Source organism: Andrographis paniculata, unplaced genomic scaffold (genome assembly GCF_009805555.1).
Source record: "Andrographis paniculata isolate CXL003 unplaced genomic scaffold, ASM980555v1 Contig21END, whole genome shotgun sequence".
Lineage (NCBI taxonomy): Eukaryota > Viridiplantae > Streptophyta > Magnoliopsida > Lamiales > Acanthaceae > Andrographis > Andrographis paniculata.
In genome coordinates, this window is record NW_026137502.1 from 1,163,073 (window position 1) to 1,307,251 (window position 144,179).

The 144,179-nt window shown below is 29.8% G+C and overlaps 7 protein-coding genes and 1 long non-coding RNA gene across 12 annotated transcripts; 2 read left to right on the top strand and 6 right to left on the bottom strand.

Moving 5' to 3' along the window:
- Positions 1–22,257: 22,257 nt before the first annotated feature.
- Positions 22,258–24,444, bottom strand: LOC127245122 (transcription factor SRM1-like). Its single transcript, XM_051265829.1, has 2 exons — positions 23,938–24,444; positions 22,258–22,746 (listed from the first exon to the last, which is right to left on the bottom strand). Exons 1-2 carry the CDS (start codon positions 24,312–24,314, stop codon positions 22,485–22,487), a joined length of 639 nt encoding a protein of 212 aa, XP_051121786.1. The 5' UTR covers positions 24,315–24,444; the 3' UTR covers positions 22,258–22,484.
- Positions 24,445–39,801: 15,357 nt separating this feature from the next.
- Positions 39,802–40,547, top strand: LOC127245158 (uncharacterized). Its single transcript, XR_007837401.1, has 3 exons — positions 39,802–39,926; positions 40,070–40,141; positions 40,432–40,547. It is a non-coding gene; the product is annotated as an uncharacterized LOC127245158 (long non-coding RNA).
- Positions 40,548–48,303: 7,756 nt separating this feature from the next.
- On the bottom strand, positions 48,304–50,872 carry LOC127244974 (uncharacterized). Of its 3 annotated transcripts, XM_051265601.1 has the most exons (3): positions 50,494–50,872; positions 49,463–49,602; positions 48,304–48,979 (listed from the first exon to the last, which is right to left on the bottom strand). In XM_051265601.1, the coding sequence occupies exons 1-3, from the start codon at positions 50,664–50,666 to the stop codon at positions 48,921–48,923; spliced, it is 372 nt and encodes a 123-aa protein (XP_051121558.1). In that variant the 5' UTR covers positions 50,667–50,872; the 3' UTR covers positions 48,304–48,920. The 3 variants fall into 3 exon arrangements, 1 of the variants encoding a protein (XP_051121558.1); XR_007837355.1 differs by lacking the exon at positions 48,304–48,979 and having other exon boundaries at positions 49,014–49,592; XR_007837356.1 differs by lacking the exon at positions 48,304–48,979 and having other exon boundaries at positions 49,014–49,609.
- A 4,344-nt stretch (positions 50,873–55,216) lies between these two features.
- LOC127245148 (uncharacterized) lies at positions 55,217–58,617 on the bottom strand. Its single transcript, XM_051265882.1, has 2 exons — positions 57,655–58,617; positions 55,217–55,632 (listed from the first exon to the last, which is right to left on the bottom strand). Exons 1-2 carry the CDS (start codon positions 58,199–58,201, stop codon positions 55,418–55,420), a joined length of 762 nt encoding a protein of 253 aa, XP_051121839.1. The 5' UTR covers positions 58,202–58,617; the 3' UTR covers positions 55,217–55,417.
- A 5,543-nt stretch (positions 58,618–64,160) lies between these two features.
- On the bottom strand, positions 64,161–72,723 carry LOC127244921 (probable sodium/metabolite cotransporter BASS4, chloroplastic). 3 transcript variants are annotated; one of them, XM_051265519.1, is made up of 15 exons: positions 72,448–72,723; positions 72,241–72,337; positions 70,887–70,994; positions 70,713–70,780; positions 70,219–70,297; positions 69,468–69,526; positions 69,293–69,361; positions 68,299–68,412; positions 67,512–67,533; positions 67,317–67,384; positions 66,199–66,284; positions 65,911–66,040; positions 65,423–65,524; positions 65,248–65,349; positions 64,161–64,316 (listed from the first exon to the last, which is right to left on the bottom strand). In XM_051265519.1, the coding sequence occupies exons 1-14, from the start codon at positions 72,643–72,645 to the stop codon at positions 65,275–65,277; spliced, it is 1,275 nt and encodes a 424-aa protein (XP_051121476.1). In that variant the 5' UTR covers positions 72,646–72,723; the 3' UTR covers positions 64,161–64,316; positions 65,248–65,274. The 3 variants fall into 3 exon arrangements, with proteins under 3 accessions (XP_051121476.1, XP_051121475.1, XP_051121474.1); XM_051265518.1 differs by lacking the exon at positions 64,161–64,316 and adding an exon at positions 64,908–65,165; XM_051265517.1 differs by lacking the exon at positions 64,161–64,316 and having other exon boundaries at positions 64,908–65,349.
- Positions 72,724–87,738: 15,015 nt separating this feature from the next.
- LOC127245027 (uncharacterized) lies at positions 87,739–89,802 on the bottom strand. The gene is made up of 2 exons (XM_051265671.1): positions 89,577–89,802; positions 87,739–88,452 (listed from the first exon to the last, which is right to left on the bottom strand). Exons 1-2 carry the CDS (start codon positions 89,800–89,802, stop codon positions 87,803–87,805), a joined length of 876 nt encoding a protein of 291 aa, XP_051121628.1. The 3' UTR covers positions 87,739–87,802.
- A 12,075-nt stretch (positions 89,803–101,877) lies between these two features.
- Positions 101,878–105,481, top strand: LOC127244757 (RING-H2 finger protein ATL39-like). The gene is made up of 3 exons (XM_051265239.1): positions 101,878–102,415; positions 102,924–103,021; positions 104,873–105,481. Exons 1-3 carry the CDS (start codon positions 102,254–102,256, stop codon positions 105,255–105,257), a joined length of 645 nt encoding a protein of 214 aa, XP_051121196.1. The 5' UTR covers positions 101,878–102,253; the 3' UTR covers positions 105,258–105,481.
- A 14,762-nt stretch (positions 105,482–120,243) lies between these two features.
- Positions 120,244–121,999, bottom strand: LOC127245118 (cytochrome P450 77A2-like). The gene has a single exon (XM_051265826.1). The coding sequence runs from the start codon at positions 121,890–121,892 to the stop codon at positions 120,363–120,365; it is 1,530 nt and encodes a 509-aa protein (XP_051121783.1). The 5' UTR covers positions 121,893–121,999; the 3' UTR covers positions 120,244–120,362.
- Between the last annotated feature and the right edge of the window lie 22,180 nt (positions 122,000–144,179).

Sequence of the window (144,179 nt, forward strand, 5' to 3'; positions counted from 1 at the left end):
AAATCTGCGGCAATGACGAGCAAGCAGGCAATGCTGGAGGGCACCCGATCACAGTCTCAAATGCCCGGAGTTCCAAAGCTGCACCAATTAGCAAAAACAGCCATGGTGGAGATGACACCCACTACTGGCTTAAGGAGATGACGAAATTCACGACAGGGGCCAAATCAAAGAAGCTGAAGCCAAAAAAGTTTGACATCTCGAAGATCTTAGAAGAATCCATTCTTGGAGCACCGTCTGGAACAATGCTTACTGGAGCTGAAAACTACCCATCTCTTCCAAAGAAGTTCCGGTTCAAAGAAGACGATGTCGTGCCACTGACAGAAGAGGAACAGCAAGAAGCTGAGTGGGAGAAGGACATGGACGATTGTTCGAAGAATTGAACTTCAACTGCACTGTGGAGGAAATGGGAATGATTACTAGCCGTGAGGTAAGTCAATCAGTTTCAACACTTTTGATATACAAACAATAGACAAGAATTGATTCGACACAGATTGAGAACTAATTTGGCACTACTATTATTCATGGTGTGCAGGTTGTTCACTAAAGGACTGTATTGTATCCACTGTCAACATGTGGCGATTCATCCGAAGGATGTAATTCCTCCTTGGGTAAGAAAAGTGAAAATCATCCAACTGTTGGTAAGATTTGTGTAGCTACCCATGTTTATATGACTTCTTCTTCTTCTTCCTTTTGCAGGTCATCAAAGCTCACCGTGCTCCAGGAAAGAAAAAGAAGCAGGAGAAAGGGGAGTCTCCGGATCTCCGCGCCGTCAGTCTCCCAGTAGCGGAAGCAGCTGATGTAAGCTGCTGGACTAGCAGCTCAGTGTGGAGCATCATGGATGGTGTGCGGGAAACTATGTACGAACACCAGCGAGAAGGATTTGAGTTCCTCTGGAAGACCTTGGCAGGCAGTACTGATATTGCCGAGTTAAAGAACTCAAATCTATCTGGGGTGGGCGGATGCATTATTTCTCATGCACCAGGGACCGGAAAGACACGTCTAACAATTGCATTCCTCGAGACGTATCTAAAGATGTTTCCAAACTGTCTGCGGATGATCATCGTCCCAGCCACCATACTTTGCACCTGGGAAGAAGAGCTCAAAAGGTGGAGGTTGGATTTAATTTCCACAACCTGAATAATCCGGCTTTCATCGGCAATGAGAGGGAGACTGCGGACCAACTCTTCAAAGGTGCAAAAATTGGACGCCGGTAGTTGGAGGCAACCCGCATGGTGAAAATTTATATATGGAAGAAGGGGGGAGGCCTTTTGGGGGTTAGCTACAATCTTTTTGAGAAGCTAACGGCGCAGAAGGACGTGCAAGCAAACACAGGTGTTGAAAAGAACTTCGAGGTTCTGCGCTCGGCACTTCTTGAGATGCCTGGATTGGTGATTCTCGATGAAAGCCATACTCCTCGAAACAGCAAGAGTAACATTTGGACTTCACTGGTTCAGGTCAAGACGGAAAAGAGCATCATATTGTCAGGGACGCCATTCCATAACAACTTCAAAGAGCTGTTCAACACGCTGAAGATTGTAGGGCCTTATGCAGGACCGGACATTTGCTGAAGTTCTGCATTCGGATAAGGCTTTGAGTTCTTCCATCAACGGGGCAGTGAAGAGGCTTAAAGTCTCCATGTTGCCGTTTGTGCACGTGTACAAAGGCACTATCCTGCAGAAGAATCTCCTCGGAATAAGAGACTCTGTCATCCTCCTGAAACCGACTGGACTGCAAAAGAAATTGATCAACAGGTTCGAAAGGGAATGGTTAAGTAGAACACTTAACAGTGAATTCAAATTTAATATGGTATCTGTTCATCCGTACCTCATCCAAAAATGTGCGTCCCAAGTGCAAAACAATGGAATCGATATGCAAGCAGTCAAGGCATCGAAGCAGATCCTGGCGATGGAGTCAAGACAAAATTCGTCATGGAATTTGTCTACCTCAGTTTGAGGTTGAAGGAAAAAGTTCTCCTCTTCAGCCAGTATATTCAGCCATTGGAGTTGATCAAAGAGTATCTCACCGCGAATTTTGATTTGCATATCAGGAAGGAAATTCTGAAGCTGAAAGGGAAGCAAGATAAAAGAAGCAACGCCAGAAAGCGATCAACGCATTCAATGATCCAGACGACAATTCGAAGACCATGCTGGCATCGACGAGGTGCTGCTCTGAGGGCATAAGCCTGGTAGGGGCTTCCAGGGTCATTCTGCTCGACGTTGTCTGGAATCCATCAGTGCAACAGCAGGCGGTCTGTCGGGCTTATAGGATTGGGCAAAAGAGGTTTGTCCATACCTATCATCTTATGACTGCCGGTACGACTGAGGCGGACAAATATTGCCGGCAAGCTGAGAAAGAGCGGCTCTCAGAATTAGTGTTCTGCTCTTCTTCGAACGAGAAGGCTATGTCAGAGCAGCAGAAGCCTGTGATTGAGGACCGGATTCTCGAGGAGATGATCAAGCATAAGAAGACGAAAGATATATTTGAAAAGATCATCCGCCAGCCGAAGAATGCCGACTTGACACACTCCTTAGGCCTCCGAGGTTGAGAATGCTCCCAGGACGATTAATTAAGGTACGTCTTGAGTGAAATTAGTATTTTGGAAGAAACAGATTGATGTGTTGATTGATTCACTTTTTATTGTGAATTATTTGGTTGATTTGCTGGAGGAAACAGATTGTGATGAGTTGTGATTCGTATAGTTCCGATTATTTTGGAACTTTTTTCCTATTAATTGTTAGTTTTGGTTTGCTTTATGGCAGAAACAAAATATGATAGAATTGTTGTTTATATAGTTTTCTCATAAATTTTGGAATATTGTTCTTCGACTATTTGCTAGTTTGAGGGTTGCCCCATGGCATAGACATAATATGATGGTTGTAGTTCGTATAGATTTGTTATAAAATTCAGAATATTTCCACTCTTTCGACCAATTTTTATTCTAAGGTTGCTTTTGGTTTGCACTGACTTTGTACTCCAAGAAAGCATAACATAAATTCAATAAATAACAAAATCATTTTTTTGAAACATTTTCCATTTCAAAAGTGTTCTTTAGAAGAATTTAAAGGTCAAACAAAACTCAACGACAACTATCATTCGCCCAAATTTCACAGGGTTTTAAAAATTTTCACTTTTTATTTTATAATTAATGTTCTGAATAGATTTGTACTCTTATTCTGAGTTGGAGGATTGCGAGAGGCGATTTGAGAGGAAGAGCCACCAGAAGATCATCATTACTTTATTGATGTGTTTATTTTTAAGCATAAGTTGCTAGTTTTCTTAGTTCTAGTCCAAAGGTAAATGTTGGTTTTCGATTTGGATTTGTATGATGAAGTTTTTATTTGAATTAAGTTTTGTTTATTAAGTTGGTATTTGTGCAGTTTCGGTAATTCATGCCTATAATTATTTTATTAAATCTTTTATCACACCGGATTTTCGATTGATTTAGCAATTGTGTGTTCAGTAATTGTACACTTGTTTGATAAAATGTAAATAGGTGGACTAACTTAATCCTAGGAATGGGATAATCAAACGATTTAATCTTTTTATAATTGATTGAATATTTGGATTGAGTTTCATCGTGTTATTTTTTATTGGAAAAATTAATCTACGGTCATGCCTAGATTATATTTTTGTTTATTAAGTTGGTATTTGGTCAGTCGGTTATACTATTGTCGCCAATAAAATAAGAAAAAGTTGGATGTTATTATCATTTCTAACGCATATAACCAATTTATCAATTAAAATAAGATTATTTAAAATTGATTATCAAGTCTTAATTCGATTTTTTATTCACTTCTTAGACTAAAAATTTAATCTTACTGAAATCCAATTTTTATTTCTCATCACTTATTAACTTCGGCACTGCTTGCTACACCGTGATTGTAGTCTTAGAGAATTTTTATTGAAATATTTAACCTCAGAATAAAAATTGGAGCTAATAATAATTATAAAAAAAAATTCATATTGAACTAAATCTCTTTATAGTTAGATTTTTTTTATCGGCAAAAATGAAGGCGTATATTGCATATCTATATATATATATAAATTTAAAAAATAATAAAATTGGTCATGCAAGTCTCAAACGCCATTTGCCTTATTAGCACGACCCTCTAACCAGCTGAGCTAATAGGCCAATTTTTCTTTATAGTTGGATTTTTCTCCGTATATAAAGTAGCTTGTACAAATTTCACAATTCTTGATTATAGCCAACAAAAATTCAGAAATATAGACATTATACAAATTGGTTAGGAAGTCGAATTTAAATTCACTGTGAGATCGGAAGGTCTACAATAGCAGAAGTGGCTATGCAGGACTGAGCTTCACTGAAATTCTGCAGCCATTGTTCATTGCGAGTCCAAACCAACGCAACTGATATGAAAACGGTTGAGGTATTGAAGCCCAATCCCAACAGATAGTCAAAACAAAATTCATCATGGAGTTTCTCCGCCTCAGTTTGATGTTGAATCCAAAAGTTCTCATCTTCAGCCCTTGAAGCTGATCAAAGAGTATCTGACCGTGATCTTCAAGCGGTCTGTCGGGCTTATAGGATTGGACAAATGAAGTATGTCCATACCTACCATCTGTCTGCTGGACGAATGAGACTGAAATTTACTGTTTTTATGATCTTTGGGCATAAAAAATGTATTAAAATGCCAAAGCCGATAAAAAAACAATTGAAGCATAAAAAAGTAAGTGCAAAATAAGAAAAGAAGACATGATTTATGCCGAAAATTCAAAATAAGAAAAATCACCAGTGATGAGAAATCTACTGGATAGTCGAATGGCTACAATAGTATAATTTATCAAATGAAAGAAAAAAAAAAAAAAAAAAAAAAAAAAAAAAAAAAAAAAAAATTGGAGGCCCCAAAAACTACCCAAATGTACACATAAAAACACCAAAATGGTACATAAAAGTGCACCAAACGGGCACTAAAATGGAACACAAAGTGCATATTGATTCATCAACCAAAATATAATATAAATAGGCCCCCAAAGTCCCTTATAATATATTTATCCAAAAGGGAACTAAAAGTCTCTTAAATTGGGAGATAATATAAAAATGAATACACTCCATAATTAGTTCGAAGATTGTAGGCTGTAATTGTGATATGGAGCCATGACTGCAGATTTAATTTCATTCCACACTGCTTCCTTAATCATGCCGGTGATTAACGTATTTTATACACTACGAAAAAAATGTATTTAATTAGTTACAATATTTTTAATTACGGAATATGTTTTTAGTTAAAACGGGTAAATTAGCAAAAAAAACTAACTTCATCGCTAAAACTAAATTATGTACTACTAAATTAATTTCATCGCTAAAAAATTTTTGCTAGAAAGTTATATTATCATAACAAAAAGGTTTTAGCTACATAATTATATTTCATAGCTAAAATGTTTTGGCTAAAGTATCATACATATTTTGTTGCTAAAATTCTTTTATTATGAATTTAATTTTATATCAAAAGAGTTTTAGCTATAAAATTATATTTTTGTAGCTATATTTTTTTCTTAATTTCCATTTGCAAAAATGTTTGTTATGAAAGTCATATTTGAAACCAAAGACCTTCACTAACGTGGTACAAACGATGAAATGAGTTTTATCGAAAAAAATGATTTTACTATGAATTCATTACTTTTTGCTTCGAAATTTTTTTGTATCTAAATTTCAAATTCTTTTTAGTGATATGTCCTAAATTTGTAATAACTACAAACTTAATCTAGAATAAAAGTGTCTGCCTTCTCATGCCCATAACTAAGCTCGTCGTCTTATTTTAAAAATTTCACGAAATCTTACCCAAAACAATTAGAGGCATATTTCCTAACAAATACTGCCGGAAATCTGAGAAATAGCAGTTGTGTGATTTAGTGTTATGCTCTTCTTCGAATGAGAAAGATATATTAAAGCAATAGATGGCAGAAATTGAGAATAAGATTATTGAGGAAATCTTTAATCACGCTAAAGGAAGAATGTTACTATTTACGATAAAAATCATAAATATTACAAATGTGAATTGAATAGTTTATTGCATATAGTTTAATAAGTTGCTGTCTTTCATAATTTTATTAAATATATACATGGACATATCTATGTATCTATATTTATATATATATATATCAGGGCCGGCCCCATTATATAGTTGTGGTGTATATACAAATTTTATATATTGAACTTATTCAATATTTGTAAAATTTTGTAGGTTCAAACACACGTTGATTTTGTCTCGTAACGGATGGTCTAGTGGTGTGAGGAGTGAACTTGTGACCGTGATGTCAATCCCGACACCTTCAGGTGTTAATTTTGGAATTTTTTAAAGATTTCTTTTTTCTTTATTTTGCATTAAAAAGAAAATATTAGACAAAGTTAATACTATTATTAATATTTTTTCATCTAAAAATATTAGAAAATTTTTTTTTTTTTTAAATTATTTATATTTTATTACATTTTAAAAAAATACCATTTATATATATATATATATCTAGGGCCCTTTATAACTTGTTTGAACTATTCCAAAGTTAGAACTGTTGTATATTAGTATATATATATATAATTGGAATGTTCACTTGGTTAAGTATATATACATTGTCTTTTATGTTTGATAACTGTCAGACATTTGACAAATTGATTTAGACGTGCATTTTTTTAGAATGTAACACACTTTAAATCTTGATTTTTTAATTTATTTTATTTTTTGTTATGAATATTAAATGTCAGTACCATTATTCCTGAAAAGTATGATATAATGTTAATCTTGGTTTTTTTTTTTTTTTTTTTTCCAAGTTCCAATATAGATATACTTTTGATTTCATTTTGTTTTTTTTTTTTTTATAAAGTTAGTTTAGTGTATATTTTTTAATGTTAAATACTAGTTGTCTTGCAATGATCAGTTATGAAACCAAATGTAAATATTATTCCATAAAAACAAAATAGAATGCCAGCACATTTTAAATCTTGATTTTTTATTTCAAAGTTTCAATACAGATATATTTTTTTATCTCATTTTGCTTTTTTATTATTTATTAAGTTTTTAATGTTGGATATTGATTTTTTTTTTTTTTTTTTTTTTGCAATAATCAGTTATGAAAATCCAATGTCAATACTATTATTCTTTAAAGGACTAAATAAAATGTCAACACACTTTAAATCTTGATTTTTTCTTTTTAATTTGTTTCAAAGTTACAATACAATATACTTTTCAAATCTTGATTTTGTTTTAATTTGTTTCAAAGTTACAATACCATATACTTTTCGTTACATTTGTTTTTAGGTTATTTATGAAGTTAGTTTACTGCACATTTTTAAATGCTGGAAGTTGATTTTCCTCAATGATTAGTTATGAAAATCGAATGTCAATATCATTATTTCTTAAAAAAAAATAAAAAATAGTATGTCAACACACTTTAGATCATGATTGTTTTTAAAAAAATTTAAAGTTCCAATATAGATATTTTTTGATTTCATTTTGTTTTTTGTTATTTATGAAGTTACTTTGGTTGACATTTTTTAATGTTGAATATTAGTTTTTTTTAACAATGATCAGTTATGAAAACCGAATATCAGTACCATTATTCTTTAAAAACAAAATAGAATGTCAGCATATTTTTAATCTTTATTTTTTTTTAATCTTTTTTCAAAATTCCAATATACTTTTGATTTCATTTTAGTTTTTTTTTTTTATTATTTATGAAGCTAGTTTAATTCACATTTTTTAATGTTGGGTGTTGGTTTTTTTGCAATGATTAATTATAAAAAGAATGTCAATACCATTATTTGTTAAAAATAAAATAGAATGTCAGAACTCTTTAAATCTTGATTTATTTTTTTTTTCCAATGTTTCAATACCGATATGCTTTTGATCTTATTTTGTTTTTCTGTTATTTATGAGTTAGTTTGGTGCACATTTTTTAATGTTGGGTTTTGATTTTTTTGCAATGATCAGTTATCAAAATCGAATGTCATACCATTATTCTTTAAAGAAAAGATAGAATGTCAGCACACTTTAAATCTTGAGTTTTTTATTTGTTTCAAAGTTTCATTACATATATACTTTTGGTTTATGTTATTTATGAAGTTAGTTTAATGCACATTTTTTAATGTTAAATGTTGATTTTTTATTTTTTATTTTTTGCAATGATTGGTTATGAAAACCATATATCAATACCATTATTCCTTTAAAAAAATATACAAAATAGAATGTTAACACACATAAATCTTGATTTTCTAAACTTTTTTTTCGAGTTCCAATACAGATGATATACTTTTAATCTCATTTTTTTTATTTATGAAGTTAGTTGGTGCACATTTTTTAACGTTGTATATTAGTTTTATTGCAATAATCATTAATGAAAACCAGATATCAGTATCTTCTTTAAAAACAAAATAGAATTTCATTACACTTTAAATCTTGATTTTTTTATTTCATATTTCCAATACACATATACTTTTTATTTCATTTTTTTATTTATAAAATTAGTTTAATGCATATTTTTTAATACTGGATGTCGGTTTTTTTTTGCAATGATCAGTTAGAAACCTAATGTCATTATTTCTTGAAAACAAAATAGAAAGTTAGACACTTTGAATCTTGATTTTTTTTTTAATGTTCCAATAAAGATATATGTTTGATCACATTTTATTTTTTGTTATTTATGAAGTTAGTTTGGTGTACACTCTTTAATGTGGGATGATGATTTTTTTTTAAAATATTCAATTATAAGAACCAAATGTCACAATACCATTATTCTTAAAAAATAAAATAGAATGTCAGTACATTTAAATCTTAATATTTTTTTATATTTTTTTCAAAGTTCCAATAGTACTTTTGATCTCAATTTATTTTTTTATTATTTATTAAGTTAGTTTGGTACACATTTTGTAATGTTGGATGTTGATTTTTTCGCAATGATCAATTATGAAAATCAAATGTCTTACAAATATAGATATATAGCATGTCAGCACAATTTGAATCTTGGGTTTTTGCAATTTTTTTTAAAGTTTCAATACATACATACTTTTAATCTTATTTTATTTTTTGTTATTTATGAAGTTAATTTGGTGCATATTTTTTAATGTTGGATATTGGTTTTTTTTTACTATGATCAGTTATGAAAACGAATATCACCACACTTTAAATCTTGATTTTTTTTTCAAAGTTCCAATACATATATACTTTTAATTTCAATTTGGTTTTTTGCTATTTATGAAGTTACTTTAGTGCACATTTTTTAATGTTAGATGTTGATTTTTTCGCAGTGATCAGTTATCAAACCGAATTCATTATTCTTTAAAAACAAAATAAAATGTCAGCACACCTTAAATCTTATTTTTAAAAAAAAAATTCAAAGTTTTAGTACAAATATAGTTTTGACCTCATTATAAACAAAATAAAATGTCAGCACACCTTAAATCTTATTTTAAAAAAAAAAAAAATTCAAAGTTTTAGTACAAATATATTTTTGACCTCATTATGTTTTTTTGTTATTTATAAAGTTAGTTTGGTGAATATTTTTTTTGCAATAATCAGTTATGAAAATATAATATCATTTTTTCTTGAAATGAAAAGAGAAAGTCAAGTCACTTTAATTCTTGATTTTTTTTTTTCAATGTTCCAATACATATAAAGTTTTAATCATATTTTATTGTTTTTTTTATTTATGAAGTTAGTTAGGTGCACATCTTTTAATGTTAGATGTTGATTTTTTTTTGCAATGATTAATTATGAAAACTGAATGTATGTACCATTATTCCTTAAAACCAAAATAGATTTTCAACACGCTTTAAATCTGATATTTTTTTTTTAATTTTTTTCAAAGTTTCAATACATATATACTTTTGATTTCATTTTTTTTTTTTTATTTATGAAGTTAGTTTAGTGCATATTTTTTAATGTTGGATGTGGTTTTTTTTTTTTTTTTTGACAATTATCAGTTATAAAAAGCAAATGCTAGTACCATTATTTCTAAAAAAACAAAATAGAATGTCAACACACTTTAAATTTTGATTTTTTTTTCAAAATTCCAATAGAGATATACTTTTGATCATATTTTGTTTTTTGTTGTTTATGAAAGTTAGTTTAATGCACACTTTTTAATGTGGGATAATGATTTTTTTGCAATAATCAATTATGAAAACCAAATGTAAAAACAAAATAGAATGTCAGCACATTTAAATTTTGATTTTTTTTTTTAAAGTTTCAATATAGATGTACTTTTGACATCATTTTTTTTATTATTATTTATGAAATTGATTTGGTGCATATTTTGTAATGTTGGATGTTGGTTTTCTTTCGATCAGTTATGAAAATAGAATGTTATTACCATTATTTCTTAAAAACAAAATAGAATGCAGCACAATTTAAATCTTGAGATTTTTTTTTAATTTTTTTTTAAGTTTCAATAAAGATATACTTTTGATCTCAATTTATTTTTTTGTTATTTATGAAGTTAGTTTGGTGCACAATTTTTAATATTGGATATTGGTTTTTTTTTTTTTTTTTACAATGATGAGTTATGAAAACAAAATGTTATTTGAGGCTGAAAATTATTGTTCTAGGATTTTTGCAAATAAAAAATGTGTTGAAAATGCCAAAGCTGATCAAAAAATAATTGAAGCATGAAAAAAAAATGCAGTGCAAAATAAAAAAAAACACGTGATTTATGCCGAAAATCCAAAATAAGAAAAATAATGGGCGATGAGAAATCCACTAGATAACAAATGGCTACAATAGTATAATTTCTTGAATGAATGAAGGAAAATTGGAGCCCCCAAAACTACTCAAATGTCCTCATAAAAACACCCAAAATGGTATGTAAAATGCACCCAAATTGGCACTAAAATGGAACACAAAATGCACATTAATTCATCAACCAAAATATAATATAAATAGGCCCCAAAAGTCCCTAATGATACATATATATATATATATTTAACACACAGACACTCGTACCCCCAATTGGGGTTTCACCCAACACATGCACACACGCATCCACCCAAGATCGAACTGGGACCTAACCTTCAAGCGAGGGATGTCTTATTCGAAGATCGTTGGCTGTAATTTGATATGGAGCCATGACTGCAGATTTAATTTCATGCCACAACTGCTTCTTTAGTCATGCCCAGGATGATTCTAAATTTTGCAATTTTTTAAAAACTTTTTTTTTTTTTTTGGCATTTAAAAGAAAATATTAGACAAAGTCAATACTATTATTTCTACTTGTTTCTCCCTGGACCATTTGAAAGTTAGAACGGGTGTATATTAGTATATATATATACTCCCTCCGTCCCTTAACAATCTATCTATTTTTCCATTTTGATCCGTCTCATAACAAAGTATCCATTTCCTTTTTTAGTAATTGTACTATCTTCCTAACATTACAAATACCCTTCTAATTTACAATATCTAACACAAATGCCATTACCTTTATATCATACAATACTAATAGGGTTAATTTAGTCTTTTTACCTTTATTTCTACTTTATCCAAATATAATACTAATATTCACTACAAGAAAAAATCATTTTTATAACAAAACTTTTTTGTCTCTAAATCTACTTTTTCCGTTACTAATGACATTAGAGACGGAATTAGGAACGGAATTACGTTAGCTACGTGAACTTTAGGGACGGAATTCCGTTACAAATATATTATTTTTTTGTAGTGATTTCTAAAACCCCGTGCAAAAAACAAATGGATAGATAGATTGGGGACGGAGGGAGTATATAATTCGAATGTTCGCTTGGTTAAATATATACACATGATCGTTTTTGTTTGGCATCGGTCAGACAGTTGACATATTGATGTAGATATGCATTCTTCTAGAATATCATCATACTTTAAATTTTTTTTTTATTTATTTATTTTCTAAAGTTGCAACACATATATGATATATACTTTTGATCTCATTTTATTTTTTGTTATTTATGAAGTTAATTAGTTCTGTACATATTTTGTAATATTTAAAATTAGTTTTTTTGCAATGATTAGTTATGAAAACCGAATATGTCAATACCATTATTCCTTAAAAACCAAATAAAATGTCGACACATTATAAATCTTATTTTTTTTTATTTTTTTCAAAGTTCAAATACATATATACTTTTGATTTCATTTTGTTTGTTCGTTATTTATGCAGTTAGTTTAGTTCATATTTTTTAATGTTGGATGTTGCTTTTTTTGAAATGATCACTTATGAAAGTCGAATGTAATTATTCCATAAAAATAAAATAAAATGTCAGCACACTTTAAATCTTGATTTTTTCTTTTTTCAAATTTCAATACAAATATACTTTTGATCTCATTTTTTTTTTCTGTTATTTGGAAAGTTAGTTTGGTGCGCATTTTTTTTTTGCAATGATCCATTATAAAACCGAATGTTAATACCAGTATTCTTTAAAGAAAAGATAGAATGTCAGCACACTTTAAATCTTAATTTTTTTTTTCTAATTTCAAAATTACAATACAAAATATACTTTTGCTTTTATTTTATTTTTATGTTATTTATTATGTTAGTTTACTGCACATTTCTTAATATTGAATGTTGATTTTTTTTTGCAAATATTAGTTATGAAAAGTGAACATCAATACCATTATTCTTTTAAAAAAATAAAAAATAGAATGAAGACACTTCTTAAATATTAATTTTTTAAAAAAACAAAAATTTAAAGTTCCAACACAGATTAATTTTTTTTTTTTTTTTTTTTTGCAATGATCAAGTATGAAACCAAAAATCAGTATCATTATTCTTTAAAAACGAAATAGAATGTGAACACACTTTAAATCTTTATTATTTTTTTAAAAAAATTCCAATACAGATATAATTTTGATTTCATTTTATTTTTTTGTTATTTATGAAATTAGCTTAGCACACATTTTTTAAAATTGGATGTCAAGTTTTTAAGCAATTATCAGTTAAAAACTTAATATCATTATTACTTAAAAACAAAATAGGAAATGTGACACTTTGAATCTTGATTTTTTTTCAAAGTTCCAATACAGTACTTTTGATCACATTTTCTTTTTGTTATTTATGAAATTAGTTCTGTGCACACTTTTTAATGTTGGATGATAATTTTTTTGCCATGGTTAATTATGAAAACCGAATGTCAATACTATTATCTTCAAAAACAAAATAAAATGTCAGCACACTTTAAATCTTGATTATTTTTTTCACAATTCCAAAACTGATATACTTTTGATTGCATATTATTTTATTTTATGTTCATGAAGTTACTTTAGATTACATTTATTAATGTTCTATGTCGGTTTTGCAATGTTCAGTTATGAAAATCGAATGTCATTATTGCTTAAAAACAAAATAGAAAGTCAACACTTTAATTCATTTTTTAATGTTGGATGTCGATTTTTTAAGCAATGATCAGTTAGGAAACCTTATATCATTATTCCTTAAAAACAAAATAGAGAGTAAGACACTTTAAATTTTGATTTTTTTTTTCAAAGTTCTAAAATAGATATACTTTTGATTTGATTTTATTTTTTTTTATGAAATTAGTTTAGTGTATATTTTTTAATATTCGATGTCAGTTTTTTTCAATGATCAGTTATGAAAATCGAATGTCATTATATTTTAAAAATAAAAGAGAAAGTTAACACTTTAATTCTTAATTTTTATTTTTCAATGTCACAGTGCAGATATACTTTTGATCACATTTTTTTTTTAATTTATGAAGTTAGTTTTGTGCATATTTTTTAATATTGGATTTTGATTATTTTGCAATGATCAATTATGAAAATAGAATGCCAGTGCCATTATTTCTTGAATACAAAATACAATGTCAGAACATATTAATTTTGGATTTTCGTTTTTCAAAGTTCCAATACTTATATATTTTTTATTTTCTTTTATCTTTTTGTTATTTATGAAGTTAGTGTAATGCACATTTATTAATGTTAGATGTTGGGCTTTTTTCCAATAATCAATTATGAAAACAGAATGTCAGAACTATTATTTTTTAAAAATAAAATAAAAATAGAATGTCAGCACAATTTAAATTTGATTTTTTTTCTTCAAATTTCAATACAGGTATACTTTTGATCTCATTCTATTTTATTGTTATTTATGAAGTTAGTTTGGTGAGAATTTTTTTATGTTGAATTTTTATTCTTTTGCAATTATCAAATATCAAAATCGAATATCAGTACCATTATTCTTTGAAGAAAAGATATAATGCTAGCACACTTTAAATCTTGATTTTTTTTTTTATTTCAAAATTCCAATACAAAAATATACTTTTGGTTTCATTTTATTATTATATTATTTATTAAGTTAGTTTACTGCACATTTCTTAATGTTGAATGTTGATTTTTTTTTTGCAATGATTAGTTATGAAAACTGAATATCAATACCATTATTTCTTAAAAAGAATACAAAATAAAATGTCAACACTCTTTAAATCTTAGATTTTTTTTAAAAAAAATTCAAGTTCCAACGCATATATACTTTTGATTTCTTTTTTTTTTTAACATCTGATGTTAGTTTTTTGCAGATCAGTTATAAAAATCAAATATCAGTATCATTATTCTTTAAAAATAAAATAAAATGTGAGCACACTTTAAATCTTTATAATTATTATTTGTTTCAAAGTTTCAATACAGATATATTTATATATACTTTTGATTTGATTTGATTTTTTTGTTATTTATGAAATTAGTATAGTACACATTTTTTTAAGTTGGATGTATGTTTTTAAGCAATGATCAGTTAGAAAACCTAATATCATTATTCCTTACAAACAAAATAGAAAGTAAGACACTATAAATCTTGATTGTTTTTTCAAAGTTCCAATATTGTACTTTTGATCACATTATGTTTTTTGTTATTTATGAAATTAGTTTGGGCCACACTTTTTAATGTTGGATGATAAATTTTTGCGCAATGATCATTTATGAAAATCAAATGTCAATACCATTATTCTTCAAATACAAAATATAATGTCAGTACACTTTAAATCTTGATTTATTTTTTTTTTTCAAAGTTCCGAAACATATATACTTTTGATTGCATTTTATTTTATTTTATTTTTATGAAGTTAGTTTAGTGTACATTTTTAATGTTTGATGTCGGTTTTTTTCAATAATCAGTTATGAAAATCGAATGTCATTATTCCTTAAAAACAAAATGGAAAGTCAACACTTCAATTCATAATTTTTTATTTTTTTTTAAAGCTCCAATTCATATATACTTTTGATTTCATTTTGGTTTTTTTGCTATCTTTGATGTTGGTTTAGCGCACATTTTTAATGTTGGATGTCGATTTTTTAGGAAACCTAATTAATATCATTATTCCTTAAAACCAAAATAGAGAGTAAGACACTTTAAATTTTAATTTTTTTTTTCAAAGTTCTAAAACAGATATACTTTTGATTTCATTTCATTTTATTTTATTTTTATGAAATTAGTTTAGTGTATATTTTTTAATATTCTATGTCAGTTTTTTTGCAATGATCAGTTATGAAAATCGAATGTCATTATATTTTAAAAATAAAAGAAAAAGTCAACAATTTAATTCTTAATTTTTATTTTTCAATGTCCCAATGCAGATATACTTTTGATCACTTTTTTTTTCTTTTTTTTTTTTGTAATTTATGAAGTTAGTTTGGTGCACATTTTTTTATTTTGGATGTTGATTATTTTGCAATGATCAATTATGAAAATAGAATGTCAGTGTCATTATTTCTTGAATACAAAATACAATGTTAGCACATATTAATTCTGGATTTTTGTTTTTCAAAGTTCCAATACTGATATATTTTTATTTTATTTTCTTGTTTTTATTTATGAAGTTAGTTTAATGCATATTTATTAATGTTAAATGTTGGTTTTTTTCCAATAATCAGTTATGAAAACCGAATGTCAGAATCATTATTTTTCAAAAATAAAATAAAATAGAATGTCAGCACAATTTAAATTTGATTTATTTTTCTTCAAATTTCAATACACATATACTTTTGATCTCATTTCGTTTTTTGTTATTTATGAAGTTAGTTTGGTGTGCTTTTTTTTTTTTTTTTGGTTGGATTTTGATTTTTTTTGCCGTGATCATATCATAACCGAATGTCAGAACTATTATTCCTTGAAGAAAAGATAGAATATCAGCACACTTTAAATCTTAATTTTTTTTTATTTATTTTAAAATTCCAATACAAACTATACTTGTGGTTTCATTTTATCTTTATGTTATTTATTAAGTTAGTTTACTGCACATTTCTTAACGTTGAATGTTGGTTTTTTTGCAATGATTAGTTATGAAAACTAAATATCAATACCATTATTTCTTTTTAAAAAAAAATACAAAATAGAATGTCAACACTTCTTAAATCTTGAATTTTTTTTTTAAAAAAAAATTCAATGTCCAATACAGATATACTTTTGATCACATTTTATTTTTTGTAATTTATAATGTTAGTTTGGTGCACATATTTTAATGTTGGATGTTGATTTTTTTACAATGATCAATTATGAAAATCTAATGTTAGTGCCATTATTTCTTGAAATCAAAATCACAATTTAAATCTGAAATTTTGCAATCTTATTTCGAATTGGTGTTTTCTCGGTCAGTAGTGTTGCAAAAGACGCCAATTCCCTTCTCTCATCTCTTAGTACGATGGCTCTGTTATTCCCCCTGTGACTCGATGGAGAATCCATTCTCTCGTCTCTAACCACAATAGCTCCATCATACATTCCCACCAATGATTCAGAGCTATGATATCATCTGTTGGTTCAAATGTATAATTTTTTTAAAGTTAATTTTAACTCAATTAGAACAATATAATAGATAATTTGTGTATAAATAAGTGTGACGACATTCTATTTTGTTTTTAAGGTCGGTTGAACATGCAAAAAAACCAACATCCAACATTATAAATTGCGCACTAAACTAACTTCATAAATAACAAAAACCAAAATAAAATTCAAAAGTATTGATGCATTGGAACTTTGAAAAAAAAATCAAAATTTAAAGAGTGCTGAAATTCTATTTTATTTTTAAGGAACAAGGGTATTTCCAAAAAAACAACATCCAACATAAAGTGTCCTGACATTCTATTTTGTTTTTAAAAAATAATGGTACTGATATTGAGTTTTCATAATTGATCACTAAAAAGCCCAACATCAAACGTTAAAAAATATGCACCAAACTAATTTTATAAATAACAAAAAAAATAAAATGAGATCAAAAGTATATCTACAGTGGAACTTAAAAAAAAGATAAAAATAAAAAATAAAAAATATCTACCATTCAAAGTGTGCCGACATTCTATTTTTTTAAAAATAATGACACCGACTGTTTTCATAACTGATTATTGCAAAAAACCAACATCCAACATAAACAAGTGTACACTAAATTAACTTCATAATAACAATAAAATAAAATAAAAAGTATATAAGTACTCGAACTTTAAAAAAATAAAAAAGAAAATCAAGATTTAAAGTACACTGACATTCTATTTTGTTTTTAAGAAATAATGGTATTGACATTTGTGTTTTCATAATTGATCATTGCAAAAAAATCAACATCCTACATTAAAAAATGTGTGTCAAACTAACTTCATAAATAACGAAACACAAAATGAGATCAAAATTATATCTACGGTGGAACTTTAAAAAATTAAAACAAAATGCCAAGATTTAAAGTGTGCCGATATTCCATTTTATTATTTTTTAAAAAAATAATGGTACTAGCATTAGATTTTCATAACTGATCATTGCAAAAAAAAACCAATATTCAATATTAATATTAAAAAAATGTGCAACAAACTAACGTCATAAATAAAAATAAAAAATAAAATGAGATCAAAAGTATATCTATAGTGAAACTTAAAAATATAAAATAAAAAAGAATATCAAATTTTAAAGTTTGCTGACATTTTATTTTATTTTTTAATTAAAGAATAATGGTGTACTGACATTCGGTTTTCATAAGTAATCATTGCAAAAACACAAACATCCAACATTAAAAAAAAAAAAGCACTAAACTAACGTTCAGGTCCACCTAGCACACATGTTCGCCTAGTGTGACCTACTTTCTTGGGCCTAGTTTGCAGGGCAATAGGTTCGGCTGGGGTTTACCTAGTGCGCACTCGTTGGATAGCGGCTGCGGATTCCCATGTTATAGAAAAAAAAAAAGATAAAATTAAATCAAAAGTATATTAGTATTGGAACTTCGTAAAAAAAATAATCAAAATTTAAAGTGTGTTGACATTCTATTTTGTTTTTAAGGAATAATGGATTTGTCATTCGGTTTTCATAACTGATCATTGCAAAAAAAAAAAAAAAAAAAAACTAATATTCAACATAGAAAATGTGCACAAAGCTACATAAGTAATAAAAAAAAAAACGATCAAAAGAACATCTATATTCGAATTTGAAAAAAAAAAATTAAAATTTAAGGTGTGCTAACATTCTATTTTATTTTTTTTAAAAGGAATAATGGTATTGACATTTGGTTTTAATAAGTGATCATTGTATAAAAGCCAATTTCCAACATTAGAAAAACGTGCTTTGTTTGTTTGAGGGTTTGTATTATAAGTTGAGATTTGAATAGTAAAATTTTTAAATTGGAATAGTTATATGATGTGATATAAATAAGTATTAATGTGATGTTTTGAATTTAAAATTAATTTTTGATTTTTTTTTTTTTTTGAGGGGAGTAGGAAATTTGAATGAATAGTAAAGTTTGGGCAAAATCCCCCAAACAAACATACTTGAATTCATAAATAACAAAAAGACAAAATTAAATCAAAAGTATATAAGTATTGAAACTTTGAAGAAAATAAACAATCAAGATTTAAAGTGTGTTAACATTTTATTTTGATTTTAAGGAATAATGGATCTGGCATTCGGTTTTCATAATTAATCATTACAAAAAAAAAATCAACATATAATGTTAAAAAATGTGCAGCAAACTAACTTCATAAATAACAAAAAACAAAATGTAATCATAAGTACATCTATATTGAAACTATGAAAAAAAAATAAAAAAATCAAGATTTAAAGTGTCTTGACTTTCTATTTTGTTTTTAAGAAATAATGACATTGGACTTTCATAACTGATCATTGAAAAAAAAAAACCAGACATCCAACATAAAAAAAAAAAAGTGCACTGAACTAATTTCATAAATAATAAAAAAAAAAATCAAAAGTATATTTGTATTAGAACTTAAAAATATATATGTGATCTAAAGCTTGTTGACACATTTGATTTTCAAAATTGATAGTTGCAAAAAAATCAATATCCAACATTAAAAATGTACACCAAGTAACTTCATAAATAACAAAAAATAAAATGAGATAAAAAAATATATATGCATTGGAACTTTAAAAAAATAAAAAAAAAATCAAAATTTAAAGTGGGTTTGCATTTTATTTTATTTTAAAGGAATATTGGTAAATTAAATCAAAAGTATATATGTAAGGAAACTTTGAAAAAAAAAAATCAAGATTTAAAGTGTACTGACGTACTATTTGTAAAGAATAATGATACTGAAATTCGATTTTTATAATTAATCACCAACATTCAACATTAAAAAGTGTGCACTAAAATAATTTTCATAAATAACAAAAAACCAAAATGAAATTACAAATATATATATATGTATTGGAACTTTGAAAAAAAATAATAATAAAAATTAAATTATTCAAAATGTACTGATATTCTATTTTATTTTTAAATAATAATGGTACTGATATTTACTTTCATAAGTAATCGTTGCAAAAAACCAACATCAAACAATTTAAAAAATGTGCATCAAATTAATTTCATAAATAACAAAAAATAAAATGAGATCAAAAGTATATTTATTGTAGAATTTTAACAAAGATAACTAAAAAAAAAAAAAAAACAATATCAAGATTTAAAGTATGTTGACATTCTATTTAATTTTATTTTTAAAAAATAATTGTTCTGACATTCGATTTTCATAACTGATCATTAAAAAAAAAAATCAACATCTAACATTAATAAATATGCATTAAACTAACTTCATAAATAATAAAAAAAAATAAAAGAAAATCATAAAAATATCGTTATTGGAACTTTGATGATTTTAGCTTTTCTTGTTTGGTTATCAATAACAATTTCATGGGAAAAAAATGTAACGTTATGATTTCATGATTGCAGATTTTGAAATATAATTTGGAAACAAGAACCAAGAACCAATAACATATCACTAGTCCCCATCCCAAACCTATATACTGGTTTTGCAAACATATATGTTATTGGCCATAGCCGTGCGATATATTGGGCCTGAAAAACACCAACACACACCGAAAGAAAAAGAGTATATATACTTGGTAATATATTTTTTGAAAAACTTTTAGTTTATGATTTGAATAGGCTACAGATTACTGTTTTATAAATAAATATATATATATTTAGTTGGTAAATTTTTTATCTAATTTTAATTTTTATTTGAGTAGTTACTTAGAAGTATGAAGAAAATTTAGCTCCATTTTTTTTTTTGTATATATATATATAATATTTTTCATATGAATTATTTTTGCCACAAGGTCCGAGCAGTATTTTAATGAATAATATTTTAATATAAAAATAAAATAAAAGGTAAAATAAAATATTATCAAAAATTTATTTTAATTAATTAATAATAAAATAATAGGATAAATATAAAATACAGTTGCACATTAATTATTATTTATTAAATAAAATTAATAATTATAAACAAATACAATTATTTACAATAAATAAATTATAATAAATGTTACAAATAATAAAAAAAGAATTACTACGTGGGGATGGAGTATATTTCTATATAAAATTATAAAAATTAAATAATATTTCCTACGTTCCATTCCAAACAGGTTTTATTGTAAATTAAAAAATAATACTAGTATTTTATTAGTTAGTAAAAATACGATAAAAGTTGACTTTTTTTTATTTTATGTATAAATTAATTGTATGTATAATGATGGTAAAAAATTAAGAGTATTTTTGTATTAATGTACGATTATGTTTTACTAAAATAAAAAATAATACTTTTGAATGAAATGAATAAAAATGGTAAAAAAAATACTTTTAATTGTGACGGAGGAAGTACAACACATGAAATGATAATCAATAAACAAAAAGTTATTATAATTTTTGAGTTAGAAGTTGAGTTAAAAGTGATTTATTTAATTAATATTTGATTTATAATGTAGTATATATAATTTTATAAAAAATTAAAATATAGATTTAATTATTTTAATGACTGAATATTAATAAAATATATATTTTATCCGTCTCAAGTCAAAGTATTTTTTTATTATTTTTTGTTTGTTCATTCAAAAATATTTCTTTCCTAATATAATAAAAATATTTTATAAACAAATACCAAAATACTCTTACTTTTACACAAACTACAAAAATATCATTATTTTACTCCGTCCGTCCGTCAAATTTATTCCAACTTTTCTTTTTAGTCCGTCCACTAAGTTTATTCCATTACTAATTTTGGTAAAGTCAACAAATCAACATTTAATTATTACCCTTCATTCAACGGACAGAGGAAGTATTTTGTACTTTGTAAGGACAAAAATGTCAAACTATTTTAAATATTTCTACTAACTGAATAATTTTATTTTTTTATCTACTAAAAAATCAAATGCCCTTTGAAATGGAATGGATGAAATATAATATGAATATTATTTTGTAAAAAAAAAAAACTCTATATAAAAAATAATATAAAGAATAATTTATAATTAAAATTAATTAATTTTAAAATAAATAGATTTTTTTTATTAAAGAAAGAGATAAAAATAGAGAATTTTAAATAATTTTTTAGTATTAATATTTGAATATTAATTATTATATCAAAACGTCGTAAAAAAAAATGCAAAAATACTTCCAGTACTTCTTATAATACTAATACAACAATATTTGTAAAAAACAAATATTATACAAATATAAAAATATTTTTAATATTAAGAACAGTAAATGAAGAGAGTAATATTTGAAAAATAAATAAAAAATTAAAAAAAAAAATCAAGGAATATAGTGTCAATTGACTCTGGCGATTGGTTATTTTATTATGACGTGATAAATACTCATCGAATCTAATACTCTGCAAATTAGGACAGACAGACAAGTCACACTAGGCGAACTATGTGTGACAAGTCACCTGAAGGGAGTGACCTCAGGGTCAGAAATCCAGCCCCGCGGCAACAGGCCATTGCTTATAGCGGATTGGTTCTTCCGATGTATAAATGGTGGATAATAATAGTAATAATAATAACAACAGAAGATGGTAGAACTTATTAATTATCTACAGCTACAATCTGTGTACCACCAATTGAGGTTTCCCTAAACTCGCAATCTATCAACAACACCACACTCTAAACACAACACAATACAAATCCAACGCCCTCTCTCTCTAGAAATCACATTCTATCACACTTACATACATGTATATTATATATTGTGTATTTGTATATGTATATGTATCTATGCATGTATCTACAAAGAAGGCAACTTATCTTGGCATGGAGAAGCTACAGCCTTCGAAATCTCCGTGGGCGGGGAGATTGGTTGGAGCCGGCATGGGCAAGCTGTCCATGGCAGTCGTGATGTCGTGAATGCTCGACCGTTTCCTCTCCTTCTTACCCGATGTGTGCCGCAGAAAATATTTCTGGGCATGGCTAGCAACTTGAGTCGGAGTCCTCGTCACCACTACATTCCGAGAAATGCTTCTCCAATCGCCTTTCCCGTACCTATCAAGTCCAATTAAGAACAATCTGCGCAAACAAAAAACAAATCGATCCGACAATTATAAATAAATGTACAAACTAAGACGAATGTTTCAGACAACATCAAAGAAACTAACACAATGGTAATAAAACTCGGTTCCAAAAGTTGCAAAGTAAACAAAAAAAAAAAAAAGAATCCCAAAGCGTTTCTATCAAACTCTTCACAAGCTTGCCTTGCCAAGCTCGCTCCGGTGTTCCATTTCTCTACTACAAATAAGTACACGGCCCCTCGACGAAACAAGGCTCAACTTCAATAGTTGCACAATACTTTGTATAAAAATCATACATACATACACATATATAGAGCTCTGTTTTATTTATATTTTCAACTACTAATCATACATACATACATACATGAAAAGGATATCACCTATATGTTTTACAAAGACACTTTTAACAACTTTTAGTGGAGTATTATTATTTTTTTCGATGATGACGTTAGAACTCGCAACTGCTATTCGAAAGTGCGCACCGACTAAACCTTCGGTCGAATCTAATACTCTCCTTACTAGACTCGACAAAGCAAATCACACTAGCCGTACCAAGTGTGGTAGGTGACCTGAAGGCGTTGGAAATTTGAACCCATAACCTCACAATATTAAGATGGTGTCATTTATGAGATTTTAACAAAAGTACACTATTCATCAAAAAGAATTTCTTAAAAAGCATCTAATAAAATACCTATTTTTTATTTTTTATATTACACTAAAAAAATAATTTTATATTTAAAATATCCCATCAAAGCTTTGATTATATCGTACAACTATTCTTATTCTTGAACTCAAATTCCAAACCTATATTTTTTATCTAAAAAGACATCCCTATTCAAAACAGTACGGCGTAATACCTACACAGTCAAAATCCTCTTGTAACATCTCTCTCTCTCTCTCTCTCTCTTAAGAGAGAGAGAGAGAGAGAGAGAGAGAGAGAGAGAGAGAGAGAGGGGGGACAAAGTACAACTTTAATCATCTAAAGAGGGGTAAAGATCAATAAATTCATTCACAGAAATAGGTAGTTCCGACCGCAACTAATCTATGGAGTACTCCAATATCTTTCGTAAAACGCAAATTTCTAATTCGAAAATAATCAAAGCTCTAACTGTTTACGAACATTTAAATGAAAAAAAAAAAATTGCATCAACCAAAAATGATAAATTGCATAATAAATAAAAGTAAAAACCTATGTTCGTCTTCCGTCCACGGAGTTCCCTTTTTCCGCTCAGCTTCGCGGCTGCGATTGATGGAGTTAGGCGATCCAAAGGATATCTGGGCGGAGCTATTGGGGCTGCGCGGCGTCGACACATCGGAATAGGTCGGGAGCTCGACCCGGCCCGAATCAATCTCGGCGATGTCGTAAACGAGAGCTTCGTAATGCGCTCTGATGTCTTCGGGTGATTTGTCGGGGAGGAATTCGGCAATTCGACGCCAGCGGTCGTCGAGACCTTCGGGAAATTCGACCAAAGCTTGCTCGAAGATTTTGTCCTCCTGTCGGCTCCAGGCGGCGGAATCGGTCATCGGCATCCAGCGATCGGCGGCGTCGATGGCGTACATTTCCATGGGAGGGAATTTGTCTGATTTGGGGGTTTGGGGGTTTTGGGAAAAGAGGGATTTGAGAGGAATTGGGGATTTCTTGAAAATGGTCGTTTCTTTCTTATACAGACTGGTATGGTATGGTACGGTATGGTGTGGTGTTAATTGTTATTTTCTGAAATGGAAGCCAAATTCGCTTTGACTTTCGCTTAGTTAAGCTACGGCGATAGATATATATATATATATATATATTCACGATTGTGTTGTTTTAGTGAAAAATATTAAATAGTATTCTTAAAAGAATATTAATAATAATATTATTTTTATATTATATACATAATTTTTTATATTTTATATATATATAAAAGAATATTCTTCAAATTTATCCATTCTATTTGTATTTCATATAGAATATTTATTTTAATAATTTCAATAAATTTTCATGTATACAATTTATCCAAAATAAAAAGACAATAATTTTTTTATATAATAATTATTATTATATTATTAAAAAGTATATTATATAATATATACATTTATTTATATATAATATACTTTTTTTTGTCGGCCCATATTTATATTTTTATTTTTTTCATAATGAATATATATATATATTTTTTAATAATTATGATACCACTATTCAATAAAAATATATTTACTTTATTATACATTATTGTTATACTATTAAATCACTTTTATATATAATAATCTTTACACTATTTTTAATTACTTAAATTATAATTAAAATATTTTTATTTTTAAAGTAAATATACGCCTATAGTTATATTTTATATATATTTATATATTAAAAAAATCAATATAAAAAATATTTTAAACAAAAAATATTGTTGTTGTCCAATAAAATTATGTAGATATGCTTAAATATGAAAATTAAAAAATAATATTTTTTTAATATTAAAGTAGATATATAAAAAGTAAAATAAGAGTGCTATGAAAAATTTATTAAACGATCGATGAAAAGATAGTAGAGTAAATAAAAAAATCATGACAAATTAATATAATTTATATTGTATCTAAAAGAAATATTCAACCGTCTATCTACAGCCAAATTAAATTTTCATCTTCCACTCTTCTAATATGAAATTGCTATATTTTTCGGATTTATCCCACATGCTTGTATCATTTTTGAGTCATATCTGACATGCCGCCTGAATTACATTTGACACGCCACATGTCAATCTGAAAAGTTTAACGTATCACTCTATATGTTCAACATTGAAAGTTGTAAGCACCATCCACCCGTCCAACTTTAAATGTCTGTTCAACTTTTTAAAAATATGGCGTATGACTCTACTTGTCCAACTTTAAATGTCTAACATATCATTTCTTCCCGTCAAACTAAAAAATCTCACATGATATCTCATATATTTGTGCTTCTAAAAAATCGTTTGATACGCAAGTCACACAAGAAGCTTGTCATATCATTTCAACCGTCAAACTATGATACCTGAAATTGTCCGGAACGACAATCGTCTGGCACATTTGGACGTCTTTGTCGAGTCTATCAATCCTTGATCCAAGTATGTCTAGATTAATTGTCTTTATATGTTTATTGATTTCGAGCTTGATTATTTTTGGTGGTAACATAGGCCCCCTTTTTGTCATATGAATTATTCTATGTAAAGCCATATGACATAGGAAAACCGGATATCTCAAGATATCGAAATTAAAAACAAAATTTACTTTATATTCTATATCTTTGTTTAATTCAGAAACTTCTTTCTTGGCACCGCTAGAGTTTATTTACTTTTTATTCTAATGTCTTCCTTGTGTATGGACGATTTATTTCATTTGCAGTTCGTTAACCATCAAGTTAATGTCAATACCTTACCCGTGATCCATCGCGCATATTTACCTTTGGATGGCTGTGATGTCCGATCTCTCACTTTTTGGAATAATGGCTAATCAAATAATCAACCCTCAATTGAACCAATTGGAATTTAAATGAGTTCCCACACTCCATCTGCACGAACTTCTTCAAGTTCTATTGAACTATCTAATCGCCATCAGAACCAAAAGCATTTTGAGGGTTCTCCTATTGTTGTCAGTAGCGACTCTGATTATGACGGTTTCTGTTCTAACAATGATTTGGCTCCAGCATACGCCTTACTGCTAATGTTCCTACGGTATGCTCTTTCCACATAAGGTTTTCCTGCTTTCAAGATGTCAGTCGTCCCCTCGACGTGTTAGGAGGATGTCTTGATTCGATCCCTTTGCATTCTCAGCAGTATACATGGTCATCATTTCCGTCAAAATAATCACCACTACAATTGGTCCGGAGAGAATGGATTCTTGGTCAAACGTTTGACGTCGTTGTAGGCATTAAAAATAAATAAATTTTTCTAAAATTAAATATCATATATTTTGAGAGAAAATAGTATCCCAATAAAATAAACATATGAATTATATATATGTTGTATTTTATATAATAAATATCAACTATTAATACGAAATATATCAAAATAGAAGATATAATATAAATTTTATATATACAAAGAGAGTATGATAATTTTGGCAATAAAATAAATTAACTCATGTACAAAGGAAGTATTATAATTAATATCTTTCAATAAATAAAATGATATAAAGATCTTGACGATAAAGAAATGTGCATAATTAAATCCTTGCAAGGATGAAAAAATGAAATTCAATAAAAAAAATAAAGTATTACAAAATCTTTTTGTTGGCCAATCAGAGTGTGCCATATGGCATCATCCGGAAAAAAACCCGAGGCTACCCCTCCCATATAAATAGGGGTCTTTGTCAATTCATTTGACGCACCGAAATTCATTCGAAGAATCGAGCAAGGATAAGTCTCTCTAGACTCTTTTTGCATTGTTCCTTGTGTTTTTCATATCTTGGAAGCGTTCTTCGTCGAAAAATCTTTTATTTGGACAAATGATCCAATATTAGTTAACAAATTAATAAAGTTAAAAGTTTTCTTCGTATGCCCATGCTAGGGGAGAGATAAAAGCTCCGAAATCTGTTAAAGAATCAGTCAAAACTAAGAAAAAGTCATCCAAGTTCATCGAAAACTTCAAGATGTGCTTCATCAAAACCATCAATCTGACCCTATTCAATACAAAAATCTAAAGACACGCCGCCGAAAAGCGTAATGGAGCAAAAAATCCATCTCCGCAAGGATCAAGTCACCAAATTTGTCAAATAAAATATCAAATCAAAGATCAGATTCGCCGAAATCCTTTAAAAGAGTCCAGTTAAAAGAGCAAAGCCTCTCAAATCATCCAAAGAAACAAAATAAAGGATCAAGTGTTTCTAAAAAACCCCAAAAGACCTCTTTCAATTCCAAGTTGAAAGATAAATCAATCCGGAAAGATAATTAAAAGATTTGTTTAGAGAATAGGATATGTTTCATTTTGAATTATATGTAATATGTACAAAATTTATGTTTATAAAATTAATGCAATTTTTTTTTTGTCTACAAATTTTTTGTTCACCCAGTTGCACCTCTCTATCTTTTATCTCTCGTTTCTTTGAACATTCAACAATCAATGGCTTCCTATAATATCAAGACATCAAACGCTACGTTGAAAGATGTTGCTCAAGCTGATGGCACCAAAGGAGTCGCCACATCCACCGCATTAAAACCTCAAGCGCTTCAATGAATGTTAGAGTGCCAACATGGAGCATGGCCAAAAGAGTGTTGTCGTTCTTTGAAGACACTCCTCCAAAAAACACGGAGCAAAATTGATTCTATAAATGAGTTACCACATCCACCTATTCAAGAATCTTTAAAAGCAAAAGGATATGAATGATACAAAGAAAGGGAGCAACACCACTATGTCCTCCAACAAAGAAGCTTTGGCCGTAAACATTATGCACAAAGCACATATGAAAGTCCGAAATAAAGAAAATGAAGATGTAAAGAAAAAACAATTGCCTCGGACAAACAGGCCTCCAAAGCCAACCCTTAAAGAGTTGTAATACATAACTTACCTTTTCTTGGATTCTAACGTTTCGAGCATTTTTTACGATCTCCTGAAAGAGAACCTTATCATACTTCCGAATTCAAAGAAACTAGAGGAAGTTGGAAAGGTTGATGATCCAAAATACTGTAAATACCATCGTATAATAGGGCATTCCATCCATGCTTATTTCATCTTTAAATAAAATTCATTAAGCTAGTTCGTGAGAAAGGATCACCCTTGAGCATGATTCTATTGTTGTTAATTTCACTTCAATCATGTTCGGATCTCTCGAAGATGACATAAAATATGAAGATCCTATTGCCTCACTACTAAGAAGAATGAAGAATCCGCAAAGGCAGCCAAAGACAAATCAAGTGAAGAATATACCACGATGATCTTCATTGATGAAGATTTGATGTTAGGATCCAAACCTCATAATTGAGCATTATTGGTTGTGGGCTATATCCATGAGCAAAAGACCAACTGAATATTCATAGATGAAGGAACTACGATCAATGTCATTTCTCTATACACGTTGCAATGATTGAGAATACCGGTATATCAAATATTCAAAAGTTATATAACGATACACAGTTACAATCAAAAGGGGCAGAGAGCACTTGGCACCATAAGATTGAGGTTTTTGATCGATGAAATAGAAACCAATTCCCTATTTTACATTGTAGATATGAAGATATTTTTCAACGTTCTTTTGGAAAGACCATGGATACACGGGAATGATATAGTCCTATCGACATGGAACCAATGCTTCAAATACATTAAAAATAGAGTGAAAAAAAAAGTTATCGGCGACACTAAACCATATATGAATCCGAGTCACACTTTGTAAATATAAAATACTTCACAAAAGAACTAGAAGCACCAAAAATACATGAAGACGTCAAAACACCACAACCAAACTTTGGGGCAAAGTCAAGAGATAAAGCAAAAACACTTGTCTCAACTTCTCTTGACTCTTCAAATGATCCTCTAAACAATTTGACTCTACTGATGACCTCAATCAATCATGTATATATCTCACAAATAAAGAATGAAAGAGAATGAAAAATGTAGGCAATACGGTTGCAAAAGAACAAAATCTTTGGCTTAAAAGCCTACAAACTCCTAACAAAAGTTGGGTATAATCCAAACAATAAGTCATGGCTTGAAAAATGACCACCACTGAGAACCTAACTTCAAGGGATGGTCTTGGATATATACCACAAGCTTCAGTGTGCATCACTATCAAAAGAGCTGCAAACTATCATATTACTGAAAGCAGAGGCTCGTCCTCCAAGTCGTCTAAAAGAAGGTAAGGATCCAAGAGTTTATGTTCTTCAAAAGACTAAGACCCTCTATTTTCACAAGGTTAGGGCCAAAAATAAAAAAAAAATAAAAAAAAATAAAAAAAAAAATCATGGAAAGATGAATTCTACAAAACACATGAATATCATCAGTTGAGAAGTCAAAGGCCTCAGCTCATTTCGCATAACACATCAAACAAAAATGACAATTTATTACGGTAAAGTTTTACAGGGTAAATGTCAGATTATTATCTTTACCAAATCCAAAGAAGATAATAAAAATAAATAAAATGTTGCATCATCTTGTTACATCACTGAATGAGATAAAGACAATAGTTGAACAAAATGCACCCGCCGTACTTGAAGAAGTGGTCAAAGCAACAGTAGACGATTTAGAAGAAATCAAATTGTGAGTTAAAGAACACCAAAGGACTATATATGTCAATAAAAATCTTGGTGAGGATGACATTAATTCCTACACTCAAATTCTCAGTAAGTTTCAAGATGTTTTCACTTGTTCATATAAAAAATGTCTGGCTTAGACCCAAAAGTTGACGTCCACCACATAGTTTTAGGGAAAGAAGCCCATCCTGTGAAGCAAGCACCACGAAGATTCTATTCCGAACTCATCCCTCAAATTCAAAATGAAGTCAAAAAACTCATCAAAGTAGGATTTATTCGAGAAGTCAAATACTCATATGGATTTTCAACATTATGCCTGTAAAGAAGATGAATTGAAAAATCCGAGTTTATGTGGATTTTTGGAACTTAAAATAAAGCATGCCCGAAAGATTATTTCCCTTTACCCATAAATGAGTTGATGATTGATATGATAACGGGACATGAAACGATTTTTTTTCATGAATAGGTCGTCTGGATACAACCAAATTTGTATGGCACCTAAAGATGACAAGCTAACTGTCTTTTGTACACCAAAAGGTATGTACTGCTACAAAGTTATTTCATTCAATTTGAAGAGTAAAAGGACAATCTATCAAAGAGCAATAAAAAATATATTTGATGACTTGCTACACAAAAATATAGAGTGCTATGTTAATAATCCGGTGTAAGAAAAAAAAATGACCATTTGCAAGACTTAGGAGAAGTTTTTGAACGATTAAAGCTCTATCAATTAAGAATGCTTCTTCTCAAGTTTTCTTTTGGAGTTAGCTCTGGAAAGTTTCTCCGATTCATTGTCCATAGCCGTGGAATCGATAGAAAATATTGCAGGGTATTTGAAATAGAAGATATATCAATTTGATCGCTCATTTAAAAAATCATCTTTTGCGAATTGGATGATTGAGTGAAGCCTTAATAATATTGAAATCACAAATTACAATGTTTTCCTGGGGAAAAATATAATTTTCAACTTTGTACATGTATATATTAGGGTGTAACACAATTTTTTGATCTGAGAGTATCTAACCTTGTGACTATTTCGTTTTACTTAAGTAGTATGTGGATCATTTACTGTTGTCATCAGCATCATTTACTTTGTAGCCGAGATGTATAGCTTCAACGGCTTGTTCTCCCAAGGTGGGACGAGGATGGGGGCGACGACAGAGCTTTCTTTATTTTTTCAAAAGCCTATTGTTGTTCATGACTCCAAAAAAAAAAAAATTGTCTTTGTCCTTAATCTACAAAAGCTTTGTTAAAGTTTTCATATTTCCTGCGGCATTGGATATAAAACGGCATAGGAAATTGATTTTGCCCAACAAGGATTGCATTTCATTTATATTACTGGTGGTTTGGTTTCATGTACCACCTTGACCTTATTTTAATTTGTTTTAATGTCGCGTTCATGAAATAGAAAACCAAGAAACTTTCCTATAGAAATGCTAAAAACACATTTAGTTGAATTCATTTTAAGGTTATGATGGTGCATCTTAATGAAATATTGCTCAAGATTAACCAAGTGAGAATCAAATGTAGATGATTTGACTATAATGTTGTTCGTGTAAACCTCAATACTACGTTTGATAACATCATAAAATATTGTATCCATGGCACGTTGGTATGTAGCATAGCCGTTCTTAATGTTGAATGACTTGACAACTCATTTGTATATGCCTAAAACGCTTGGACATCTAAATGAAGTTATGGATACATCTTCCGTAGCTATAAATATCTTATTATAACTAGAATAATCACTCAGTAAAGCTAAAAACCTATCCCGTCACTGCATCAATCAACATGTGAACAATGGGCACTACATATTCATCTTGTAGAGTAGTCAAGTTCAGGTTCTTAAGATCTATACAAATCTTAAGTTAGCAATTATTCTTTACTAAGTGTACAATATTTGACAATTAATCGGAATATCTACAAGTTCTTTGTTACCAAAAGTTTCTCAATCTCGGCCTTAAGTTTGTGCATCATGACTGGATCAAAATGCCTTGGTGGCTGCTTATGGGGTGAAAACGATCTTTAATTAGAAATTTGTGTTCAAATAATTTCCTAGAAAGTCTTGAAATTTCTTTTTAAAACCATGCTAGACAGTCAGAATTTTTCATTAGTAATACAATGAGTCATTGTTTCTGATATGATGTTAGAATGATGCTTACTTTAATCATCCATGGTTCGGCATCAACTCCCAGGTTCACTTCATCTAATGGATCTTGAACTTCTGTCGAAGGATAATTTTCTATTATAGGATAAAGATTATTATCAGGCCACTATTCGTTCATGACCTTGATTTGGTGTGTAGCAATTAGAGTGTCGGCCACTGTTTCAGCCTTACCTTAGGCCATGTATATCATCTAAAATTATAACTTGCTACCGACATGTCAAGCTTCAATTGTTGAGTTCAACCTTACCTTGGGCCATGTATATCATTTGAAATATCTAGGATGTAAACTAGTAAAGGTCCTAAGGTTTTGTTTCCATGGAATCAATAATCGTAACCAATTCCATATTTTTAAGTACACTATTGCTTTTAAGGTTCTGTGTTGTTCCCGAAATGCGTTGGATCTGCTTCCACCATCTCAACTTTGTCTTCATCCTAGAACAATAATTGTTGATAGAGAGTGGATAGGATATGATATTTTTTAAAGAATTATATTTACTTTTAAGTTGAATCTAGATGAGAGGTAGAACTAGAGTGATTAAAAGAGTGTCACATTATAGTTCAAAAGTTTCATCAAATAATAAATTTTTTCTTATGTTGACCGGTGCGTTACAGGTTAAACTCAAGATATTAATGTGAGAGAAAACTTAAGTTGAATAATAGTTCAAGTTTATGAATCTGAGCTTGAAATTGAATTTTGTTGAAAGTAAAAGTACAATAGATGTTGCATGCAAGTGATCACATAAAACTTTTATCTACTAAGCGCATCGCGTTCACTATAGTTCAGTAGACCTAAAGGTAATCACGAAAAAAAAAGATAGATTAAATTCTTAAGTATTGCGCTAATATTCAAATATGAATTCATTATTAAAGGTCATGTGAGTCATTCTCCTTTACACTAGCAACTGGCTAAGTAAGAGATTACTTCTCTCCCTACGTACTGCCAACTATTCTAAATCAAATTATGTCCAATGAGTCATTTTCGTAATGGGTCATAGGTCGACCTAGTAGTGTGAAGTCCTTTTGGAATCTCCTAACTAGATTTGATTATAATTACTTTTAACCAAAGTTCATACTATTCGCGTCACGAGATAATTATCCTATGTTGATGTTGTCCACAAATGATGGTGATATAAAGAAGAATGATACATCATTAACTAAAGAATTGAAATTCATTTTTGCACTATGAATTGAACATTACATTTATACTAAGAAAACTGTAAATTTATTGTTAAGTGCATAAAGTAAATGAGATAGGTGGTAAGCACATGACTCCTGACACAAATGCTGCTAACCATTCTAGAATTGAAAATAATAGACACAGTCTGAAATTCCTATCTGAACTTGGCACAAAAAATCATACTTGGGTCTTAAAAATAAATCCAAAAACCTTCGGGTTGTGCCAGCCCGACATGACTGATAAACTAAACTAGAGCCGGCTCAATGAAGGTCAGTTGTGCCTAGCCCGCCCCGGTTTAGTAAAATTAAAAATTTTAAAATAATTAATTTCATAAATATGTGAACAAATGAAGATATGTTCAAAATAAATGCATGATTTAATAATTTGGTTCTTGTATTTTTAAAATTTAAAAAATAAATAAATTTAAAAATTGGGCTGGCCCAGCCCGGAACAGTTTAAATTGGGCCGTGCTCGAGCCTACGCTCTCATGCCCGACATAAAATTGGGTCGGGCCTACCCAAAAACAGAATAAAAATAAATCGGGCTGACTTGAAATTTCCATATCTAAACCATATTGGCTAGACTTCTGGATGAGCACTTAACGATTTGAGCTCTCTTTATACGATCATATTTTTCAATTAATAAAATTGTTGTAAATGAGCTTAACTTAACCCCTATACATAGGTGTAGGAAGAGCTTCCAAAAGGCTAAGGGTTACAATTTTCCAACTGGTATAATGTTTCTCAGCCGTCCAAGTAATTGTTAATTTTAACGGTCCAGATTTATTCTTTCGTAAATCCTACTGATTCCAAAGTTAAACATAGTACTCTTTGTTCTTTGATCTTTCAAAAACTCATATCTCAACGTGAAAGATATCATAAACTGCGACTGCTTGACACGCGACCTTGTCATATGTTTCTCACGTGAACCAGTTTTCCATGTTTTATGCCTTCAAACGCAACTAAATTTCTCGAAACACCAAAGCCTGTCAAATGAGACAAAGTGATTAAATGCAATTTTCTAAGATACTTTAGCTTCATTAAACATAAATTTAGTCAAAATTTGCAACATATGCTTATAGAAATCATAGAGAGAACAAGCTTGAAATCAATATTATTACCTGATCACACTAGTCTTTGTTCATCTTCGAACATATCCAGTCAAAATTATAACTAACAAAATGTTTGTGCCAGTAAATAACCTCATAGAAAAGCATTGTGATAGTTCTCAGGAAGAATCTCACAAAATTCAATACGATCCTTGGAACTTATAACTTTGCTAAACTGATCAAACGGTGGGCCAAACACCCTTGGGCCATTCAAACTTCGTTCTCTATGGGGACTACCATTTGATTTGGTGGTTTATTATTTTTTCATGGCAAAAATGCACAAAACCCATTTATGGTTTCGTAAAATTAGGCTAAATCCTTATATTTTCTAGAATTGTGTCAAACTCTCTTATGGTTTCATAAGCTAGGCGTCTAACCCCCTCAGAAACCCTTGAAATTAAAAATATATTTATTCTTGTTATATTTAACCTCAAAGAACAGTATACTCAGAAATAGTTGTTTTTCTTTGGTTCTAAGAATTTTTTTACTGTTCCTTAAAGTTAAATATAATTGTAATTTTAGAGGTTTAGAAAGGGATATTCTGAAACTTATTCGTACTTTGGGTGCATGTAGGTCAAACACCGTTAAGTAAGAACGACAGAGAGGGTTAGATGCAGAGTTTATGAAACCATAAGGAGTCTGACGCAGTTTTGAAAGTATGAGGGATTTGACGCAATTTTGTAAAACCAAAGGTGGGTTTTGTCAAGTTTTGACTTTTTTATTTTGGAAATATTTTTTTCCCAAACATCATGTTGAATAATAATATTTTCATTTCAGTGCTGGTCTCTATTTTTTCTTTTTCTTTTCTCATTTTTTTGATCACTCATCGATTTTTTTATTTATGTTTTTTACTTGATCAGAGTTTGGACATTGTTTCTATCATGATCATATTGATTATCTTTCTCTCTTATTACCATATTGAGTCCCCGTTTGCATTTCTAATTCGTCATACTCATTTTTAAAAAGTACTAGCCCAATGCCATCACAAGTTAGCTTAGCAAAGGCAAAAAAAAAAATAATAATAAAAAACACCATGAAATTTTGATGAATGTGGAAAAAGGTAAAATAATGGGATGCTCGTCTATTTGATCACTCAAATCATTACTTGTGTTGCGAGTCAACCTAATTATTGACTAATTTCAATTTCAAATTACTTTAAAAATATTAAAACTAACAACTAACATGATCGTGTAATGATAGACATAATGATCTACCATGATTTCAGATGGAGTTCGGATTTTTTCAAATTAGCACACAATCAAAAGTAAGATCACATTTACAATCAAAAGACAGAACTACCCCATTTCAATTCAATTACAGACATTAAAGTACATCGCTATCCAAGTCCGGAAATATCTTATGATAGCTGAAACTTTAGTTTCCATTCTCCCTTAACCTTTCCTTCATTTCCTTAATATCCTCAATGATTTCGACTTTTCCACTCTTCATCGCGTCCAGTTTTACCAACATAGGAATAATAATAGTATCTAGTTGAGAAAAGTTCAAAGTATTGGTACCAGTCTCATGTGTGGATATGGTGTTGGAACTTACCAGGAATTTAACCCTAAGCCCAGGATCTACCGTGTTATCATAATTGAGATAAAAATAAAGCAAAATAAATCTAACCTTATTCCATTATCATAGTCGAATTCGGATCTGCTAACAATGGAGGGTTTTGTGTTCTTCAAGCCTATGGCACAATCCCTCTTGAGAAAACCGCTAGGGTTTCTACCGTTACTCCCACGATGAGATATGGAACGTAATGGTTGTTGCGTATAGACCTGGGATCACAACCCTATTTATATCCCTTATTATTAATTGACCTCATCACCCAATTAATAATTTACCGGGTTTCTGCACATTGGAGGCCCGCACTTACTAAATATATTTAAGCCCAATAAATTTATAGATCATTTAATATAGGCTTAATCTGACTGATAGCCCAAATAGTTACATTTAACCACAATTGGATTTTTAATCCAACAATCTCCCACTTTGGTAAATGTACACTGAATAATCTTATGAGCTCATGAATGTTTTGCTATCAGATCCTTAATGTATATTACCAATCTTATCTATTAGTCACGTCAATGCGGATCAAAGCGGCCGTCACTGCATTTATCGCAATGGGACCGATCAGTGGTCACAACACTAATATAACCTAAGATTCGATCAAGTGCGGATGCACAGCATGGAAATTTCATGTAATGTGATCTTAATATGCCTATTTCCAACTGATCCACCTTAACTTTAATTCAGAACAACTGAATACTGCACACTGAATATTGAACATTGAATACTGAACTGTGCAGTGTAAACCAAAGTAACTTTAATAGTATTTGAACATTACTAATCAGCTCCCACTAAACCGAATTATGGAAATATGGTTCCATTATCAAACGAGCAATATGTTCATTATAGAACTTATGTGGAAATCCTTTACTAATTAAGCGGATCTGTAATCGTGGAAGTTATATGAATATGTTCAATAACTAATTCATGATATGAAGTCAGACTATTAAGTAAATGGTGATTATTATTATCAAATGATGCACTAGTTCCAATCGATTTTGAATTCTGGAAGAGACAAAACTTTATATTCGAATGAACAATAATAACTGAATTTGTTCAAAATAGAGATCGAAATTAAATTTTGACTGAAGATGGTACCATAAAAAATGTCTCATCCAAATTCAAATAATAACGAGTACTCAATAATAATCTAAAATTGTCAATGACTTCAACTTGAACTTTCTTGTCGTCACCCATATAGATGTATCTTTCAACATCAATTGATTTCGACAATAAAATAATCTTGCATAGATACACTGATGTGTGTTGTTACACCAAAATCCACTCCCAAGTGTGTCTATGAATTGAAATTAAATTAATTTCAAGAGCAAGACTAATAGAACAAACATGTCCTCCGAAATGTCTAACTTAAGTGCCCTCAATTTAGTAGCAATACTAGACATGTTTAGGATGTACTCTTTTATATTTCCTTTGTCGTTGTATTTCACGGTAATGAGACTTTTAAGAAGAATACTCATTTTTGCCTTATCGCTTTTGGTAAAGTGTTTCTTAATTTCGACAAGGAATCCATATCATCATATATTGTACTCCTAAAATTTATGGAGTGTTTTTCTTAATGATAATTACTACTTATTCTTGGATTTATAAATAATTTTTGGGAATCAGATCAAATTAAATCTGCCTGGATTTTTTTTGTGGCCGATTTATCATAACTGATATGATATACATTGCGTACTGCTATTTGTTTGCAATTAATACATACAAGGTCTGTTTGTTCACCCAATTAATAATTTACCGGGTTTCTGCACATTGGAGGCCCGCACTTACTAAATATATTTAAGCCCAATAAATTTATAGATCACTTAATATAGGCTTAATCTGACTGATAGCCCAAATAGTTACATTTAACCCACAATTGGATTTTTAATCCAACATATGGGGGCAGTAATTGTTGTTTGTTGGGTTCCATTTACTAGCAAAGTGGTAACAGGTGTGGATATGTACATCACAACTTTATCCTCTTTTTGCTCGCGCCTTAGTTGTTCATTATAGGCCTCAGTCCATGTTGCCTCCAAACCCAGCCAATCTCCTATTTTCTTAAGTCGTTCAACGTTTGCCTCGCGCTCAGCCTCTTCTTGTTGGCACTTCTTCAGCTCATTTCTCCTTGTTTTCTCCTCATTCTCTCTCTTTCTCTTCTTCTATGTTGCTTCCCTTATTTTCTCTTTGAACTTTCTTTTCTTTGCTTCCAATTCTTCTGGTTTTTCCAACTTAGCTAATTGCATAACTTTCTTTTCTTCAATTCCTTTTTCCTCATCCGCCAATCGTGTCATCTCTTTCTCCAAATCTTGTTCTGATTGATATGAGTCTAGTCAAGCGGGTGCAGTTCGGGTTTTCTCTAGGATAGCTTGCAATTCTTTCTCTGGCTGGCTAAAATATTTCTTACCAAATCTTAACTTCTTTAAATATATATATATATATCACTGTCTTCCAGTGGTACTTAAGATTCTAGAGTTGGTTGAAGTTTTTCTTTTTTTATTGTAACTCTTGGATGGAAATTCTCTTAGTTCTCCTGGTTGTTAGCTTAGCTATATTTGCCATATCAATATCCTTGCTTACTTTATTTTTACTTTTTATTTGATGAGTTGGGGCTTTCTCAAAGATTAGTGTAACATAGTCATCTGATTCAATTGTGGATTTTTTGAAGTGGTCTCCCTTTGTTGTTGCCTAATCTCCTTCCGAGGACAAGTGGCAATGATGAAATTTTCTTATAGCTTTCTTGGCCTTCTTTTTCGGGGATCCCTTTAATGTACTTGCAGTTGAGGTTTTTCTATTAACAGTATTTTTTTTACCACAGGGTTTCCCATCGCCATTAGAGTAATAGGGGTATTAAATCTGCGAGGGGTTTCTTCGATGGGATTTCAACTCCAGCTTCTCTGCACATTTCAACCATCAAATGGGTATGGTAGAGGGCGTTTTGGAATTTTTCACCTCGCGTGGTGATATGATAGTTGATGAATTTTTCAATATTAATAGGTCGTTTGCAAAGGATTTTTTCCATAATACATAGATAATCAGCTCTAATCTCAGTTAGGTGGGAAGTATAATTGATTCTCGCAGATGCCTATTTGATGAACGGTATTAATACATTGCAAACACTCTTCCATAAAAGCTTTTAGTTGTTGACTTGTCGTAATAATAAACTACTTCTTGTAGTACAATAGCATATTTTGTTGTTTCTCACCCTTGGAATAAAGACTACTTGTTAGGTGTTGATGTATTTAATAAGCCAACACCGAAGGCGAAGGACCATGATCTTTATAATTAATTTGTAAATAGTATTAAATTATTAAATTATTTGTATTATATCACATCCATTTATTATTTGACTAATTTGTTCAGAAAAATAATGTTAAGAGTATTAATAATATTTATTAGGAATTTTATTTATTTTGTTTCTTTTCTTTGGTTCGTTTATGTATTAGTATAATATATTTTAATTTTTTAAAATAAAATAAATAATATGAAAGATTCTATGAATAACTTAATTTGGATCTAATTAAATCTAAATGAAATATGTATATTCGAACTTAATCTTAATTAAAACATATAAACCACGTAGAAAACATGGCCATTTTGTGCTAAAAGATATTACATTTGAGATTGAAATCAATAAATTTGTATTACATTAACAATTGGACAATATTAATGCTTGGGCCTAAGGGTTGTTGGGCCAAACAGGTTTATATGCTATTTACTTATGGGCTTGACCACAGACACACATATATATGCATATATACATATATATATATATATGAAGGGTGTGCCTTAGCTAATTCTATCATCTTCATCATCGACGTCTTCCACACACTTTCATCACCACGCATTGTGCATCGTTCGCCATCATTTTCACTCACATACACATACGCAGCACTTATTCTTCTAGCGATTACTTGAATCGCAACACTCCATTACGCCTCTCTCTCACCTTAATTAATCTTGTAATTGATATTTTATCACTTTCATTCGCTATCATCTTCTCTCTTATATTCTACTTTGTTTTCTCCATTTTCTTCCCTTACACAGGTTAATTGTTGTTGGTAAGGTGACTGCATAACTCAATCTCTACTCTTTGTATTCACAGTTAAGTAAAGAACCAGTGGTAGTGGTGGTCTGCTTGTTGGTTCTGTAACCACCCATGCTTGTATCATTCAAGGTCTCTTACTGTTTTATGACTTGATTAAATCTAGTTTTGGTTAATAATGTTTCTTTATGAACATAGTGTGTTTCTTTGGTTTATTTATGTGTTGTAACTCACTTTAGATCATTTGAGATCTTAGACAAGTTCTACTTAACTAGTCTCTTTGTACACCAGTGATTTCAAATAAATACTTGAATGAGTGTAGATGTTGCTCACTCCAAACTATTTTTAGTTTGTATCTCTGGTTCTTCAATTTTTATCATGGTATATCAGAGGTTTGCTAACACCTTCATTCTTATTCTCAGGTGTTGTTCTTCGATTCTTCTCCCTGTTTGTGGTAAGTAAAAGTCCTAAGGTAAGTTTCTACTTGCTTCGATTGTCTTGTTTTCTCTTTCCTTAGCATAACTAAACTCACCAGTCATGCCTCCGGTATGTCTTTTAATCCTTTGCTTATTAGCTAAAACTACCTAGATTCTCTATATCTGCATCCATCAAATTCATCAAGCACGTCTTTAATTTCCTGTGTAACTCAATATAGTTATGAGAATTACGTTATTTGGAATAGTTCTATAATGATTGCTTTGAAAGGAAAAAATAAGTTTAACTTTGTAGAATGCAATGTTCATATTCCTACTGATCTTGAACTTGTTGGAAAATTGTATATGTGTGATGTTATTCTCACGTCCTGATTGCTAAACTATGTTAATAAATCAATATATACCTATCTTTTGTTTTGTACAATGCATCAGATATTTTAAGGCAACTAAAGAACACTTATGAGAAAAATAGTAGTACCAATATATATATGAAGTTTTAAAAAAAAAAATTGCAAATTGTAAGTAAGGGAATGACAATGTTGACACCTACTATAAAAAGTTGAAACGACTATGGGATCATGCAACTGCCATTAAGGCAGTTGATCCTTGTGTGTGTAATGCTAAATGTTGAGTTTGCTCGTGGACTTAAGTGATAGATTTTTAGTTGTTAGGAGTACCATACTTCCTATGAATCCACATCCAACTATTATGGAAGCTTTTAACATAGTAAGTCAGGAAGAGTCTCATAATCAAATATATGGTGAAACAACTTTTTCTAAAAATATAACAGTTTTTGCTGCAAAAAGAGCTATAAGATCTAATGTGGAAAATCCAACTCTTACATGTTTATATTGTGGTCGTACTGGCCATTTGATTGAAAGATGTTATCAATTAATAGGCTATCTAGATAAAAAAAAAAAAAAAAAAAAAGACTTTTAGAGCTATTAAAATTGCCTCTACTGTTGCTAATGCCTCATCTGTTGAAGGTGTGAATATTGAACCTATTTTAACTTCTTCAAAAATGTCTTTAACTTCTAAAGGTTGTGATAAATTGATTAGCTTGTTACAAGGAAAAAAAATCTTGGACTTGCCCCAGCTCAATATGGCAGGCATGTCAGCACCTCATTTGTCTAATTCAAGTTTTCTAGGAATTGGATCGTAGATTCAGAGGCTACAAATCATTTGGTAGCCAATAAAAATGTATTGTTTGATGTTAGACCTGTCAAGAATGGGTCTATACGTGTTAATCTTCCTACATGAAAATATACAATAGTAGTTGAGTATGGAAACATATGTTTGAACAATAATATCATGTTAGAAGATGTCTTAGTTGTCCCTAATTTCACTTTGAATCTATTGTGTGTTGGGAAACTTGTTTAACTAGGTGTTGTAGCTGTAAATTTTTTAAATGATGTTTGTGTTATTCAAAGTACTATAGAAGGAAGTGTCATAGGCTCTTCGAAATACTGTGGGGTTCTATATATAATACACAACCCCCAAGTATCCTCTGTGTCGTGTCCCAACTCCAATCGGAATGGACAAAAACTATATCTTATGGCATATTCACCTTCGACATCCTTCCTTGGAGGTGTCTGATATGCTTAAGTCAGATATTGATCTTTCTAACACTTCAAAACTAGTTTTTAATATTTTTTATATGGCAAAATAAATTATAATACCATTTCCTCCAAGCTCACATAAGTAAAAAATTTTATTTACCCTTATGCATGGTGATGTTTGGGTTCCGTATCACACTAAAACAAAAGATAGTTTTAAGTACTTCTTAACACTTGTAAATGATTTTTCACATGCTACTTGGGTCTTCCTCATAGAGAGTAAGTATAAGGTTTTCACGTTCCTGAAACAATTTCTTACTTATTATAAATCAGTTTGATTAAATTATCAAAATTTTTAGGTCTGAAAATGGAACAGAGTTTCTAAATTCTCGTCTTGCTGATATGTTTGGTAATTTTGGTACAGTGCATCAAACTTAATGTACCTATAGTCCTCAACAAAATGGTGTTGTTGAATGTAAACATACGAACATTCTAAATATTGCTAGAGCTTTCATGTTTGAAAGTCGTTGTCATTCTATTGGTTCCAAAGTTTACTCACATCTGTCTCTACCTAAGTCTAGCCCTATTAATAGTGCCTATGATGATTTCTTTGACATTCGCGAAGGAAATTGTGTAGCAACACCTCTGGATGGTTTTTCAAGAATCTTACTTGAATCAACAACCGAGTGTGACCAATGATAGCAACATAAATACAGTCTGTGAACCCAAACACCTCACATAAACAACTCATGAGATATTTGAGGTACACCCTAACAAACGCCACTCTAATAGAAAATGTTTTCCACCCTCTTATTTACATGATTACCAAGTCTCAATAGGTAGTGCTACAGTTAAATATCCACTAAGTGACATATTTTGCCTTCTTAGTAGTCTGTCCCGTGAGAACTTGTGCATGTTCGCTAATCTTGACAAATTAGTTAAGCCACAAATTTTCAAGGAAGGCATCATTGATCCCAAGTGAAAGAGGTTATGGAACTTGAAATGAAAGCCCTAGTTGATTCAAACCTTGGGTCCTCACAGATATGCCTCATGATAAAAATTCTGTTGCTTTTAGATGGGTGTTAAAAATTAAATATAACTCCGACGGAACAATCGAGCGATACAAAGCTAGATTATTTGCAGAGGAATTTAGTTGAAAAAAAGGCATAGATTCTCATGAGACATTTTCTCCCGTTGTCAAAATGTCAACTGTCCGTTGTGTTCTTTCTATTGATGTTAGTCGAGATTGGGAAATCTTTCAATTAGATGTTAATAATGTCTTCCTACATGGTGATCTTTATGAGAATGTATATATGGTTCCCCTTGAGCGATATCCAGAGATGTTTCAAAATAAATATTGTCTTTTAAAGAAGTCCTTATATAGGCTGAAACAAGCCCCAAGGCAGTGGAATAAGAAGTTGAAATCAGCGATGATTGAATTCGGCTTCAAACAGTCACTTCATAATTACTCCTTGTTTGTCAAAGCTGAAGGTAATTTGATTGCTATAGTTTTAGTTTATGTTGATAATATTCTTGTTACTGGAAATGATGTTGACAATTGATTAGTTCAAGAGATTTCTTAATAATAAATTTAAAATTAAAGAGCTAGGCATTGTCAACTACTTTTTGGGAATATAAGCTTTCAGGTGTGATAAAGGAATTGTTTTATCTCAACAAAAATACACCCTTGAACTAATTTCTGAGTTTGGGTTGTTGGCCTACAACCCATCCTTGATTCCCATGGAGCAACATTTGAAGCTTGATTGTTGTATATCAACAGTTGGTTAGTAAGTTGATTTACCTTACTTTAACTAGACCTAATATATCATTTTATGTTCGAGTCTTGAGTCAATTTATCCACAAGCCTAAGGAATCTAATTTGCATGTTGTTTTCAAAGTCCTGAAATACTTGAAGGGTTGTCATGGGCAAGGACTGTTGTTCTCCAGAGGCGATAAGTTGCTTCTTAAAGCCTGTTGTGACTCAGATTAGACGTCCTATCCAATTTTGAGAAATCGGTAATAGGGTTTATGTGTTTCTCGGAGACTCCTTAGCCTCTTTCAAGAGTAAAAAATAGTCCATTGTTTCTAGGTCCTCAACTGAGGCTGAGTATAGGACAATGGCACAAACCTGTACTGAAATAACATGGATCGTTGGCATGCTCCGAGATTTGCATATATCTCATGATAGTGCAATTGAATTATTTTTTGATAACAATTATGCTTTACAAATTGCTGCTACCCCAATTTTTCATGAAAGATCTAAGCACATCGAGATTGACTGTTATATGGTGAGGGATTACATTTCCAAATGGACCATCTCAACGCATTTCATTTCTTATGATATCCAACATGTTGATTTACTCATAAAAAACTTGGATAGTGAGGAGAAGTGTTAACAATTGGACAATATTCACACTTGGGCCTAAAGGTTTAGGTTCAGGTTACTAATAACTTAATAACTTATTCAATATGGTTCAGGTTGCTAATAACAGTCTTTCACGTGAGGAGAAGTGTTAACAATTGGACAATATTCACACTTGGGCCTAAAGGTTGTTGGGCTAAACAGGTTTATATGCTCTTACTTGTGGGCCTGACCACACACACACATATATATATACGTATTGATGTATATATATGAAGAGTATTCCCTAGCCGATTCTATCATCTTTATCATCGACGTCTTCCACGCATTTCCATGACCTGCACCCTTCGCCATCATCTTCACTCTCATTCATACGCTCTCATACACACACTTAGCATTTATTCTTTTAGCGATTACTTGAATCGCAACGCTCCATTACGCCTCTCTCTCACCTTAATCAATCTTTGAATCGATATTCTTTCACTTTCACTTTTTATTATCTTCTCTATTTTATTCTACTATGTTTTCTTCCTATCCTTCCCTTACACAGGTTATTACTACTAGTAAGATGACTAGATAACTCAATTTGGTGTGCAAGGTTAAGGAAAGCACAGATGGTGGTGGTGGTCTACTTACCACCCATGGTTGTATCGTTCAAGTTCTCTTACTACATAATATTCACTCGTGAACATAATGCTTTCCTTTAGTTGATTCATGTGTTGTACTTCACTTTAGATTCTTTGAGATCTTAGACGAGCTCTCTTATCTCATCTTTTTGTACACCAGTAATTTTAAATAAATACTTGAATGAGTGTAGTCGTTGTTCACTCAAAACTATTTTTGTGGTGTGTAGTTGTGGTTATTCAATTTTTATCAAATTATAACTAAAAAAGTAATCACATATATAGTTCTTTCGTCATAGTTAAGACATCAAAATTATGTTATTCATAATAGTGATATAAATCAGTTATATTTAAATTTGCATTTGATTTTGAATTTTTTATTTGAATTTAATTAAATAATATTTTAATTTGATATTTTATAAAAAAATAAATAATAATATTTTTTTATTGGCAAGTGTGTTGAAAAAAAAAAGATTTGAAATACAAACCCAAACAAATTAGTTTTAGATTTTTTATTTTCTTATTTAAAATAGACATAAAGTGAATTATATTAAATTCTAAGTATTCTTTCTTATAATTAAATTGTATTACAATATTTTAAAGTATGATTTTAATTTTATATAATTTTAATTGTATATAAATTTTATTTTTACTGTTTATATTTATTATAATTTTTTTACAACACCACCAAATTAGATAGTTTGGATATTATATTTTGTATGATGATCATGTTGTTCTCTTTAAAATAATATAATGAAATAATAATAAGGGAAAGTTAAATTAAAATCCCTGTCAGACAAATACACTTGCAATTCAGTTTCTATTAGAAATTAGTTAGTCTGCAATTCCTACTTTATGAATTATGTTTGTTATAGCTCTCCAATATGTATTTTTCCCTCAATCACCGTTGTATACGCAACATGTACTCGAAATAGGTTGATCAATACTTCAAATGTTGTAATATATACCTATATTACTTCCCGCTCTACCCCTATTGTAACCTTATATACTTCTAGTTAAAATCGAGTACCTTTTCTTTTTGTGAATTAAAGAAAATAAAATTAATTCACAATTTAATAGGGGTAAAGGCAGGAAACCTCTCATAACTCCCCTCACACCGATTTTAAACCCATTTTCTTCAATCTCTAGGCAAACCGATGCTCTCGAACCTCCGGCAATCAAGTAACAACCAATTCGGTGCAAAAATGTGAAAAAAACAGCTCACCGCTCCCATCCCCCAAGACAAGCTCGAAGAAGTAAGTGCCAGGTTGGGCCTTTTTCAAGTTTTGATTTGTTGAACTTGATATTATACCGTAGTTTGTTCGATTATTTGAGGTGTAAGTCTTGGTCCCGTGTTTGTATGCATTGGTTTGGTGTTGAGAAGCCCTAAGTGATCGGTGTAGTTTTATTTGTTAATCGGATTAGAAATCGTTCGTATATTTGCCCAGATACACTGAGTTGGGTGTTTTATTTTGGCACTGATTTTGGATTATTTTATTTATTTAGTTTGTGATTTTTGTTAATTTTTTAGATGTACATTTTGTTTAGTTACCCGAAGTTGCATATTTTAGTATTTTTGTTTGAGTGTTCGGTAATGTGAACTAGTGATATTTATTTACAAACTGGGGAAAGAATACAAATAGGTTATCATCCGATTTTCAGTACCATGTTTTCATAACGAAGTAGAGAAAATGAAGAAACGCATATTAGATGAACAATGTAATTGTGTTGCATGTGGAAATTTGGTGTTTAGTTGTGCTATATAGGGAATGGTTGTACTTAGCAACAACAACGGGTTTTAATTAACTATTAGAACTCCAAATGATTACCCAATAATATAATTCAAATACCGTGGAAATAACAGGATATTATATTTATCATTCTTTCTTATAGAGTTACATCATCAAATACCTCAGTACATTAGTAATATACCTGCAGAATATATATACAAACCTCTACTATTTCATTATATACTTGTGTAATAGAGTTACATACCACTTACTATAGTAAAATATGCCAGCGGATCCAACCGGTTATATCCTATTGACGCATAAAGTAATTATATTACACCCATTGAATAACGTTACATGCTTTGTAATCACGCTATTGAAAAATATGGCATAAGCTGTTGAATGTAAATGTATTATGCCCAATTTTTCCATTAAGTATCTATGCCCTGGTAACTTGTGTTTCGGAAACAGACCGTTCTTTGTTTGAAACATTCAATTATTGTCAGTAATCAAGGATGACTGTATCATTATAGTATTCCTATGAATCCTAGAACTCTATGTAAAGATAAACAATACATATTTATTGTGGATGACTGAACAAGTCATAAAGGACTTAGTTAAACTATGTTGGTTGTTACTTGTACATGCTTTATTGTCTTGCCATTGAAAAGTGTGGGCATGTGATGTCGAATGTAAACGTACTATGCCCAAATTTTTCCATCGGGGCTAAGAGAAGAAGTACTCACACCGAGTTCGTGAATTGGCCCCTACATAAGAGGATCAACTGCAATCAAGCACATTCACGAATATCTGCTACTACACAGATAATACCTAAGCAACATTATTTATACCTTGAATGTTGGTGTTTGTACCCGGAGTACATGCTAACATACCTGCATCAAATACCGATATGCCCTAACGCAGATCTTACGTACCGATAATGTTGGTATCACATGCTTCAATATCGGGTATATATACCCTGGTAACCTGTGCTTAGGTAACCGACCATTTTTTGTTCAAAATATTCATTTATTGTCGGTAATCAGGGATGAATTCATTGTGATAGTATTTCCATAACACTCTGAATTACAAAAAGAGATAAAAAAAAACATATTTACTATAGATGGCTAAACAAGTAAAAAAATGACTTAATTATATTGTATGATATATGTAGAATTATACTCTAACTTCCACTTGTAGATGACTAAACAAGTTATAAATGACTAAGTTAAATTAATATTAGTTGTTAGAATACATGATTTTTGTCACAAATTGAAAATCTTTGGACTTATTACATAGTAATCTACATCGTAGCACACACAACAACATTCAAGTGAAAACGCTAGTTGTAATCTACTATTAGGACTTCAAGTGTTTTTTGCATAATAGGACAAACACATCTTGTCTAAAATATTTTGACCCATGACATAATAATTCAAACTACTGCACACTTATAAACTCAATATCAATTAGCCAGAAACATTTCAAAGAAGTATAACTTGGTTGAGCTGGTAAGTACTTCAGCATAGCTCCGATGTACCCCCTATTGATTTTAATGTACCAATTCTTATCAAATTATGTACCCGGGCACTGCTTTCATGTAAATAAAAAATATAACATTATGACATAGGTGGATAATTGTGTACCTGCATACTTTAAATGAATGCTCGTTTCAGTGTACTCAATGACATAAAGTGAGCTCGATACCCTTTTAGTATGGGTCTAACGATTGCAACACAATATACTACTTACTTTTTGCCATTTAGAAAATTAATTAACATCAATTTACTATAATTTTTAAATGGATAATACGCTACAAACCCATGTGTTTCGTGACACCAACTATATATTCTTCAAAATAAACAAAATACTGACCCCCACAATTTGTGCACCTGCGTTACATTTTAAGAAACATCTATCGTCAACGAGTCATATATAAAAGATCATCATCACATACCCGTAATTCTCATTCATCTACCACATTACATCAAATTTTAAAAATAGCATCAATGCAATACTCTTATTGTTGTATATTTATATACAATATTACATTATGTCTAGCACATCAAAAATAATTATAATGAAAGGATTGACGACCATCCTATAAAAATATAAAATTACACCTCTACAACAATCGTATCTAGCTTTAACCAATTTCCAGCGGGGTTAATAGAGAAAATCACTGATCTGGTAATTGTCTTCTCCATCAGGGGGTTGACTGAAATCGACCACACTCAAGGATATATGCTACTACACAGATAATACCTAAGCAACCATCATTTATACCTTAAATGTCAGTGTTTGTACCCAAAGCACCTACTTATATACCTGCATCAAATACCGATATAGCCTAACGCAAATCTTACAAACTTATAATAATATTGTCATATGCTTCTATAAAGTGTACATATGCCCTAGTAACTTGTGTTTGGGAAACCGACCATCTTCGATTCAAAATATTCACTTGTTGACAATAACCATAGATGAATTCATCATGATAGTGTTACCGAGATTATCATATATGTTACAATGACAGAGCTTATCTACAATGTTACAATTACGAATCATATATTCATAGCAAAATAGGGTCTTGCTTAGCCAATGATGATCAACTAACAATTGAAAAAAGCAAACGTCTATATAAAACAAAAATAAAGGCATGGATTTATGTGTGCAATCAAAACTTACACCAATTGTATCGTCTTTTAGTAACAACATCTCTTACATTCTATAAAACATATAACATACCTAGTACATCTTCTGAATGTTCATATTTCCAAATAAGCAGTACTACTATAATCATAGGCGTGAGGACCCATACTACACAGGACAACACTCTCCAATTCAGCCAATAACTCAAGCTAGTAAGATCTTTTATCTGCGAGCAACTGCATTCTGTTACGAATATTGCACTTTAATTCCAAATCTAATCATTAAAAATTATGGCTAAAAATAGAAGGAAAGAGGGTGGGCGGCGCACCATCTCCTCCATACTACAAGTTAAAACAACCACTACCACCACGACAACAACAAGTAGAAGCTAAATAAACGAAGAACAACGGTTAAATACACGTTGACCAAACATCTGGCAGACATCGATCAAATCACATTTGTTACAATCGAACGCAAGAATTCAATATCCAAGCCGAAACCACTTCAGACATATAGCAGAAGATAACAACTTACTTAATCGAAACAAAGAAGTTCAACTACAAAGTAAATAAGCAAAGCCTGCAAGACAAGAAGTAGAATTGGATTCTTCTTTGGCAATGGAGATTGGAACTCGGGAATAGTGGAGGATAAATTTGCGCTGCATTTTGGTTTCTCTCGTTGGTGACGGTGATTCGTAGAGAAAGAACAAAATCAAAATGAATTTAGTGTAACACATGCACCAAAAAAGTGGCCACCAACACTTTTAGAACAAATTTAAGATTCATAAAAATACACATTATATGTTAATAAAGTTTTATTGCAGGTAATGAGTTCGAATAAAATTGAGTTTTGTTTTAGGGAGAGTTGGTTTGCATCGATTCGACATATAACTATTCAGTCCAAAATGATGGAGTACCTTCAATCGACTTCAACCAATTGCATCAAAAGCCCGATGGAAGCTCCACAGAGTTATATAAAAAACAAAGGAAAACAGAAAAATAGTAGAAGAAAACCTTGTTGGAGGCACTTCTGAAGCTACAATATGTAAGATCGGATTTTGCGTTGTTTAAATCCCGACAGTATCCTAAAATAGAACATGATTTTTATCGCAAAATCTAATAGCTTACTCTTTTCCACCGATTTCCTTCTTCTTCAAGATTTGAGCGTGCTTCTCTGTTAACAATAGGACTGAGATATCTGCGTCAGCACAACACATTCCAAATATATCACTAACCTTAGAAAACTCTAAGGTGTGTCGATTCTTGTCGGATACATAGCGCAACCGACTGGATGGCAACATCAATTTTGAAGGAAAGAGGGAGATCTGCAACTGGAGAATGGGTGGGTCTTCAAGATCGGAAAATCATGGGCAAGCAAATGGCCAATTCGATTTTGCAGTTGTCGATTTTTTCCTCTCCGATTTTGCGCGAAGAAAACGATGAATTTCGAGATATTGCAGTAGTTTGGGTGAGAGGGGGAGGAGAGGGTAAACAACACGATAAAGAAGGGAGTGCAGAGATTTAAAATAGGGACTGAATTTAAAGATAATTATGCAGGAAGGGATTTAAACCCAATTATCCGTAATAATAAAGTGAAAAAAAATATTATTATTATTATTATTATTATTATTATTATATGTGAATTATATTATATAGATTTAATTGTGGGATCTACTATTAAAAAACAAACAAAAAAAAAAAAGTAATAGTTTTTACATGATAGTACTATATATTTGCCGTTGGACCCTCAAATTTTATTTAAAAAAAAAAATAAAATAAAGAGAAATTGTCCTAAACGGTGGAGTCATCGAGCTAAATATAGGTCATTTTAAATTTGAGACATTTCAATATTTGTATTTAATTCATATACACCCTTCCTCTCAATGCAAGGTTGCCATTTATTTTTTTCACGTAAATTTTTTAATATTAGTATTATAATATGTTGTAATGAAAAAGACGAAAATATCCTTATTAGTATTGTGTAATATAAAGTAATAGCATTTGTGTAATATAGTGTAAGTTGAAAGAGTATTTATTATGTTAGGTAGATAGTACAATTACTAAATTAGGAAAAGATAACCTTGTTTTGGGAGGGACAAAAATGAAAAATTATAAGATTTAAATGGGAGTATATGAAATTTTTTTATCCCTATAAATTAATATCATAAACTTATATATTAAAACATATTTTTGAAATGAAGGTAACTTTAAACTAGATTTTATTGTACAAAAACTATTTTATGCGCTGGTTTAAAATCAAACTCAATAGCCACGTATGATTTGCACTATTCCAGTATCTATCTATCTATATCTATATATATAATACAGATAGATATATCAAAATATATATATATATGCCAATTAACACGTTTTTTTTTTACATATAATTTTGAATAAATTTAACTTATTCAAACCAAGTTTAATAAATATAAATTAACTTAATTAATTTTATAATATATATATAAAGGATCACTCAAAATAATTTATTTTTATAATTTTTCAATAAACAAATAGTATTTTTTTATCTATATTTACATTTTTTATTTTTTATAAAATTAATTTATGTTAATTATATATATTATTTATTTGCATTATATAAATTTTTATTTTCTATAAAATAATATTCATATTATATATATTTTATTTATATATAATTTTTAAAATATTTAAATATATATGTTATATTTTTAAATTATATATATTAATTTTTATTCTAAAAATATCAACGCTATAATTTACATAAAGAAAAAATGATAAATTATATAATACCATTTTGTTTTATTTATTTAAAATGGTATTTTATTTATTGCGTTAGACTACTTGTGTTAAATAAAAATTTGCACATAATATATTTTTTTTGTCTAAAGTTGATGTTTAGTTATAAACACGTACTTAATTATACAAATTTTATATAATTAAAAAATATAAATATCTTTAATAGTATTATTTTAATAAAATTAATAAATAATTTATCAATCATTCATTTAATAGTTTTTTTGGAGACAAAATATTACCTAATTTTTACAAAAGAAAAAAAAAAGATTGATCAATTATTTATTACTATATTATTTTTATTCAAATAAGATTATTTAAAATATTTGACATTTTTTTATATATATAATTTGCATAATTAGATGTGATTTACAAATAAAAATGAGCTTTGAATAAAGAAAATATTTTTTGTATATTTTAATTTTAACACAGAAATTTTACGTACTACATAAAATATTATTAAATATTTTGTACTCTCTCCATTCCAGGAAAAGAGAATGGCACGTGAGTTAAGTAATAATAATATTTAATTGAAAGTGAATATAAAATAAAAAATAAAAGACTAAAATACATGTGCTTTTAATTTTAAAAAATAGATAAGAATAATAATTATGAATAATTTGAAAAAATATGAATAATTTTATTATAAAATAGAGACTAAATAAAAAAAACAAAGACATTTATTTTAAAAGAGACAAAAATAAAAAAAACAACATAACTTTATTACGATGGAGAGAATATATCTATACTAAAATATAAAAGGTATTATACAATTTACTCACAATAAAATAACAGTATAACTTATTAGGATTAAGTTACTAAATTTTTACTCCCTCCGTCCCAAAAATATAGTTTTATTGTGTTAGGCATGAGATTTAAAAAATATTTATATTATATTGGTAGTTGATAAAAAATTAAAGTAAATGACTTTTTTGTCTCTGTGAGTATATTAATGAAAAAAGTAGTAACAATTGGGTAATAATAATGAAAAAATATGAATAATTTTATGGTGATATGATTATTTATGAAAATGAAATTATTGTTTTAAAACGAACAAAAATGGTAAATAAGACTATTATATTGAGACGGAGAGAATATTACTCTCTCCTTCCCACATAATTTATCCGTATTTTCTATTTTTGTTCGTTCCACATAATTTGTCTTTTCTATTTTTGGAAATATAATTATGCATTTTAATAGTATTTTAAATTTTAAATTTTATAATTTTTTAAATTTTAATTAAACTATTTATTTATTTTAATCTTAATCTATAATTATTTTTACTAAATAATAATTATTTTTACTAATATACTTTTAGTTATTTATTAATTATATTTTATCTAAATTCTAGTATCTACGGTTTACGGAGTATTTTAAATAGGTTGAAATTACCCAAATATATTAATTGAAATAAGAACGAGTATATATTTGCAATTGCGGTGGGTGCACTGAACCAAAGGCCCCGCTAATTAGTGAAGTGGCATGTCGGCAACCGCCCACTCAATTGGATTGGATTGGCTTGGCTTTCCAGCCGGCTTGGCCTTTCTTCTTATATTTGACGGCTCGGCTCCGCCACTGTTATACTAACATTCAAGCTGTACGTGGACGAATCATGAGTCGACACGTGTTGCATCGAAATTGATGACCTGTTTGGATAAGATCTTTGCCACGTCATTACCACGGAAGTCACTCTGAAATTTCTGACTCAGAGTTTTTTTTTTCTTTTTTTCTTTTTTCTTTTAATTTAGAAAGGAGAAAAGTGATGGTCAAAGTCATCAGCCAGAAAATGCATAATGTATATATAATTCATCTCTTTTAGATAAAATAAAATAAAAAAAAACCTTGTTTTGATCCATTATTTTTAATTTTAATGTACTATTATTTTTATTATATAATAATTATTTTTATTAATATTTTTTTAATTATTGATTAATTATATTTTATTCAATTTTAAAGAAATATAATTTTTTGTTTGATAGAGCGGTTATTATTTAAATATAATTAAAAAATAAAATGAATTATTATTCTTTATATTTTTTATGCCACCTAATAATGCTTTTGTTTTTTTTTAGTAAAAGTTATTTTTCCCTTCTCGTAATAAGAGTGTTATTTTTTATCTTTATTCACCCAAAACAAATGTGATATTTTTAATTTAGTAATTGTATTAATTTAACTAATATAATAAATATTTTTATAATTTACAATATATTACAAAAATATTATTATCTTTATACTACACAATACTAATAGAATTATTTTTATCTTTTTTACTACAAATTAATATAATACAAATATTTAAAACTTAACGTGCAAAAAACAAATGACACTCTTCTTCCAGAGTGGATGGAGTATTATTTTTAATATTTTTTGGAGGATCCTGGGATCTATAAACATCTCATTGGGAGGTTGCTTTACCTGAACTTTTCTCGCCTTGATCTCACCTTCGTCGCTCCTGCTTGGAGAGCAGAAAATTTATTTCCGGCTATTGTGTATTTATTGGATCCAATTTAATTTCTTGGAAAGTCAAGAAGCAATCAACTGTTAGCATATCTACTGCGGAATCCGAGTACCGCAATATGGCTATTCTATATTTTCGATGCTTTGAAGCTTGAGATCCCTATTCCTATTCCTCTTTCACTATGACAACCAGACTGTCATTCACATAACAGAGAAATCAGTTTTTCATGAACGAACCAAATATATCGGCATTGCGTGCCATTTCATCCAGCGTTACTGCGATTCCAAATTCATTGTTCCCATCTATACACGCATCAGTGATCATTGATCAATTAACCGATATTCTCACGAAGCCCCTTTCGCTCAACGCGAGGGGGGTGATGAGCAGAGGAGACGATGTCCAATATTAGGCCTACTTTGTGACCCACTTTTAAGTAACTTATTGTATCTCTCGATCAGTTAGTCAGTTACCAAATTTTTTCCAAAATATTTTCTCTGGTTTGTTCATCAATCGGAAAATTAAATATCTTTATTATTTTGAACATAATTAACAATAAAAATATGTATTCTAATATATTCAATCAATATAAAAATATTAACTTAATAAAATTGATCAAACATGAGCGGAGAAACGTATATATAAGAAACAATATAATCAACGTAACAACAGAACGACGGCTCTGGACCCCTTATGCTTGAGTTACAAACAATTTTGCCTTAAAAGCTTCGAAGATACACAATGATAGTAATGTACACTGCAGCAATCACGTATGTATATATCAATCCTCCATCTAATGATCCTTGAAAGACAATGATCGATTGATCACAAGATTATAGAACTCGTAACAGATTTCGCACCATTTTTGTTCGGAGGGGATAGCCGATGTTCTGACCATTCTTCCAAGGCTTTGCGGTGAAGAGCATTCATTCGGATGTATGGCCGTTTCTGTCTAATAAGCTTCTCGGCGCTTTTCCAATCGTCTGCCAACCCAAGTTCAACCAAGACCGCGCACATCACAGCAACACTTCGTCCATGACCTAAAGTGCCAATTTTTTTTTCAGAGTTATCAAGACAGTATCAAACTATGTAAGCTCGAGAACGGGCGACAAATGAAGATAATATCATACTAAAGCAAAGAAGTCATTGATACCAGATTTTAACAGGGTTTCAGATATACAGAAAACATTTACAACATAGGCGAAAGGAGTAGTAGTTTTTGTATTTTTCGAAAATCAATCCAGCAAACTACAGATAACCAAAAAAGTGCTGGTAGAAATTTATCTGAGCGTGATGAACTAGGAATTTTAACCGAGCTCTCTACCCTTTATGCAAAATAACACCATCTAAATTCATTAGTTGAAAAAGAAGATTCCACACTTACGTCATATACTCAGATTCAACAGTTCACAAAGTAGCATTTGACAATGGCATGGCAACATATGTAAAAAACAAACCAACTATCTTGCTAGAAATAAAGTCCGGAAAACCTAGGGAACAAATATCCCTTATGTACATTCTTGTTGGTCATTAGCATTCGAGTGCACTTGGTGAGAGATTTGCCTTTGAATGGAGTGGCAAGTGTTCGGAAAAACAACAAACAAAATGAGAGTTTTGAAAGTGTGCGCACGACAGAAAAGGTTGGAAACTTGGAAGACTTCACTTTCAAGGAGATGCAGAAAAATAATCTATGCAAAAATGGAAGCCCCTAAACAACAAAAGCAGAATCCTTCAACACTTGCATCTATTTAAGCGGTTTGAATTGACAAAATGCAGTACCAGTTCATTCATTTCGCTAAAAGTATGTAGTAGTAACTAATAAATCTGACCCTCGATCATCTTTTGTTAGTTTTTCACCCACTTGACAACAAAATTATGTCCCTAAGCAATAATAGTGTAACCTTTCAACCATTTCGATAATTTAAGCAGTTCGAAATTACAAGACCAATGAATGATAGACAATTGCATCCTCCAAATAGCTACAACCAAAACCCGACATATATATTTTCTATTTAAAATATTAAATCTATAACATATTTTCCATTTCAAGATATTATGTCAAACACATATTTTCTATTCAAAATTACACCCAATACCTATTTTCTATTTAAAACAACACAAAACATACTAAACACAATCCCATTAAAACAAGATATTTAATCCAAAACAATCACAAAAGTTGTGTGTTTTGAATTCATCTTTAGACTATTTAAAATGTTTACTATCGACAAATAAATCCAAAAAAAAACAATTTCATCTCACAAAATTTATCCTATCAACAAATAACTAACCTCAAAATGTTTACTATCAACAAATTTTGTTTACTTTGTGAGTTTGGCTTGATCCTTTTACTATACTATACTGTCTATACGATTTAATTAAAAATACACACCTTCCTTCTACAAAAGGATCACATCCAAAGCACAAATCATACTAAAACCCGTAATCAAAACACTAAAACCAAATTCCAAATTAAAAAAACCTTTGAATTTCTCTCTTGAAACATTATATTCATAATCCATTTTCTATATAAAACATTCCATCCAACTAATATTTCAATACAAAATTATCAAAACTCCAAACACATAATATATATATATATATTATTATTAATGAGTCAAACCGAAAAAAATTTTAACTGTTTATGTTCGTTTATTAATGATTGCAAACAAGACTCAAGTTAATCATTTGAGCTCCTTTGTAGTGTTTGAACTCGGTTCATTAAACAATTTCATTATTCGAGCTCGCGTTTGTATTCGACTCTATTAAGCTCGTTTGAGCTCATTCAAACTCGTTTGGATAGACATAGTAATTTATTTTATTTATTTTTTAATTAATACTTCCACATATAAATATAACAACTATATCATTTTACCAATCGTTCGCGAGCAAAACTTAGATTCGTTAACAAAACAAGCCCGTTTGTATTGTTCAGTTCAGCACGTTCGAAGACGAACTTAAACTTAGTCGAACCGAACCGAATATATATATAATAAATGAAACAAACTAATGCCTTCCTACTTGAAGCAAAAAAAAGTTTGTTTGAGTTAGGAGCATCATACCATAGGCGCAGTGGATGAAAACAGGTGTGTTCTGAGCTCTCTTCCGACAAGCCCACTTGACCGCAGACTCGATCTCGCTCGGCAGAGGCGCTCGCGTGTCCCAAGTAGGCACACACAAATACGCACTCCCTACAACCTCCTCCTTCCTCGGCAGCTCACAGGTGCAATCCACAATCGCCGGCCTACCCGGCGGAAGCTTCTCCCTCGAATAAGGCCATCCTCCCACATACAATCCTTCACAAATCTCACTGTACGGTTCCTCCCCGCTCGTATATCTTCTCACAGCTGAAAATGCTCTCACGAAATACAAATACGGACAGAACATCACCAACGACCACACCGGGAACCTTCCGTCCGAGCCTTTTGCCAAAAGCATCGGCAGATTGATGGACGGATGCGAGGCAGCTGCAATCAGGAGGGATACGAAGGAGGAGTATAGAAATGGCATCGACAACAAGACGAAGCCATAGCTTCTGAGAGAGAGGAAGAAACTGAACAACGCGGCAGCCTTAATGCCTATCAGCACTGATAAACCTAAACCCAACATTCCCTTCCCTTCCCTTCCCTTCCCTTCCCTTCCCTTCCCTTCTTCTATGAATTCAACGAATTTTTGCAGGAAATTGTGAAATAGACAGTAGGAATTCGAATTTGAAATGAAAATCGCACCTCCACCGGTAACTGGCGATTGGCGTAATTCTCAGTTGTCCATGTGATGTGATGGCCAATGATGCTGAATCTTCAACCAAATCAAGTCAAATCAAATCAAATCCAAATCAAATCAAATCAAATCAATGGTGAGGTTGTTATTTGTTATTGAGATTGGCGCCGCCGCAAGTAATGCAGTGCAGTGCTGCACTTGCTGATTTGGGGATTAGGTTAGGTTCAGTTCAGGAGAGAGAGAGAGAGATGGAAAGGATTGATGGAATAGTATTTGCGTCATTTTCAATTTCTCAGAACGAAGTAAAGCTAAGGTTGCGCTTTACACATGGTGGAGTATTACTTTTAAGAGTAGTTTGGTTTGTGTTTGTTTGGGTTTTGGATAACTTTAAGGTGGGTTTTCGTACATTGGAGAGAAATAAGATTAGAGAATATAATCGGAGAGAAATAAAATTGAATAGAGAATGATAATTAATTATCGCAGTTTGATAAAATAAAAAATTCAATTAACAAATGTATAAAAAATTGCAGTTATACGAATGGATTAAACAAGAATATACGATTAATTAGATAAAAAAAAAAAGTTTTAATGAATAAGAATTCATGGAAAGTACTTTTGGTGATTTTTTTTTAAAAAAAAATTATAAATTATATACGATGTTCTATATTTTAGTATAATTTCTTAAAAATTTGTAAAACTTAAATACTTTAACAATAAATTAAATTTGATTTTTGTAAAATTAAAATAATATATTAAAAAATATATATAAATTAGATAGTACAAAAAAATATTTTAAAAAATTAAAAATATATATACAGCTTATATCATTTCTCTCTATTTTTTTTCCGAGTATAAGAGAGAAATTAAAATGATTTATTTCTAAAGTTCCATTTATATGACTAAAACAACAAGAGAAATGAGACCATTTTCATTTCTCTGACATTAATTCTCTGTACCAAACACAACCTACGAGTATGTGTTTGTTTGCTTTTGGATAATACTCCCTTCGTCACATTCTAATATATTTTTTTAGATCTTTTGTGTTATTGTACTTAAAATTATTTTGTACAAATATCATTATAATAGTATTACACGATACAAATAGAAATATTTTTGTCTTTTTTTTCTTAATTTTTATTATATTTTTATATAATAATTAATATTCAAAAATTAAAACGCAAAAAATAAATAAATAAAACTTTTACAATCAGACATAGGTATATTTTTTTCGAGTTCGTAATATTATTTTTCTTTTTTTTTAAAGAAAAGTATGTATGTTTGATCGGGTCTTAAGAAAAATATTTCTAAATAAAACTTCCTTTTCTTCTTTTGTGAAATATATATATATATATTTTACTTAAAAAATAAAACGAGAACAAATTTATATAAACAAAAAAGAGAATAAATTTAGATTAGTGTATAATTTTAATATTTTGACCTTTATTTATGTATAAAGTAACTATATTTATAATTTAAGTAGAAGTTAATAATATTTTAATATTAGTAATTTGTTATTTTTACTAAAATAAAAAATATATATTTGAAAATTGAATAAATAAAAATAATAAAAAGATAAGGGTGTTTTTGTTTCGGAGTTTAGATTTTAAATTGAAATAGTTGTATAATATGATATAAATAAGCGTTAATGTAATATTTTGAATCTAAAATTAAGTTTTAATATAATATAAGAAATAAAATTTAATATTTTTGAAATAAAATTTAATATTTTTGAAATAAAAATTTAAATGAATAGTTAATTTTTAGTAAAATCCTAGTAATTAACTAATTATTTAAAATGATATAATTAAATATTTAATATTTTAAGCTACGTTAATAGAACACTTATAATAAAAATAGCACAAAGAATAATAAGTTATATTTATATTAATATAATATAAAAACATTAAACGAATAAATATACCATAATAGTCAACGCAACGTATCATTGAAGGTAATATATTATTAAATTTTCTTTATATTTTAATGTTTAAAGTTTGTTTTCTTGTAACTTAATCATTGCTAATATTTTAAACTCTGTTATATATATATATATATATTATATAATAATATAATACCTAAGATAATATATATTTAGATATGTATGATATATATATATATAAATATATATATATTATTACCCGTGTAACGGATGAATAATAAATTATTATTATTATTATTATTATTATTTTATTTGTACATTATTATTTGTAAATATGTAATAATAAATTGAGTTTTTGTATTATTTCATTACAAAATATTTTATATTCTATTAAATATAAATATTAACAAATATGTATATAGTTATTAAGATTTTTTTCACCCAATTTATTTTTGAGTGTTCCGATTCTTTATAAGTATAAAAAAAATTATATATATATATATTAGTACAATATAATATAATATATATATATTCTATTCGTCTCGAAAAAAGTTAATATTTAATTAAAAAATATTATTTTTATATTATTTAATACGATTCTTTATATTTAATATAAAAATATATATTCATCTAAAAATATAGAATAAATTAGAAAAAATTAAATAATTATTTTTGTTGGTATTGTATATTATATACACTAATATATATTTTGAAAAATAATTTGCGTAATTATTAAATAGTTATTATCATTAAAAAAATAGTAAATATTAATATTATTGAATGATAAAATATAAAAAAAAATTGATAAATATATTCAAATGCTCCCTTCGTTTCAATCAACTCTGCATGCGTTCCAATGAAACAATGTTATTTGAATCCTTACTTTTGTGTGAATCAATACTTTAATCCATATTAATTTGTTAGCTCGGATTAATGTTATTTAAATTAATATCAAATTTAACTTTTTCTTTTTGAAAAATAAAAAATAATAGTATAAAATCTTCAATATCTCCCAAATCTTTCAAATAAACACAACTTTAAGATTTATTTATTTATTTATGGTTTGAAATTAATTTAGAATAGAATATTAATTTAAACTTTTATTTTTACATAAAATTTTGTAAAAAAAAAAAAAAAAAACTATAGTTTTATTAAAAAAAAAAAACGTAATATTAATTTCGATTTGAAAGCATAACTAATCACACTTAATCTTCAAAATTGAAATTTTTTAAAAGTAGAAAAAATATTGAAGAAATATTTTTGAATATTGTGCAAATAAATATTAGATAAATTTCTTTTAACATTAATTTCGTTGTGTTTTTTATTATTCTTTTTATATTTTAAATTATTAACGTGAAAATAATTTTTTGATATCAAAATATTTTGTATTGCAATATTTTTAAAAAAATAAAAACTTAAAAGAAATTATGCATTCTTTTAAATAGAATATAAATGTTAAATACCATTTTTTTTTCTTAATCTTCTATTGAATTTACAATTGTAAATGTAAAATTTATTTAGGGAACTACTTTTACATAAATCATCTCAATAGAACTAATAATACTCATATCTCCTTATCAATATCAATATTAGCTCTAACCACCAAATATGAATAATCCTTTCAGAATTATAATTACATCATTTATTGTATAAATTACTAGTGTTGTGACCGTTGCACGATTTGTGTAAATCAATAAAATTATATTTATATTAATAAATTTAATATAAAGAAAAATATTGTAAAAAAATATAAATAGATTCTTTGATTGTGCATATGAAGAAGAATTAGATAATGTAAATATATAAGCTCACATTTTATAAAGTTTGAACCGTACTCACATAATAATAATAATAATAATAATAATAATAATAATGCTACTATTTTTCTATCATTATATTTAAAATACATATTAATATGTTAAAATTAATAAACATAAAATTATATAGATTAAAAATATATATATATATATATAATATATTTAATTTTATAGATATATGAAATAAAATATTACCTCTGTCCCGCTTTAAGGGTCTCATTTTTTGCGTGATCGCTTTAAGGGTTTCATTTATTTTTTGTGTGTTGACTTTTGAATATTAATTATTATATCAAAATGTAATACAAATTTTAAAAAATTGTAAAAATACTTTCTTTAGTGTCTTATAGTGTCTTATAATACTAATAAAAGGACATTTGTAACAAAAACTATACAAATATAATGATATTTATAATGTTAAGTAGAATGACGCAAAAGATAAATGTGACCCTTTCACAACGAAAAAAATAAATAAAATTATGATATAAAGTTTAATTCATACTTTCGGTATTATCTTTAATAGTCAAATTTACATCAAAATTGCATAGAAAGTTATGTATAAAATATATAAATGTTGAAAAAGTAAAATAGTGATAAACATATATATATATATATGGTTATTACCTTAAAATTGCTTCAACTACGTCATTGCATTATATTCATATAATTTTTGTGAATTGAATTTATACAAGTATATATTTATAATAATTACACATCAGTTTAAAATATATGAACTTCAATATGTTTCATTCATGTAACATATATGTAAATTTTTTATTTAATAAAAAAAATCATTGCCTGCATCCCTTAATTACAGCCTTTAATATTAGCAAAGTAATCATAATAAATATAATACTACAAACCTTAAAAAAAAGTAAATATAAATAATTTTTTTTAAAAAAATATTGTTAATATGACAAAACTAAATCGTAAATAAATACATAAATATATTCTCATAGTATATATGTATAAATGAATTATATATATTTACACATAATAAAAGTAAAAACAATTCATATTAAACTAAAAACAAATTACTCGAAATTTGAATATAGTTTTAATTTTTTAGAAAAAACAAAAATTATTAGAATAGTAATATTCAAAACTAAATTAATTAGAAAATATATATATAGAATAAGAATTGATTAGTAAAAAATAAAAATAACAAAAAAACATATAAAAAATGCATACTAAATAAGAATGAAAGTACTAAAATAAATATAGAGTTTTTATGAATTACTAAAATTTATCCTAATTTTCTGAATGAATTTGTCTAATATTCTTTTAAATAAAAATACTGAAAATTTAAATATAATCTAAAAGATTAGGGGACAAATATTTTAATATAATATTCCAAACCAAATCAATTTAAAAATACATATTAAATAAGAATGAATTAAAAAATTAATTAGTAAAAAATAAAAATAACACAATATATATTAAAAAAATACATACATAATAAGAATGAAAGTAATAAAATAAAAATAAACTATATATATTAAAACTTACTGTAATTTTCTTTATGGTTTCTTCAAATATTCTTTTAATTCTAAAGAATACAAATTTGAATAACACAATAAATAATATTAAAAAATACATATACAATAATAATGAAATATATTAAAATATTATGCTCGGAAGTAAATAAATTACTAAAATACATGCATAATAAGAATAAAAATAAATAGATTAATAGAATATTAAAATTAACTTAATATTATTATTATACATAATAAAATAAAATATAACAAACAAACAAATAAAATACTATACTTTTTTTCTTCTTGTTTCTACTTTTCTAGAAAAAAATAATTAGTAAAAATATCCGTAACTTAAAATTTATATATCAAACAAAAAAAATTAGTATATAAGACTTTTACTAAGGAAAGATAAGACATATACATAAATAATATATAAAAGAGATAATATGTTTTTATGTGAAAAATCTTTTACTTCTTTTGAACAATAACAAATTATATGCATAAATAGTGGAAAGCCAAGATAAAAAAAACCAAACGTTGTCCTTACTAAAGTAGAAAATTTACTATAATCAAATTAAAATATAAGCGTTTTTAAAAGATACATATAACCTCACTCAATCACCGTTCAATCAACCAACAAAAACTACAATTTAAAAAAATCAAAATAAAAAAAAAATCCTAAAAACATATCATATTCTGTAAATTTTGGATTGAACTACAGATATCCAATAAAAAATCTCACCGTTTGATTAAAAACGCAATGAATTACGAAAACTTTTTAAAAATTTCATATTGATCCAATGATTAACGAAGCCGCCGTTTTTCCTAACCTGCGCAATATTAGACAAAATTTTCATAATAATTTTTGTTGTAGCAATTTTGATTTATATCTCTCAAAGGTATAAATAGATATACAAACTCTAATTTTATCCATATTTTGGTTATTTATTATCTCGATAAATCTGAATTTTGCTATATTGGTTATTATCCTAACAAATCTTAACTAATTATCTAAACCTATTATTTAAAAAAAAATAAAAACTCTAAAATTATGAGAATGCACGAATTAAAATGCCTTGTCATATGATATATGATGATACTAATAGTTTTATGTGTTTAACAGAATATAAAACATGTATTCAATTCTCAATATTATTATATTTGTATATTTTTTTTTTTTTTTTTACAAATATCCTTCTATTAGTATTATAATATACTAATGAATATATTTTTACAATTTTTTAATGATTTTTAAATATAATAATAAATATTTAAAGATCTAACAAGCAAAAAAATAAATGAGATGGGAGTACAATTTATGCTAAAATCAATTATTGGCTAGTTGGAGTAAAAAATTGATACCCTGTGTGAACGGCTAATTAAAAGTAATTCAGATCAACAACATCAACATCCTAACCATCTATTCTCAAGTCTACATTTTAGATTAATATACATCAGTATACATTTTTCGTATTATATGGAGTAATATACATATATCCAATAATATAACTATTTTCCATATAAATTAATTTATGCCATAATATATTAATCTAATACTTCTTCGCAACAATTTTTTATCTCAAGTCTGCATTTTGTTAACACAGCAAATGAATGCAGCACCTTCAGATCAATACTGCATTCTTGCCTATTCATCTATGTCCTCTTCCTATACAACATTACTGCACATAACCATTGATTTTTCACTTAACCTCGACGAAAAGATCGATTTCAACCAAGATAGTGATCAAATTTGCAACTTACCATCACAATGTAGTTCAGAAAAAAGCTCTACGCAGCCTTGGCATTTTCAATTCGCGCATCCTGTTGCTTCCATAGACTCACAATGAAGGAGTCGATTACTATCTACAAAACAACCACTCATTTCAGCCAAAACAAAAACTGTGCATACGATGGTTTGGATAAATTTGTGTAGAACCTGATTGAGATGAGCTGCTACGCATGGAAGAACCAGTAAACCGGGTTCGCCTAATGCACCCTGAAGCTGTTCGACAACTGCTACCATCACGGGCAAAGTTTTCTACACATAGTAAAAATAGTTATAGCAACAACACTTGCAACATATAAACACACTGTGGTATATGCTTATTTGTATATTCAAGTTTGTCTTTGCACATTGCAGGATTTGGTAAAATATAATTTTCGATTACAAAATTTAACGCTATATCCAACATCAACTTTTTTATTCAAAACATTTCATTTAAAACATATTTTTCGTTCAAAATATTGTATCCAACAATTATATTCCACTTTAAAAGGTTCGAAACTAAAACACCCCAAAACATCCAAAAATATTTCAAACCACAAACAAACACATGTTTTTTCTCTATTATCTAACAGACTGTCTTCGGCAACATCATGGTTTTCAGAATACTTAAAACTGGCATATGTACAAACATATATTACCTGGCTTGCAACTAGTAGAAGTGCACGGGTATTTTCCTTATTGGCAAATGCTGATTGGCTACCTCCAGATATAAGGGAAAGATTCGGGACAAGCAATGAATTGAAAGTAAAAAGGGCAAGATGTAGAAATCTGCAATACAGCAGAAACATGAATCAGTTGAAGCAGTTCCTTCGAATAGAGGAAGCTTTGGTTCAAAAGAATCTCATAATCCACCTTTTAGTACGAGTATAAGATGGAAGGCTACATGGGAGAAGTAGAAGAATTGCATGAGAATTTGATAAACTTACGCTCCCATCAAGATTGCTCCAAAAAATATAGTCGGCCTCACCATTAAAAGAAGAGACCTTGATCGGCTGACTTGAATCCAGGGGACCTTTCATACGGAGCAAGGAATATAAATTCAAGTTAAGATAAAAAAAAAAAAAATGTCAACAAAAATGCATAATGATGTATACCATTGAAGCACTCAAAATTGGTATATGCGATGATTATTTCTGATAGACAATTTTTAGCAAGGACCTTCTCCCCAGTGAAGTGTGCAAAGCTTCTTAATCTTAATGTGAATGATGAATACCTTCTTACAAATTCGATATAGGTGTCACTATGATGCAATCAGTCATTAAACCCACTCAAGACCTTTACTCTTATATCCCTTCAACTTAATTAAAACCGTGTCCACTTATCTTGATAACCACCTCATTGGATGCCATTTCACCTCCACCCTAAAGCAGAATTTGACCCAACTTTCACATAGTGATCACAATTCACAACCAAGCCTGGCTTTGAGTTCAATCTCATTTTTCCTAAGTTGAGTGATTCCACAAAATAAACCCAGAACCTGTAAATTTAAGTCAAGTGATTCATTGTGTGCATTTTCAATCTATGATTGAGTCATGTTCGAATGGTTCACATGGTTTGTGGCCTCTCAATCAACTCGTAGAAATAGGTGGTGTGATACTCATACATTCTATTTATTTGGTCTAGTGATCTTACACTGCATGTAACTTAATTCTTATTTGGTGGCTATCTGAAGCCTATCCTTACATTTATTTATTGTTAATCCGCTGCTTTATTCCATTGGTTAATTCCGCCACATCGACATAATTGGTTCATCACTTCTGCCTATTACCATCTCTCACTAAACTAATAGACATTTATCCTAGAAGGCAAAGTTGCAGGACTACTTGAGAAGACTGCAACCGAATAAATACTTACTAAACACAAAAAGATTCTTCCAGTAGAGACCTTGAGCAATGTATTATGAGTGAACTCATACAATGCTGCCCAAAAAGTACCTAGAAACATACTAGAAAATATAACAATAGCTAATTCACATAATGCAGAAATGTTGTCTCAGGGAAGATGAAAACATAAGCATGATAATAAAGTCAGTGGCGGGACCTACAAGACTAAGGAGGACGGCACTAATCATCCCCAACAGCTTACGATTTCCATCTGCAAATTCTGCAATCCCTGCAACATCCAGACCAAAATTCAAGAGCAGGGATGATGTATTAGGAAAAAAGGCATTTCTGCTGCTAGAAAGAAGAAGGGAAACAGAATTACAGTAGAGATTAAAGGCCATTGTGAGATTTCTCACCTTTGGAAACTTCTCGAGCAATCTGTTGATAAAGACAGATGAGTGAAAAAACAATTAATACTCAGATCACCTTTAAATTGCAGCACCCACAGAAAAGTAGAGTCCTCATTTAGATTGAATGTTGGAAAATCATAAAATTACCCCTTCGATGATAATGTTACATGTTTATTTATTTATTTATTATTTTTCTGTGGGGTGTGCCTGGCTCGTGCAATATGCACACACATGAGCGACACATGAAAACCCAGTCAGCAAGCTGATAACTTTACAGGTTTAATTTTCTCAGCCTTTTTCACCATATCTATTTTGCTAGAAAGATTAGGGGAAAATTACCCCAAAATCACAACATCCATGACATTGAGATCGGTTAAACCATTCGAGGAAACAAAAATTGGTAGACCATTTGAACTTGCACAAGGTTATTCTTGACCAACAAGTGCTTCAAGAATATGTAGACATGCAAGGAAGGACTAGACATGAAACGAACTGCTCTGACGCATATCCCAGTTGTTTCCCAGACAAACTAAAAAGGAACTTAAGTGAGAAACTTAAGAGCCTCAGGTGAATCCTGTTTGCACTTTCGAGGTAGGTCAGACCATCACTCATCAGCAGTCATTTTTCCAATCTCACAGCAGCCAATCATGATCTTTAAGAAATCAATTTAGGACATAATATACGCTACTTTCACACAAGGTCCTTTGGAAAAAATATATCCTGTTCACTGAATTGGGGAAATCAAGAGGACACTGTTTCACAAAAGTAGTACAGAACAAATAACCCACTGCACCTTTCCCAAAATAAGGGGGAGTAAAAGTGTGATCGCAAGGCTTCTCAGTAGCTGTTTGGCCGGAACAGATACTCCCACCCCAGCAGCTACAAATTTTGAAACTGAAAAAGGTATCTGCCATGCAACACTGAGTTAGATACTTTAACAATTTAGTACTTATAATATATTTTAAACTGGGACTATGAGTTCATTAGGCAATGCTATTTCTGAAATAAGTTAATTTAACAAGGTCCACAGATACTTGACACTCATTGAGTATTGATCGGGAAGATTATTGCTTGTATCCCTGGACCATAAAGGCAAAAGCATTTCATTAATTTAGGGATATGCATGAGGAAACAAGATCCTTATTATTTGAGTAAATGTTCTTTCAAAATAGATAAATGATAGATTTTAACTAGAAGAAAGTAGATGATAGCTATAGCAAAGTAAGTGATTAATTATGTACCTACTGAAACCATAGAATAAGTTTAAAAGTGTTCAATGAGAGGAAGATTAACTTTACTGGGTTTCAACATTCTTTTTTTTTTTTGCAACCAGGCTAGATAAGTTAATGACCTCATGTACCAATTAGTAATATTACACTACCAATTCCTAAAAAGTGGATATTATCTTGCTTGGATGGACACTAGATAACACAAATAGACAAAACAATGCCATATAGTAAATATTAAGCCATGCACTAGGAGTAAAACAGGACAAAAAATCACAAGGCAAAATGAAGCAATCCCTGGCTTTTCAAACTAAAAGTAAATATCACACATCATTAGTGTGAGTCCGCAGATCCTTCTTACCTTTAAGTGGTTAAAGTTATATTTTAAATTAGTGTCTCTACTGATAATTTATTCCCTTCAAATATTAAAATATACAAAAATGATGATTATATAAGATATATCAAACATGTACAATCATAAGTCATGAGCATCATGCCAGTGAGACAAAAACACACAACAAAGATGCCTAAGCATCAACATAATCCAGCTCAATAACTTACAATTAAAATTCCTAATAAATTTGATGTTACAGTCATTGCTAGAGCAAGAGCAGAGTTCCCTCCAGCCAGCTGTGTTAATCAAATCAAAGCAGCAATCAGATTATAGTAGCAACTTTTATTTCTCATCTGATTAAGTGGATTGACAGAATTTGAAAATTCATAAAATTAATTTTACCCGAGTTAATGCTACTCCGCTAGATAATGTTGTTGGCATACAACTAAAAATAGCAAGTCCTATAGAAACAAGAGGAAAGATGTGTCAAATATGGACTGGAGGGAGAGAGTGTGTGTACTGATTATCTGTAATCCACTCATTTAGATAAGCAAGAATAATAAGAAAAAGAAAAGCAAAGAATAAAGTAACAAAACATCCCCAACAATAAATTTCTCTCTTTTAACCTCTTATTCCAGTTTCTTTGCTTTTGGTAGCCAGATTGAGGGTTTCTCAAAAAGACATTTGCCATATGAGAGGTTGTATAAATGAGAAACACAAATTATGCATTAGAAGATATGCTAGTCACAACAGAGACCAAAGCAATAAACGCATACATTTATGGATAGATTTTAGAGGGTTCGGCGGAACAGTTTCTCTGTAATGCAAACTAGGTTGTAGAGTTGTGCATTCTATGCAAAACCAAGCACACAACAAACGTGAGACATTTTACAATACAAGGGCACATGTGCTGAGGCTGGAGAAAGAAACAAATTTCTTCCTCACGTGCGAAAAAGAATTAATCATCAAGATTTCTACGGACATAAACTTTTTTATCACTTCAGTAGATTTAGAACCCCCACAGAATGGTCTAAAGATTTTAAAGAAACATATTCACCCAATACCTGTTAACCATTTGGGAATCCTCTCATTTTGATGCATATAGGTGAATCATGAAACTACGAATTGCCACAACAAAGCACATTCTTCAAACCTGTGACAAATTCTTGTGGCTGGAGCTTGAGTAGCATAATGATCTTTGAAAATAAGGGAGTCAAAAAAAGAATAGAAGCCTGCATCAATGAGAAGCTTATAACGTCACAGTGGCATGGCATGAGGAACACAAGAGATGATAACTGTGGTTACTGATATTTCAACATAGCGATCCATGGATGATGATTTACAAAGATTAACAATCTTAACAATCAATGTGTATTTTTCTAAGACAAGAAAGTAGTAGACACTTGCAGCGGATCTTTACTCCATGGGGTTAAGCTGCAGTCTATAGGTAACTAAAGACAAAACAGCATCCAGAGATTAGAAAAGATGTATATATATTCCATGCATTAAATTGAGTATTTGCAGACATTTTAAATTGTATTGTATTAGCAGATTAGTTGTCACCCACCTCCACCATATAATCCTTTGTTAAATAGACATAAATAAATAGACAAATATTTTTGGAGCAAGAGTGATTCAAGGTCATACTAGCCCAGAAAGTCCAACTGGCCATGCTTCTGCTGCTGCACCAATGTCATCACTGCGCAACATTAATCCTGTATAATTAAACTAAATATTAGCTGAACTACAGAAACTCTGTAAGCACTATGATGCAACATTGACAAAAAAAAATCATAAATTTAATACATTAGAAAACCAAACCTGAAATTATAAATATTCCGAAGGTGCTAAATTTCGATAGATAATATTTATCAGCAAGACAACCAAGGCCAGGATTGGCAAATCCTATTGCTACTCCAGAGACAAGTGCTGCAACCAACATCCCAAAATAGAGGTGATGAGTAGACAGAGGCAAAGCATCACCTTCATTATTTGTGCAGTGCTGAAACATAGATTTTGAAATTTAAGTGAGCTTAATCTGTTACAGAAGAGAAGAGATCATTTTATTTACGAAAGAGAATCAAAGAAAGCAGAAGGGGTGTAGGGAAAGAGAAACAAATAACAAATTACAGGAATAAAGATAACTCTTCCCCAACCCCAGCACTTCACTCTGCAAAATAGTTCCCTGCCTCGTTAGCACAATGGAGGACATGGTGGAAAGTAATGAACAGGAATTTTCCAATAGCTAGGTGGAGCTTGTTAATGTTGAAGTTCAATGTCCATGGAGGTGAGGGCACAAGATCGAACCAAGAGCATTTGAGGAATCATTTTCAACCACAATTATGGGAAGGATGACAAGATGGCCATTAATTACTACCTCTAGAGTGTGCATGCTGACTAAAAATATAGCAACATTTGAATCATTGATGCCAATGTGGTTGGAGATAATGAAAGAAAATGGCCAGAGAGGTTCCAGATATTTGCTCGCATACTCTCGCAGCCAGAGATCTTGCTAAAGCAGAGCTATGACAACTATATTTCCTTAATTTCACTATTATGTCCTGACAAGACATGCCAATACGTAATTCGAGTTTTCTTGCTGCATCAGCATAGCAAAAAGCTAGCAAGTGATAATATGCAATATTCTCAACACTCTTACGGGGCAGCAATGGTACTCAATACCCCAAAGCAAAGATCAAAATGTGAGTAAAGGATGTGCCCGAAAGCATTGTTGCAAATAAGTTCACCGTGGGCCAAAGATGTCGAAAAACAACAGAGATGTAGACAAACAAAGGATGTGTTGTTTGTTGCACGAAATCAGACATAAAACTGCGTGTCTCAGAGATTCACTTGAAAAGGATCAATTATAAAAGCTTTGACACAGAAACTCAGACCCACTGAGCCAGTGATAGTTTTATCATGGATATAATGACTTCACAATAGTGATTCAATTAATGAGGTAAATAGTAAAAAAACCTAAGTATACCTGACCCTAAGAATACATGATTATAGTTTTGAGTATACACATAGAACACCTCTTGAGTGTGCAATCTCATTGTTGAAAGGATTGTTGTTTTGGGTTAAAACTTTATGAGCTATGCCGTTAAATAACATTGAATCATTACTCATAGCAATAAACAAATCAAAATAAGCATTATATGCACCGCCACCATACCTAATGGCAGAAAATTATCGACTGCAAACCTAGCTAACACTGTTTTCCAATTTGATTTCAAAACTTGCGGAAGCCGATTTTCTCCATCGCCAATCCTCTGAAACATAACAATAATTCTTTTCTACTCAGAACTCGCAGAAGCAATTCGACAAACATCCATCGAACTTCACCAAATTAAATCAAACTCAAATGAGGCAGGGGAACTACCTGACTCGAACTCGCTGAAATAACACAACCACTTCTAGAAACCGAACGGAGGCGCAACTTCCAGTTAAGAGGGGCAGCATTCAACCTGCCGACGAAAAACGATGGCTCCGACGCCGGAGGATATGAACCGGCACGGCAGAGCGCCGGCGTTGCTATGATCGGATGCTGCAGGCTCACGGATCGGAGTGCACCCGCCATTGTCGCTGCAGAGTGAAACACGATTTTGGTGATGAATTTCTGCAAAAGAAGTGCGACTACAGCAAACGGCTGTACGGAACCTCATTTAACGGTATCGGTGTTATTTTCTAGGATAAATGTAATTATTGAGTGGGGTATGCGTTTCGTATGAGTGGTGGAAATTTTTTTTTCATATTTGATAGTTTTTGTAATATTTTAAGTTTACGCATTCAAGATAATTTATGTTGTTTAAAAGAGCACATGCATCATATCAAACAAAAGATTTTTTACTCCCTCTTTCCCGTAACAAAGTATCCATTTTTTTATTTTTAAGTAACTATACTATCTACCTAACATTACAAATACGTTTACAATTTACAATATATTACACAAATGTCATTATCTTTATATCACACATGCTAATAAGGTTATTTTAGTTATTTCTACTTTATTTCTACTATATCCCAATATAATACTAATATTTCTAAAACTGTATGCAAAAAGCAAATAGATACTTAATTTCGGGACGGGGGGAGTAAATAAGTTTATTATTGAAACGATGAAACAGATATTTATAGACAAAATAGTTTATAATTTCAATAATTTTCTTTTTAAGATGTTTTAACTCGATGGAATTCTACTTATAAAATATGCTACATGGTTCATATGAATATAGAAATGCATTATATGAAATTGTTTTTTTTTTTTCACGAGAAGCATATGAAAGTGATTTTACTTTATTTCCACAACAATGAGATTCATGTTCAAATTTATGTGAAATATTAAAAGTTTTTAATAATATTAACTACTGAATTATCTGTTATTTATCATCCTACTTCTAATTTGGCTTTAGATCATTACATTCAAATTGCGTTGATATTAAATGGATCTTCTTCAAATGATTTGCTTCAAAATACTATTACTTGTATGAAATTTAAATAATTTAAAAACTTTTTACATTTACCTTGTATATTTTTAGTTGCTAAAATGTTTTATCCAAAATTAAGATGAGATGAATTAGCACAATTGGTAACATATTTTTATAACTTATTATTTCCTGAAAAAGATAATAAAACTCATAATCCTACTTCAATTGCATACGGAGCAATACAACTTTTAATGAAAATTTTTAGATAATATAAACATCAATTTGGTGATTGTAGAACTAATCATAACCAAAATATATATACTAGTTTAGTGTTTTTTTTGTAGCGATAGTTCATCTCAACCTTCACAACTTTCACTCTTTTATGATTTTTATATGGTAAGAGTTCTAAAGAAATTTCAAATTCATATTTATAATTATAAATGTATTTAACAACTACTTTCGAATATAGTGAAACTGAATTAGAAGAATTTAATATTTTTAAATGGTGGTAAAAAGAACATCTACTTATCAAATAATGACATTAATTGCAAAAGAAATAATGACATTAAGTGCTAAAACGTTTTAAATTAACTGTTGAACACTTAGAAAATCAATGTTTACTTGATGATTGGATGAAAACTGCATACAAAAGTCAATGTAAACTTAATAATTGATGATCTTCAAAAGATAACTGAAAGTGATAATTAAATTTTATTAATTTTAGATATATTTATATTAATATTTAATATTTAAAAGAACTACTTGGACTTTGATTTCAATTAGATACGTATGCAACATAAACTTAAACTTCTAAATTAAATTTTATATAAATTTTAAACTTAAATAAATTTAAATATAAAATTTAAAATTATGTCCATGCCTCTTTAATTAAATATAACTTAAAAATAAAATATTTACTAACATAGTAGCAGGTATAAAATCCTAAACATAAAATATAATAATATAATTAATAAATAAGAATCATAAGTTAAAAAAAAAAAAAAAAACTTTTAAACCTTTTTAACCATTAATTAAAATTATCACTTAGATAATTTAATTGTTTAAACAAAAAATTCTTCTAAAAACTTATAATATTATTAATAACACAATAATTAATAAAATTAAATTGTTTTTTAAAACCTAGAAATATTTTTAAATAATAAACTTAAACAATTTTAAATAATATTGTTTATATATTTATAATTACATAATTTTCTTTTATAGAATAACTGTTTAAATAATTTTTTTTACTTGAAAGTTGAATTACTTTTTTTTAAAAAAATATTGTTTTACAGTCATAAAAAATAAATAATGAAGTCAAATAAATAATAAAAAAGTCCGCAATCTTTGAATTATCTAATTAAAAATTATTCATAGATTTAAATTGTAATGTAAATGAATTAAAAAATAATCTTAGTTTTAAACAAAATAATTTTTAAATTCTAATAGTGTGATTTAAATTAAAAATTATTTTACTAATTAAATTACAATATACAATTGTTTTCTTAATTCTTAATTAATAAATTGATAAATAATTATTTTATAAAAATTAAGCATTATGTATATAATTTTTCACAAAATACAAAGATTTAGTATATCAAAATCGAAATCAAAATTAATCATAAAAATTAAAATTAAGAAAATCGATCGAGGAAAAAAGTAATATAAACCGGCAGTTCAAACCGTAACCGGTGGTTCATGAACTGTAACCGATATTGTTATTCGGAATATTCAGTTTCGATTTGACATTCTGATAAATTGTAATCAACAATTTGTAATCGCAAACGGTGGTTTAAACCATTTTGGCAAGTCTAGACAAGGCTATTGGCAAGCTGACCAAAACTTTGTATGAACTCAAGCAATCATCTAAATAATAGACTTCAAAGTTCACCTCCACATTAATAAGGATTGGATTTTTTCAATCATTGGATGATCCTTATTTGTTCATCTTACGAAGATTTATTGAATCCATGGTAATGTTATTAGTACATGTGATGATATTGTTATAAGGGGTCATATTCAAGTAGAGGTAGAGAGCATCGTCCACAACATCAAGCAACACTTCAAAATAAGAGAATTTCAAAAATTACGATACTTTCTTAGAATTGAAATAATCTACAACAATGATAAAATCTTAATGTGTCAAAAAAAAATGTACACTGAATTTATTATAGAAATATGGATAGGCGGGAGCCAAAACCTTCGAGACCCCAATTGAACTAAAGAACAAATTGAGACAAAAAGATGGAAAACCCCAACTATTATAGAGAAATAGTTGAAAAGCTAATTTACTTTACTCTTACATGATTAGACACATCTTCTGTAAGTACCAAGGATGTCTCAATACATGCAGAAGCCTATAAATGCACACTTCACAATAGCATTAAAAATACTCAAATATTTGAATAATGAACCACAAAAAGGACTTAAAACTCTTAAAGAATAAAAAAGGATGTTGAGTGCTTCTACAAATAGTGATTGAGGGTGTTGCATAGACAATCAAAAATCAATTAATGGATATTGTGTGAATTTCGAACAATCCATCATTAGTTGAAATCCAAGATGCAAAAAGTTGTATCTAGAAGCTCAGAGACTGAATATAGAGCTATGACAAATAATTTGCAAGAAGCAGAGAGTAAACACACAAAGAGCAATTGTAAAGAGAATCTGTATGTTTCTGTATTCATCGTTTTATTATGTATACACAATTTTATATATATACATCATGGATTCCAAATACTTCTGAGAAACTAACTGTCTAGTAAAGTAACCGTCTTATAACTGACTGTATACACAATTTACATGTTGCTATTTGTTTTTGTACTTATTTTCTTTGACATATTTTTCTTTTTCATTGTCATGACAGTGAGCAATAGACTTGCTCAATCCCATCACCCCCCTCCCGGAAGCTAAACATAGGATACGACACCCAAGTTCAATTTGGCAAGAAGAGTATGAAAAACAACATGAGAGGTGGTCCTTAGTGAATATATAAGCGAGTTGACTGAATGAAGGGACAATCAACCCGGATTTACAGTGATGGCGAATGAAGTGATAATCAATGTCAATATGCTTCGTATGTTCATGATGAACAGGATTTTGAACCATCTGGATAGCAGATTGGTTGTCACAAAAGACGGACATAGGAAGAGGGAGATCAATCTGCATATCACGCAACAAGTGCGTTAGCCACAAAAGGTTCGGAGACAGTAGCAACCTTGGCAGAGGATTTGGCTACTGTGACTTGTTTCTTGGTATTCCAAGACACAAGACAAGAACCAAGAAAGATGCAATAGCATGTAATTGATTTGTGGGTGTCCAAGCATGAGCCCCAGTCAGCATCAGTGAATGCAGAGATAGTGAGATGTCCTTGAGACGGAAAAAGAAGTTGAAAATGATATGTGCCTTTGAAGTAACGAAGTATGCGTTGAGCTGCCCTCCAATGTGTAGTTGTGGGCTGATCCATAAACTAGGCAAGTTGCTGGATAACATAGCATATATCAGGGCGTGTCATGGTTAGGTATAGGAGCTTCCCAACAAGTCGACGATATGGAGTGGGATCGGACAATATGCATGTAGAGGAGCTTCGAAGTTTGGAACCAGGGGCTGCAGGAGTAGAGTAGACAATGGTGTTAAGTATACCAAAGTGTCATGTAGAATATCTTCAATAAAGCGATGCTGTGACACAACCACACTAGAAAAAAGTATGTTCAAGTTGCATGTTAAGAAATAGATCCAACATTTCCAAAATCCTTGATGGTGAACTCATGATGGAGAAAGGACTTGACAGTAGTGATTGGGGAGAAGTTAGGACCAGCAAGAAGGATATCATCAATGGACACCAGCAAGATTGTAATGTGATCAGGCTTATGAAGAATGAACAAGCATGGATCTTGAAGTGACTGAGTAAAGCCGAAATAGAGGAGTTTTTAAGTTAATTGCTTATATCATTGGCGACGTGCTTGCGTGAGTCCGTAAAGAGACCTTTTAAGTTTGTAAACCTAGCCAGTAGGTAGAGTATAGCCTTGAGGAGGAACCATGTATAGATCTTCTTCAAGCTCACCATGTAGAAAAACATTGTTAATGTCGAGTTGATGCATCAACCAGTGTTTCAAAAAAGCAGTGGCAAGAAGCATGGGAACAGTCACCATTTTAACAACAGGAGAAAATGACTCTTTGTAGTCCTTTCCATAGAACTAAAGATTTCCTTTTGCTATAAGACGAGCTTTGAACCTCTAAATACTAGCATCTACATTGCGCTTGATTCTATACACCCATTTGGAATAAATAGGTTTCACACCCTTAGGTAGTGTAGTGAGCTTCCATGTACCATGTTCTGCAGAGCTTCCAGTTCTTCATCCATAGTTGACCTCCAATTTGGATCCTTATGGGCCTGGACATAGGACCGCAGTTCTTGCAAATCAACAGTAGATAAAGCATGTTATTAAGGTGCCACAAAGGGGTTGTTAGGTTCAATGGAGGATGAGAGGGCAGATGTAATCCTGCATCCATACAAGAGGTTTGGTAGCTCTTTTAGGACAATAAGGTATTGAGGAGTGAAAAGTGTATAGAGGTAGAAATTGAAGAAGCAGGTGATGAGAAAGTGCTTCTCGGGGTAGAGATTGAGGGATCAGATATAGATATGGGAGAATGATTATCGGTATGTCGGGTGGATGCAGTGATGGTGTATCAGGTGATAGAGGTTCTTGAAAGAGGAAAGAGAATAGTAGTAGAAGGAGGTGGTTGATTATTGAGGTTATCTGGACAAGAAGCAGGATTAAAGTTGGAGAATGGAAAGTGAGATTCATGAAAAGTGACATCTCTGACAGTGAGAATCTTGTTTGTGGTAAAGGTCAAGAAGTTTTTAATCTTTTTGTCTTGTTGGAAAACCTAAGAAGACACATTTACAGGCTCGAGGGTCAAGCTTGGACTTATTAGGCTTAATATTGGTAGGAAAACAAAGACACCCAATAATCAGGAGGTTTGAGTTAAAGTTTTTGGTAAGGAGTGGACCACAAAAAACACATTATAAGAGAGACTATTGATCAAGTGAGTGGCATGAAGAAGAGCATCACCCCAAAATTTTGGAGGCAATGAAGCTTGAAAAAGTAAGGCCCGAGTGAGTTGGAGCAAGTGTTTATGTTTTTTTTCTGCTCTACCATTTTGTTGGAGGCTATGAGGACACTAATGGTGATGCTCAATTGCATTCTTTTGGTAAAGCAATTTTCAGCGGTTGTTTAAGAACTTAGATCCATTGTCTGTTCGAATACATTTGATAGCACAATTGAATTGAGTTTTGATATAGGTGAAAAAGGTTTCTATGAGGTGATGTAGATTTTGTTTGGTTGGTAAAAGGTAAGTCCATGTGGCTCGGGAGCAGTCATCTACAATGGTTAAGAAATAGTAACAGTCATTAAGTGTTGAAGTTTTATAAGGGTCATCTGTATCTATATGAATAAGATCAAACATGTTAGATGAACAAGGACTTTTATTAAAAGGTAGTCTTGTTTGTTTTGGTTTGTGAAAAATCTCACAAGGAGTACAAAAACTTGCTGTAAAAAATGGTAAATGCTTCAAAGTTTCAAATGAAGTGTGCCCAAGTCGTTCATGCCACAAGGAAGGTTCAGGAAAAACATCCAGAGTGAGATCAGTGACAGGAGTGAAGGAGCTAGAAAGTATGTATAGATTTTGAGTTTGTTTTCCAGTAGCCAATATTGTCTCAGATTTCTGGTACTATATCATGCAACCATTAGAAGTGAAAAACAAGCTTTAGATGAGAGTGTTTAAGAAACAGACGAATAGATAAAAAGTTATATCTGAATGTAGGAGGTACTAGACAAATGGTAATGTGATCTCTAGTGTAATTATGACAGAACCAACAAAATTGGCTGTGAGGTTGGTTCCATTGGAAGCATAATGTGAGGCATTGTTTTTAATGGATATAAGGAAGTGAATAACTGCTATCAACACAAATATGACATGTTGCACCACTGTCAATTAGGCAAGAATTATGCTCTAAATGGACGGAACCAATATGAAATAGATTACCTGAGAATTCCATAATTGCATTTGTTGCTGCAACGGGAAAGTCAGCAATATGTTACATTAGGAGCTTTTGCACTTCTGCCTTTACAAGAGCACTTAAATTTGGATTTCCAGAATTGCTCTTCTCGGACTCATAGGTGATCACAACAACAAAAATAGAACTATTTTTCTTATTTTGCAGGTCTATGTACCATTCAGAAACTCCATGCAAAGAGAAGCATGTATCTCTGAGTGACCTTTCTTTTTGCAGTAATCACATACCGTATTCCTTTTGTCTACTAATTGATGTTTTCTTTTGTCGAATCCCTTTTTGTTCACTCTATTTTTGTTGTCAATCATCAGCGCATTGTATTCTATAGAGATATATATTTCCTTTTGTTTTTCAACTTGTAGGATGAGAGCATAGGCTTTGTTCATGGTGGGCAGAGATTCCATCAACAAAATTTGACCTCTAACATATTTGATAACTCTTGATTTTGCCATATTTTATAACTTATATTTATTGAATTAATTATTTATTTATGTCAAATTTTTGGTATTATTTATGTTAATTTACTCTGATAATTGTATTTATTTCATCTTGTTTGTATAATATTAATTTATTAGTTTTTAGGTGTAATTTATAATTATTTTGGTGTATAATTTAAATTAGTTGATGCGTTTCTTGAATTATATTTTTAAGCATTATTTATGTGCTATTTAAGTATTTAATTTTGGCTAAATTAATTTTATTTATTATTTATTTAAATAAATATTTATAAGGTGTTTATTATTTATACATGTGAAATAATGTTTGAAAACTTGTTTAGGAGTTCAAAACTGGTTTTAAAAAGCGAAAATGGCTTCATGAGCGAAGAAACAGTCACTAGGGCGGAAGGCAAGCGGCGGCTGCATTTATGAATGCAGAAAGCGATGGTGGCTGCATGAAAATGTGAGTGGAGCATAAATCTCTGCATGAAACTGAGCGATGTCGGCTATGCGGAAAACAAACGGCGGCTGCATTAAATCCGTCCAACCTCCCTCATTCCTGCATTTATTCCTGCATTCTCCTAGCTACCATATTTAATTTCTGCATCATCACTTAACCAATTTTTGGCTATTTTTGTGTAATATTTATTCTAGAACCTTCTAGAAAATAGGTAGTTTTTAGTAAGTTATTATTAGTTATATTAGTTGTTATATTTAGAGGTAGTTAATAGCTATTTTTAGAGGTAGTTATTTATGGTTACTTTTAGAGGTGGTTATTTATGATTATTTTTAGAGGTAGTTAGTAGCTATTTTTAGAGATAGTTATTTATGGTTATTTTTAGAGGTAGTTAGTAGTTATTTATGAACGGTTGTAACCGCGAAACTTCTAGAAATTTTTCCCCCAATAAATATCCCCTCTAAACACACATATATACACCATATATACACAATAATATACATTTCATACACTCCATTTTTTCCATTTCTTTTCTCCCATATTTTATCTAGTTTAATAATACGACATTTTCGATTTTGTGTCGCGAGCAAACTGATTTTCTTCTCCTTTTCTTTTAATTACTGCATATTATTTTAGCTAGTAGAATTCCTATCATATTTCTCCACCTCACATTCACCCAAAAAAATTCCATGTTTGATTTGAATTGTTCAAGTTAGATTTCGGCAAGGTTGCGGAAGGGCGATAGAAGAATCGACTATTTCAGCCCCATTTCGTGTCACAAACAAATTCCGGGTAGTTCAACGTAGCTAAGTACGTGAGAGCCTTGTCGACCTGCTTAGTTGTTGTTCTGAATTCGATTCCGATTAAAGAGAGTGTTATGAGAAAACGAGAAAGAAAGCAAATAAAGAATACAGAGGTTTTATGTGGTTCGGTGACGGTGTGTCAACCTACGTCCACGGGCAGGAACCGGAGAGATTTTATTATACTGATTCAGAGATTTACAATGTGTCATCCGACTAAGAACCATAGTTGTCTATTTATAAGCACCCCAAAACACCCTAAACCGTAAGCCTATTTGTTATCAATTAGGATAAAACCAAAAGGAACCCTGCCAATTGAAACAGCCCTTTCGCTTTGGTTTAGGGTCGGATAGACCGCTAAATCCAAGTCACGTTTCAACAATCTCCACCTTGACTTGGAGTTTCTCCAACCGCCAAAGGTTCGTCAGTATTTCTCAGTCGTCTCCTTCCTGCTAGATGCCCCGAGAGGGCTTTACCTCCTACAAATATTCACCAAGTTCAAGCAGTGCTCAAACTTCTCCGTCGGTAGCGCCTTTGTCAACATATCAGTTGGATTGTGCTCTGTAGCTATTTTCTGAATAGAAAACTTGTCTTCCTCCAGAACATCACGGATAAAATTCAACCTTACATTAATATGTTTGGTTCTCTCATGATACACTGGATTTTTAGTCAAACTCAAAGCACTTTGACTATCACAGAATAACACCGGTTTCTCCACCTTCAGACCCAAACTCTGCACCAGACCATGTAACCAGATACCCTCCTTAATACCTTCAGTCATTGACATGTATTCCGCCTCATTCGTCGACAATGCAACCGTAGGTTGTAAAGTAGACTTCCAACTGACTGCACATCCAAACAAAGTGAAGATAAAACAAGTTAGTGATCTTCGTTTCACCAAGTCACCCCCGTAATCAGAGTCTGCATAGCCAACAAGACCATCACCATGGCCTTTATCATCATATACCAGACAAATATCAGACGCTCCTTTCAAATATCGCAAGATCCACTTTACAGCTCCCCAGTGAGCTTTACCCGGATTAGCCATAAACCTGCTTACCACACTAACCGCATAAGCGAGATCCGGTCTCGTACATACCATCGCATACATAAGACTTCCAACTGCACTTGAATATGGAACCGTCTTCATGTAACTAACCTATTCATCTGTAGCCGGTATAGTGCTTCGATCAAGTTTAAAGTGTGCCGCCAAAGGGGTACTTACCGGTTTGGACTGATCAACAGAGAATGCCTGCAAAACTTTTTCAATATACTTTTCTTGAGAAACCCATAACCGTCTTGCTTCTCTATCACGCCAGATCTCCATACCAAGTATTTTCTTTGCCGCACCCAAATCCTTCATCTCAAACTCACCCTTTAGTAGAGCCTTCAAGTCATTAATTACAGCCATGTTTTTAGCTGCAATTAACATATCATCCACATACAACAGCAGATACACAAAGGAATCAGTAGAAACTTTCTTCGAGTAAACACAGTTATCAAACTGATTACGAGCATAACCATTAGACACCATGAATGAGTCAAATCTCTTGTACCATTGCCTCGGAGACTGCTTCAAGCCATACAAAGATTTCGTTAACAAGCATACCTGGTCCCCTTTAGAACTGTAGAACCCCTCCGGTTGAGACATGTAAATCTGTTCTTCTAGATTACCATGAAGGAATGCTGTTTTTACATCAAGCTGCTCCAGCTCCAGATCAAAAGCACCCACCATTGCCAAAAGAACCCGAATGGTTTTGTGTTTCACCACAGGAGAAAAGACTTCATGGTAATCGATTCCTTCCTTCTGTGAAAACCCTTTTGCCACCAGTCTCGCCTTGAACTTAGCAGGTTCAACACCAGGAATTCCCTCCTTTCTTTTAAAGACCCACTTGCATCCCACTGGCTTCACCCCTTTTGGTAGTGCAACAAGATCCCAACTCTTGTTCTTTTCAAGAGACTGCATCTCTTCATTCATTGCCATAATCCAGGTTTCTGCATCTTTACTCGCCACAGCTTCTTTATATGTCTTTGGCTCATCAGAGCCAAGATCATCACCAACCGCTAGTGCATAAGCAACAGAATCCATGTCATACGTATTGACACATCCTGCAAACCTAGCTGGTTTCTGAATATTTCTCTTTCCCTTTCTTGCTGCTATGGAATCTTCAACCCCAGTACCAGCGTCATCAGCTTCCCCCTCAACCGGTTTCCCTTGAGGTTTTGACTGATCTGGTTGATCGGATTGATCAATAGTATTATTCTGCTGCTCTTCCTCTAACACAACTCTGTCAGGAGTCTCAAACTCCACTCTCTGGTTAGCACCACAATCTTTTGTACCTGCAATACTTTCATAACCTCTACTCTGATCAAGCATAGCAGATTCATCAAAGGTTACATCTCTGCTAATAAGAAATTTACCAGGATTTTTACCTTCTGTACACCACAGTCGATAACCTTTTACTCCTGTTGCATACCCTAGAAATATGCATTTTATCGCCCTCGGCTCCAGCTTACCATCATTCACATGAGCGTATGCAGGGCATCCAAATATTCTTAGATTAGAGTAATCAGAGGGTTTACCGGACCATACCTCCTGAGAAGTCTTTAAGTCAATTGCAGTTGATGGAGATCTATTAACCAGATAGCTAGCAGTGTTTACTGCTTCAGCCCAGAATTGCTTAGACAAGCCAGCAAATATGCGCATACACCTAGCACGCGCCATGAGGGTTTGGTTCATTCGCTCTGCAACTCCATTTTGCTGTGGTGTGTGTCGTACAGTGCGGTGCCTCACTATACCTTCTTTCTTGCAGAAATCATCAAATGGAGCGTTGCAGAACTCCAACCCATTATCAGTTCTTAGAGTCTTGACCTGTTTACCCGTCCGTTTTTCAACAATGGTCTTCCACTCCTTGAACTTCCCAAACACCTCATCTTTAGTTTTCAGAAAGTACAACCAGACTTTTCTCGAATAATCATCTATGAAAGTGACAAAGTAAGAACACCCGCCCTGCGATTCCACCGGAGAGGGACCCCATAGATCTGAATGAACATACTCCAGAATTTCTTTTGAAGTGTGATGACCGGTACTAAACCTCACCCTGCGTTGCTTCCCTTTTACACAAGCCTCACAGAATTGAATTTTACCTATCACATCCCCACCAAATAAACCATGCTTGCTCAACACAGACAACCCTAGCTCACTCATGTGACCTAATCGCCGGTGCCACAAATTTGTCCTATCATCATGTTTATCCAAGGACTAGGATACCGCCGCCGTTCCCATCACTGAACTGCCCTGTAGAAAATAAATTCCATGCTGCAGTTTTCCCTTCATCATTACCAGCGCACCTTTCAGGACTTTCACCCACTCACCTTCACCATAATATTTTAAACCATTCTTGGCTAAGGTGCCAAGAGAAATCAAATTCTTTATGAGTTCAGGAACATACCAACAGTCAAATTTCCTGAGAGTATCGTCATGCAATTTTATCTGCACTACCCCGCTCCCTTTTATGGCTAGAACCCCATCATCACCTAACTTTACCGTTCCATTCCACTCCTTAAAAGAAGTGAGTAGATCACGAGAGAACGTCATATGGTGAGAAGCACCGGTATCCATAATCCAGGAATCAGTAGTACTAGCACTACACGCTGTCAGAACTTCACCGAAGTCCCCATCATCAGAACTGTCTTGTACCACAGCAGCACTGCTGCCACTGTTACTAGAATCAACTTTTGTATTTCCCTTCTTTTGTGGACAATCCCTTTTAACGTGCCCTTTCTCCTTGCAAAGATAACACTTAACTTTGCTAGAAGATTTTGATTTTGAACGCGACCTCCCATTCTCGTTACCCCTCTCCTGTGGTCTTCCCCTACCTGCAAACAGACATGAACCAGAACCCTTTTCCAGAGAAACCTTTCTTTTCAATTCTTTGGACATAAGGGCATCTTTCACATCATTAACAGAAATTGTAGTTCTACCATATAGCATAGTATCTACAAAATTCTCATATTAACCAGGTAGTGAACACAGTAAAATTAGGGCTTGATCTTGATCATCTACTTTAACCTCAACTCCTTGAAGATCAAGAATGATACGGTTAAAGGTATCAAGATGATCCTTTACCTGAGTACTTTCGGACATCCGGAGGGTGTAAAGACGTTGCTTCTGATATAGCCTGTTCGTGAGAGAGTTGTTTTGGTACTTCTCACACAGTTTATTCCACAACCCAAAAGCCGTTGTCTGATCTACAACCTCCCGTAACACCTCATCAGTAACTGACAGCAAGATCGCAGAATGAGCCCTTGCCAAAATCTCCTTATTTACCTCCTCATTCGTGTCTTTAGGAAACTTGTCTTCTCCCTCCAACGCAGCCGCACATCCTTGTTGAACCAGAAGTGCCCTCATCTTGACCTTCCAGAGCGTGAAGTCATTCGACCCATTAAACTTCTCCAGATCAAACTTATACGAGGACATCTTCAATCAATGGGATATGGCTCTGATATCACTTGTTATGAGAAAACGAGAAAGAAAGCAAATAAAGAACACAGAGGTTTTACGTGGTTCGGTGACGGTGTGTCAACCTACGTCCACGGGCAGGAACTGGAGAGATTTTATTATACTGATTCAGAGATTTACAATGTGTCATCCGACTAAGAACCATAGTTGTCTATTTATAAGCACCCCAAAACACCCTAAACCGTAAGCCTATTTGTTATCAATTAGGATAAGCCCAAAAGGAACCCTGCCAATTGAAACAGCCCTTTTGCTTTGGTTTAGGGTCAGATAGACCGCTAAATCCAAGTCACGTTTCAACAGAGAGGTATCAGAGGGTAGAGCCACTAGCGGAGCGGTTGAAAGAATAATTCATGGGCCATAGGCGGTGGTCTATTGGGTCACAGAAATTTCTAGTGACAGTAGAGTTTCTTACTTATAATGTTCTTCGCTGGGTGTCGCTGAAGCCTCGTTGTAAATCCCCTAAGGTCAAGTACCAACCGAGTCGAGAATCGGCTTAAGCGAGCAAATGCGATCACGTTCATTCCTCCGAACCGCCCCGCAAGTATACATATATTTTTCGCTATCACGCCATCGCCATCCCGCTCATTCCATCCATAGAAATCTAGCCATTAAGGAACGCAAAAGTCAGACACAAACGTCTCGCTTCATCCTTTTCGAGATACGTATATTTTATCGTTTTTTAGTTAGATTTAATTTCTGCAATTTATCTTTTCAGTTTCTTCGATTGTATTAACTCATTGCACTTTTTCTAATTAAATATAGGATATTCATATATTCCCTGAGTTCGACTCGGACACTCACCGGTTAAAGAGATTTTTTTATTTTTAACGAAGTTTTTGGTGTTACTACACAAACATGCACGACACTATTTTCATTTTATACATATATCTTTATTTTGTATCTTAAAAGATATTTTTAAATCTCCAAAAATCTTTGATCAATATTCATATTGGTAATTCAAACCAATAAAAAATTGAATAAATAAATATTGTTCTATTCTTGCTTGGAGTTTATGATATGTACCACATGAACACTCAATTGGTGGCTCAATGTTGAGCAGCTATGCCCAAATTTCTTGAAACTTTGTTGCGTAGGTAGAGATTGTGTCACTCCCTTGCTTTAAGGGAGTGGGGGAACGCTTGAGTTGGTAGGTAAGGATCCATTAGATTGACCCAATTTTCTCTTAAGCTATATCCTTGGTAGTAGGAAAAAATATGAACACACCTTGCAGAACTATAGAGATGGAGTTGATGATCCAAGTTCTTATTAATGCATCTACCTCTATCCATGAATCCAATTATCGTGCATTTTTTGCAGGTCTGGACGTTTTTCCTATGAGGAAGCCATGTTTTTCTTTGGCAAGCAACGAGTTCCACACACGATGACTCTATGTGAAGAAATTGCAGAGCCTTTGGCAAGGTAAGAGGTTGAGAAATAATAGCTCTGATTGCACGAACAAGCGCAAGAACAAATAGAAGCAGAGAATAAGATGCAATGAGAAATTGCAGAGAAAAAACTGGTATATTTCTGTATTAATCATTTTATATGTATACACAATTATATATATATATATATATATACAGCATGGAATCCAGATACTTATGAGAAATTAACTGTCTAACAAAGTAACTGTCTTATAACTGACTGCATACACAATTTTCATGTTGCTCTTTGTTTTTGTACTTATTTTCTTTGACATACTCTTTTTTTTCTTTGTCATCACAAAGAGCAATAGACTTGATCAATTATATCAAATGTAATAGATTGAATGAATATCATTCATTGTATTAACAACAACGTACCTTGATATTAGGTACGCTATAATCATACAATTTTATACAACAATATAAGTATTTTATTTATTAATTGACCCGTAATGATAGTAACATAAATATTAAACTCCCACCCAACAAACTCTTTAAATCTCACTTCAGACATACATACTTGTCTAATTTGATTCGATCGACACGACTAATTGGTGAATTCCATACATGTATATATATCCATGGCAGACTGCCTTAAGCCTTCCGGAAGCGAGAGACGCGGCAGTCCGTCTTGAAAATCCCGGACGTCCGGAACTTGTGGGCCCCGCCCATCACCGGCATGGCGGCGCTGACGTTAACCCTGCTGACGTAGCCAGTCCTGTAAGTCTGGCCCAGCACCCCCTCCACCGCATCGCTCAAATTGTAAAATTTAAACCCTAGCTCCAAGTGCGCCAAGCAATCATCCGCCACGCCGTAGCCGTGCGCTCTCGATTCCTCCGCCGTCACGGGGACCGCCGCCGCCGCGATCTCGACGGCCCCGGCCACTTGGACGAGCGCGGCGTTGGTGGTGCGGGAGACGATGGTGATTAGGGCGGTGGAGTTGTCGGCGGGGGTGCCGTCGAGGGTGATGGCGATGCGGTCGAGGGCGTCGTCCCATGCGGTGGGGGTCCTTTGGGCGGCGATGAGGAGGGTGTGGTTGCGGAACATGACGCCGATGGATTGGACCCAAGTGAAGTCCCGGGTGAGACGGGGGCTTCTTTTGCCAATGAAATGGGCGTTGATGTGGAGATGGGCATCGGAGACTAGGCAGAAGTGGTGGCCCTTGCGGCCGTGGAAGTAGAAGCTCACCCCGTCGCCGCCGATGAATCGAGGGTCTTGGCACACCGCACCCGGAATGTCGCATCCTGCGTCGTTACGTTAAATGTAAACCTAAGTACAAACTAATATGTATTCTGATTTTTGTGACCATGAGGTCCTTTGTTTTAAAAATAAACTTTATCACTCTATTCGATACACATATAATATATAACATATATACATACACATGTGTATGTATAGTATGTACGAAGAATAGAGGGATAAGATGTGTTAATGGGACAGATGATCCGGTCTATTCTATTTGATATTTTGAGTTAAATTCAATTTAAATCTATACATTTTTAATAAAAATAAAACATCATGTTATGATAAATGATAATCGTTTATCATAATATTATTTCGTTTAAAGAAGTTTCAGTTTTCATCAATTATATATTTTTTAATTCAAGAACAAAGTTATGCCCTTTATCGAATTTTTATTAGGAAAAACAAAAATTAACTATGGAATATTTGTTTAGTTGTAGATTTGGGAATTGGATTTGATATGAAAATTATAAATCTTTAAATAAAAATAATTATTTGATTTAATATAAATAAATATTAATTTGATATTTTAAATATAAAATTATTGTCTTATAAAGATATGATGTGTGTTTCTTTACCCCAAATTTTAAATTTTTACTGTGTTATGTGTTTTTCAAAATATATATGTTTTTTTCTTACAAAATATTTCATCATATATTATTTTAATATCAAATTTAAACTTTTTTTTTTTTAAATTCCATCAAAAGAAACACTCTTTTTTATTTGATTTTTTAAAGAAAAAAAAATATTTTATGAATATTAGAATTCAATATCAAAATATACAAACAACGTTCACTATTTCTATAAAAAATACATCAAATTCTTCATATAAAATATTAAAGAGTATTACAAATAAAAGTACACATATATACAAACACCAAATGAACAAATTAAACCTAAGGGTTTGTTTACTTACTTTGGTTTGAACAATGTTTTTTATCTCACCTTTTCTGATATGAAATAATATATATTTTTTTAAAAATTGTGAAAAATTGCATAGCAAAAAATAAAAACCAGACTTCAACTAAGTAAATCGAGACAAAATATTTTGATTATCATAATAATATTCTTTCTGAGAATATAAAAATAACAAAAATAGAAATTCGTAACAATATAAAAATCTCACGACAAACAGCCCTGCAAAGACGACAATCCACAAAGCAAGCTTGTGGACACTCGGCCGGGCATGCGTAGTAACCCCGGCACCGTCTTGAAGAACCGTGATTACTATCCCCCCGTTCTTCGCACCTCACGAGCCTCCGGCGCAAGTGGTTACTACCATTTGTTCTAACCAAGAGGCACGCCAACACCAAAAACAATGTCCACACGACTTTTCTCCCACAATAAAACATTATTATTGTTCTCAAAATATATCTCAATCGACAACTCTACTCTACGATACGATGAACTTAGTGATATATTAAGTTTCTCAATAGTATGTATGTATATATATAGAGAGATAAAAATTATTTCGACCCATATATATATATATATATAGTCGAGACATGCATGAAGTTCATGTGAATACCTAAGTGTTATTACATAGAGATTGATTGGGAAGTAATAGAAAAGGAAGTGTGTTGTTTAATTTTATGCATTAAAGCGTGAGAATGCATTGTTGTTTCATACTTTTAGCCCTCTTTAGGGGAACTACCACGAAATCTTTGTTTTTGTTAATTTTCGATGTTCTTATTTTTATTTATTCATTAAAGTTTAAAGAATTTAGTTCGGAACATGTCCGTTTTGTTTTCGGTATTTTAGCGGTGAAAATAATTATTTGATGTGATATTATGAATAGAAAATTATATACTTCCTCCGTCCCTTAACAATCTATTTATTTTTTCATTTTAGTCCGTCACATAACAAAGTATCAATTTCCTTTTTTAGTAATTGTACTATATTATTAACGTTACAAATATTATTCCAATTTACAATATATTATACAAATGTCATTACCCTTATATCATACAATAAGGTTAGTTTAGTCTTTTTACTTTTATTTATACTATATCCCAATATAATACTAATATTTCTAAAATTCCGTACAAAAAAAATTGATAGATAGATATAGAACAGAGGGAGTATTTGATTTAATAATTTTAAACATAATATGGTAAATTAAAAGTTAAAAGATGTGTTAAAAAAATAATAATTGAACAAACCTTTATAAAGTTTTTAAAAAATTAGTTTAAATCTTATTTTTATGATATTTAAAATTCACTTATAAATACTAGGTGTGTTTGTTTGATAATTTTTTCTTTAAATTTAAATAGTCGACTGAACCGTAGTTGTTTATAAATAATAATAATAATAATAATAATAACAATAATAATAATAATAATAATAATAATAATAATAATAATAATGATATATTTTTATAGGAAACATTAAATATTGTATAATAAAAAGGTAAAAAAATATATACATGATAAATAGAGCTTTAACTAATTATTTATAAATAATAATAATAATCCTTGAAATTTTAGGTATATGTTTTAGAATGTTTTTAGTATATATTTTTATTTATTTTAACTTATAGTTTTAATGGTAAATAAAGTTTTGGGGTTGATATTTTCAAATTTAAGGGTTTGTTTGTTTGAGGATATTTTCAAATTTTTTAGATTGTGTTTGTTTAAGAGTTTGTATTTTTTAATAGTAGAATTTGAAGGTTGAATAATTTTGATGTGATATAAATATATATTGATGGAATATTTTGAATGTATAATTGAATTTGTTTATTTTTTATTAGAAATAAAAAGTTCTATTATTCAATAACATGGTTCCCAATAAAAATATAATATATCATCTTATAAAATATTACATTAAAATGCTATGTAAGCTAAAATTTAAATCAAAGCAACTTTCAAATTAAAACAAACAAACCCTTGATTTTTAAATTTATATATAAAATAAAAATAATAAATATTTGATTAGGCTTCGTTCTTTTATCATTTTAAATTTAAATTAATATATTTCATTCGACATAATTTTTAATAAAAATATATTATTTTTTCTCATAAAATATCAAATAAAAATATTATTTTAACAAAAATTTAAATCAAAATTTCATCCCAAATCATCTTTAAACAACAACCAAATAAATATTAATTGATGAAAAAAATAGTAAAAAATTATGAAAAGTTAACAAAAAAAAAAAAACACACACACAACCTAAATATATTTTATATGAAAAACTACAATCCTGAGTGCCTTGTGTAAGTTTTAAAAATAATAATATAACTTAAATAATTTGCTATAATAAAAAAATATATCTTGTAGGAAAATATATAAATATTTTTTAGATCAATCAATTATTAATATAAAATTTATTATATGATGATTTTGTGTTGATCCAATTAGTTAAACTAATAGTATTTCAGGCTAGTTTATTGATTTGATCAAATTAACTCCCTAACTATTACTATAAATATATAAGCACAATCTATTAAAAGTTGAAGTGTAATCATGTAGTAATGATCTACTATTTCTCTATCATTACATTTAAAAATTATGTTAATATGCTAAAATATATGGATATGAATTGTATATATTTACATGTGTAAAATATAAACTATATTATATATGTGTCAATCTAATCTTTTATTGTCAAATTTAAATTATATCTATTAAAAGTTATATATATTCAATACAATACTGACAACACATCGTACTATAACAAACATCACATAATGTTACTACAGACAACATATTCTTTATATTAACATAATGCAAATATATCATATTAAGTAACAACACATGATATAATTTTACACAATACATGTTGATACTGATTTTTAGCACATAACATACTTATGTACAACATTCTTACAAGTATAAACATAAAATACATGATTTTATTTTACACAACATGTACTCTATGTCTATTTTATCTATAGTATATGACTGTTTTACGTCTGATAATTGAAAAAATTAGTATAATATTGATTTCTCGAGACCAGACTATTTCTAATATATTATCTTAAACTTAGGGTGTGTTTGTTTGGGAGATTAGATTTGAATACACCATTCATCCCATTTTTTCTCCCAAAAAACATCGAACCAAACACCTATTTTTTATTTTTTTATATTATACTAAAAATCAATTTTACATTCAAAACATCACATCAACACCTATTTATGTCATATCATACAACTATTCAAATTCAAAATTTTTACTATTCAAATCTTAACTCAAAATCCAAACCCCCAAACTTACTTTAACAAAATTATTACAATGCATGCATACCATCTTTGTAAAGTGCACCAATTATTTTATATTTTTCTTTGGTGCAGGTAAGATACATGATTTTATTTAATTATTTTATATTTTACCATAAATTTATAAACATATAAAGTTTAAATATAATTACTTGCCTTTCGTTCTTTTATATTTTCTTTTAGTATTTGTATTTATATTTTTAATTCAAATTGTTTGGATGTAAATTTTTGTATGAAAAATATATATTTATATAAAATTATATAGTAAAAAAATTAATTTTTTTTAAAAAAAATAAAATTACTCTAAGTCAATAGAGAAAACAAAACAATAATCAAGTTAATTCGCAATTTTTTAAAGATTATCGTACAATATATAATGATCTTTTTAAATATTACTATAATATTTAATTACTACTACTTTATATTAAAAACATTTGAATATAAAAAAATAAAAAAAATCATTATATATTGTATAATAAAAAATAAAAAAAATCTTCTTTTTAGGTTTGTTTTGTGTTTTTATTCAATTTTTTGTTTGGATTTCTTTCCTCTCGATTTTCACAATACATATTCCTAACATATTAGTGAAATAAATGTAACTTCCATCAACATGCAATGGTATGTTAATTTGATAGGACTCAAATTTAAATATAAAATGAGTAATAATAATTATTTTTTTCTTTTATAATAAAAAAAAACAAAAAATATAATAATTTTTATTCAATTTATAATATAAAAATTTATTATGTCAATCGATTAAACATAAACTAGAAAAATAGAATAAATGAATTAATACAAAATAGTAAATATAATTATGTAAATGACTCATTAAAATAGCGTATAATATATATATTTTGTTGATATAATTCAAATTATATTCATATTATGCAGTATTATACTTTTCAAAATTACCATTTCATATATATATATATATATTTTAAATCATGACATAAATAAAATTTGATGATATAAAATAGTGATATATAAAAAAATCCTAGATGTATACTAGAATATTTGTAAAAATCTATTTTAATTAAAAATATGAAAATTTGAAAAAAAAGATAAATTAATTGATGGGACTCATACCAATATAGTATATGTGAATAATAATTGAATAATATTGTAAAAATTGATACATATAGTTCTTTTCTTTTAAATACCAACTAAAATAAATATGTGTGTTGGAAGATATCAATAGCATCTTAAAAAATATCATCCTTGGATGATCAGAATAATTGTTTCACCTAAAAGTCTAAACAGTTAAAAAAATATATTATTAATTTATTTATCGATAAACGAGAGTCTCCAACACGTTCCATGAATAATCGCCGTTAGAAAAATGCATAATTAATTAGATGAAATAACAGTGAAATATGATATTTTTTTTATATAAAATTAATACTTTATTTGTTCATTAAATTTACTGTCATTTTTTTTTGTCCATCTTTCAACATTCAAACTATTATGTTTTATTCATTACTTATTTATTACAAACTTTACTATTTTAATTACCTATCTCATCATCATCATTAGTTACTAATTAAATTTTTAAAATTATCACGTTACCTTATTATTTTTTCAATAAAATAATTATTTTCTTAATTTTCAGGTCGAATCCAAATGAACTATTTATTACGGGACGAGGTGAGTATATTTTAGTTGTAAACGATAAAATTATAATCCATTTGTCACAACTTAGTGTATTTTTTTACCATTTTCGCTCGTCCCACGAAAAAAATATTTATTTTAATTATAGTAAATATAATTATATATAAATATAAAAATACTCTTAACTTTTAAAAAAAGTTATTTATCTTTTTACTTTTAAGGACAAAAATATAAAAAATATCTTATATACTTCCATTAATAAATAAAAATATTATGATTTTTTGTTTTGTAAAAAATGGTCCGGTGATGGTGAGATTGAATTCGTGACTCTGAGATCATATGTTCAAATTCTGACATCTCGTGACTTGCCTTGTATTATATTATTAAAAACAATGATATATAAAAAAGAATAAAGCCCAATAGGTCCCACTTACTACCCTCGAGATGAAACATATCTGTTGGTTGTAGATTGTTCACAAATTTTTATTATTTATTAATTTTGAATAATAACAAATTAAAATACTTATTATTTGTTTTTACTATTTAATTAAAATTTTATTTTATTTTTAAAAAATTATATTATTTGGAGTTTATCCGGAACAAATTAATCTAGTATGTGTTTTTTTTTATTATATTTTAATTTATATATTATTAAAAACAATGATATGTAAAAAAGAACAAACCCAATAAGCCCACTACTCCGAAGATGGAGAACATATGTGTTGGTTGTAGACTGTTCACAAATTTTTATTATTTATTAATTTTTCTTTTTTGAATAATAACAGATTAAACACTATGTTTAATTAATATTTTATTTTTGAAAAGAAATATCATATTATTATTTATTTATATTAAATCAAACTGCTAATTCAGTTCAAATTTTTACTATTCCTAAATTAAAATCCAAAGATACAATAATTTGAGCAGATAGCATATATAGGTAGATTTGACAGCATTTAGTTTATAAATCTGGAATAGATTGGATTTGATTGTGTCTATGAAATTGGTTCAAAGTTGTCTCCCCTTTAAGCATCATTGTCCTAAATGGAAATCATAAAAGGTACTGTACTTATTACATATAAATTACTATGATTTATGGGCATGGCCCATCTCATCTCATCTCATCTCTATCTCCATCTCTATTATTATTGACAATAGTAATAATGATGATAGAATTAGAATCAATCAATGGATCATCTTCCAATTTTTATTTTTATTTTTATTTTTTTTAATATTAATATACTCCATATGAAATCAAAAAATTAAAATGCAAAGTCGAAGAAACAAACCCGCAGCCGCTCATTAGGTAAACTATGTGTGGCATGTGACTGAGGCATCAGGAGTTTGAACCCATGACCTCATGGTCACACGCTCCTACACCACCAAATCATCCCTTACGAGACAAGAAACATTTTTATTTGAAAGATAGGTTTGCGGGTTTGTTTAGTTTGATTTTTTTTAGTAAGTAAACTAGTTATTTGATACTCTATTTTACTCATTTAATTTTTATATTGTATTTAAGTTAATAAAATTTAATTAATTATAATATTATTTTATTAGTATTTTTTTATGTAAATAAAATTATTAATAGTTTTAAATAAAAAAATTAATATATATATAATTTTAAAAGATTAATATATGTATAGATATTTTAAACAATTTTCACTCTTTGTCAAATTTACTTTCATTTTTTTTAATCTTGCTAAATTTTATCTCATTATTAATTTTGTTAAAATTAATAAATTAATATTTAATTATTACTCTCTATTTAATACTTATTTATAACAAACATCACTATTTTTAGTACATTATTTTTATTCATTTTCCTTAAATTCTAACTAAATTTTCAAAAATACTCAAACTATATTTTTTTTTTTTATCACGTATTAGTAATTTTTTTTTTTTAATTTTTCATACCAGACCTGTATATTCTAAATTTATCAGATGAAAAAAAAATTATAAAATACAAAAAAGAAAAAAAAAATTATAATTAATTTCATTAAAAAATTTTAGAGTTAAAATGTAGGTAAAAATATTTATTTATTAAAAGGTGTTAGAGTGAATAATATTCTTTTATGGGTTTAATTTCATATTTACTTTAATGTATGATATAACTACAATTCCGATACAATAATATGAATTTGGAGGATAATTAATACAATTCTTCCATCTAATATTATTTAATACTATTTAATGAAATATTTAAATTATTTTTTCCTTGGGTTTGTTTGGTTCAAATGAAGGCAGGGAAGGAATATTAAAATTATAATAATGTGTTTGGTTCATATGAAAAAAAAAAAAAAAAAAAAAAAAAAAAAAAAAAGAGAAGAGGTGGGGAAAAATAGTATTTTAATATTGGGTTAAACAAATGAGAAAATGAAAAATATAATGATTTTACTATTTTATCCATATATTGTATAAATAAATAAAAATAAAATATTTAATAAAAATTTATTAATTTATTAATAAAAATTAATTTATTAATAAAACACCAATTTTGATATAAGAATAACGTAGTATATTTTAAAATAAGTATATATATATTTATATCATATAAATAAAACATAAATAAAAATAAAATTATATATAAGAAAATTGAATCATTTAATAACAAAATAATCATTTTGACATAAATTTTATTTATCTAGAATAAATTACAAAATAAATATAATAAATATAATAGATATGAATTTATTTTATTAATTAAAACTTAACTCTTAAGAATTTAATTAAATAATTAAAAAAAATTAAATTAATTTAATTTATATAAAATTTTGTTTTATAATTTAATTACATCATAAGATTTAAAGATATTATAACTAATTATTAATAATAAAATATGTATGATATAATTTATGTATAATTAAATATAAATAAAGTAATATATAATATTAAGGATATAATAGTAATTTATAAAATAAAAACATAGACCTATTTTTTCTCAAACTCCAAATTCCCTCAATTTTGAAGGGAAATAATATAAATTCATTTAATATTCCCTCGTCACCCTTCCCTTCCCATTCCCTTTAGAAAAAAAATTGAACTAAACAAAATAATTGTAATTTTTATTATTCTCTTTCTTCTCTTCCCATCCAAATTCCTCAAACCAAATACACCCTTAAGCAATAAGAATAAAATATTAATATATTTTTAAAAAATACTTTATAATTTTGAGATAAGTTTAAATATATTTAATAAATAATTAAAAATATTATATCAAATTATATATGTTATGATAATATCACAAATAAATGTTAATGTATTGTTATATGTTAAAAAAATAATATCACAAATAAATGTTAATGTATTGTTATATGTTAAAAAAAAAAAAAATCTATATATTATTAGTATTATTATATAATTTTAAAAAAATAAAATTGTGAATGATAGTTTGGTTTAAAAGTTTATCATATCATAATAATAAAATAAAATAAACTCAATATAATTTTATCTAATATTTGATTAAATATGATACTAATTAATCTATTGACTAAATAATCTATCAAAATAATCATAAGAATTAAAATTCAATCATTTAAAATAAACACACTCTAAAATTATATAATATCCTATTGTGTTTTAGTATTAATATATTGAGTGAAATTTTATTTGATAAATTAAAATATGGACAAAATACTCTATTCATTCAAACTGATATTTGGATGTAAATACAAATATAATTATGCAAATTTTATACAAATAAAAATATAAAATATCTTAAATAATCTTATTTGAATAAACTAAAATATCTTAAAGAGCAAACACAATATAATACTTTTAGATGTCTTTTTAGTACAAGAGAAGAATCTCTTATTCAAAAGTAAAGGTAAGACCCTTAAAAAAAAAAAAAAAAAAAAAAAACGGGAGTCCAAAATCAATAGAGAAAATCACTTCCCGGCTTTTTTGCTTAATAAGTTCTTCTTCTATCTCAAACTCGGATTAAGAAAAGTGACATTGAACTACAAATCAATCATAAGAAACAATATATATAAAAAAAAAAAAAGGACCTGCGAGAAAGAAAAAAAAGAAAAAGTGTCAAAAAGCTTTTCTTATTAATTCAAAAAATAAAATTATACAACAAACACATTTTGGAGGTTATTTTCTTATTGCCGCTTGGATCCGGCTTAATGCAATAGAGGCCAAAGCAACCGATTTTTTTCCTCCTTCAAATTATTTTTTTTCTCTCATTCCTCCTCCAAAATACTTGCCCAAACCTGTGACTTCTCTCTATCGTGGTCGCGTGGGTTTAATCGACGTTGGGGCTCAATCATCGTAGTTGTGGCCACCAATTGTCGTCGTTGTGGGCTTAATCATTGTCGCCGTATGTTTAAATTTATTTATCTGTAAGAGAAATAAGACAATACTTGATGAAAAATAACGAACAATTGATGCTGAAATTCGAATTGCATGACGACAAGACGTCTATCATCATAAGATTTTAATTCTCGGATGGAGGCGATTTCTTCTTCTATGTACAATTTCAAAAAAAATAAGATAAAATTTGTGTCCCTCGTAATTTATTTTTTAAGGGTTGAGAATTATGACACACGTGTTTTGGAGATTTTTTTTTTTTTTTTTTTTACAATGTTCAAATAGGCTTACTCTTAAATAGTTGAATAACGTGTAGTTGCAAAGCGGTATAAAATTGGTGATTAATTACCACTCCAAAGTACAATAAATCCTTTCAAATACTATCTCATTCTATTAATTTTGCATCGTTATGCTTATTTTTAAGTGGTATAATTTTGATGTGCATCCCATCTACTGTTTATAGTATTTATTTATTTTTTATAAGTAAATAATAAAATAGAATGATGAATAATTTTTTTTTTTTTATCCTTACTAACTCATGTTTTTTCTTATGCTTTTTCATATTTCTATTTTCGTCTCAATAAAAGAATAATACCCTCTCCGTTCCATTGAAAGGTTGTCATTTTTTATTTTCGTCTGTCCCAAAACAAAGTTACTATTTCCTAATTTAGTAATTGTACTACCTACCTAACATAATAAATATCCTCCACCTTACACTATATTACATAAATGTCATTCCTTTTATACTAATAGGGGTATTTTTGTATTTTTTATTACAACTCATTATAATACTAATATTAAAAAATCTACGTGTAAAAAGTAAACGACAACCTTGCACCGGGACGGATGGAGTATTTATTGTTTACACATAAATTTTTTTCATATTAATATTATTTTAGATTACAGTGAAAAAGACAAAAATATTCGTATTAATATTGTGTAATAAGATAACATTTGTATAATCTATTGAAAATTGTGAGAATATTTATTTTATTAAGTAGGTTATAATTACTATATTTAATGATATATTTATTTTGAAACATACAAAATTAAAAAAAAAAAAATTCTTCTTGTTTTAAAACGGAGCGAATATAATATTACTTAAAAAGTAAGAACATTATTTTTACTATTTAAGTAACGAATATAATTATAAAAAAATAGATAAATTAATTTTGAACATATTAAAATTATAAAATGAATTAGATAAATATATATTGTTATTTTATTCATACTTTTTTATTTATGATAATTTTATAAATTGAATATAAAGTAAAAAAATATAATTAAATATATTCTAAAATAAATAAAAAAATAATAATCATCATCTTTTGAAGTTGGTCACCTACAAAAATCATAAGTGGTGACCTGTCAATTCACTGTCTTTATAAAAATAGAATTCTATCTCGAGTGGGTGGGTCTATTTAGATACTTTTGTATACCAGAATTATAATAGGTATTACTAAATGTGATTATTACATATTTTATTCAATTCAATGCAATCCTGATATTTAAAATATGTATTACTCCCACACACACACACACACACACACACACAGCTTTGCTGTATATTATAGATACGGTATTTTAGAAGGAATATAATGAGTAGATAATTAAAAATATATTAGTGAAAATAATTATAAATTAAAATTAAGATAACTAATTAGTTTAATTAAAATTTAGAAAAAAATAAAATTAAAAGGTTTAAAATGAGATTAAAATGTGTAATTATTTTTTTAAAAAAGAAAATGACATGGTATGTGGGACGGACAGAAACGACAACGTGGACATAGTACGTGGGACGGAGGGAATATTTATTTCTTTCCGATTCTCCACCTATTTTAGAATGATCTTTCAAATTTAGTTCAATTTTTAATTTTTTTTTATCAAAATATTATTTAAATAAAAATTCAAATTAATTTTTTATTTATTTCAAACCACAATCAAATAAAAATTTATGTAATTATTAAACACAACTAATTTTCATCGAGTGGATTATTTAGCCTTTAAAAATGCTTTTTAAACCATTTGCTTCATATAGTAATCTTACAATTCATCTGTCACACGAAATAATGAAAGGCAACATACATTAGGTATATATTATAAATACATACTTTTAATTTATTATATTAAATATATATACATATAATATACTCTAAGAGACTTTTGGTACAGACTATTAGAGAATGAAATTGGAGAGAAATGAAATTGAGCAAAAAGAATGAAAATTAATTTTCAGATAAAACAGAGAATTCAGTTGAAAAATAAAAAAAAATGCAGTTACACGAATAATCAAATAAGAATAAACAATTAACCGGATAAAAAAATAATTTTAACGAATGAGAATTTATGAAAAATATTTTTGGTGACTTTTTTTTTAAAAAAAAATTATAAATTATAAACGATATTTTTTAAGATTATATTTTAGTACAATTTCTTAAAATATCGTAAAAATTAAATACTTTTAACACTAAATTAAATTTGATTTTTGTAAAATTGAAATAATATAATTTTAAAAAATTATAAAAATTAAATAGTACAAAAAATTAAAAAAAATATATACTGCAAGATCGTTTCACCCAATTTTTCTGGATATGGGAGAGCAATGAAAACAGAGAAATGAAAATAATTTATTTCTCAAGTTCTATTTCTCTAATTCAAACAAACAAGAGAAATGATATCATTTCTATTTCACTGGCTTCATTTCTCCGTACCAAACACAACCTAATATCTTAGCTCTAACGTCTCATTTATTTTTTGAATTAATCTTTAATATTAATTATTATATTAAAATGCAATACAAATTAAGAAAAAATTATAAAAATAATTTCAGTAGTATTTTATAATACTAATAGAATTATATTTTTGTAAAAAAAATTATACAAATAACGATCTATTATAGGCATATTATATGTGCATCTTTGAAAAAATAATTAAATTTAATTTTAGCAATTTAATTTTTATTTTAATATTATATTAAAAAAATCCAAACATCTACTATAAAATTATATTGAACGGATATGACAAGATTGGAAATGCAGATACTCATATTTATTTATTTTTTAGTAGCGTTAGTTTGTATATGTATTGTGCATTTAAATAATAAGTAATGAATTATAATAAAATACATTATTTAATTTTTATAGAATAATTGCAATATAAGCACTAGTCTTGCAATGGAATTTATTTTTAAATAAATAATTTTGATTTGGTGAGAATAAAATCTCAAACCTTATTTATCCTTTTTTTTTTTTTTTTTATAGCTTTCTTTATTAAGTAGTATTTGTTCTACTCTGGGGCCGTTGGAATATCATTTGCAGATGCAGCAATTCTATCAATTGCCGATTTTGGGAGTACCATTTAACACGGCCGTGTTGGTTTGTTCCCCTTCCCTTCTGGCCACCGTTGGTCTCTCTTCTTTTTCATAAATGTGAGGCCTAACCTACTCTCCACATACATTCCGCACGCTACCGGTTTTTTAGAGAGAGAGAGAAACACCGGAGTATTTGTATTTTGAGTGGGGGTTAAAGTTTGTGTCCAGTTGGTTGCTGCTATGAGCAGATTTAGATTTGGATTTGGATTTGAATTTGAGTTTGAATTTGGAGTTGGAGTTGGAGTTGGTGGAATTTGGGGGTTTGTGGTGGACTCCATCAATAATAAAGAGTGAGAATGATGTCTTCAGGGATAAATCTGGTGATGACAGTGATTGGATTCTCAGTGAGTATTCTCTTCATAGTGTTTGTGTGCACGAGGCTAATTTGTGCCAGAATTATCCGTTTCAATGCCTCCAGAGGATCTCTTTTCAGGCTACATACATCTGATCCCACCGCTGTAAGCACACTGTTTCCTCGCTTTATTTATTGTCTGTCTTCACCTAATACTGTTTCTTTTTTACCATTTTTGTTTGGTTTTAAGATTTTGAGCTCACTGGTATTCGTAGAAGAAACATGTCAATTCGATACTGTTCTTCCTTCTACTTACATCATGATTAATTCTGTTTTCGTTTAGGTTAATTAGATGTTTATCTCTCCCAGAAAACTGTAGCAAGACGACTCCTATGACTATATTTGCTCATGTCTGATACTTTTGGGTGGAATCAGATTCAGTCTCCCTTTAGATTTAGTGGAAATCATGAAAAACATCCCCTATGTTTTGTGTTTGAAATTTTTCGAATGAAAAATAGGTGTCGGATTTAATGTTATATATATATAACATTATTGCATTGTTATTTGAAAATTAATTGATCATGTTAAGTCATATATTTCATCCTGTCAATTAAAGTTCTACTCATTTTTAAAATTTTTGAAAAAAATCGGCATTGATGATATTTTTGTTCCAGCTGGAGAGGGGTCGTCATGGTGTCGACCCGCTTGTGGTGGCCAATTTTCCAACGAAAAGGTACAGAGAGTTGTGCTTTCCGGTGGAAGAAAATGCTCAGTAAGTTTTTTGGTTTATATACATTGTAGATATATATATATATACACACACATTTCTCTTCAGTTCAACAAGATGAATGAAATCCATGCACGATCGATCTAACTGCCTTTTGGCGTGCATCATACTTGAGGCATTTAGCTTTAACTAATTTAATGTGTAGCTAGGGAGTTAATTATGATGTAGTTTTTATCGGACTATTTGCTATTTGTCTGCTTATTTAAGGCCAATACTTCTTATGCTTTTGCTCTCTCTCTCTCCATAATGTATTTGGTATTTGAAAGTAGGCCAGATGGTAAAAGAATGTTTTCATAATGTTCTATGATTCTAGAGTGCTGATTTGACTATGAGTTGAAGCTCGAAAAGTATTTACGCAGCCCTGTTGAATGGTGTGATTGCTGTTGCATATTTGTAAGGCAAATGTGCAAGAATGCCCCTGATTTAGTGCATAATTTGACCTCATATTTCAACTTCTTGTTCTACTACGGCCTTGATTCATAGTTAACTGATCTTACATAGTTTGATAATCCTATCACATCCTAAGGGACAATGACCTGCTCATTCGATACCTCGAATTTATTTTGAAGATTACAATAAGATACTGAATGATTTTCACACACAACTTCTGTGGCTTTAATTTTTATGAAATTCTTCATTTTGAGTTCTTTATTTTGTTTAGCTGCAGGAGAGAAGGAAGGTACTTTTTCGATCATGTTTTTTGTCACCTTTTTTTATTAGTGCATTTTGACCAAATAAGTGTCTATTCCATGCATTCAAAAACTTTGAGATGTAGAACTGGAGTGATTAGTTTCGATTCTACCTATAACTTCAGAGTTGTGTCCTTCAATGTTACATTGTTGACGATGTTGAAAACAGGGGCAGAATTAATCAAGATTGTTTGTCCTGAATGTTCCCAAGAAAATCTTGATTCGAAATAAGAACAAATTAGTTTATCCATTACAAGTGTACTAGTTTAGCCACGTAAAATTTCACTAACTTTAGCTTGATCCTTGAAAGAGCTTTTTTTCGAACTTTTGGATGTTAATGCCTTCAATTTTGGGTTGATTTCTAATTGGTTCTGTATGATTGTTCTCTACATGTGTTGATGTTTGGTGGGTCCTAACAAGTGGTATTAGAGCCGATAGTTTCGCTAGGATAGCTTTCAATTAGTTTAATTGTATCATGTTCATTCTAATTTATAAGATTTTATGTTACAATGTTAAGTTATACTTAATTTACGATCCGTTTTCAACGGGCCGGCTCATGTATTGCTACACTCTACGTGTATCTAATTATAGGTTTCTTCCATTAGGCATGGCGAGTTTCCAACACAATTTGGATTAGAGTTCGGTCTTCATCCAACGTGACGTTTTGCAAGAAAATTGCATATATTATAGATAAGATATGGCTTTGCTTGATCCTTAGGTTGTAAGAAGGCTTATTTGTGCAAGATAGATAATAGAGAAATTACTTGAGCTACGATCGAAACATGAAACTTTTGTATTCTTCCTAGGATTTTAGAAGAATCGAAGTGACACATGCTCGGGTTGGCTTAATACTTCGACCTTTTGCATCCTTATATTGTGGAAAGAGGCGCCATTTGACATGTTCGATCAATAATCGAATCACTAAGGCTTTCATGCCCGATCACTGTCGAATTAAAATGGAATCAACTAGCTAACTACAAATTTCTTCATCATGTTGCATATCTCTTCTTTCCTTACATTTTCATTATCGAATCATTGCTGCAAATCGAATTTATTTGTGATGGGAAAGTATCTTCGAACTTTGTAGTATAGTATCTGCTCATAATCGTAGCTCTTTTGAAAACTACTATAACCTCTTCTACCGCAGGTGCACCGTATGCTTGTCTGAATATCACGACGAAGATGCGCTGCGTATCCTGCCCTTCTGTGGGCATTTCTTCCATCCAAGTTGCATCGACGCGTGGTTGCAGCAGCACTTCACTTGCCCGGTATGTCGAATTTCCCTCCGGGAGGTTCCCGAGAGGAAGTGGTTCATGCAACCGATGTTTAGCTCTGCTATCCGGTCGCAGTTCTGCATCGACTCCATTAATGTACATTACTCTCGGTGCGCGGAAAACAGCCATAGACATTTGTCGGTATCCCACCGAGCAATGGATCCACCCGGTCGAGATGGCAATTTCATCCCTGCCGTTAATCATGATCCGATGGCGAAGGATTTGGAAAATCAGAAGGTGGAGAGCTCGTCGGCGTGATAAGGCAACAGCGAGCTGCCGGAGCATCGGCAAAACTCGGCCGGAAGCCAATACATAATATTTTCCGGTGGGAACCTTAGCTTAGCTTTCTGCACATATTGCTTGTAAATGCTTGCTTCGTCTATCTTCAACTTATTTACACACTATTTACTTATGTTTTCAAATTTATTTATGATAGCAAAATTGTCTATAATTCTCTTGTAGTTTCGAAACTCAACGTAAATATCTCATTTATTTTAAAAATTATATGGTGTTTCTTTATACTTTAAAAAATATTGCATAAAACTCCACTATGGTTTTAAAACTCAACATAAATCCTCCGCCATGGCAAAACATACATATAGGAAATCATTTTCTCATCCTACAAGGGAGTTTTTACGGTGGTGGGTTTCATACAATATATTTTAAAGTATAAGGGGGTGCCATGTAATTTTTAAAGTATAAGGAAATTTTACGCTAAAGTTCGAAACTACAAGGGAGTTACGAGTAATTTTACCAATATATGCATTATTTTTTTTTAAAAAAAATCATATTATGTGTTTTTTATTTTTATTTTTAAATATTATATAAAAGTATATTACTTATTTAAAATGTATACATTTATATTATATTATATATTTATTTTTTTATTCTAACTTTCGCTCAAACTACTTTCAAAACATGTCTAAAATACATTCTTGATAATTTGACTTTGAGTTGAGTTTGTAGTCCGATTCATTAGTTGCAATGTGGCCATATATATATATATTTAAATAAAGTAAATTTGGTCGAATAAAATTCAATAATATGACGAATTTTCTTGAGTTTTTATGTAAAGCAAAGTAAAATGGTAAATGAATGAAATTAGTTATGGTGTAGAAAGTTGACTTGAATGAACAACAAACAGTAGAAGTGTGGATTTATATATCTATCTTATCTCATGTGTTTAATTTTCGGCCAACTAATTTGCATGTGAACATAAATGCCAACATTTAAAGTCGTTCAATAATTTAGCGGTGCCGATTCGTATTTTCGGTGTAATATATATATATATATATATACAGTTTTTTATATAAAAATGATTCTCAAATATACTAGTTTTAAGTAAAAACTGTGTTTTTAGTTGGCATTATTTTATTTAATTTTTTTTAGTATGATGTTTTATGAAATAAATAATGTATTCTTATAAAAATTGTAAAAATTAAATAATAAGAAAATAATTGTTTAGTGGTCACACCATGTGTAACGGGTCGGATGGCTCCTTCTCAAATACTTTTCCGTCGGTCTAGCAATTCTTCGACACTCATGAAAAATTAGCTAGTACAGTCTCACACACGAATTCAAAAGAACGCTAAGAACACAAAGTGATGCACCCAAACTTAAAGTGTGTATTAGCTCTCTGAAAGTAAAGTGAGTACAACGGACACTCTAATGGACCGGAACTAACACAGGCTAAAGTATATCTACACTCGGATAGACTCTATCTATACAAAATAAGAATGAAAATAAGCTATACAAAGAAACACGGATAAACTATGTCAATAGATAGACACCGACTTGGTCAATGGACGATCTCGGTACTTTTATAACCTTTTGGAACATTTCGAGAGGTTTTGGATTGTCTCGAGGGATATCCGCTAGCCTCCTTACTTTGGCACGCCGCAGGCCACTCCTTGGCAAGTCGCAGCGCGTTCCTCAGTGTTTTTTGGCAAAAATTTTGGTCCGGAACATTGTCCTCCACTTGAACTAGGCATTGCCCCCGATGTCTTAGAAGTCTTGAATAGAATCCTCGAATTGCCATAGGCCCGTGGTCCTCCCCCAGCTCGTCTTGGACTCAGATAATCCTCGCCATCGGCCGGGTACTTCATCGACGGTGGTCGACTCTGGTGCCAGGCCCCATTGTACGTTAAGATCTTTTCTGCCACTTTGTCAGCTCTGTTCCGCATTGGGGTTAGACATCCGTACATGTACATGAGATCCTTATGCATTCTTCGAACACGGCCAAGTCAGCATAGCTTCATGAGGATCACGTCTTCTTCTTTGGCTTCTCGGAACACCCTCTTCTGGCCCGCCCACGTCTTTACTCATTGTTGAGACTTATCCAGGTTGAATCTGACTACTCCACATGACCTTGTCAATGCTTGCTAAGGTGTAAGAGTGGGCACGATTCAGATATTTATAAATATGCAGGTATTTGGTATCTGAATCGAACCGAACTAATAACCGAAACCGCGAACTGTATTAGAACCAAAATTTTCGGTTAACCAAAAATTCCATTAACCAAAAATATTTGCAGTATTTGCAAATAATTCGAATCGAACCGAATTGAAAATAAATATATTTAAAAAATAATTAAAATTTTAATTAACTAAAAATATTTGTAAATATTCTCAACCGAACTGAACAGAAATTAATCCTAAAAAATAAATATATTCAACAAACAACTAAAAATATCCAAAATATATATAAATCATTAAAATTAAAAGATAATGCCATTAAACAATATCCACAATACCATAAACACATGCATAATTCAAAGCACACATTCAATTATCTCAAAATAAGTTTGTCTTGTCGCATCTAGTTTGTAAATATGCAGGTATTTGGTATCCGAACCGAATCGCACTAATAACTGAAACTAAAAACTGTATTCGAACTGAAATTTTCGGTTAACCAAAAATATTTGCAGTATTTGCAAATAATTCGAAACGAACCGAATTCAAAAATAAATATATTTAAAAAATAATTAAAAATTCAATTAACTAAAAATATTTGTAAATATTCTCAACCGAATCGAACCGAAATTAATGCTAAAATAAATATATTCAACAAACAACTAAAAATACCCAAAAAATATATAAATCATTAAATATTAAAACATAATGCCATTAAAAAATATCCACAATACCATAAATACATGCATAATTCAATTATGTCAAAATAAGCTTGTCTTATCCGACCTAATTTGCAGGATATTAGGTTCGGTCGGGGATTTACCCAATGTGCATTCTAGGGTAGCGGCTGCGGGTTTTCACGTTATTTAAAAAAAAATCTCAAAATAAGGCCATGAAAGCATAAACACATGCATATGGACCATATCCAAATTCAAATTCATGCATCCACATGAAAATCCCAAAATCATACATATCCATAAAGCCATTAAAAAAAAACATTCGTAAGTCAGCAAATCATTTAAAGGGAAACCCGTAATGATTATCGATACCTGTCTTTGTTTCTCCAATTACATTTTCTTGAATAGTTCTCCACTAATCTTCCAATTCTATTAAATCGATTCATAAAATATATTGAATTATATAAATTATAATTAAAACAATAATCAATATCCAATTATCAATTGACAAATACATACTTGTTAATGAACTAAATTAATTAGTATATAGAAAAAAAACTTACCAAGAATTATTTGATAACATCGATGCTATTCCTCCAAATCTAAAATATGTGCTTCCCATGCTATAAAAAGTTAACAAACAAATAAAAATATATTTATTAGTGACAATTAAATCGAATTATATAATAGAACACATATTTACATGCTACAAAAGCAATAGAACTCTTTTTCATCCACAATTTGTGGGTTATCTTTTCAAATCCAATCTTGTGTACATATGAGTGCTTCGATCAACTTTGGGGTAAGAGAACTCCAAAAGTGATCTATAACACGTCCTTCGGTACTAAAAGCATATTCTGAATTGAAGCAACTGTAGATATAGGAATGACTAATACATCTTTCTCCATGCGAGAAAGTGTTGGATATTTTGACCCTATTGTTTTCCATCAATACAAGATATCAAAATTTAACTGGGTCATCTTTTCACATTCATCCTCCAAATACCTATTCAACTCCGACTTCAACGCACCATGCACTTCAATTGCTTCAAATTCTTCCAACTTCTTTTGCAACTTCTACAGCGACCCTGGCTAGATGAATCAACTTCAATGTTAGATATTGAAGAAGAACTATATTCATCGAACATTATCCTCACAACATCCCAAATTGACTAAAGCAACTGCACGCGTGTCGCACAACTCCAAAATAAATGTGAATTCCTACGTCACAGAAATATGCAAAATGTAGTAGTATTGTGAGTAGGGTCGTCTCTGCAGGGAACAATAACAATATTGAATATTTGGTTATTTATAATTATAATATATATATATATATATATTGGGGAAATTTTGATTATCATAAGGGGAAAAATAAATTCCTCAATTAAAAAAAATAAAACTAAAATGCAAAACGATTGATTTACCAAATATGATTAAACTCTAGCATAGACATGAATTTTCTGTTCGGGATATAAATTTGTTCATCGACTAAAAATCAAGTTCATTAACTAGTTGGATAAATTGGTTATAGTTGATCTACACGTGTCCACAACCAACCTTTCCTTACTTTGTCGATAGCTAAGGTACGAGCGTTAGCTATTTTCCTAATCGAGTGAGAATTATAGGTACGATGTTTTACTGACTCGATAACATTAAGGACTAGAAAGACCCAATTCAATTTAACAAAATTCCTACGCGGATTTGTTCAAAATTGATTTTAATTCTTCCATAGAGTATTCTTCCTCTAGGTTGCTACACTAATTAGAAGATTACACAATTACGGATGTCGATCTCCAATATAGCTATAAAATCTTAAGTCAATACATGTGCAATAATCAATTTATGATTTCTAAACTCGTAAATTAGAATAATTAAAAATATCCAACATCGATGAACACCAAATTCAACCCAAAACCAAGTCTCACAAATTCAATTCCAAACATCAATTCACACCTACGCTAGAAATGAAATTACTCGTAATCCATAGAAATTGAAAACACATAATAAATTAAAGAGTTCATCATGCCTTCAATTTAAGAATCGACAACAAACCAATTCTAAGAATAAAAAAAGAAATGCCCGGAAGTTTGGTATGTGTTGCTCCTCTAGATTCTCTGCGTTCTCCCGTGCTCTCTCTTTCTTCCTTCTCTAGAAGTGATGTTGTGGTGAAGAACGTGGTAATCTTTTTCTCTTTCTCTTCTTCAATTGTAAATCGTGCTTCTGAATTCTCATCACATAATCCCCTTTGTAATTAGATCCCCATTGCAATTAAACTCCATAACAGTCTCCTAATTGCCAATTAACCCCGGAGGCTTCATTGTAATTTCCACATTTTCCATATTGTGTTGCGTGATCACGCTTAAAGTCTTCGTGTATTCTGTTTTTTCTCTCAAATATGCCCAAAATTTTCCAACTTCATGAAACCTATTAACAATAAAAAAAAACACACAATGAGAAGCATATATACAAAATTTCGTATCCAAAAGTTGCTTAAAATATAACAATATATTTATCTAATATAGCACATATCAGCAACTCTTTTGCTCCACTCTCTTCATACACACGGTTGACCATAGAATTCACCAAACGCATTTTGTGGCACGGATCAAGAATAGTCGCAAGATAAATAATTGGATTAACATTATTCCAATCCCCCCAATACTTTAAAAAACTTTGCAGACATCTTGGAAACCATTGATCTAATCAATGGATTCGGATGTTCTGCCATTGATTGAAAATTATATGCAAAATAAAAATCTCTTTCATGTATAAATTTCATGTTGCATACTTGGAACTAGAGATTTTTACAGTCGTATCATAAAAGCACTTAAAAAATGGAATAAATCCACGCTCATATGACCAATCATCTTCTGTATGTTACACTTTGTCATTATTTTTCAACTCTTCCTTGTATTTCTCATCTTCACATTCCAACAAATCAAATGCATTTTTTACTTTTAAAGCGGAATCTAACAATTCATATGTTGAATTCCATCCCGTATCAACATCGAAAGATGCAATAGAATTTGTATTCAACAGTTGTTTTTTCATCAACTTCTTGAATGCTTGTGTTCGCTTGGAAGAAAACCTCACACAAAGAATAGCACATCGGATTCGCTTTATTGAACACCATTTATTTCATTCAATCCATCCTTAACAATGAGACTTAAGATATGCGCACCACATCTCATATGTAAGAACTTTCTATCTAAAGTCGCTCATCCTTATTTTCTCAATCTATCTTTTTTATATATATCTCAAGCCAACATCGTTCAAACATGCATTATTAACTATTATAGTAAAAATATTCTTAATCTTCCATATATACCACTAAACAATCTTCAATTTTCTTTCCAATAGCATAACCAAAGTGACCAAGAATTAGAGAGAAATTCAGAACTTCTTTTTGTGCAAATGCTAATCATCATCAATAAAATGCACAGTCAATGACATGTAGCTCATATTTTGACAAAGATGTCCAAATATTTGTTGTAAGACAAACAATACCTCTATAATATTTGAAAAAACACTCCAACTTCAACTTTTCATATTCAAATATCTTAATGAAATCCCCAACAAGTGTTCTTCGTGATAGAATTGCTAATCGAGGTTGAATGACACTCATGCAATCACGAAATCCTTTCGATTCTACCATTCTAAAAGACATCTCATCAACAATAATCCATTTTTCAAGAACTTTAAGACTTTCTTGTTGACCAACTATCGAAAAAAAATTAACGGCAGTGGATTCATTTTCATTTTTTTAGTTGATAATGCATTGTTATTTGTTTCAACTTTTTATCCAAACGCTCCTCATCCTCAACCTCATTTATAATTGTCTTGCACCTTTTCAAATGATTCAATATAGCAGTAGTACTTGTGCCTAACTTAGACTTGCATGTAATTAATGAAGAGAAATGATTGCATTTTTCTTTATCTCCGGATTCAATCTTTGTAAAATTATCCCATGCAATAGATCTATATTTAGGTACCTTAGAAGTAGAACAATCATTTGTTTCTTAGTTTAAAAATCTTCTGATTGTGGCTGAGATTGTGTTTCTAAAATAGGTGATCCAATAGGGTTTACCATCTGTTTTTGAACCCGCCGACTCCATTAAATTTGTATGAATCAAAACATGGTATGCTAATTGTTAAGTTATGATATAAGAATGAAATTCACAATTGACAACTGCAAAAACCTTTGGAACTTCAAAATACATTAAAAAAAGAACTAAGAAAACACTTTTTTTTTTTTTTAGATATATATCACATTTAATAAGCAATTATAATAGAAGAAGACATTAGTTTTGCAACTCCCAAAATAGAATACAACAACTGAATACCAAATGAAAAAATTAGCTAGTTGCCTAGTCAATTTATTTTACATAATCACATATTTACATTAACCCGTAAACTCGCAAAATAGAATATACATTTTTCTTTACAACAATTGAATAAAAAACATAAATATCAAAAGATTTTACAGTAGCTACGTAACTCTCGGAAAACAGAATATCAAAAGAAGCACAAATAAATAACATTATTACCACTAATTAAGAAAAATCGAACCCAATAATAGAAAAAGAAATAAAAAACAAGCAATTTTAACAAAGCATGAAGAGAATAATATGTTGAATACCAAGAATGAAGCCGAAGATGATAACGGCAGTTGACGGAGATTAGAAATTACAACCGTAGCGGTTGCGTCGGCGTGCGGCGGTAAGCGACAATTTATTTGTCACCCGTAAATTCGATTACGATGTGCGGTGGCTGATTGGCTGTAGGGTGTGAGTGTGTGTGTCAAGTGTGTGTTGTACAACAATTAGGGTTAGTATTTGATTTTAATTTTAAATTTGGGTAATGGACTAATAGATTGTAATTGGGTAGCCCATTTGATACGTATATTTTATTTATTTAGCTCATTAAAAGGAAAAAGCCCAATAAAAATAATTATAATATATATAAATAAAAATATAAAATTAAAAATATATAAATATATTCTGTTTGCTTAACCGAAGCGAAAAAATTGCAAATAATCGAAATCGAACCAAACTGAACAAATATCAAATATGTGGTATTTGTGTTTAAACCGAATTTACTCGGTTAATCGAAAAATCGGTTCGGTTTGGGTTTTTTGCCCACCCCTACTAAGGTGGAATGTTGGTTGGCTCGGTCCCTCGTATACTCCCACTAGCTTCTTCAGCATTATAGATGAGAACTCAAACACTGCCTCAAATGAGCTCTCTCAGACTTCCGTTTCTATGATGGACACGCTCCATCAGTCCATCGGTCTGGAGGTGTATCATTATCGACATCTTTGACTCAGAGCTCGATAACCAAAAGAGCTCCATCCAAAATTTTCCCGTGAACCGTAGGTCTCGGCCATCCCCAATATTTCATGGTATAACTACCAAAAAACTTGGCAATTGTCCCCACCGTACAATCCTCCGGTGTGGGCACCATCTCCACACACTTTGTACCATGACACTCTCACAAGGTATCCGGCTTCAAGTCTTCCCACTCCAGCATGTACACCCGATAGCCTTCGGTCATGACTAAGTCATCCTCCATAGAATGTTTCTTAGTCCTTCCTTCCCCAATCTGATCGAACATCATATAAGTGAGCTCGTCATGCATCGGACTTTCACGTATTTGATTTAAGATATCCCCATTGACATAGAATGGAGCTGCCGCCTTGCAACTCAAAGTGTCTGTCATATCATTCGTCTTTTCAGGTCAATGCTCGCTCTTGAACTTGGACCCCACAAGGAAGGTAAGCCACTCATCCTTAACATCCACTAATCCGTTAGGGGCCCACCTGTAAGTGGACCGAGGGGTTGGTCTTGTCCCTCTCACCAAGTTGATATCACGATCGCTAGTCTATTGAGGGAGTGGCCACTTAGGCAGATTGTCTCGTATGGTTTCCTCGACCCCATTGAGGATTCGCCCTAGGTCCTTAGGTGGGCCTCCGGCATCTTCTTCGCCATCAGCAAGGATGTTCTCATCACTCTGGATAGCCGCTAAAGTCAAAACTCTTTCTCTTCGGTCCCTTTCGATTCGTTCCGGATTGAGTTCCCTCTCCTTGTAAACCATCACATTACATAGCGTCTTATCCTCTGTAATTGTGAACCTTTGCTCGTGGGGTACCTTTATGGGCTTCACGTACATGAACTTCATTCCTATAAATACCGTATAATTATCCATAAGGGCTATTTAAATAAGTTTGTACTTTTCCAACTGCTAAGCTGGATGGACACGTCTCTAGCTACGCTAGATATGGCAGCCCGTCCACTATTGACTCCCTTGAATCGTCTTCCAAATGATGCCCACCGTAGGCCAATCTTAGGGGCCAGCTACTTGCTCAAATAGTTATTGTCTACGGCCGGGTCAAGTAAGCACGTCACCAACATTCCACCTATCCACGCCTTAACGAGAATTCTTCCTCTAAGGATATTAAGAGAGGCCGACTTTGGGCAGGCCACCAGGCCTTCTGTCCCTTCAAGTTGTTCGTCCACTACCACAATTCCTCCCCGACTTGACAAACTCTCGCATAGTTATCCTTGTCCTTGCAAACAAGCATCCATCATATATGCCGGCCCTGGCTTCCTCGTGTTGAGAATTATTTCTTCTAAGAAAAGAAAATCAAAAGTTTTTATTTAAACAAACTAAAATGACAAATAAGAAGTTTGATAGTGAACGGATGGAGTATAATAGTAATATTAAATTATTTTTAATTTTTTATTAATGAATTCTTTTCATTCTTATTATGAATTTATTTTTTTATTTTATTTGGTTTCGAATATAATATTTTAATATATTTTTTTATGTTGTAGCTTATGTCAAATTTTTGAATATTTTGATTTCGAGAAATATTTGAAAAATCAATGAAGAAATTAATAGTAACTTTTAATATATAAAAGAATTTATTATTATTTTATTCCTTTTATTCTTATTATATATATTTTATTTTTATTATATATATCATTATCTATTGTATTTTTTATTTTTATTATATATGTATTTTTTTTATTAATTTTTTTAAATATTATATTTTAATATATATTTTTAAATTTTGTAGATTATATTTAAATTTTTATTTTTTTAATTTGAAAAAATATTTAAAAAATCTAAACAAAAAATTATAATAAATTATATATATAATTTTATTTTTATTTTTATTTTTTTAGTACTTTTACTTTTATTCTATGTGTTTTTTTAAGTATATAATGTATTCTTTTTATCTTTTGCTATTCAATTTTTTTAATTCTTATTGTGTATGCTTTTTTCTTTTTTTAATTAATTTGGTTTCAAATATTATATTATAATATTTCGTTTTCAGTTTTATAGATTATGTTCAATTTTGAGTCTTATTTGATGAATTTATATAAAAAGTCATGGTAAGTTTTAATATAAAAAATTTTATTTTTATTTTAGTATTTTTATTATTATTGTGTATGTATTTATTTAATTATCTATTGTATTATTTTTATTTTCTATTAATTAAATCTTTTTCATTCTTACTGTTTAAGTTTGGCAAAATTTTTGTCCAAATATTGTTGAGGGACATTTGTTATTCTCTAATTTTCAAGTCCGATAAGGAAAGACGGCCCAACCCAGAGGATCAGCCCACGCGGCCCACGAAGAAGTCCAATTTGACCGGTCCAATTCAAGATGTTTTGACGTGTTCAAGGAAATATAGGAGAGAGTTGAGAAGTTCAAAAATAAGTTGATAAAGTGGGAAGTTAAGGAAATGAATAAATAAAGTGGGTGAGTGGAAAAGTTCAGAAAAATTCGAAAAACAGATAAATAATGGATGAAGTTGTGATACAAAAAGGAGATGAAGAGACCACAAAAAGGAGAATACATCTGTATAAACAAGTACAAAATAATTCATCATTTTTATTATTTATTTTTCTTACTCTTGCATAATTCTACATTCTTTTTTTTCTTTTTTCTTTTTTAGCATTTTTCCTTTGTTTTATTATTTTTGCACAATTTATTACTTTCACTATTAAGTTTGATTCCTACTTTCTTATTAGTTTCTTACTTTTGAATTTCAAAATCAAAGTTTGTCTAATTAATTATTTTTCTTTCTTTTGTTCTTATGCGTTCAAGTATTCAATTCATTTCAATTTATTCCATTAATATACGGTCATTCTTCTTCTTTACGGTCCAACACTATAATTCATACATATTTGTTATCGATTTATTTTTCACGCAAAAGTTGGCCCGAATACTTTATTGAGTAGGTTGGAGAACCCGATTTTTGTCAATTTTGACTGGCCTAAATTATTTGGACCGTCATCGATGAATTTAAGTGACAACATATGTATTTTTTTTCTAATTAATTTGGTTTCGAGTATTATATCATAATATAATTTTCAAATTTATAGATTATGTCAGGATATCTAATCTTTTGATTTAAAAGAATATTTGATAAATTCATATGAAAAATTATGGTAAGTTTTAATACGTAAAATCAATGAGTGTGTAATATAATCTTTTGTAGATTCTATCGGACTTTCAAATCTTTTGATTTGGGTTTGTTTGTTTTATGTTTTGGTTTGAAAAGAATCTTTCTTTTATACGAGGTATAGTGTATTTTGTATGTAATATAAAATTAATGAGTGTGTGTAATATATTGATTTTTTTGGAGAAATGTATAGTGAAATTTCCACAAAGCAAACAAACCAAAATTTTTTTATTTTTATTGTAATAGGTGTGTTTGTTTTGTCTTTTGGTTTGGAGGGATATTTGTTTTGTGTGGGATACAGAGAATTGTGTAGCTCATATAAATATAATATATGTAGTATATTAATTTTTTTTGGAAAATACGTTGGAAAATTTTCATCATAAGAAGAGTGCGCTCCCGTTCACATATGTCAGAAAACATTCGCAACACATTACTTGTTACGACTACGAGTTTTATTTTTGTCACGAATAGGTACGTGTAACAAAAACTGATACAAACATATGTTGTAATTGTCAGAAAACTTTTGTACTATATCTTTTGTTATGGACACTATTTGTTACAAAAAGAATTTTACTTTTTGTCGCATACAAAGATTCGTACAAAAAGTCATCTCACAAGCATTGACCGCTGGACTTTTGTTACAACATTAGTGGTGACACAAACTATTTATTACTCTAGTAAATATACTGACCAAAATTCGCAACAAAGTCGTTATAAATAGTTTTTTGCCACAAAAAATGTTCATTCGTAACGAATTTTAATTCCGATAGAAATAGACATTTTTTTGGTAGCGTGTGTTTGGAATTAATTACTTAATTAACTAAACCTAATGAACTAATTCTTAAGATTCAACAGTTAATCAGCCTTTCACAGTAGTTAATACCATAAATTAATAAATAACAAACAAATATAGAAATTCATCTATACCTTCCTGCATCACATTTTTATTTTCTTTTTCTTTTTGTCATTTCAACAAATATATATATATATATTAAAAAATATATTTTATAGTTAAATTTTATTTTAAAATATATATATATATATATATATATATATGAGAGAGTGGATCTGTGTGATGAATAGATTTGGTCAGCACCTATACTGAAAGGAATGAAAATTAATTAGTATAATTTTTATCATTAAATAATAGAACTAGTATAATTATACATAACTTATTTTTAACTATAAGCATGAGTGTTGAATATTTTAAATTCAGCATCCGTACCAAAAATATATATATTTTTATGTATATTATTCTCTACAAAATATAATTTTATAAAATATATAAACGAATAATAAACATAGCTAATGCATGAATAGAAAATGTTGGGTATTTCGAAAACATAACAAATAATTTACAAGGCAAAAGAAATATATTAGATTTGTTTGGTTTTAATTTAAAATTATACTTCATTTGTGTGCTAATAATTTTTTTCATTTACTTTTTGTAATCCTCCGTAAAAGTAATTACTGGAAGTTCGTCGGAATTTTTCGGAGTCCGAATTGGAATAAGACAATTTTATTTGGAACTCAAATTATTTTGGATTTTTGGTTTAAAAAAATAAAAGAATTTGGTTAAAGTTTGGAATAACATTGAGTTTGAGTCATTTTGAGCCCAAGTTCATTTTTTAAAAAAATATAAAAAATAGAGGCAGAAGCAACAAGCAGCGTTCCAGTCTCTCTAGTCGCCGCCCACCGCTCAGCGTCTGTTTTGTTTTTCCTTGAAAATTTTCTTCTCCAAATTTCTTTGTTTAGTCTCTTCTCTTGAGGTAAGTGAGGTTAATCTTAAATAAATGATATATTATAATTTCTAGACCTATTGGTTGATATTTTTCAAATTATTTTTAAATGGGTTAGTTCTAAAATTTTGAATTTTCCAATTTTCTCTTTAGAAAGTTTATTAGGATGTTATTTAAGGTTTATATGGAAATATTTACGGTGATTTAAGTAGAAAAGTGAATAATTTGTGAAACGGAATAGAAAATCTAATTTTGCCCTAACCTAGTTTATGATTTTTAAGAAATAATTTCTAATTATTTTAAATATTGTGATTTTTGGGGTTAAATTATGCTTATTTGGATTGTTAAATGTTGTCAATTGGAATGTATTGAGTTTAAAACTCTTTTTAAAATTTGTTTAATAGCATGTTGAGTATTTGGTCAAATTGGTAATTGAAACTACCCGTCGAGTCCGATCAACTCGTCGATTGTTTGGGATGATACGACATAGCATTCCACCATTGTGCCTTGCAAACACATGAGGGTCTACCGATATTTAGGATAACTAGTTAACCTTTAACTAGAACCCGAATAGGCTAGGCCGAGGGATCAAGATGGAAAGTTCCCTTTTTTGGTGATTCTGAGGTGCCCGTCATTTACGATAAAATGGTCTTTGGACCGTCATCCGTGATGGAGAGATGAATTGCGTACAATCCCCTCTTGGTATATTATATTGGAGATTAGAGTGTTTGGTCGTTTGACATCCGTTGCAAACTAATAAAAAAGTTAACTTATGTGTACTCTGTGCTGCAAACCCTTATGTACCGAGTGTGGAGTTTTATTTGAGGGTTATGAGTTTATATTTGTTATGTGTAATCATATGACGTGTCAAGCGAAGTGATAAGGTTAGAAAACCAAGTCGAGCCGGCGTTAATTAAGCCCTAGTGTAGTTTTCTTCGTGATGTGTTCATCACCATTATTTGAGAATAAAAATGAAATATAAGGGAGACACTAAAAGACTTGTGTGTGAGTTGTCTAAATGTGACATTTCATTCAAGATATCATCTTCAAATTATTTTGTGGTATTTACTTGTGAATCATGATATATATCATATTGATTTACCTTTTATTTATTGTATTTACTGTCGTGTTGACCGTCTTTACATACTTTTTGTAGATGATGGTGCTTCTATTATGCCTAAGTGATGCATCCACGTCACTTGATCCATCAGAAAAATTAGAACTATCTTATTTTAATTTAGATGACTAGTCGGTGCGCTTTAGTTTTAAATTTCTATTTTCTTGCCTGTGTTGGGCATTTTTTTAACCTTAGCGTCACAATGTAGGGCTCGTTGGTTGATGAATGAGGCTTCATGTGTAGCGTGGCGGTAATACTCAAACTTGAGCCAACCGGGGTGTACACTTTTGGTACGCAAATTTAATTGAAGTATAGTACAAATGATATATGTATCACAAAATTTTTTCTCTACAAGTTCAAAAGTGAAAAAAAAAAAATACATACGGCAATTACAGAGTATACCCTTGTGTACAACATGTGAAAATCACAACACAAATGAAGTAGAGCCGTGAAGGTCTCTGTAACTCCTTAAGCTAGAAAGAGATTTGTCTTAACAAAATTGAAGTATCGAAAAGAGAGTGTTGGTCGAACAAGGGAGGAATATGGGAATAAATACTATATGTCGTTTCTTACGTAAAAACATTCTAAAATCAACTTCCAATTACTTAAAATTGAAAAAAAAATCAGGTCAAAACTTTTTTATTGTATCTTTATATAGAAATATATATATACACACAATCTTGATTATATATATTGATGGAATGAAATCGATGTCAATTTGATCTAATTAACTCCTAAAATAAAAAATTGTGTAAATAATATAAAAATAATAAATGTGTCCCGTGAATTAATATTTTTGGAGAATATGCAAGGATAAAATAGAAAAAATAGGGATAAAAACAAGATCACATATATGGAAATGAAATTCAGCAAAGTCAATAAATAAACAACTTTCAGAGTAGCAGTGAAAACACTAGTAAACAATACGCAACGCTTATCGCCGGCGATTACGCCGTCGCCGGCGCCGCCTTCCTCGGCCGAACCCTAGCTCTGAGACTATTCTTCATAACCACCGTAAACTCCAGCTTCTCGGTGAAATCCACTTTCCCGTCGCCGGAATTACTGAACCACTCGAACTCCTGCACCATTCTGGCCAGCATCAGATTGACGTGCACCGTCGCCATCCCCAGCCCAGGGCATATCCGCCGCCCAATTCCGAACGGAATCATCTTCACCGCCGTCACTCCGGTGATGTCCGCCTCCTCCCTCCCCAGGAAAAACCGGTCCGGGTCGAACTTCTCCGGGTCGGACCATATTTTCGGGTCGTCGGATATCCCCGGCAGAAAAAACTCCACGTTGGCGTCCGCCGGAATGTCGTACCCGGCGAGCTTCGCCGGCTCCACCACCGCGTGCGTCAGCGAGAAGTACGTCGGCGGGTGCTTCCGGAGAAGCTCCTTCACGACGGCGTTCAGGTACGCCATTTTCTCAACATCCTTCTCGTCGACGGTCCGGTCACCGACGGTCGCCTGAATCTCGTCGTAGAGACGCGTCTGGATCTTCGGATTCTCGATCAGCCGCGCCACCGCCCACTCAATAGCCGTCGCCGTCGTGTCGGTGCCGCCGTTGAGAAACTCCGAGCATAGCGTCACGATTTCCGCGTCCGACGGCGTCGATTTCCGCCCCTCGATTTTTAAATCGAACAGCGTGTCCAGATACGAAAACGCCGCCGCCGCCGCGTCGGTGCCGGGATTCCTCACGGCGGCGCGGCGGCGCTCGATTAACGGCACCAGCATCTCGATCTGCTCCCGCCGGACCTCCCAAACGCGCCGGCGCTGCTTGGAGAAGAAGGGACTCAAAATCGGCAGGTAATCGTCCAATCTGGGATCCAAAACGATGAGCACCGCCTTCATCATCTGATCGATTTTCTCGATGGTCTCCGGCGTCAAATCCAGGCCGAAGCACATCGCCAGCAGGATACAGAACACGGCGAACCTCGAGTTCCTCAGCACCCAAACCTCGCCGCCGTTGGCCGCCGCCTCCGCCCCAATCCTCTCCACGAGCTTATCCATGGCGACTTCCCTCGCCCGTCGGAACTCCCGCAGCCTCGCCGCGCTCAGCATATTCTGCACCATATTCCGGCGGAGCGACCGCCACACCGGCCCGTAGACCGCGGCGTTCACCGTGAACTTATTGCAGCTAAAAATGGTCCTCGTCGGATTCTCCCGCGGCCGGCTCGCAAACACCTGACCTTTCTCGATCAGCGCCTCCCTCGCCAGCTCGGCGCTGCTGATAATGATCATCGTCCTCGTCCCCATTCTCAGCGTCAGAATCGGTCCGTACACCGGAATAAGTTCCCGGACGTATTGAAAGAATTGTTTCCCGGAGCGCGCGACCTGGAACAGATTTCCGACCACCGGCGGCCCCGGCGGTCCCGGCGGCAAATTGAGCTTCTTGGCGGCGCGAGTGCGGGACGCGAGGAAGATTAGGCATGTGGCCAGGAGTGCCAAGGCTGTGAAAAGGAGGTGAAGAGACTCCATGGAAGGTAAGGTAAGGTAAGGTAAGGTATTTGAAAATGGTGGAAATATAATTCTGGGGTTTAATTAAAAGCACCAAAATACAGATGGGGAATTAAAGGTCTGTTGAATTTTGGGTACATAAAATAAATAAATAAATTTAAAGGAAGGGGGTGGGTTGTGAGTTGTAAGTTGTGACACTACACAGTACACACCAACACCAACACCAACACCAACACCAATACCAATACCATCACCATCCTACCGGTTTAATTAATTTCATCTTCAATTCTTACCCCTTTTCTATGGGCGCCTTTTAATTTATTTATTTTTGTGGTAAATTAATACACTATCATTTCTGTAATAATTTAATTTATCTATATATATATATGTTAAAATGACTCGTAAAATCCTTACATAAGACGGGTTATTATAAATGTTGTTATTGAATATTTCGGTGAATTATATTATACTAAATTATACACACCATGTGTCGTAATACTTATATTTAGCTGTTATTAATTGTAATGAATAGGTTTCATGTTTTTCAAAATTATTCCTCTTATCTGGACTAAAATTCTAATGAAGGAAAAAAAAAAAATACGTTAATTCATACTTTCAAAATTGCTCAATCAGTTTAGCATTTTCACTGATAATATTAATTTGGATTTTTTTCCAATTTTAAATTAGTAAAATATTTCTTATTTTTCAAGATGTGTGCGTTGATGCACTATATATGATATATAAAAATTATCTTCGGTATTATTGTTTATGACACAATTATCATTTATATTTATTTTTCTTTGGGAAAAATAGCACAAAAATAAATATATTAGTAAATTGAACAAAATACATAGTTGAAGTGCATAATATTATTATTACAAAATATGAGGGGCAAAAATAATAATGTACAAAGGGGTACAAAAATATATACATAGTATCATATTACACTATCAAAATTATCATAATACATACTTTCAAGGTCTATTAAAAATTTGAATACATCTCAATATGTATCATCATTATTATCATTACATTGCCACTAACTTTATTTTTTAAAAAATTGATTTTTGGAGCTCTACCATCTCCGGGTTTCTCTTGTTTTTTTGCTTTAGGAAATTTTAATATAATTCAAAAAAATAAAATTCAAGCGACAGGTTTGGGACCAGTGTTTTGTCATCCCACAATGATGATATTTATCTTCAATCTTCCTCAAACTTTGATCAATATTCTCATGAAGTCACTTTAGGAGTCTATTTGGTCCTTGTTCATCAAAATAATCATCATGATAATAATGTGAAACAAACCTGATACGACCGCACCCACGGTAAGTTCCACGTCCATGTTCTGCTCTATGCCCACGAGCAATTCTGCAACCTCGTCCGCAATTGTTTCTAGGCCCAAAATTCAAATATTAAATTGTATTTACTTCAGGGAATGAACTCGTACAAGTTGGTCTTAATTCATGATTTTTCAACAACAGCTCGTTATTTTGCTCAGCAACAAAGAAGTAAGTTATCAAATCACAATATTTTGTAAAATCTCTTTCTCGATATTGTTGTTGTAATAACGAATTGAAAGCATGGAACGTAGTAAATGTTTTTTTAACATAACTTTATCGGTAATTTTTTTCACTATAGTATCTCAATTGAGATGCGATTTTAAACATCGTGAAGTTATAATCGATAACAGTTTTAAAATCTTGCAAACGCAAGTGTTGCCACGTATTTTGCGCTTTTGGCAGAATGACCGATTTCAACTGCTCAAACCAATCTTCTAAATTTATCCACAATTCAAGTGGATCTTTTACCATGAGATATTTTATTTTCAAGGTTTCGTCAATGTAATGGCGAAGAAATACCATAGCTTTTTGCACGTTCCTAACTCGTGCATTCATTGTCTTTCATTATTATTTTTCAAGTCTTATGAATTCGAGATGCATCTTGACATTCATTACCTATGATAAATAATTACTTTTAGTGATAGCTGGCGGGTGGAATTCAAATTTTGTAAGATTATACATAACTATATTGAAAATAAAATAATTACCTAAAATTTTGGAGAAAAAAAGAATTGGTAAAATTTCTTGCAGCACTTTGACGTTGCGATAGAACCTCAGTGAATTTTTTTTAAACAAAATATTTGCAATTCGTGTTGATAACGTATTACAAAAATTTATATAATATAAAATAATATACTTCATCCATCCCACGTTAAGGTATAAGTTTACTTTTGACATAAAGTCTAACAAATAATAGTATTTTAATAGTTGGTAGTTAAAAGTAATGTAAATATATTTTTGTCATTATTTTTACATTATTTTATAGTAGAGTAAATATATTTATAAAAAAAATAAAATTCACAATTATTAAAAAAAAAAAACTGTATACATTAAAGTAGGATGTACGAAAATAAAAATATATATATATTAATGCGTGACGAAAAAAATATAACATATATATAGATAAACAAATATGTGTAATATATATATATATATATACCGATGTATATGTAATAGTGTTATTGTCTATGTATAAGTTAAGTATGTATAAGTTAAGTATATGCTATTAATAATATAATTAGTCATCAAGTTAGAGCATATGACATCATAATATAAAGACAACAATATATATCACACTTATTATTATTATGACATGCATGCCATAATAAATAAAAATTATATATATTATTTAAAACGCAATCGTGATCCATTATATATATAATTTATTTATTGCTATTATTGCCATATGATTATTAGCATTTTATTAAAATATGATTTTAATAATCCTTCGTCTCATAATTAAATATTCATTTGTTTTTTGTACGTAATTTTAAAAATATTAGTATTATATTGGAATATAATAGGAATAAAGTAGAAATGACTGAAATAATCTTATTAGTATGTGTGATATAAAGGTAATGACATTTGTGTAATATATTGTAAATTGTAAGGGTATTTATAATGTTAGATAGATAGTACGGTTATTAAAAAGGGAAATGGATACTTTGTTATGAGACGGACTAAAATGGAAAAATAGATACTTTGTTATGGGACGGAGGAAGTATAATTTTCCATGTATTCACTTTATTTATAAAAATGATAAAAATATTATATATACTCCCTCCGTCCTATTAAAATGTTATCATTTTTTATTTTTATTCGTTCCAAAACAAGGTTATTATTTTCTTATTTAGTAATTATACTACGTACATAATATAATAAATATTCTTTCAACTTACAATATTACGCAAATATCATTATTTTTATATTATATAATACTAATATAAATATTTTTTTTTATATTACAATTCAATATAATACTAATATTTAAAAATTTGCGTGCAAAAAATAGATGTTACTGTTTCAATGGATGGAGGAAGTATATTTGTTTTCATCACAATTGTTTGCTGTTTAAAAAAAAAAGTCTCCAATCAATGCTATGTGTTCTAAACAATTATATTCAAATGCAGTGACGAAATTAGCCTCTAAATTTCGGAGGGCAAAATCTTATAATTTATTTAATATTTAACTAATAAATTTATATAAAAAATAATATCAGAATTATATATGAATTTAGATAATTTTGAGTGGATAAATTGTATATAAATATATAAAAATTAATATTTTTAACACTAAAAAAATTAAAAAAAATTATGTTTGAGGGATCAGTTGCCCCAAGCCTAATGTAATTCGGTCCCTGTTCAAATGTATCAGATTTTAAAAATGAGGTCCAATGGTTGATAATAAGAAGCTTGTGAAGAAAAGAGAGAGAAATAAAAAAATAATAAAAAAAAGATGTAATAAAGTGGGAAAAAAAGTGATTTGAAGATGCCTTGTATTGCACTGGGTTTTCACCCAAGTTTTTGAAAAAAATATTCATCCAACAAAAGGCCATTGTATTTGGGATGCGAAAGCTTATAGAAATGTGGCACAAATGTGTCACGTGCCATAAGTGATTTATTTTTAAAATTTTCTTTTATAATTTAATAATTGTGCAAACGATTAAAAAAATTGAATACCTTCATTTAAAATATTATTTTTACAAATATATATATATATATAGAGGACTATTTCAAATTCAAAATTTAAAATATCAATCATATAATAAAAATATAATCAAATTAAAATAACTAATTTATATTGTTAATATTTTATTATTATTATTTTTACATTATTAAAAATATTTTTATTCTTTTACTAATATTAATATTATAATTTTAATATATTTTATTTTTAATTTATCTCTTGTGTTACCGATAAAAAATTTTTTTAAATCTGCCTCTTATTGTATTAGATTTTTTTGGAGGTACTAAAAAAAAAAACTTCTACATGAACATAAAATGGATAAATAATATATATATATATTTCTATCTATTTCTTTAATAAACAAATTTATTATATACATTCAAAATTTCTTATTTATTTGTAAATTAATTTATTTTAATAATAAGAAAATATTTATATATATATTTTTTTATTTTTTTTATTATATAAAGTTTTTTTATTTGTAAAATAATATCCATATTGTATATATTTTATTAAAATATAATTATTAAAATAATTAAACACATTTTTTCAATTTTTTAATCTTATAAATATTACATCATAAATCAAATATTAATTAAATAAATCACTTACAACTCAATTTTCAATTTAATAATCCAACCGATAACCAAACGCACTTTTAGACTCCTGTATTTGTCTGGTAGGTTTTTTTTTTAACTAGTTTACACAGAATATCATTTTAACAAAGAGAGATACTATTTATAAGTATGTCATTGTATGCGAGGGCCAAACCTGCCCCTCTATAATTTAATTTATTTTATTTTTTAATTTTTCTTAGTTTTAATAATATGTATACATATATAATATAGAAAAAGATAATTAAAATAAATAAAAATAATGTTAATAGTTTTAGAATGTATTTACAAGTCTTTTACTATTTCCGTCGCGCAAAAAGAATAATATTATTTTTGCACATAAATTTTTTAATATTAATATTATATTGATTTTATAGTGAAAATGATAAAAATATGTATATTAGATTGTGATATAAAAATAATAAAATTTATATAAAATATTTGAAGTTATAAAGGTAATAATTATATTAGGTATATAGTACAATTACTAAATTAGTAAATGATATTTTTTTTAGACGAATAAAAATGAAAAATAATATTCTTTTATAGGACAGAGGGACTATGATTTTTTTTTTAAATAGTACACAAATATAATATATAATAAAAATTAACAAAAAAACGCATAAAAATTAATACAAATAAGTAAAATATATAATATATTTACAATTCTTCTTAATTTAAAGAAAGAAAAACACTTAGGGCTTTGGTACATAACGAAAATGCAGAGAAATTAGAATAGAGAATAAAATTGGAAAAAAAAATGGAATTGAGCAAGAATGAGAATTAATTTTTTTATTTGGTAAAATAAAGAAATGTAAAAAAAAATAAAGCTATATGAATTGATTAAATAAGAATAAATGATTAATCGGATAAAAAAAAGAGTTATAACGAATGATAATTTATGAAAAATATTTTTGGTGATTTTTTTAAAAAAACATTATAAATTATAAACGATTTTTTTTAAAATTATATTTTAGGAAAAAAAATCATTTTTGGTCCCAATATAACCAAAATTCATCAATTTTGGTCCAAATATAAAAATCTTATCAATTTTAGTCTCAATATAACCAAAACTATCATTTTTTGTCCAAATATAAACCAAAACTCATCATTCTTGGCCCCAATATAAAATTTTTATCAATTTTAGTTCCAATATAAGCAAAACTCATCATTTTTTGTTCCAATATAATCAAACCTTATCTTTTTTGGTTCCACCGTCAACAAACCGACGGGAAATGCTGACGTGGACTTGCAAAATTGTACAATTTCTTCGAATATAAATATACGGTTTGATTTCTTTTCACGTCAACATTTTCCGTCGATTTGTTGACGGTGGGACAAACAAAGATAAAGTTTGATTATATTGGGACCAAAAATGATGAGTTTTTGTTATACTGGGACTAAAATTGATAAAAATTTTACGTTGGGACAAAAACTGATAAAATTTTGGTTATATTTGAACTAAAAATGATTTTTTCCCTTATATTTTAGTATAATTTCTTAAAAATTGTAAAAATTAAATAATTTAATAATAAATTTAATTTAATTTTTGTAAAATTGAAACAATATAATTTTTAAAAATTATAAAAATTAAATAGTACAAAAAAAATAAATATATATTATAATATTATTTCTCTCAGCGCATTGAGTTTAACGGAGACGTATATGATCAGTAACTAGAAGTAACTAAAGGGTGTGCTTGTTTGGGGATTTGGATTTTGGATTGGGATTTGAATAGTAAAAATTTTGAATTTGAATAGTTGTATGATGTGATATAAATAGGTGTTGATGTGATGTTTTAAATGTAAAATTGATTTTTAGTATAATATAAAAAATAAAAAAATAGATCTTTGATTTGATATTTTTGGGGGGAAAAAATACAATGAATATTAGAAATCCAAACAAATCCCTCAAACAAAACACATCCAAAATATCTTCTTCTCTCTGCGCCTCTCTAAGCTTAATACCACTAATCGAACCATCAAATTGAAATCTCCATTTGCATTTATACAAGAGGGCTAAGTTGGACACATTGATATCTTCCGCCCCTGATGCTCCTATCTCTCGAGCTCCTTGAATCAATTTTCAATTAATCCATATCTTTATTTTTTTCTATTTTAGAAGCAACTCCCGCTGAAATTTGAAATAAGGAAAGAAAATATGAGGAGATCATATATATTATCACTTGAACGAGACAAAGTCTTCTGGCTTGCGAAAGAGTTTTCTTTCTCCGGTGACATGAAAAATTGTCAATTTTGTCAAAAATTGGCCTTCATATCATTTTTTTTTCGTTATACCTCCCTCCAATAGGTACCCTTAGATATGAGCACGGCCACTCACCCATGTTGTAGCCCAATATCTCTTTAGTCATATCTAATTGATCGTCGAACACCCCAATGCCAAACATTTGGCTCTTAACAAAATTTACTTTCAATCCAGTATATAGTCTAAAGATTTGGAGGATTATCTCCAAAATACCAAATTTTCTATCATTTCCTCCACAAAAAAATTGTATCATCAGCATATTGAATATGGCTTACTTGCACACCTTGTTGATCCATTGAGAAGTCCTTCAATTGATCGCATGAATAGGTCTTCTTTATTAGAACGTTCAATATTTCAGCTAGTAGAAAGAAGAGATGAAGATAAAGGATCTCCTTCCCGAATACCTCTCTACATCAGATAAAATTTCGTAAGAAATTCGCTGATTAGCACTACTACTGAAAATAATGATAAACATTTCGAGATCTAAAGTCTCTACTTTTTACCAAAATTCATAGCTTCCATTATCTTTTCAGCGACTTTCAAGCCATACAACCATAGGGTTTAGACACATCCACTTTTACGATGAAACCCTTTACTCTTGCATTTCTTGCCGTCTAGATTTTTTCAGATGCTATCAAAATTTCATCCAGAATTTGTCTCCCTTTGATGAAGGCATGTTGTTCTTGACCAATGAACTCATCCAAAATAAATACAATAATACTAAAATACTCTTAATTTTTTATAATACTCTCAATTTTAATAATAGTATTTTGTTGGTTAGTAAAAGTATCTAAGATATTTTGACATTTTTATTATCTGACTTTATGTACAAAGTAATTGTATATGTAATCGTACGTTTATAATTTAAGTAAAAGTTAATGGTATTTTGATAATAATGTATGATTATTTTTATTAAAAATAGGAAAAATATATTGTTTAGTAGGACAATTGAAAATAGTAAAAAAAGAGTACTTTGAATTGGAACGAAAGATATATAATTTTCCCAAAAATATATTATATGAAAAGTTGGTATTAAATAAATAGTATAATACTAAAATATATTTGTGAGTTCATTTATGTAAAAGATAGTAATATTTATGTAATAATAATAAAGTAAGAATAATCTTATAATGATATGATTATTTATGAAAACAAGACAATTGTTTTGAGACGGACAAAAAAAAAAAAACACTAATATTTTGGGACGAAGAGAGTATTATAAGTTCATAATTTAAATAAAAATTAAGAGTATTTAGTATTATTGTATAATTATTTTTACTAAAATAAAATTAATATTTTAATAAAATACACAAAAAAAAATAAAAAATATACAGTTACTTTGGGATAGAAGAATATTAAATATAACTGAACTTATACAGATAACTACACACAAGTGAAATCCAACTTCTAATCACCTTGTTTATGGAATTGTAAAAATGTCTCTGTCCTTTAATACAAAAGTACATTCCATTTCAACATCCAACCATATTTGTGTACATCTTTCAATGTATTTAATTTCATATTTCTATTTTTAAATAAAATAATTATACACTTTTTGTTTTAATATAAATTATTGCTCTGTTTACTAGAATTTAGTTTAAGTTAAATATATATATATATATACACAATTCTTACATATTTTATAAAAATGCATTTTTTTTTTATTTTTTTTTATAAAATATAATACCTAGAACATTGTTTTAATTGAAATTTAAAATCAAATTTCAATAAATCAGATCATATATAACTTAAAAATAGGCGATAGTATGATGCTTATTAGCCCAAAGCACATGATGATAGCACAAGACACATATTAAATAAAATAATTCAATATATGAACCGATAACAAATAGTATAATACTTTGTCATTTTCAAGGTTATATTAAAGGTTATTATTTTCTAATTTAGTAATTATACTATTTACCTAATATAATAAATATATTTTCAACTTATAATATATTATATAAATATTATTACTTTTATATTACACAACGCTAATAAGGGTATTTTTGTCCTTTTTATTACAATTTAATATAATACTAATATTAAAAAATTTACGTGCAAAAAAACAAATATCACCCTTCCAATTGAACGGAGAGAGTATATGTTATATTAATTTTATGTATGTGCTAATTAACCTTAAAAATAACTTAAAACCGATAAATGACACATGCAAATACAATATGTAGGTATTGTATTGAGATTTGAGAAACAAAATACTCCCTATGTCCTATAACAATGTATCTATTTTTTTATTTTAATTTGTCTCGTAATAAAGTATTCATTTTTTTTAGTAACTGTACTATCTACCTAACATTACAAATATCCTTACAACTTATAATATATTATACAAATGTCATTACCTTTATACCACACTTACTAATAAAATTATTTTAGTCTTTTCTACTACATTCAAATATAATATAATATTTTTAAAATTATATAAAATAAATAAATAAATATTTAGTTATAGGAAAAAAAGTACTATAATTAGATCTATTTTTCCATAGTAGATTGACGTGTGCTTTTAAACCAAATTTTGGCTATTTTTGTTTTAGAGGAAAACAAGGAAATTAATAAAAATATTAAAATATACTCCTATAGAAATAAACTCATACCAATCATTTAATGTACTCGAGCTTTTTAATAATTTAATAATTTTTTTATTTTAGTTCATTTTATAACAAATTATTTATTTTTTATTTTAGTAATTATACTGTCTACTTTATATTACAAATACATTTCCAATTTACAATATATTATATGAATATCATTATCTTTTTATTATATAATAGTAATAAGGTTAATTTAGTCTTTTTATAATTATTTGTATTATATCTCAATATAATACTAATATTTCTAAAACTCATTATAAAAAAGTAAATGAATAAATAGATATGTGATAAAAAAAAAAATAATATTTTTATCCGAAAATGGATTTTTATCTAATATTTTTAATATAAATTAGGTATTACAATATGAGTATAATTTTAGTTTATAAATGTTTTGGATACTTTTGAATACAATAAAAGTGTGTTTGTTTGGGGTTTGGATTTTCAGTTGAGATTTGAATAGTTGTATGATGTTATATAAATAGGCGTTGATGTGATGTTTTGAATTTAAATTGATTTTTTTAGTATAATATAAAAAATGAAAAATAAGTTTGATTTGATATTTTTGAGGAGAAAAAATAGAATGAATAATTTATTTAAAATTCAATTCCCCAAACAGACACACCTCTGCCCGTACAGGAGTTTTGGGGAATTGTGATTTTCTAAAAATATTATTTTATTATTTTTGTATGTAATTTTTTTATAACACACAAAATAAACTTAAAAAAGAGTAAATACTTGTCAAATATTGAATTTAAAATAATATATTTTTTATTTTTTATTATAATTTTTCATATTACGTAAAAGAAATTTAATCAATCGAAAAATATTGGACGAATAGAGCCAATATTTTATAAAAAAATTGATGTATCTTATAAAATTAATAATAATAATAATAATAATAATAAATAAAAAAAATAAAAACTAAAGTATAAAAGAAGATGTGGAAAATGAAAAAGATTTGGAAAAATAAAATCAATGTTTTGTAGGAGAGAGGAGTAATAAATAGAAGTGGTTGCAAAGATGGATAAAGGTGTGGTGTGGACTTGGTGGGTTCACATTTCAGAAAACGTGTTGACAGCTGCCTATCTATCTGCCTTCCTGCATTCAATTATTCATACCGACGCTAAACAAACAAAAAACTCTTTTAAAGCACACATTTATGAGTAAAATTTACAGCTTCTGTGTGCAAAAATTGTAAAAACTATTTCACATCTATATTTCATTATTGTTTTTATTTTATATTTATTTCACAGGTAAAATATATCTCGCATATTTGTAAAAATTGCTATTTTTATTCTTTAGTCGCACGTGATCACGCGTAAGGGCGCGTGGTGTGAATGTCACGCGCGGACAAAGGACATAAATAGTTACTTTTGTAAACATGTGGAATATATTTTGTCACCGAGATAAATAAAAGACAAAAGTAATAATAGAGTATGAGTGTAAGATATTTTTTTGCGATTTTCTCGATTGTGTTTATTTGTGGATTTGAGGTGTGTTTTTTGGGCTAAGCTTGAAAAAAAAATAATTTAAATTTAAATTAGATGGTTTAAGGGTATGTTTCTTTAGATGAGTTTAAGGGTATGCTTTTTAGATGTTTCTTTAGATGAGTTTAAGGGTATGTTTCTTGAATTTATTAGGATATGTTTCTTTAGATGAGTTTGAAAAAAAATTATTATTTTGAGTTTGATATTAAAATAATATATAATAAGATGTTTTGTATTTTTTTCTTTCCAAACGCATAGTTCAAAATAGTAAAAACCTGAGGTTTTGGGCAAAAAAAACATACCTTTTATGTGTTTAAATTTTTTTATGTTTTTTAGATTAGTAAATTTGGTTTGAATTTCAGAGAGTTTTATGTCCGTGTGTTTTAGTTTTTGAGTTTGGATTTTTTAATAGTAAAAAATTGAATTTGAATAGTTGTTTGATTCGATATAAATAGAGGTTGATGTGATGTTTTAAATGCAAAATAAATTTGTAGTACAATACATAAAAAAAAAAAAAAAATTGTTTGATTTGATATCTTTTCAAGAAAAAAATATGTGGTAAAACTCACAAAAGAACACAATTTTAATATCTATTGATTTAATAAAGAATAATTATGTTTGATAAAAAAAAAAAAAAAATTAATAATAGATACTCCCTCTGTTCCACCTGAATTGAACCATTTGATTAAGGATACGGTATTTAAGGTGATAATGTTTAATTAGTTAATAATAATTAGTTATGATATTATTATACTCCATTCGTCCACACATAAAGTATACAATTACTTTTGGCGCGATGTTTAAGAAATAATAGTATTTTAATTATAATTGATAGTTAAAAATAATGTAATGATATTTTTGCCCTTACTTTTTGATGTAAAAGTAATGATGTAATATAAAGTAAGGATATTTGTAGAAAAAAAATGAGGTATTTAATGAAATGTTTACTTTGTAATTGGACGTCCCAAAATATAAATATGTATATTTTCTAACTAGACGGAGGGATTATTATTTTTTGTATAATTAATAATATATAGTTTTAAAGTAAATTTAATATATATGTTCAAATATTTAAAAATTATATAACAATTAAAAATATATGTAATATGAATATTATTTTGTAGAGAATAAAATCTTCTATAATACAAGTAAATAAAAAAATATTTTTGTTTACTTATAATTAACATAAATCAATTTTATAAAGATGTATAGTTTTAAATATAGATAAAAATATTTATTTTTTTGATGAGAGAGATAGAAATAAAGGGATTTTGAGTGGATCCTACGTCATTTATAATGTTGTATATTATATAGTTAATTAAGATGATTTATATTTATTAAATATATTTTTGTTTAATAATTTTTACCAAAAATAAAAAAGTATCAATTGTTTCTGAATAAAAAAAAATAAAAATAATATCAATTGTAATGAAACGGAGAAAGTATAAATTTTTAAAACGTAAAATTCTTTTTTTAAAAAAAAATGATAACCTTTGGAAAAACCGAACATTTACTCAAGTTCTGCAACGCCTATGAAAAAAAAAAAAAAAAAAAAAAAAAGGACACCTGCATTTGAAAAGTAGTGTATGGTGCAGATGTTTTTCATCAGACCTTTGATTTGGCGCTCAATAAGATATGCACAGTGAATGTACAGTGAGTATGCCCAAAATTAGCTTAAAGAAACTCATCATTGGGTATTGTAATTTTAAATTTTTAATGGTAAAAATTTGAGTTTAAATAATTCTTTAGTGTAAATGTGTAATATAAATATATATTAATATGATATTTTGAGTATAAATTGATTTTTAAAATAATATAAAATATAAAAATTAGTTATTTAATATGATAAAATAAATTTTTAGAATAATAAAAATAAAAAAATAATTATTTTATTTGATATTTTTTGAAGAAAAAAAAATAAATAAATAATAAAAATCTTATAAAAAATCTGCAAGTGGTAGGATTTGTTTGGCTTTTGATTTGAGTTTAAAATATGATATTTTAATATTAGATAAAAATTACTAATTTAAAACATATTTAACAAATATAAATTAATTTTATAATATATAAAGTGTCTTTCTTCAATCCTAGTTTGAGGCTTTTTAATGTGCAAACACTATTTGTACAGTAAAAGTTCAATTTTGTACAGTAAAAATGTTCAATTTTGTACAGTAAAAATCCCCAAAAAATTAGGATTGTTCCTTAGCCACCCGACACACGTCTATAGCGGCAGCTTTTTCACTTTTTGTTTTTTCTTTTTATAAAATTAAAAAATAATTTGTCTTGCACGGTCTTGCAAGATACCAAATAATTGTTTTTTATATTTATAATAATTATAATGTAATAAAATATAAACAATATATATGTGTCATTTTTATAGATAATAAAATTTTTTATAATATAAATAAATAAAAATTAAAAAATATATATGTAAATATAATATAAATTTATAATCAAATTTTACCTTTATTGATTTTAAATTTTTAAAATTAATACATATTTATATTATCATATTTATTAATGATCAAATCAATAATATCAAAATTCTTCAATCCCCAGTCAAACCTAAACACAAAAACGAAAAGAAAGACTAAAATTCAAATCTATCTTAAAACTTAAACTCAAATCCAATATTTTCAAACTACCTCAAAAGAAACACTCATAAAATCATACTATCATATAAGACTCACTCAAAAATTCTATAAATTTTATGCATCTCCTCAATAAATAAATATTTTTATTTATATTTAAAATTCTCTATTTTTTATAAAATTAGTTTATATTAATTATAAATAAATAAATATATTATATGTCACATATGGTTTGTCGAGTTGACTTGACCAACTCTTTTTTAGTTTTTAATAAATTTATTCATCTTAAATATGTTTAATTAATATAAATAAATTTAATTAAATTTATAACAACTTACCCGTTAATAAGCTAATTATATATATATTTTTTTTATTTTTCCTTAATAAGCAAATATTTTTTTTCTATATTCAAAACTTCTTATTTTATATAAAATTAGTTCTAAGTTAATTATAAATAAATAAATACTATATTTTTTATTTATTTGTATTATAATGATTTTATTATTTACAAAATGATATCCATATAGTATATATTTTATTTACATATAATGATAAAAATATTTAAAATACCTACAATACTAGTAAAATAATATCGTAATTTATTATTATAAATTGCAAATTTAAACTATCTAAAATATTGTATCCCTAACTAAGGGGTCATCTGACCCGAGAGGGAGGGAGTACTATTTATATTAGATATGTTCACATAGCGCCCAATGAAGTATCAATTGTCCTAGTCCTGCAAGGAATGATATGGTGGTGTGGAATATAATCGTGATCGTGAAGTTATGAATTTAAATATTTGACGACTCCAAGTCATGTCCGCCACATATGGTTCGTCTAGTACAATTTGTTTTGCTGAAAATTTATTAAAAGCACACTTTACAAATATCGTACACACTTTTATTAACTATATACTTTTGAAGATGACCGAATTATATTTATTAATAATGAGACTCTAGGCTATAAATAGTGACATATAATTATAAAATTGTACTTCTCATAAAATAAATGTCTATTATTTAAACAAAAAAAATTATATTATCTTCGTCTATTTTGAAAGTATATATATATTTTTTTATACATAATTTCAAAAGTAATAATATTTTAATTGAATTAAATATTTTTAAAAAAATAATTAGTTTGTAATTGAGCAATTCAAAATAAAAATGCCTATACTTTGTGAGTGGACAGAGTATCACTTTTTTTTTTTTTTTTTTTTATCTTTTATCATTTTTAACTGTTTTTTTTTTTTTACTTTTTTACTATAAATAAATAAAAAGTACACATCAAATTAAAACTCGTGCACAAACTAAATGAAGATGTTTTTACATGATGGAACGATTGAAAAACAAATAACTACTTAGTTATAAAGATATTAACAATATTAAATATAGGGCAGTGATGGTATTGATATGGGGACAATAGCAGCCAAGACTCACAAAAACATTGATTAAAAATTCAGAAAATATCGATCAAGAGTTCGGATAACACAAGTTTTAAATATAGCTTATGCTTCTCTGGTTCTGTTTGAAAAATTCATCACGGCAGTCATTTGCTCTATTGAGTATATCATATGCATTATAGAAATATGTTATATGTTCTTAGTTCTTGTATTGTATTTATAAAATATTAATATAAATGATGTAATATTTGGATTTTAATCAATATATTTAATTTTTTTTTATAACGTGGGAACCCGTAATCGCTACCCAAAAGTGTGCACTGGGTAAACCTCCGGCCGAACATAATACATTGCAAACTAGGTCCGACAAGGTAAGTCACATTAGGCGAACCATGTGTGGCAGGTGGACCTGGAAGCGTCGGGGTTTAAACTCACGACCTCACGGTCACAAGTTCACTCCCCACACCAAGTCATCCGTTACATGGCAATATTTTTTAAATTCTTGGTTGATACGGTATTGGTCGATTTTTCAAATGAGCATTGTGACCGCCGCTAATTAACTAATATATATATATATATATATATGTTAAAAATATTGTTATATTGTGTTGTCATTGGAATTTTTAGGACAATTTTGAAATTGGCCGGTCGGAAGTTAGAAAATCGAGTTTTTTTTGTTTATGTTTAAAATTATAATTAAAATTTATATAATATTTTAATGTGATATTTTATAAAAATAAATAATATATTTTTAATTAAAAATTATATCATATAAATATTATATTTTTTTATTTAAAATAAAAAACAAACATAGGGTGTGTTCTTGTTAGCCATAATTATGCTAATTAATTCTGCATCTTTTATTCTTAGCTCTTTAATTGTCTCTCGTACATTATTCTTGTCTTTATTTACCTTTCCTAATTTATTTCATAGATTACTCTTATTATTCTATATAATCATATGATGTAATTCTCTTGAATCAGTAATAAATAATATTATGCCAGCCTTCACATGGTATCAAAGCTTAGCTAGGTCTCGAGTTCGAGTCCCACCATTCTTATTTGCAGAATATGCATGTGTAAGTTTCGCATACTCTCACTTGCACTTGAGGGGCATGTTGGGGACTCCCGTTTGCGGATATATAATTAATAATTGCGTTTCCTTAACAGTTCGAGCTTTTAGGTGAGACGGCCATCCTACCATCTCTGAACCTTGGGGAATCAAATCTGCTCTCAAAATTCCTCATTGGGGAACGCCATGCATGAGGAAATGGATGCCTTGCGAGCAAATAACACTTGGGATCTTGTCCCTAGACCGCCTAATTCTAATGTGGTTGGCTCGATATGGGTCTATCGCACAAAATTCTTGGCAGACAGATTTATTGATCGATATAAGACACACCTCATTGCTCAGGGTTTCAGCCAAGTTCTTGGGTTTGATTTCACTCATACCTTTAACCCTATCATAAAGGCATCCACGGTCAGCATTATCTTATCCCTTTTGTCATACGTTCTTGGCCCCTACATCAACTTGAGGTAAAAAACTGCTTTCCTCAATGGCTGGCTATTTAAGCCGGTCTTTATGGAGCAGCCACCTGGCTTCATTAATCCCTTATATCCAAATCATGTATGCCGTCTTAAGAAAGCTCTCTATGGTCTTCGTCAAGCCCCTCTGGCCGGGTATCATCGTCTCCGGAATTTTTTCTGCACTTTTGGATTTCTTTGCAATGCTACTGACACATCATTATTTGTTCTTCGACGAAAGTCTGCACTCATCTATCTATTAGTATATGTCGATGATATAGTTGTCACAGGAAATAACAATGGTGTGGTTTCTTCTCTATTGTCTCGCTTGCGTACTGAATTTTCCATTAAGGATCTTAGGCGTTTAGGGTACTTTCTTAGCTTGGAAGTTTCATACACCACTTCTGGTCTCTTCTTCAGTCAGTCTAAATATGTCTGTGATATTCTCGCCCGCACAAACTTGCTTGACTTCAAACCAGTCTCCATTTCTCTCGCTCTCGGTGCTACTTTTACAGCTGTTGGTTTTGTTTTTCATGATTCTACTTTATATCCCTCATTGGTTGGTGCTCTTCAATATTTAACCATCACACGGCCTGATCTTGCTTACTCTATTAATAATGTCAGTCAATTTCAGCAGCGCCCTACGCTTGAGCATTTCCAGGCCGTCAAACGTATTTTAAGGTATGTTAAAGGCACTTTTGGTTTTGGTCTATCTTTCTCACCAGGGCAGTATTGTATCCATGAATATTCGGATGCTGATTGGACATGTTGCATTGACACTCGACGTTCAACATATGAATATGCCATTTTTCTGGGTCAAAAATCTTAGTTCATGGAGTGCAAAAAAGCAACCAACAATCTCTCGCTCAAGCTGCGAATCTGAATACAGGGCTCCTTCTAATACAACATCAGAACCTACTCACTTTCTTCGAGACCTTCACGGTTATCTGGCTTCCCCTCCAATGCTTCTTAGTGACAACAAAAGTGCATTGTTCTTAAGCCATAATCCAGTCTCTCACAAGCGTGCCAAGCACCTCGATATCGATTGTCACTTTGTGCGAGAACTAGTAGAAGCTGGCCGTATGATTACTCAATTTGTTCCATCTTCGCTCCAGCTTGTTGGTATTTTCACAAAAAGTCTCCCTCGACAAGCCTATGAAATGTTTAGGTCCAAGCTTCGTGTTTCCTACAATTCTACGCTCCGCTTGCCCGGGGGGTGTTAGCGATAATTATTTTAATTAATTCTGCATCTTCTATTCTTCGCTCCTTAATTGTTTCTCGTACATTACTATTGTCTTTATTTACCTTCCCTAGTTTATTTCATATATTACTCTTATTATTCTATATAATCCTATGATGTAATTCTCTTCAATCAGTAATAAATTGTTATAAAAAATATAAACGGATCTAAATATTTTATTAGAGAAATCGAGTAACAACACAAATATTGAACTAGTTTGGTTAGGCTCAGCCCCAACCAACTCGGAAAATCACAAAATCGACACTATACACGCCTAAACTAGATACTACACAAACGAACCGGCCACAACCGTGATACACACTATATATAACCCCACACAAACACAAACAAGGCACCCGAAGGCCTACAACGTCAAGCAAGCCCCTTTCGGCTACGAACGACTGCACAAAAGGGGAAAACAAACGTGCCACAGGAACTCCACAATATTACAGGAGGAAGGCACCACCGAGAAACCGCCGTGAACCGCCGTGAAAGTCACCGGAAAGAGGAGAGCAGTGGGTCGAGAGAGAGAGAGAGGGGAAGGCCAGAGAGTAGTGCGTAGAGAGAGAGTGAGATTAGAGAGATATGTGTATTGACTATCTCTCTATATATATATATACATGCCAAATGGAGATGGACGGCCAAGATCAAGATCTGTAATCAACGGCCCAGATCAGGCCTCGCAAAAGGACGCAGATCCTAGGCGGGTCACAGGCAAGGGGCGCATCACAGGTAAGGGTCAGCAACGGGTGTGGTTGTGGTGTGGGTTGTGTATCAAAAGCCAGGCCTGATTCAATTGGGCTACATAATTATTGGTGTGTAGTGTATTCGGGTGGATCCGAAGGACAAAAAATCCAACAAATCCTCCACCTGATTTTTCGTCCGAGTAAATGGGGTTCATCATTGCCCATATAATCTTTACTTGCACCAAAAATAATGTTAGAACAAAACATTAACTTAGCCTACCTACTACTCTAAGTAATATGAGGCTAATCAAAAGTATCACAATGTATGTATGTCATACAAAATACAAATTTATTTGCAGGCAAAACTTTAGTACCCATATCAGATAGGTTATATTCAGATAGGATTTTCTCTAATTTTAAAATTCCTTTAGATACAATATCACGTATAAAATGAAAACGTACGCCAATATGTTTGGTCCTATAATGAAATACAGGGTTTTTGCATAACTGAATTCCTGACTGACTATTCGAAAAAACAGTAACACTATGTTATAAATAACCTAATTCACTTATTAATCCTTTTAACCACACTGCTTCTTTTAAAGCTTCAGTAATTGCAACATATTCAGATTCTGTTGTGGATAGTGCAACAACGTGTTGTAATTGAGACTTCCAACTTATACAAGTCCCACACAAAGTAAAAACATAAGAAGTATTACTTTTTCTACTATCCCTATCATTTGCATAATGTGAATCTACAAAACCCTCTAATTTAATATTTTCAGTATGTTTTCCAAACACAAGACCAACATTAATTGTACCAACTAAGTATCTAAACACCCATTTTAATGCATGCTAGTGTTCTAAACCCGGGTTCGACATATACCTACTTAAACAACTCATATCATAAGCTAAATCTGGCCTAGTGCTAACCATTAAGTACATTATGGAACCTATAGCATTAGAATATGGCACACATTTCATATATTCAAAATCAGACTCTGATTTGGGACATTGATCTCTACTTAGCACAAAATTAGAAGCCATAGGAACAGAAACAGATTTAGCATCACTCATAGAAAATTTCTTAAGAATTTTTGAAATATAAGTAGACTGGTTTAAAAACAGTCTTGAATTTTTCTATCCCTAGTGATACACATGCCTAAAATCACTTTGGCATCACCCAACAATTTCATGTCAAAATTACCATACAACACTTAGTCACATTATCAATAAGCTTTAAACATGGACTTATAATCAACATATCATCAACATAAACGAGAAGAAAAATAGGTTGGTTTTTAACAGTCTTATAATACAAACAATAATCAAATTTGCTTTTAATAAAATCAAGATTTTTCATACAATTATCAAATTTGATATTCCATTGTCTAGGTGACTGTTTTAAACCATATAAAGATTTATTTAACAAACAAACATGACCCATTTTATTTTTATCAATAAAACCTTCAAGTTGTTCCATATAAATCTTCTCATTTAATTCACCATGTAAAAAAGCTGTTTTAACATCTAATTGTTTTAGCTCCTAATCATAAAATGCAACTAGAGCTAACATGACTCTAACAGTGGTAAATTTGACAACAGGTGAAAAAATTTCATTATAATATATTCCTTCTTTTTGGGTAAATCCCTTAGCTACTAATCTAGCCTTAAACCTAATTCCACTATCTTCTTGCTTAACTTTATAAATCCATTTACAATCAACAAGAGAACAAGTAGGAGGTTTAGGAACCAAACACCAAGTCTTATTATCATATAATGAATCCATTTCTTCTTTCATTGCTTTTACCATCTAAATTCTCAAATACACTAAAAGCCAAAGAAGACAAATCAAAATCACAAAGGCTAGTAGGCAACCTAGGGATTCTTCTACCCCTATCTCTAGTTAATTGGTAATTTTCTAATTCATTTTGATTACCACTATCAAAATCAGATTCATTATTACTTAGATTTTCAAAAACAAACTCGTTTTGATTATTATTCTCAAAATCAGATTCATTTTGATTTTCAGATATGCTAATATCATTTCCAGAAATATTTTCCTCTCTCACAGCTGATCCTACACGAATTTCAGCACTATTTTCTGTATTTTCTACCTCATCTATATTAGCAATATTATACTCCACCTCATTTGGAATATTATTAGAGTCTACATTTTCAGTATCAATTTCAGATTTATCCAAAACAGATTTTTCAACATTTAAACAAGGCATCTCATTTTCATTAAAAACAACATCTCTACCAATAACAGCTTTAAAACCAGGTCTAGACCTTAACCATAATCTATAACCCTTAATTCCTTCCGGATAACCCAAGAAAACACATTTTTCAGCTCTAGGGTCTAATTTGTCATTATTAACACGTATAAAAGCAGAACACCCAAACACCCGAATATTTGAAAAATCAATTTTTCTATTAGTCCACTTAAATTCAGGACAATCGCCATTCAAGGGAATAGAGGGTGATCTATTGACTATATAAGCTGCTGTCATAACAGCTTCCCCCCAAAATTTTTTAGATAAACCGGATGAAGCCAAAAGGCTTCGAACTCTCTCCAAAAGAGTCCGGTTCATCCTTTCAGCCACCCCATTCTGCTGGGGTGTATAGGGAACAATCCTACATCTATTTATACAATTTTCTTGACAAAAAACATCAAACCAGGAGTTACAAAATTCTAAACCATTATCAATTCTAAGACATTTAATTTTCTTTGTTGTTTGATTTTTAATTTTAATTTTCCAATTTTTGAAAACATCAAACACATCAGATTTATTTTTCATAAGAAATACCCAGGTTTTTCTTGAAAAATCATCAATAATGGATAAAAAATATCTAGACCCACCATGTGTGGGCTCACTAGCTGGGCCCCACACATCAGCATGCAAATAATCCAATACAGATTTAGATAAATCACGTTTTTCACTAGGGGGATGGGGAAATTGGACCCTATGGTGTTTACCATATACACAATTATCACAAAAGGACACAGGATTAAATTTTACATTACCTAAGGATCTATTTTTATGTAAAATTTCTAATCCCTTATTACTTAAGTGTCCTAATCTCTTATGCCACAAATCACTATTCTCTTTAACAGAATTTATTGTATTTACAGGCATATTAATTGGTTCAGCACAAGTAACGTACAAATTATTACGTTTTAAAGCTTTAAACACAACTAAATATCCCTTTGTAATTTTCATACAATCATTTCCCCATTTTCCCTCTAATTCTAAATCTGATAATGCAGCACAAGAAAGCAAATTATTTGACAAACCAGGTACATGTCTTACATTTTTTAATTTTAACACAAAACCAGTGCTAAATTGCAAATTTACACTACCTATTCCAAGCACATTAGAAACACTATTATCAGCCATGGAAACAGTGCAATTTTCTAAAGTTTTGTATTCACAAAAAATCGATTTCAATGGAGTCATATGATAAGTGCATCCAGAATCAATAAGCCATTCATTCATACATACATTGTTCACATTCAAACAGTCGACAGTAACAGTAAATATATCACCACAATTACGATTAAGTAATGTCATATTGGCTAACTCACTAACATGCTGTTGGCTACTATTATTATTACTATTTGGAACATTATTACTTTTTCGTTTAGGGCATTCACGTATATAATGGTTAGGATCACCACAATTATAGCATCTCTTACCTCCTTTATTTGTAGTTCTAGACCTACTAGTTCCTCTACTTTTAGATCTATATTTATTTCTATTATTCTGGTTTTTATTATTATTATTATAATTTCCAGAATTAGTCTTTTTATTTGATCTAAAAGGAGATCTACCTCTAGCATACATGACTTCACCC

Bases quoted from the DNA above. Each gene is read 5' to 3' on its own strand.
- LOC127245148 (XM_051265882.1), bottom strand. From the start codon at position 58,201: ATGTTGGGTTTAGGTTTATCAGTGCTGATAGGCATTAAGGCTGCCGCG. The intron at 55,633-57,654 runs GTATGATGCTCC...TTGGCACTTTAG, and splicing joins TTTCATCCACTGCGCCTATG to GTCATGGACGAAGTGTTGCT.
- LOC127245122 (XM_051265829.1), bottom strand. From the start codon at position 24,314: ATGGAAATGTACGCCATCGACGCCGCCGATCGCTGGATGCCGATGACC. The intron at 22,747-23,937 runs GTTTTTACTTTT...TTGTTTGCGCAG, and splicing joins TGGACGGAAGACGAACATAG to ATTGTTCTTAATTGGACTTG.
- LOC127245118 (XM_051265826.1), bottom strand. From the start codon at position 121,892: ATGGAGTCTCTTCACCTCCTTTTCACAGCCTTGGCACTCCTGGCCACA.
- LOC127244757 (XM_051265239.1), top strand. From the start codon at position 102,254: ATGATGTCTTCAGGGATAAATCTGGTGATGACAGTGATTGGATTCTCA. The intron at 102,416-102,923 runs GTAAGCACACTG...TTTTTGTTCCAG, and splicing joins ATACATCTGATCCCACCGCT to CTGGAGAGGGGTCGTCATGG. The intron at 103,022-104,872 runs GTAAGTTTTTTG...CTTCTACCGCAG, and splicing joins CCGGTGGAAGAAAATGCTCA to GTGCACCGTATGCTTGTCTG.
- LOC127244921 (XM_051265519.1), bottom strand. From the start codon at position 72,645: ATGGCGGGTGCACTCCGATCCGTGAGCCTGCAGCATCCGATCATAGCA. The intron at 67,385-67,511 runs GTGAGAAATCTC...TGGATGTTGCAG, and splicing joins TGCTCGAGAAGTTTCCAAAG to GGATTGCAGAATTTGCAGAT. The intron at 66,285-67,316 runs GTAGGTCCCGCC...TCCGTATGAAAG, and splicing joins GTGCCGTCCTCCTTAGTCTT to GTCCCCTGGATTCAAGTCAG.
- LOC127245027 (XM_051265671.1), bottom strand. From the start codon at position 89,802: ATGTTTTATTGTGGGAGAAAAGTCGTGTGGACATTGTTTTTGGTGTTG. The intron at 88,453-89,576 runs GTGAGATTTTTA...GTAACGACGCAG, and splicing joins TCTTTGCAGGGCTGTTTGTC to GATGCGACATTCCGGGTGCG.
- LOC127244974 (XM_051265601.1), bottom strand. From the start codon at position 50,666: ATGTTGCCATCCAGTCGGTTGCGCTATGTATCCGACAAGAATCGACAC. The intron at 49,603-50,493 runs GTAAGCTATTAG...AACAGAATGCAG, and splicing joins AAGGAAATCGGTGGAAAAGA to TTGCTCGCAGATAAAAGATC. The intron at 48,980-49,462 runs GTATGTTATATG...ATGGTTGCTTAG, and splicing joins ACATTCAGAAGATGTACTAG to GTATTATCTGTGTAGTAGCA.